The 132,165-nt window shown below is 37.1% G+C and overlaps 7 protein-coding genes and 1 pseudogene across 9 annotated transcripts; 4 read left to right on the forward strand and 4 right to left on the reverse strand.

Moving 5' to 3' along the window:
* Window positions 1–17,266: 17,266 nt before the first annotated feature.
* On the reverse strand, window positions 17,267–35,136 carry LOC307165030 (sterile alpha motif domain-containing protein 9-like). The gene is made up of 4 exons (XM_079882289.1): window positions 34,966–35,136; window positions 26,907–26,949; window positions 22,341–22,459; window positions 17,267–22,061 (listed from the first exon to the last, which is right to left on the reverse strand). The coding sequence occupies exon 4, from the start codon at window positions 22,047–22,049 to the stop codon at window positions 17,625–17,627; it is 4,425 nt and encodes a 1,474-aa protein (XP_079738415.1). The 5' UTR covers window positions 22,050–22,061; window positions 22,341–22,459; window positions 26,907–26,949; window positions 34,966–35,136; the 3' UTR covers window positions 17,267–17,624.
* A 7,923-nt stretch (window positions 35,137–43,059) lies between these two features.
* Window positions 43,060–56,182, reverse strand: LOC307165037 (sterile alpha motif domain-containing protein 9-like; annotated as a pseudogene). Its single transcript, XR_013824087.1, has 6 exons — window positions 56,089–56,182; window positions 55,945–56,011; window positions 50,573–50,630; window positions 50,393–50,434; window positions 47,546–50,296; window positions 43,060–44,776 (listed from the first exon to the last, which is right to left on the reverse strand). The product of XR_013824087.1 is annotated as a sterile alpha motif domain-containing protein 9-like (transcript).
* Window positions 56,183–67,882: 11,700 nt separating this feature from the next.
* Window positions 67,883–109,860, reverse strand: LOC307171322 (baculoviral IAP repeat-containing protein 2-like; the record flags this gene model as incomplete). The annotated part of the gene is made up of 2 exons (XM_079892870.1): window positions 67,883–68,859; window positions 109,776–109,860. Coding segments are annotated over 2 exons (1,062 nt in total), but the record flags the coding sequence as incomplete, so codon positions are not given.
* On the forward strand, window positions 68,866–69,900 carry LOC307166126 (baculoviral IAP repeat-containing protein 2-like; the record flags this gene model as incomplete). Its single annotated transcript, XM_079884304.1, has 1 exon — window positions 68,866–69,900. A coding segment is annotated over one exon (1,035 nt), but the record flags the coding sequence as incomplete, so codon positions are not given.
* Window positions 77,156–79,832, forward strand: LOC307165703 (uncharacterized protein). Its single transcript, XM_079883590.1, has 3 exons — window positions 77,156–77,505; window positions 78,026–78,106; window positions 78,215–79,832. The coding sequence occupies exons 1-3, from the start codon at window positions 77,275–77,277 to the stop codon at window positions 79,319–79,321; spliced, it is 1,419 nt and encodes a 472-aa protein (XP_079739716.1). The 5' UTR covers window positions 77,156–77,274; the 3' UTR covers window positions 79,322–79,832.
* LOC307165712 (uncharacterized protein) lies at window positions 83,654–101,213 on the reverse strand. Of its 2 annotated transcripts, none has more exons than XM_079883601.1 (7): window positions 101,111–101,213; window positions 100,600–100,749; window positions 100,287–100,450; window positions 99,130–99,268; window positions 97,492–97,647; window positions 87,575–87,657; window positions 83,654–84,744 (listed from the first exon to the last, which is right to left on the reverse strand). In XM_079883601.1, exons 3-7 carry the CDS (start codon window positions 100,316–100,318, stop codon window positions 84,729–84,731), a joined length of 426 nt encoding a protein of 141 aa, XP_079739727.1. In that variant the 5' UTR covers window positions 100,319–100,450; window positions 100,600–100,749; window positions 101,111–101,213; the 3' UTR covers window positions 83,654–84,728. The 2 variants fall into 2 exon arrangements, with proteins under 2 accessions (XP_079739727.1, XP_079739726.1); XM_079883600.1 differs by lacking the exon at window positions 101,111–101,213 and adding an exon at window positions 100,815–100,880 and having other exon boundaries at window positions 100,600–100,740.
* On the forward strand, window positions 102,268–108,283 carry LOC307166135 (uncharacterized protein; the record flags this gene model as incomplete). Its single annotated transcript, XM_079884314.1, has 14 exons — window positions 102,268–102,460; window positions 102,624–102,717; window positions 102,880–103,022; window positions 103,449–103,505; window positions 104,003–104,077; window positions 104,205–104,273; window positions 104,375–104,428; window positions 104,729–104,797; window positions 105,342–105,410; window positions 105,525–105,584; window positions 106,522–106,590; window positions 106,765–106,818; window positions 106,959–107,161; window positions 108,043–108,283. The coding sequence occupies 14 exons, from the start codon at window positions 102,268–102,270 to the stop codon at window positions 108,232–108,234; spliced, it is 1,401 nt and encodes a 466-aa protein (XP_079740440.1). The 3' UTR covers window positions 108,235–108,283.
* A 2-nt stretch (window positions 109,861–109,862) lies between the features above and the next one.
* On the forward strand, window positions 109,863–110,837 carry LOC307171329 (baculoviral IAP repeat-containing protein 2-like; the record flags this gene model as incomplete). Its single annotated transcript, XM_079892883.1, has 1 exon — window positions 109,863–110,837. A coding segment is annotated over one exon (975 nt), but the record flags the coding sequence as incomplete, so codon positions are not given.
* Between the last annotated feature and the right edge of the window lie 21,328 nt (window positions 110,838–132,165).

Here is a 132,165-nt window from a genome sequence, read left to right on the forward strand (position 1 = left end):
TTGTTGGTGTATTTACTCAGAATGAAGCATAAGAGAATATGCATAACAAAAGCTCAAAACATACAATCTCAACATGTATATCACTTTTTTACAGTAATGACCGTTGTACACATAAGTGACTTTAAACATTCCATTAACGTTACACTAGAAGGAAAAATATGATCAACAAGCTATTTAACACTCTCTGTGCAGTTCTCATGCTCTAGCTAGCCCCAAAATGACGTGACAGCTGGTAGTAACACTCTAATCTCATGCTTTTTACAAACTAAATATGACTGAAACAACATCATGTACTCTCATACACTCATTATGACCAGTTATAATGAATAGCGGGCTATCGCGCTAATCGCGAAACACTCATGCTAACCATGTGCTCAGGCATACTAAACTCATGACACACTATTAATATAGTAGGGGAGAGTGGGGTGATTTGTGCCAGGGGGGAAGTAGTTCCACCCCTTGTTCTGGAAAACCATAGAATAATTTGGTCATGTGACCACATAATTTTGAAAAGCAATCAATTTTACTCATCCTCCAAAGAAGAGAGACACATGGCATGAGAGTTAAGCACATTTTAGTGCAAAAAACTGTTTTTTCCCTTTCAAAGTAAATTTTCTATGATTAAGGTTTTTTGATTGTAGTGTCTGAACAATTATAGACAAGTTTGAAAACATTTCACACATGTTTTAGTGTTTTAGTAGGCTACACAATGAGTCTATACAGTTAGCATGATGTTAGCTCTTAACTGCTGGATCATGCTAATTATTCAAACTTGTGGGTCTGGGGTGATTTGTGCCAAAGGGCATGGGGTAAGTTGTGCCAGATGCAGACCACCTAGAGACCTACATACTCACAGGGGATAATCTTGAGAATTGAGGAGATGGGCATGCCTCATCAGTGTTTGACTTAGGCCTGCCTGCTATTTGTTTAATTTAGCTAACACTGATTTCAGTTTTGAGTTTGCACTATGTTAATAAAGAGAAGTTTTATTCAGTTTTTAAGTGGCCTAAGTCACAATAGGATGTTTAGAAATTAGCCTAGTAACTTTATTCTTATGTTACATAATTGACAGACAGCGTTCTGTCAACAGGCATCTATTGCCAAAGCCTTTTTTGCCTGAAATGATTCACAAATATCATATATTGTGTTGCTATGGTGCTCTAAATGGTTGCTAGGGCGTAGCTTGATAGCTTCACAATGATCCTGAGAGACTGATTGGTCGTCTGAGTAAAATGAGCCCGCCCCCTTGTCTCTGTGACACTGTGATCCAGAGTTGTGTTCAATACAAAATCCCTATGCAATTGACCATATAGGAAAAACACATGCTATGGTATTCCAGGGTGACAATATCTAAATAAACCTTAAATTAGTCATTTTGTATTGAATTTGTCTTGCTTTCATATAGCATACGGTTCATAACAGTAAAATGTTCTGTTTTACTTCAGAAAGCACTGGCACAATTTACCCCAACATATTTCCCCAAAAGGCACAACTTACCCCGCACCAGGGGCAAGTTGTGCCATTAGACCACTTTTTTCCCAAAAGCTATATTTCTGAAACTATTTATTTCAGATCCAAAGTTATTATTCTCAGGAATGCACAACATCCTGAAATATATGTACATCCTTAAGTTGAAGGCATTACTGTCATGGCCTCACTTTAAAGTCACTTTGAGTAAAAACTGGCACAACTCGCCCCACTCTCCCCTAAATATTATGTGGTATGTCGCCAGCATGTCCACAATCACGGCACATGAATGTCCTTCTTCAAAGTAAAAGTTTAATGTGTTCTATTTTCGCATAGCAAAACAAAGTTGATCACAAATTTCTTGATTGACAGGTATCTCGTCCAATCAGTGATAAGTACGTCATTCTCAAAATATACCTACCTTTTCCGTTTTTTCTGAATTGTCGTTGTGTTTTCTGAAATGTCGTTGTGTTTTCTGAATTGTCCTTGTGTTTTCTGAAATGTCGTTGTGTTTTCTGAATTGTCGTTGTGTTTTCTGAAATGTTGTTGTGTTTTCTGAAATGTCGTTGTGTTTTCTGAATTGTTATTTTGTTTTAGTAATTGTGATTTGTTTTGCACCTCTCGGCCACCGTAGGATCTCAGCATCTTCACTTATTACAATCCAGACTTTATTTCTTTCACACTAACATTCTTATTGAGAATTAACAGAGGTTTAGAAGTTGAAGCTTTATTGAAAAGAATAAAGTTTGATGTCACCATGATGGAGATCAGTGTTTGTTTTAGTTGGGCTCTTGACCTTTTAGTGTTTAACTTTAATGTTTCTCTGGTTGCATTAATTGTGTGTCTCTGATGCATATTAGTAATTGTAGCAATCTAAGAGAAACTCAGATCAGATGATGTTAGCCACTTTTTTGTGATAATAGTCATCATGTAGTGTCCTGCTTTATTAATACTATCTGAAGTGTAATATCTGACTAAGTCGTTAAATATTAGTTATTCATTTTGCATGACAAAACTGCTATAGAAGATCCTGCAGTGCAGTCATTATACAGAAAATGTTTTGACAGGATCATATAGACTCACTCAGACATCAAGAATCAGCGTATGAATCACAACAATGGTGACAATGAAAAAAAATCTGAATTACTATAAAGTCACAAAAAGGCTTTGTTGGTTGTCACCATTGTTGAGATGCATATGTTGATTCTTGATGTCTCTATACGACTAAAGAAATTAACCAGCTCAAAACTTTTTCTGTACAATATATATATGTTTTTTTATTTTTTTATTTCAGATTGTTATAATACTGATGCCACAATATTTCAAGGGTTATGTGAAAAATTATGACATTAATTATAGACTTTGTATATAACTGAACTCCATCTACATATTATGAAATCTAAGCTAATATATTCATAAATTTGACAGACAAATCAGTGATTCAGATCATCAGATGACTTTAACATCATCAATGAATGACCAAGGTCATCTGATATTTTCTCCAGCATTCATTGCTATAACAAATGTGTATCAAATACACAGTTAAAGCAGCCAGAGAAAACTAAACTTAAAAACTCAAGGGTCATGAGACCAACTAAAGCAGACACTGATCTCAATCATGGTGACATCAAATTGAGGCCCTGTTTACACGAGAACGCTCGCGGGTGAAAACGTAAAAATATTTTATCAGATGTGCCTTTCGTTTAGACGGCGACGCCGTTTTTGGGGCTTAAAAACGCAAAAAAGTGAAACCACCCTCCAGAGTGGAAATCTTAAAAACGCTCCACCGTCGCGTTCTCGTCTAAACGGTAAAAACGCAAAAGTCTGCTAGACAGTGAAGGCACCGATCAGTGCTTCACATTGCCACCTAGCCGCCTGGAGTGCACACTACATTGAATTTCACACACTTTTGCGTCACCATATGCACGCAGATTTCCCCCACATAACGCTCGTCTAAACGCAGAATAAAAAGTGATCACTTTTGCGTTTTCTCTTCAGATCGTTTCCGTGTAAACGTAGCCTTATTTTAAAGTTTTTTACACTTTATTTAAATTAGCATATTTTACTTTAATTTTATGGTTTTTGTTTGCCAGTCATTTGACCCTTTTTTTACGATTTTTTTTTACAATGAAGGTATTTGATCGTGATTATTCAGGAAATACCTGTAAAATAACAGTGTTTTTCAGTTTATTTAATTTAGGATGTTTTACAGTTTTTTGGGGAGCTGACAGTCATTTGACCATTTTATCATTTAACTGTTCTGTTACTGTTTAATTACAGATTATATTTGTAATTTTACATACATTTTTATGTAATTTAAGAAAACAGAAAAAATACTGTATGAAAAATACAATCAATTTTCTGTATAAAAAATGTGAATTACTGGAATTTGTCATTAATGTCACAATACCTAAAATAACAGCTGAATTTTTATTTTACAGATATTATTTGTAATTTTACAGTGTTTTGAGTACAATTTAAAATTAAAGAAAATGATCATCAAAAAATCACAGTTATTTTCTGTAAAATTAGGATTTTTTTTTACAGTGTACGTGCTAGGCATACAACCGAGTTTGGCAAGAAACAATTGAAATCTAATTTATTATTTAACAAATATCTTAACCTCGGGCATTGTTCTTTGTATGCATTAATGAGAGTGCATTTGAGAGCAGTATTTAATGCTGGTGTTGTGCCAATCCCAAAGGAGGGGAACACTTTACCATGCCCTGCCAGAAGGGAGGTAACGTGTGAAGGTTACACATATGGACTGACCTGTGGGGCAGTACTACATATGGAAGATCTCAGCGGTAGGCCCTACCTAGCCTGGGAGGAGTTATACTAGTGCAGAGGCAGGACAGAGCAGAACCGCCCAGGGAAAGACTGTATCGTGGACAATACATATGGGATTACCGAGCAGGGAATCACATCACATGGGATCTAGCCCAGTACAAGGGCTGACCGGCTTGGTGTCAAATGCCTCCGCCGTGTCTGACTGCCGAAGGATGCTCGAGGAGCTCCAAATGGGGAAATGGGGAACTTATCTGAAGAGCATGTAGGCTCTTGTATCCCCGTTAGAGGGGAATGGCGCCGCAAGCAAGACACTGAGCCAGTCTTCCAGTCACATTACCTGTTTGTACCCAACACACAGGAAGAGTCCGGCTCCACTCAGAGATTTTAGAATCTTGCAAATGTGTTAGGTGTCGCTCAGCCCGCAGCTCTGCAGATGTCTGCCATAGAGGCACCGTGTGCCAACGACCAGGAGGAAGCAACACCCCGAGTGGAGTGAGCCCTCACCCCAAGGGGACACAGCTCGCATTGAGACAGGTACGCCAAGGCGATGGCATCCACTATCCAGTGGACTAACCTCTTTTTGGAGACATCTTTTCCCTTCTGCTGACCTCCAAAGCAGACAAAGAGCTGCTCTGAGCTTTTGAAGCTCTGTGTGCAGTCCACGTAAACCAGCAGCGCGTGAACGGGACACAGCAACACGAAGGAACTTTGAGCAGGATTCACTGACCAAAAATGCCTGCAGGTCCCCCAACCTCTTAAAGGAATCGAGCACCCATCTTTAAAAACAGGATTTTAAGCTCAATTGACTCTAGGGGCTTTAAAGGGAGCTGTCTTTAGACCCGAAAGAACAACAGAGAGGTCCCAGGAGGGGATGAGGTGCAACCTGGGAGGATTTAACCTCCTGGCGCCTCTCAGGAACCTGATAACCAGGTCATGCTTTCCCAGTGACCAGCCATCAACAGCATCATGATTTGCTGCGATGGTGGAGACATAGGTGGAGGGGGACAGCCTCCGCTCTAAGCCCTCTTGAAGGAAAAAAAGCACAGAGCCGACCGGACATTTCCGGGGGTCTTCTCGTCAGGAAGGACACCACTCAGAGAACAGACTCCATTCAATGCATAAGCGTGTCTCATAAAGGGGGCTCTAGCTGAAGTGATAGTATCAACTACCACTGGTGGTAGGTCAGTCCAGGTGCCATATGGTGCCCCGTCTCTGAGAAAATATGCAACGAGATGGATAGTTGGTCAATGTGTTGTCCGTCCGGACCAGTATATGCTTGCCATGCAGCAACGGTCAGAACCGGCGCAGGGCAAGGAGTACTGCTAGCTACTCGGGGCAATTGATATGCCACTGCAGTCAAGGTCCTGTCCAGGAGCCCAAGGCGGCATGCCTGTTGCATACGGCCTAGCCGGTGGGGGAGGCATCTTTTGTGACAACAACATGCCTGGACACTTGAAAAGCAAGGTCCGACCATGGGCTGACTGTTTGATGACACTTTGTGTAATTTTGACACTTTTCCCATGGTGCCATGCCCATCTCGGGACTCGGCTGTGTAGCCAGTGCTGAAGTGGTCTCATATGCATTAATCCGAGCGGTGTGACTGCAGCTTTGGATGCCATATGCCCCAGGAGCCTCTGAAATTGCTTCAGTGGAACCGCTGTCTTCCGCTGTCTGAACGTATTCAGGCAGTTCAGCACAGACTGTGCGCGCACATTGGTGAGACGCGCTGTCTTATTGACCGAGTCCCACTCCACACTGAGAAAAGAGATGCTCTGCACAGGGGAGAGCTTGCTCTTTTCCCAGTTGACCCAAAGCCCCAGATGGGTGAGCACCAGGGGCCTGATGTACACGTTGCGTATGCACAAAAAAGGCTTTGAAATGTGCGTACGCAGTTTTCCACGCACATTTTGGGGTTTATAAAAAATATGCGTTTATATGTGTGCACCGTACAGAACCTCTAGACCGTGCGCTCTTTTACTGGAGCAAGCGAAGTAAAAAAGTAAACATAATGATTTAAACTCTGTTTTACATCTTATTTACACATTTAGATTAAATATGCTACTCTCATCAATACAGTTAAGCACTGAAGTTACATGTTTTTTAGATCAATTTAAATAGAGATATTTGTAGTGGATGCATTGATTTTGACTTTTCCTGTGGCATACTATTTTAAATTATGTTTTATAAACAAAGTTCTGGAGCAGCACATAATCAAATAATCAAATAATCAAATAATCAATCCAATGAACTTGTCATCAAACAATTACTAAGTCTACCCTATCAGCATGAGAGGAAGCATATGTATATTCACTCTGTCAACTCACCTAACATTCCTTGACAGTTTTCAGCATCCCTCCACCACCCTGATTCCTCACTCTTGGCTTATTCTTTCACAGCCAGGAATACGGGGGGAGTACTCTGGGTTCGGGCCGAATACCGAGCCCGGAGCCCTCTCCTCGGACAGCACGCACTCTTATATTCTATATGACTTATTTGTAAGTGTGAACTCGTTTATATTTAAACATGCGAGGATTGCTTTGTGCATGATAATTCTGTTTTAAGTTGTGTTCTAAATAGCAGAACGCATGTTCTGAGAAGATATTATATATATATATATATATACACTGCTCAAAAAAATTAAAGGAACACTTTGAAAACACATCAGATCTCAATGGGGAAAAATATCATGCTGGATATCTATACTAATATGGACTGGGTAATGTGTTATGAACGAAAGGATGCCACATCGTTTGATGGAAATGAAAATTATCAACCTACAGAGGATTGAATTCAAAGACACCCCGGAAATCTAAGTGAAAAAATGATGCAGCAGGCTTGTCAATTTTGCTGAAATTTCATTGCAGCAACTCAAAATGGTACTCAGTAGTTTGTATGGCCCCCACGTGCTTGTATGCATGCCTGACAACGTCGGGGCATGCTCCTAATGAGACGACGGATGGTGTCCTGGGGTATTTCCTCAGATCTGGACCAGCGCATCACTGAGCTCCTGGACAGTCTGAGGTGCAACCAGGTGATGTCAGATGGACCGAAACACAATGTCCCAGAGGTGTTCTATTGGATGTAGGTCAGGTGAGCGTGGTGGCCCTTCAATGGTATCATTCCTTCATCCTCCAGGAACTGCCTGCATGCTCTCGCCACATGAGGCTACATTGTTGTGCACCAGGAGGAACCCAGGACCCACTGCACCAGCATAGGATCTGACAATGGATCCAAGGATTTCATCCCGATAACTAATGGCAGTCAGGGTGCCATTGTCTAGCCTGCAGAGGTCTGTGCGTCCCTCCATGGATATGCCTCCCCAGACCATCACTGACCCACCACCAAACCGGTCATGCTGAACGATGTTACAGGCAGCATAACATTCTCCACGGCTTCTCCAGACCCTTTCCTGTCTGTCACGTGCTCAGGGTGAACCTGCTCTCATTTGTGAAAACCACAGGGCACCAGTGGCGGACCTGCCAATTCTGGTGTTCAATGGGAAATGCCAATCGAGCTCCCTGGTGCTGGGCAGTGAGCACAGGGCCCACTAGAGGACGTCGGGCCCTCAGACCACCCTCATGAAGTCTGTTTCTGATTGTTTGGTCAGAGACATTCACACCAGTGGCCTGCTGGAGGTCATTTTGTAGGGCTCTGGCAGTGCTCATCATGTTCCTCCTCGCACAAAGGAGCAGATACCGGTCCTGCTGATGGGTTAAGGACCTTCTACGGCCCTGTCCAGCTCTCCTAGAGTAGCTGTCTGTCTTCCTGGAATCTCCTCCATGCTCTTGAGACTGTGCTGGGAGACACCGCAAACCTTCTGGCAATGGCACGTATTGATGAGCCATCCTGAAGGAGCTGGACTGCCTGCGCAACCTCTGTAGGGTCCAGGTATCGCCTCATGCTACCAGTAGTGACACTGACCCTAGCCAAATGCAAAACTGGTGAAAAACAGTCCAAAAAGTTGAGTAGGGAAAAAATGTCAGTGGCCTCCACCTGTAAAACCATTCCTGTTTTGGGGGTTGTCTCACTGTTGCCCATCTAGTGCACCTGCTGTTAATTTCATTAACACTAAAGCAGCTGAAACTGATTACCAACCCCCTCTGTTACTTAACTGACCAGATCAATATCCCAGGAGTTTAACTGACTTGATGCTATTCTCTGATTAAAAAGTGTTCCCTTTATTTTTTTGAGCAGTGTATATATATATATATATATATATATATATATATATATATATACACATATATACATATATATATATAATTCAGTTATATTATATTATATAAATTATATATAAAAGACATAAATTTGATTTGCTTAGAGCAATTAAAAATACTATTTGTCCAGTGGAAAAGTTTGAGAATAACTCTTCTCTGATAACTTTCTCTGAAATTGTGACAGTAAATAATTTTGTTTATTGTTTTTTGTACTATTAAATATGGTATCACATTGATGAGAATATGCATGTAAATGGTATGCAGATGAGTATATGCACAGTAAAACTAGGCTGTGTAAGCTCCATATATGAGACGGTGTGGAGATGCATGTACGCACAATCTTCTGCTGTTCTGGTGTACACATGGTTTTATAAATCTGAAAACGTTTAGGATGAAATCTACGGAGAGTTTTATACATGAGGCCCCAGGTCCCTGAGTTTGCATAACTGATCTCGGGACTGGTCGAGAATGAGCCAGTCGTCGAGATAGTTGAGGATGCGAATGCCCACCTTCCTGAGCAGGGCAAGGGCAGCTTCCGTGACATTGTTAAAGACAAGGGGAGATAGGAACAGCCAAAACCGGTGGACCTTGTACTGATATGCTCGACCATAGACTGTAAAAAAAGATGGACGACGCCCCTTCGCTCTCTTCCATTGATGAGAACTGAAGCCGACAGTGTCCCGATATGGCGCTGACATATTGGAACTTGAGTCTGCGCAGTAGCGATCTCGGGACCAGACCTGCGCAGTAGTGAGCAGGAAGTAAAGCTGCAAAATCAATGCTCCGCCCTCACTCTCGCAGAATGGACTCAGGGAGAGTACATTCTGCACACTTTTTAAAAAATTGATTGCAGTACGACAAGAGGCTTGTTAAAATAAAGTAAATACAATCTCCTCAGTCCTCTGAAGATCCCGAAAAAAATGTCCGTTGGTGCTTCAGTGACTACTTCGCTCAGAGAACCTGTCAATCACAGCTGTCAATCATGACATTACACCACCACATCACGTAACTAACTAAAAAACAACTTATTTTTGAAACAGACACTTGAACTTAGCAACCTAGGACGTGCAGGATCCTGGAGTAGAGGCGGTGATGGACTGGGTAGGGAGGCGTGAGGAGGCGGGGAGTCCGCATTTTGAGTCCGCATCTCAGTCACGAATGAGGCTGTGGCTGAGAGTGAGGAAGCAGAGAATGTGAGACCCTTTGGGCCGTACTGGGTACTCCACCAGAGTGGACATTGTCTGGCTGAGGGCCCGCACCGTGACTTTCGCCACCCGGAGGGTACCCTCGTGCAGCTCCTTGAGAGCTTTTGCCTGATGGATCTAGGATGGCCATAGCATGCAGGGCGGAGGCAGCTCTCCACTGGTGGTGTAAGCCATAGCAGCCAGGGCTGCTGTCGTCTTACCCACCTTGGACAGGAGGCATGGACGATGCCATTAAGGGTAGAGAGAACACTCTAAAAAATGCTATGTTGGCTTTAATTAACTTTTTTATGTCAACAGGTCCCACGTAACTAGGTTACGTTGGATTTATGTAACATTATTTATTTAAATTAACTTAAGTTAATTACATAAAGTTAATCCAATGCTGTTTAGTTGAATAAGGTTAACAGTCTTAATTTTGTCCAATTAAGATATTCCAATTTTGTTTAATTTTGTCTTAATTTTGTACAGTTAAGTTAATTAAGTTCAATTATCCTAAAATTAATATTTTTACATTCAACCAAAACAAATAATCCAGTTTCACACAGCAAAAAACTCCAGTGTTAAATGAACTCTCCTGGGAGTTTAAATGGCTCCAGACTCAAGAGTGTTAAAGTTAATGAGCTAATTAAGTGATTAATTGAGTGATGATTGATCATTATTGAAGACACCTGATGTTAACAAGCAGAATAATTTTTGAAGATACCGTTATGGTGATCAGTGTTTGCTTTAGTTGGGCTCTTGACCCTTATATCATTAACTTTAGATTTTGTTTGGCTGTTGTATCTGAGTTGTAACTCTCAGATGAACAAAGAGAAAAGTTGATCAGGTGGTGTTGGTTATGTTTTGACATAATCATAATTTGACCTGTTGACATAAAAAAGTTAATTAAAGCCAACTGTTAGCATTAAAAAGTTAATTAAAGCCAACATAGCATTTTTTAGATTTAGTGGAGGAGGCAGAAGAACAGCTTTGGGCAGTAAAAGGTGCCTTCCATGTTTTCTGAGCTGCAGGCAAAGTAGCAATTAAAATTGCTGTTTTCAGATTGTTGTTAAATGCTCTTTGCTTTTAGAAATTTAATCTTTTGTAGAGGTGAATTGGAAAGAGTGTGCAACCACTCAGCTCCGAAGCAAAATATGAATGAAGTGAGTAATGCCGGTCCTATTTATACCCGGGTATATATGTCCGGGTAGGTAGGAAATTTCACTGGCTAATGTTCAATGGCTCATTTTGTTACCACTTGGAGGTGATTGGGCTCCCAGGAGAGACCCCAATATGTCAGTATCAACATAACATCAAATGTGACTGACTGAATGGGAACTATATATGCCTTTGAGTTTTTCCTTTTTAGGGTCGTGTCTTGTGACATGACATCACGTCGTGTTTTTGGTTTGTTTAGATGACTTTAGTCCGTGTTGCGTTTATATATCAGTCAAACTACAATAAATTTAATTTGGAAGCAAGCCGAGACCCCTGCAAAGGTGACAAAGCAATCGCACCAGTGTTCATTTTAATCAAACCAAACCTGCCTAATGTAAACACTCCCCAAAATGGAGCCAATAAAAAAAAAAAAACATACCACAGAACAGGTTTAAGCTAGTCCGAGATAAAAATGCATGTTTGAGCTGTTTCAAATGAAAGCAACTTGCACTGACAAAAAGTCAGTGCCATTGTTTTGTCTCAAGATGCGCTACAGCAGTAATGCATTTTTCTAAAGCATGTTTATAAAATCTACTTAGATGTCCTACAGTAATTAAACTAAGGCCTAATGCTGGCTTAATCTAAGCCCTGTCTGTGAAACCACAAACCATGCGTTAGTTTACCAAACCATGGTTCAAATTGTAGTAGCAACTGTCTATTTCTCACCGTCACAAATGGGAAAACATTTTAAAAATGGAAATACATTAAACATTATTACTTTACTAAACACTTTATCAACATAATCCAAGATATTTGGTAAAAATGCCTTATTTTACAAAAAGAAAAACACTGAATATTACTTAGGGAATATTACTCATTCAATTACTTAGGGAATAACAAATGTCCTCAAACTTTATGCAAGTCTTGAAAAGGTGTAATTCTTAAAATGGTCAAAATGACAGATAATAACTATGTGACCTATTGAAATGCACAGTGATTCTGGTTGTTAAATATTTGGGTCGGGGACAGTTGTACTTGACAATAACATTAACAAACTTTAATTTGTTACAGACAAATGTGGGAACATTACATCAAAATTTGAGATAAATAGTGAAAAAATACTTAAAGCAACTAGTGTCACAACCATCCCTGGTCTTCCCTTCCATCATGCTTATCTAATAAATTAAGAGATAAATAAACATTTGTCTGACTTACCGCATCAAGGGACAGAATTCATATGCTGTTTTGGTTTTGGAATTTGAGCTCTTTTGGGAATTTCATGTCAACACCTGTTTCACACATGGAGGGATTATAGGGAACTATTTAACAAGACTTGTTTTACTTAATACAGACTGTACATCTGTAAATGTTATTAGAAATTAAGTTAGTCATTAAATTAAAATTCATATAATTCTTTATGGTTCATAAAAGAATACGGTAACTGCAACTGCAAACACACTCCTGTTTAAAAAAAAAAAACAGGAAAAGAATATACTATTAAGTGGCATTTGTCTTCAAAATGCAATACAAACAACGTACAATATCATTTAAGGAACGTCATTTAAACTTTTTACATTGTTAATTTTTGCAACATGAATTCTGCATAGATTCAGTACATCAACTTATCTGTACTGGAAGCTGTCAGCTGGTTAATTGCTGTTACATCTAGGAACTGATGTACCTGCTGGACTAAAGTCTGCTGTCAAATCTGAGTTCAGATTAATGGGATGTTTTTGTACATGCTATGTGGCCTTATGATCCTTTTGTGTCATGCTGAAGCCTACTTTCTCAGAGGATTCTGAATTTTAAAGTTGATTAGTTTTACAAGGATGGTTTTAAGTCAGAATCTCATGAATGCACCATTGAACCACAGTTTTAAGGAAGTTGGTTAGGGAAAATAAATCATCAAATTTCCATTGAATGCAAATCACCATTTCCTCTGTGTAAACAAAATAACCCATTTGAATACTGCCTTAGAGTTCAGATCCAACTCTGCTCCAACACACCTGTCTGTATTTATCTAGTGCTGTGTGTTCATACATTCTTTGTTTGTTCAAGGGCAGCATTTAAAAACAAAACGACCACCTGTAGTTGGAAATCTACTCACCTTTAGATAAAAGTTGATATGTTTCACATATTTACAATATTTGGAGGGGACTAAAGTTATTGTTAAACGTTAGCTTATTATGTTTATGTTGATATTTTATTAATTTAACTTTTACATTTTTCATAATCTGTCTATAAATATTTGTATCCCCCAGGACATGTTGAATGCTTGATTGGCAATTGCGTATTACAAAATTTTAGTCAAATGTTTAAGCCATTTATTCACACTATTTGTAAAATTCTGTTGAACAATAATTATAATGCCTATTTATGAATATATTCGCCTATTGTAGCCTACCAAACCTTTGCTGAAATACTTGTTTTCCTCAATCTACTTCATGCATTCTGGCCACTGATTGATAGCTCTCCTACTTTTTTTTTTTTTTTTTTTTTATCAAGTAAAACCTTTTTTGCTCATAAAAAATTTATTATTTTTAAGTAAATGCAAGATAAATATTTATTGAACTTAAGCAACTTGGGTTTACTTGATTATTCATACATATTTGTTATGTTAAAAATATTAAATTATTTTAATACTTTTTTCATGTTAATGTAAATCGTGAGCTTAGAATTATAAGGTTCTATCTCCACTTTTGGTCGAAATTGAGTTTTTGACATAATCTGATACATTAGGTGTTTATTAATGCCTGTGTGGTGCTATTTTTGTAAAAAAATATTTTGTTAGTAGTTATTAATAAAATAAAAAGGTTCCATCTCTCCATTGCCAGCTGGGATGTAAAAACTTTGATGCTCAATATCTCGGAACTACCCTAAACGGAGATAGAACCTTATAATTCTAAGCTCACGAAATGTCAAAGATTACAACAACAGGCTTTTGGTGAAATATGATACAGTAGGCAATAATAAATAGGCATTATAATTATTGTTAAACATAATTTTACAGATAATGTTTAGTTTAAGTTATGAGAGAATAAATGGTTAAAAAATGTGTCTAAAATGTTGTAGCACGCGTTACCAATCAAGCATTATTTTTTCAATGAATTTATACCCCCAAAGTGGCGACATAGCCTGGGGGATACAAATATTAAAAAGTCTAAGATTAAAGTCCTGTTTTAAAAAAAAAAAAATCATGAAATTGTATTATTTGTGTCCTAATAAGATGGAAAATAGCAATAAATATATTTTCTGATGTCTCATGGTCTTGCCATTTTAAGGGTTAGCTTTTACTGCCTACATTACAGAAATGTAAGCAGGTTGTTATAACTGTCCAATAAATAAATAAATAAAAAAGATCAAGGGCGAACTAGTGCAACTGGATACTGGACTTTCTGACATTTGCATTAAAAACCACACATCCCCCTAAATATCCCAACAACACTGTTTTATCCTAAATCTATCCTGATTGTGGAGATCTACCTGCAGAGTTTAGATCCAACTCTCCTCCAACACACCTGTCTGTATTTATCTAGTGCTCCTGAAGATCTTAATTAGCTGGGCCAGTTGTGTTTGATCAGGGTTGAAGCTGAACTTTGCTGGAAGGTAGATCGCCAGGAACCAGATTGAGCACCCCTTTCCTAAATTATCCAATCCAATGATCCACACATCTATCATATTCAAAGCTTCTTTATGGATTCGGTATAGGGACTGTGATCTTACCTCGCTCAGAGACACCAGGCCAGCTCCCTCTTGTAGTTGTTGTTCAGAAAGAGTTTTGGTGATGATAACAGTCCAAAAATGTGCTGACCTGAACAACACCTAAACTCATCCCTTTGAATGGTTCCTCCCTCCTCCTCCACCTCCTTTACCTGTGTACCAGGAGGTGAACTCCACAATGCCCTCTAGGGTGTAGTATGGGAAAATGGGAGTGTGGTAAGTAGACAGACTTTACTTGCATTATCCCTTCTGTACCATTACACATGACAAAGTACTGTTACAACATCATCTTTAAATGTGCAAATGACACAACCACCATAACGTATGAGATGATGCTAGACCACAGGTCTGATGGGAGGAACTACCGGTGGAGAAACAGGAAGACTGAATAAGCCTTCTTCCACTTTTTCCAACTTTATCGGGACAAGCTTTAAAAATTCAATTCAGATTCAAGAACTTAATTGCAATTTAAAAGGCATTTTCAATTCAGTTCTAAATGGAGCACAACCCTGATGTACAAAATATTATTAAAGCAGAACTCGGCAACTCGAACTCTAGTCACTTCTTCGCTGATTTTCCCTTTTGTTGTCGCATGTTTTCCCCACGAGCTCCCCCTACAGCTGTGGGGGGGGGGGGGGGGTGTATATTTCACAACACGGTCGTAAAAAACTCACTTGCGGCGGCCTCCTCCCCCTCTCTACCGCTGCTCATGTGCATTTGTTTTGATCGGAGCAAGCCAACCGTATCGTGTGGAGCTATGTCTACCGAGGTGGGTAATCTGGTAATACATTATACATATGCGTGTGTTTATGTCGAATTGCCATAAAGCAATTCGCGTTTCGCACTCGTGCTCGTTCTCGTTCTCGCTTCTCACGAGACTTCCAATTTCTATCTTGCCGGGACGGTAGTCCCCAAGTTGCAAGGTTGGTTTTCCGCCTTTCCGGGGGGAGCAGGGAAAGTCACCAATATCACCAGAACAGGTTGTTTAACCATCCAAATGATTTCTAGACAGTTTTATTAAGTTAAAAAAGTTTACTTTAAATGTATTGTATAGCTTTTTAATGGGACAAAAAGATATGATAGATACGACAGAACAAAATAGGCTTAATAATCTTTCAGTGCGCAAAACCATGATAATATGAAACGCTTCAAAACAGAGCGACACAAACTGCTTATGCGCATCCCGGGTGCAGAACGATGTGCTAAGGGGTGGTATAATGCCCCTTTTTACAAGATGTAAAATTAGTCTCTGATGTCCCCAGAGTGTGAATGTTAAGTTTTAACTCAAATTTTTTTTTATAGCATGTTAAAATTGTCACTTTTTGAGGGTGCACAAAAACACCCCGTTTTTGTGTCCCTTTAAATGCAAATGAGCTGCTGCCAACTTTCAACAAGAGGGCGGAGCTTCAAGCTTGTTATTAGCACTGCAGCTTCAATTAACTCAGACAGACATGCACTAACATATCAGAAACTGTTCAGAAACCATTTCTGAATGGCTAGTTGATGAATTTATGTAGCTGATGTTTAGTTAACTATCTTCCTAGTCATTGATTAGCATATTCTGTCATGATAACTTTATAAATCACTTGTGTGGGAAGATGCCTATATAGCCAGAGAATAGATGCTGCATGTAGATACAACAGGTATAGTTTAGTTTAATTACGGTTATAACTTATGTTGTCATCTTGCTTTTATGTCATGCTACTGCATTTGTGTTACGTACTGTATTGCAATAAATGTGATAAGACGGATGCGACAGCTTGACTCCCACATGTGCTCCTCTTCTCTAAAGCACCTCTTCTTACCAACACTGCTGACCCCTTTGTTGTTGTTTGTGTGTGGCGTTCTCCAGAAATGAGCAACATTTGACTACACTTCTTAGAAATCTGTTGTTCGATCAATCTATCTATCTATCCGTCTGGCCATTAAACCAGTCTGTCCTGTTGAACTTAGTTGGATCTCTTCCTCCCTCTGTGATTGTCAGAGTGAAAGGGTGTGAAGAGTCTGTATGACCTCCTGTGACACACACACACACACACACACACACACACACACACAAAAGGATTTGTAGTAAATCTTAATTACTTTCTTACCCAACATTGGTTGTAAGGCACATTTTTTTTGTAAAGCTGCTTTGAAATAATTCTGAAAAGAAATACACATATCCAGACTTGACATGACTAGATGCAGGAGCCAGAAAAGGAAGTGATACGAAATAAGTTTATTGGATAACCCTTGGTCTTAACAGAAATATATTAAAGAAGTGTTATGGTCACAAGCAAAGGGAATGGAAATTTTCTACTTCTTAACAGTGACTTGTGGCCTTGAAGACCTTGAATAAAGACATGGTTACACAGCAAAAGCAAGATTTTTTCAAGAAACACATGTACATTGTAAGAAAAAAATAAGTAGAAAAAATTATGTCAATGACATTTTACTTTAACCCTAAAACACAGCAAATTGCAATGGATAAATTCAAAATACATCTAAAACACTTGTAAAAAACACTATGGAAAATCCCTTCATATTAAAATCGGGCCTTTGTTTTACAGAAACTTTGAGTAGAGTGTAAATTGCTGTAAAATAAAAGTAAATCAAATATAATGAGTATATGATAAATGAGTACATATGAATATATCAATGTATGAATAAAATATAATAAGATGCATGTAAAATGTATGTAAAGAAAAATAAACAAACACAATATAATATAAAAATATAAAAATACAACAGAGGTACTTGTGTGCTCTCTGGAAGTTAGTGCATTACAGGCATTGGTCAGACTCTGTCATCACTCATAACATAATCACACCATTGCTTTTACAGAATTGACATTAAACACAATTAGGCATTTCTGCTAAACAAAGCCCCAAAACATGCAACATTAATGATTAAAAGATTGGCTTAGATTGATTACTGCATATGATAATAAAACAAACCTAAATAGTTTTTAGGAATAACTACAGGCTTTGGTCCAAGAGCTCATTTGACTTGATTGTCATAATGTTTTGAACTGGAAATCTAGAAGGTTATCTCATTCATGATTCTCATGTCTTCAGTCAGATCCATTAGTTCAGGCTTGTGCACTTTATGACTCAAAGTCTATGTCAAGTGCAACTGGTCCATTCATTGAGAATCCGATGAAGAATGTCACTCTTGTGCCATATTCTTTATGTAACTGGCTTCTGAACATTGGATCAACCATAACATTCACATCTTCAACCCAGATCAAATTGTTGCGAATTTGACCAGAAACTCTGTGAAGTTTATTACTATTTCTCACTTGCTTCCAAATTTTTTCGTCATCCCATTGAGTTGAGATGTTCTGCCCTGATCCTAACCAGCTGTTAATATCCCTGTGGGAAATCAGGCCACCATAACCTTCGTCCTTCCCAAGGTAAAAATGAATCGCTGCTCTCTTTCCATTAGACACAGGTTTCAGGTAGGTTGAGTACAACGTCTTCATTTGTGAAGTTGGTAATGTGTGGTCAGCCTCTTGCCAGAACAATAAAACTGTGATGTATTGCAATGGCAGAATCTCATTCAAGGGTCTGGGGCGATTGATTATTCGAAGGCGTAATTTTCGAAGGTCTTGGTAGGGAATGATGTACTGAGATTCAGGGTTGATGTTGGCCAGAATTACATTGGCATAGATAAAGTTGACAATGTCCATCGGTCTGGCCTCTTGTGACTTCAGAATGAAATGATACTGCTGGATGATCTCTTCAAGAGTTGATGCAGAGTCTTCCTCATACAAATATTTTAGAAGTCCTGTGTAGGAATCACCCTGGTTTCTCTCCAGACATTCACGCGCCTGCTCAGGTTTAACCATGCGGTTCATGTGCTCATTCTTGACCAGCTCACTCCAATTTATTTTACAAAAGAGGTCAGTGTACTGTTGAAAGTACCTGGAAACCTTGGGCTTTGTCAGTTCTTTTTGTTTGTCTTTCTCTGAGAAAAAGGGTACTAAATTTACAAAAAAATTGTCAAGAAAATCAAAATGATCCTTCATTGTGTGTTTTAGTTGAAGAAGACACTTCCTGTGCTTCAGCAACACATGGTAGTATTGATTGAGTTCAGGGCTCTTCCTTGACAATTCTTCAATGGTAATTTTACCCAAGAGGACTTGACCAAGACAGTTAAACAGTGGTGTCTTTTGCAGTATTTGTATAACTGTAGCTGCAGTTTGAAGTTCACCGAGATGGCCAGCAGTGTTGTAAGTGTTATAATCCTTTAGTCTTTGCTGTCGAGATACGGCCTCTTTGTTTGCAGTTTGTTGTGTTTCTTTGCAAGCTTCTGCTGCAGACTCAGCCAATGTAAGATACCCATCAAGACTATCTGGCTTGATGGGATCATCTCTGTCTTTGTGAACAGCATGCTTGAGCCCACGTACAAGTACCTGTGATACTGTATCACATATGTATGAATTCTCCTTTGAAAGGTCTTTGGCTTCCTTTGCCCAACTCATGGCCATTTTAAAGTCCTGTTTTTTGATGTAATAGTACCTTGCGAGGAGCTGGAATATTACTGCATCCTTTCTGTAGCACTTTGCTGCATTGTGTAGAACAATTTCTTCCATCCCTGGAGTCTCTTTCATTATATGTTGGATAAGAGGAGAAAAAAGGGAGTCTTCAGCCTTAGCTGAATATTGCCTTCTCACCAACATGCTGTGAACATCCTGCATTAATTTTTGTTTCCCCAGAGCGTACTCATAAAACAAGTCTGTTGTGAGCAGAAGGTTAGTGATTTGTGCCTTTGAAGCTTTGTATGACAAAGTTGACAGCTCTTTCAAACAGTGTTGAGCTATACTTGAGTGAATCACCCTCACACCCTCAAAGGTAATGTTGGAATAGGCTGTGCATCTTGTTAAAAGAGTGGAAAACTTCTCAAATCCATCTTCGACTTCAAACTTTGCTTTTGTTTGCAGACCAAGGAACTCTTCACATGTAGAGACAGACAACAATGCATTCTTGCAGTAGACATGCAGGAGGACAAGAACTGCAAAAAGTTGAGAATGTTTGTCTTGGAAGTTGAAGCCCTTCAGGGTATTTTTCACAATACCCTGAATATACTGATGTGAAAAGTTGTTCTTCAGAATCATGAACCCATAAAACGTTTTAGTGTTTGTGTTGGTTTTCTTAAACTCCTTTAGCTTTTCTTCAAACAGTTCCTGTTCCTTCTTAGATAATCGGTTTCCAATGAAAACGGCATCATCAGTCTGTTCACAGGATTCAGCTCTCATGCAGTTGACAATTATGATCTGTGGAGACTTGGAAAAAATGTTTTGCTTCAAACATTCCTCTTCAATTTGAAGTTGGAGTTTTTTTACATCGCAGATGTCTTGGAAGTCATCGATCATGATTAAAACGGGAAGTCGTGTGGGTTGCTCTTTTGTCTCATATGTTAGTAGCTGCACAACCTGTTCGGCTACAGTAGAATAATCATGTGTTGTATCCTTCAGCACGACACAACGAAATTTATCCTTCAGTGTCCATAAGACATGCATGGCTAACGTAGTGCCACCACAGCCTGGAAGATGAAAGATGTTGAAAAACTCACAAGCTCTCTTCCGGCTGCGTATGTCTGGAATAATAGTGTTGACTATATAGTCAAACTTGTCACGTTTGATGAATGGCATTGATCCGGGCTGTTCTGAGAAGAAGAAGTTCCACCAAGACACCTTTCCTCCCTTGTAAAAGTTCTCCTCATGTTTTTGTTTGTCCTCATTTCCTCCTTCACACTGGTTCACACAAAGAACACTCAGCGTTTCTAGGGATTGCTCAGTTTTCTTTGATAGCACAACATTACTGCCACCACCACAAGGCAGAAACCGGCTTGATTTGCGATTCTCTGACCACAGACTGAGGATGGTGCCATTGACCTCAGCAAAACCTAGCTCATAAATGCATCTTGAAGAGATATCAGCTTTATATCGGCCCTTAATGAGATCCTTCCAGTAGGTGTATGATGTTTCATTGTCACTGATGCATAAAATTTGGTTTCCTCCGTTAAGCTCCTGTAAAAACATACCGAATGTCTCAAGCAAAGGGTCGTTTGCGTCGCTCACCTGACTTAACATCAGGAATATGGTTAGAAGTTGCTTGCGAGGCACCACATCTTTTCTGCACAGGAAAGAAACAACATCACGCACTGAAGATCCCTTCTCAGTCAACCAGTTGTCAACATTAGAGGGGTTTTCCTCATTAATGCCTCCATTACAGAAAACCCAGCTTGTGTTTTTGGTCAGCTTTAACTTGTTTAAAATGTCTTCAACTGCACCTGTAACTTTATACTGAGCTGGTAAATGAACATTGGACATTTTTCTCTCTTCAAGTAGCTTATTCAGGCCACTCTCAGCAGATTCTGGATCAAAATCCAGAACAGCCACTAGATCCATGTGATGAAGGAAATCCAGGTTTTCCAGCTGAACAGGATGAGACTTGTTAGCCACCAAAATGTACCATGCAAAGTGTGACTTGTCTAAAGACTGGGTCCCTCCTGTTATCATCTCACACAGTTTAGAGCCTTGCACACTGTTTTTGACAACATAGAGATGCTTTTCTTCAGCGTCCTTCCTCAACTGGGACAATCGTTGCATGTTTGCAATTGCAGTATATTTCTCATACTCCTTTGAGGAAGCAGATGTAATAAGATTCTTGCTGCTGCTGCCATCTCTTATAAAGAAAGACTTGCCATCATTCTGCTTCCTCTCTGCACCGTTGGGCTCTTGCATCTCATCTTCATTTTTATCAACATTATAAGTGTTAAAGTGAAATTCTTCACAGACTATGGAGGATGGCTCTATGTCTACCTCAATAACACGTTTTCCTGCAGATGTCATGTCAGTTTTGAGAACTTCAACAAATCGAGGGGGTTTAATACATCTCTTTGCTATTTTAACAGACTTTTCCCACTTGAAATGCTTTTCAATTGCATGTGACTGTTGTACATCAAAAACATCTGTGTTCTGAACATTGATACCCAAAATTTGTCCATGTGGTTCGTCTGCCACTCCAAAATGAATAGTGCCATTTGTACGGCTGTTCATACAAGCTGCTGCAAATCGAATCACCTCATATGTGTATTTTTTTATTCTATTCTCCTCCGTTGTGTTGATAAATGCTTTGAATTCATGGCATGGTTGTATGAGGTCTATAGGACCCGTTTCAGTTACGTCTAGATTGCTGTTTTCTCTGTACCTGTGAGCAGCATTAAATCTATTGAAAGGGTAAGGCTTCAAGCTATAAGACTGAGTCGTCACATCATTCTGCTGCTGAGTCTTTTGTTTCAAAAGACTTATGTTGTGAATAATTATTTTTTTAGCATTCAGTGATAGGCTTTGCATGCAAGAGAGATCAACTTCCTCCAAGAGGAGAAGACCTGCTCCATTAATTCTCTGGTTGTACAAAATCTCTGCATCTTCTTTGTCCACTTTTATATCAAGCATCCATTGTCTCACATGGTCTTTATTCCAGTCATTGATGTCCACTGGAAGTTCAGATAAAACAGCCATCTCCTTATTATTCTGAAAGAAAATCAACATTAGCAAACAGGCATATTGTCAAACAACCATTTCCCCAAAAATGTCAGGTAATGTTATTGCATTGGATTAAAACCTACTGACTTTGTTCACACATGGTATAACTACTTCCCAAATTGTATTTCCCAAATGGTTTACTGTACACACACTTCAATACAGTAGAACCATAAGTAATATGGTATGTGCTGCAGTTACACTATATAAAACATTCATTTGAATATTACAAGAGAGTCTTTTCCCTGTGCAGTAATGTAGAATTTGTACCGTATATGGTATTGAGTGTTTTCCAACTCTTCAGTTCAAACACACATCTGATTCCAGTTCATTTTGCAATGAGACGTTGCATGTTGTTGTTTGTGCTGCAATTTATCAGAAGAGAGAGACTGAAAAGAATCATTAAAAATTAACAGCTCAAACATAATTGTTCAGTATCATAATATGTTTATGATGATGTATGCAATGATTAATTAATTCCATTCATCAACATGGCAGCATCTGCACTCGGTTCTTCATCATTCAAATCTTTATAATATGATTTTAACATTATAAATTAATTACATGTTTTAAAATATACACTGTGCTCCAGTCAGAGTTGGAAACTTCAAGATATGGGGTCCAAAAAAATTCTTGACTTTTATATTTAACATTAGTTTCGCAACATGACGTGGAAGTGTGCTGTTTTTCCGAATATCAGCATGATTGCAAATGTGACTGATTTCATACAACAGTTTAATGAATAAAAAGTAAAAATTAAATGACATTTTAGACACAACAAAGTTTTTGCTCTATTTCGCCAATGTTTCTGTGTTTTTGAATGATTTGGGTGAGTTAATGATTCAATGAGCCATTCATAAAACCATTCATAAAAGTTACTAATGTAACACCTTCGAGTGTAAACAAAACAAGCCAATGGACATTGGCGAGCGAGATTTATATCGCGAATCATGTCCTGCAATGCGGGTATATAAGAAAACATGCTGCGCTTGTTCATTTAAGTTCGGAGCCGAGATGTTCAGCAGTGGTACAGCAATTGTGGTGACGAGACATAAGGTCTCTGTTCCCTCCTTCAGGGAACGGGGGTTACATTAGTAACCTAGACATTCCCTGTCAGTCACGTTCTACGTTATGTCAGAAGTGAACTTCCGAATTGGGATCCCTACCAAAACGCCACAAATTCTGCCCCTTCCAGTACCCCACGTAAGCCGCCTAATCCCCCCGCACCTGTTGGGGCAGAGAAAGGACAGGACTTTAACGCAGAGAGAGTTCCTTCTTACCCACGCAGTGAGACTATTTGGAAAACACTGGGAAAGCGTGCCTATTCTAAATAGAGAGAGACGCTACGGAAACCACATCCTGCATGTAGGGAGGTAACATGTGGAACTACACGTATGGTCTGACCATAAGGGGAGTGCTACATATGGAATGTTCTCTGTGGTAGATCCAGCCTAGCTAGGGTGAAGTCAATACCGAGCAGAGATGGCAGAGCGGGCTCTGGCAAGGGATAGACATGGGCTTGCCGACAGGGAAGCCGTACTGTTGAAGAATACATGTGGGATCCCCCATAGGTCACAACACATGGACACCTAGTCTAGCACAGGGGCTGATCTTCTAGGCATACACACGAGTGCTAGACCTAGCACCAGATGCCTCCGCCGTGTCTCACCTGTGGAGCAGATAAGCGCTAGTATTCCGTCCTAGGCGGGGAGTGGTGCAACAAGCGAGACACTGAGTGGGTCCCCCCTACTTACTAGCTAATTGTAGCCAGTACACAGGAGGACACAGGCCCTACACGAAGATTGTAAAACCTTGCAAACGTGTTGGGTGTCGCCCAGAGCGCTGCTCTACAAATGTCTGTCAGTGAGGCGCCATGCACCAACGCCCAGGAAGACACAATGCTCCGAGTGTAGTGAGCCCTAACCTCCAGGGGGGTGGCATGACTGGTCTTGAGCCTGATACACCAAGACTATGGCATCCACTAACCAGTGGGCCAACCTCTGCTTATCTGAGGTCCTTGAAGCTCAGCATGCGGTCCACGTATAAGCACAAAGTGCGAACAGGACAGAGTAGAGCAAGGGCTGGGTCTGCCTCCACCGTGGGCAGCGCTTGCAGGTTCACCACCTGATACCTGAAAGGAGTGGTGGGAACCTTGGGCATATATCCAGGCCAGGGTCTCAGGATTACATGAGAGTTGGCTGGCCCAAATTCTTGTGCAAATTCTTGATAGCTTAGCATACATCATTGAAGTGGACAAGACCATTAGCATTTCTCTAAAAAAAAAATGACCAAAGAGTTTAGATATTTTTCCTATTTAAAACTTGACTCTTCTGTAGTTACATCGTGCACTAAGACCGACGGAAAATGTAAAGTTGCGATTTTCTAGGCTGATATGGCTAGGAACTATACTCTCATTCCTGCGTAATAATCAAGAAACTTTACTGCTGTACCATGAGTGCACCAGGCGTAATGATATGACGCAGCGCGAAATATCGAAACTCTTTGGTCATTTTTTTGAGAGAAATGCTAATGGTCTTGTCCACTTCAATGATGTATGCTAAGCTATGCTAAAAGTGGTACCGCCAGAACCGGAGATCGGCTGAATGGAGTATCTCTTTAAGTCAATATATTGACCTCGCCCTTCGGATAAGTGGCTTGTTCTTTACTGTGGGCGTTGTGGATGAGGGGTCCCATGAGCTCACAGCATCCCCTCAGCCTGAGCTTCTCCACGTTAGCCCTACGCTCCACTTCATCCCTGCCGAGCTTACGCTCCACGTCAGTCCTGCCGAGCCAGAGCTTCACGTCAGTCCTGCCGAGCCAGTCGCTGTTCATGTCACGTCCGCCGATCCAGTGTCTCCGGACAAGATGGCCGCCGCCGAGCCAGTGTCTCCAGACAAGATGGCCGCCGCCACGTCGCCTGAGCCCTCAGCAGAGATGGCCGCCCCTGTTCACGTCACGTCCGCCGATCCAGAATCTGTTCACGTCACGTCCACCGAGCCAGTGTCTCCGGACAAGATGGCCGCCACCGAGCCAGTGTCTCCGGACAAGATGGCCGCCCCGGAGCCAGTGTCTCCGGACAAGATGGCCGCCTCCAAGTCGCCTGAGCCCTCAGCAGAGATGGTCGTCGCCACGCCTGAACTTGAGTCCTCAGCAGAGATGGCCGCCGACACACCTGAACCTGAATCCTCAGCAGAGATGACCGCCGACACGCCTGAACCTGAGCCCTCAGCAGAGATGGCTGCTGCCACGGTGTCTGTTCCTGAGCCGGTGTCTGTTCCTGTTCCTGAGCCGGTGTCTGTTCCTGTGCCCTGGCCGCCTGAAGGGTCATCTCCGCCCTGGTCACCTGCACTGCCTGCTCCGCCCTGGTCACCTGCACTGCCTGCTCCGCCCTGGTCGCCTGCACTGCCTGCTCCGCCCTAGCCTCCCATCTTGCCGCAGTCTCTAGGTCCTCTTCTGCTCCACGGGCCTGGCCCTCCATCCCGCCCCTGGGTCCGCCTCCGCTCCACCTCCCTCCTGGACTATTTTAGAGCATCTGGAAGCCGCTCCTTTGAGGGGGGGCTATGTAATGGTCATCAGCTGGAGTGCCCATGAGAGCCACCAGAGGGCACTCCACACCAGACTATTGTCACTCTCATAAACTACATTTCCCAGAACTCACTGCCCGGATTCATCATCATTGATTGCATTCACCTGTATCTCATTACCCTGTTAGTCTCAGCCTATTTATACCTTGTACACTCATTCATTCCCTGCGAAGACTTGTTTGTGTCACACTGCATTTCTGAGCATTCTCCCTGGTTTCATGTCTCTTGGTGTTTCAGATTTCTTGCCCTGTTCCCTGGATTACTCTTTTGCCTCTGACCCCTGCCTGTTTTGTTTGTTTGTTTGTTTATTTGTTTGTTTGTTTGTTTGTTTGTTTGTTTTTACGGACTGCCTGCCTGTGTTTGACTTTGCCTGTACTTTGGATTACGCCTTTGGATTGCCCTTAAATAAAAGCTGCATTTGGATCTCACGTCCAAGTCTTGGAGCAGTTTGTGACAGATTTAGAATTTTGTGGTTACCATTATGCAGAAGAGTGGCGACTGTGTTTAGTTTAGGGCTGTGGGCACTCAGTATACACTATACATGAATTTAACCTCTTTCGCAGATCTGCATAAGTAATATTCAATATTACTCTGTAAAAAGTGGTTTTAATCAAATTTAACACTAGTAGCTTCTATCATTGTAAATAAATGTAGAGTCAAATTAGCTAAAAGTATAATGTTGGCGATTTTAGGCAGGGCAAAAATTAAATGTAGTCAATCTGACAAAACTTTATCTAGCAGGAATGACTAAATTAATTTAAGTTCATACAACAAGATTACAATAAATCATTTCAAACAAATTAGATTTTGTTGGAAAAATGTAATTAATTTTCTTGGAAAAGTTTTCCTTAATTTAATCAAGTTCGTTCAACAGCTTATTTTTTTGAGTGAACACTCTCTGGAGAGCTTCTTCCGGGTTTGCAGAACACTCGTACAGATGATTGCAGAGCAGATTCGACGAAATGCTCAGCTCCGAAGCAAAAGCTTAAATGAGCGAGTGCAGCGCTCTTCCTTACATACCTGCTTCACCAATGTCCATTGGCTTGTTTTGTTTACACTCGAATGACCATTCAATGACTGATTCAGTAACATTAGGCAGCTTTGATTTATATGCAGTTTAATGTTGGTGATAGCGTTTTTTAAATATGCATATGATTACATCTGATATCACTTGTTTCACTGATATGTGTGTGTGTGTGTGTGTGTGTGTGTGTGTGTGTGTGTGTGTGTTGACCTTTCATCTGATACTAACCTCCAAATGTCTTGAGGCTTCCATAATGGAAACAGAAACCTTTCTGGTAAAAAAAAAAAAAAAAAAAAAATTTAATTAAACATGGCATTGCATCAAAACAAAGTATCATTGTTAATCAGGTTAACTACTAGAAATTAGGTAGGAATTTATGTCATACATGATCACCAACCAAACTTCGAATGTGACAATATATATTTTCTTTGAAAAAATATTACCGTAACAAAAACCTGTTTTTACAGTAAAAGTTGTTGTGTGAATATGTTAATTATATATTGCATATCACCTGAATTGGCAGAGTATAGTGTTTAATATAAAATATAACATTTACTCAAATACAGATGACATTTAAAGCACTACTTTACCCGTTTACTTTCAATGGACCCAAATAGATTGAACAAATGAGAAAGAGTTCAAGCTGACATTTGACAAAAAGTGATGAACAACTCTCACATGGTTGGTCGTTGTTGTTGTTGTTTTATTCTTTGCCCATGTTTTATAGTCTTACAGCAGCAAAGAGACCTTTGAGACATTTTCATTTGTAAATGGAGTTTGAATAATTAAATAAATTACCAGTTATAACAACACTATATGCAAACCTGCAATAATAAAAGAGGATATTTTTAAGAATGTCCAAACAACATTAGACTCAATTGACTTCCAAACATTTTAAGATTTAAAAATATATATATATTTTCTTTTGTGTTCCACAGAAGAACGATTGTCATAAGAATTGTTACAAGAAATTAAACTAATTTACCTGCATATTACACTCACCTAAAGGATTATTAGGAACACCATATTAATACTGTGTTTGACCCCCTTTCGCCTTCAGAACTGCCTTAATTCTACGTGGCATTGATTCAACAAGGTGCTGAAAGCATTCTTTAGAAATGTTGGCCCATATTGATAGGATAGCATCTTGCAGTTGATGGAGATTTGTGGGATGCACATCCAGGGCACGAAGCTCCTGTTCCACCACATCCCAAAGATGCTCTATTGGGTTGAGATCTGGTGACTGTGGGGGCCATTTTAGTACAGTGAACTCATTGTCATGTTCAAGAAACCAATTTGAAATGAATCGAGCTTTGTGACATGGTGCATTATCCTGCTGGAAGTAGCCATCAGAGGATGGGTACATGGTGGTCATAAAGGGATGGACATGGTCAGAAACAATGCTCAGGTAGGCCGTGGCATTTAAACGATGCCCAATTGACACTAAGGGGCCTAAAGTGTGCCAAGAAAACATCCCCCACACCATTACACCACCACCACCAGCCTGCACAGTGGTAACAAGGCATGATGGATCCATGTTCTCATTCTGTTTACGCCAAATTCTGACTCTAACATCTGAATGTCTCAACAGAAATCGAGACTCATCAGACCAGGCAACATTTTTCCAGTCTTCAACTGTCCAATTTTGGTGAGCTCGTGCAAATTGTAGCCTCTTTTTCCTATTTGTAGTGGAGATGAGTGGTACCCGGTGGGGTCTTCTGCTGTTGTAGCCCATCCGCCTCAAGGTTGTGCGTGTTGTGGCTTCACAAATGCTTTGCTGCATACCTCGGTTGTAACGAGTGGTTATTTCAGTCAAAGTTGCTCTTCTATCAGCTTGAATCAGTCGGCCCATTCTCCTCTGACCTCTAGCATCAACAAGGCATTTTCGCCCACAGGACTGCCGCATACTGGATGTTTTTCCCTTTTCACACCATTCTTTGTAAACCCTAGAAATGGTTGTGCGTGAAAATCCCAGTAACTGAGCAGATTGTGAAATACTCAGACCGGCCCGTCTGGCACCAACAACCATGCCACGCTCAAAATTGCTTAAATCACCTTTCTTTCCCATTCTGACATTCAGTTTGGAGTTCAGGAGATTGTCTTGACCAGGACCACACCCCTAAATGCATTGAAGCAACTGCCATGTGATTGGTTGATTAGATAATTGCATTAATGAGAAATTGAACAGGTGTTCCTAATAATCCTTTAGGTGAGTGTATATTACAGTTGAAGAGCTTATTGTAGCACACAAGAAAAAAGTTGTTGATGCCTGAAGGAACAGAATCAACTAAATATAACTAAACACGCATGTAAATTAGTATGAACTAGTTAAAAATGAGTTATAAGACCTTAATCCTTTGTGGTCAATTTCTGTCCAAGGCAACAATACAAAGTTCTCCAAATCTGGATTGTTCCAAGTATTGCAGTTCTTTTAAAATAACCATCTACTCTACTGAAAGCACACTCACACCTGCATATTATCAAAAGTTCAGTACATCAAAGTTAGAAGAAGGCAAGAAAATACAAAGTAGTATTGATAATTGGTACAAATCATTTTGTGATATAATATGTAGAGAAATGAATACACATCTACCTACAAAATCTAATTTTCAAAGTCAGAAGGAGACATGTCAGAAAGTGGGTAGGACCAAGCCATACTGGAGTGCGGAACTTAAAAAACTTTACATATATTATATGTAAAAAACATATAATATATATGATGCATCGATCATATATATTCTGTATCAACTATTATAAGAGCTAGAATTGCTGAAAGTAAATCCACCTTTGCATGTTTTATTGACTTTCAAAAAGCCTTTGACTGGATTAATAGAGAGCTGCTTGCTTTTAAACTAATTGAAGCAGGAGTGGATGGAAAATGTTATAAAACAATACAAGTAATGTATAGTGGTACAGTTGCTAGTGTCGAGATTAATGATTTATTTACTGATTGGTTTGATACACCTTTTGGAGTAAAACAAGATGATGTACTCTCCCTAACCCTTTTCGATTTATTTGTGAATGATTTAGCTTTACAAATTAAGGATGCTAATTTAGGAGTATTACTTGATGGTATTAAATTGGGAATTCTACTATGCGGAGGATATAGTCTTATTGGCTGAGTCTGAGTCTGAATTACAGAAAATGTTAAATGTGGTTAATCTGAGGTGTTTCAAGTGGCGATTATCTATAAATCAAAGCAAAACACATGTAATGCATTTTAGAAAGAAAGGCATTGAAAGAAGTACACATATATTTAGCTATGGCTGAGTCAATTTGGACTATGTTAGTTCATATAAATATCTGGGTTTTGTTCTTGATGATTTTTTGACCTACGAGGTTGGTATTAAGTCACTTGATTCCATTTTGCCTTAGGATCAGTTATCAATAAACTAAAAGTATGTAAGGATCTTGGATATTCTACATATACTCGACTTTATGATGCATGTGTTTCTCCTATACTGAATTATGCTGCAGGGGTGTGGGGCTTGAAAGAATCCAAAACGGTAGATAATATACAGTATAGAGCCATACGATGTTTTTTGGGGGTTCATAAATTTGCTCCGATCCTAGCAATTCAGGGAGATACGGGCTGGGTACCAGGAGTTGTACAGAGAAAATGTGAAATGATACGATTGTGGAATCGACTAATCAGAATGGCAGAGGATAGAGTAAATAAGAGAGTATTTAGGTGGAGTAAAGCTCACAGGTCCCCATGGGTAAAGGAGATCTATTCAATTTTTGAGGAGGTGGATATGTTGTATATCTACAGAAATAATTTAAGTTGTAATGTCAATTCGCTTAAACACAAGCTGTTATTGAAATATGAAGAAAAATGTTTTGAAAATGTTTTATTAAAGCCAAAATTAAGAACATATATGCATATCAAACAGAATTTTAGTCCAGAATTATATGTTACATCTCGTTTATCTAGAAGCCAGAGATCCTTGGTTGCACAGCTGAGATGTGGGATTTTGCCTCTAGCCATTGAGGTTGGTCGATTCAAAAATATTCCAGAGGAAAACAGATTGTGTTTGCTATGTGACCTTGGGGAAGTGGAAAGTGAATCTCATTTCCTTTTGTATTGTACACATTATGATGACCTAGAATCTTTGTTTCTGGAAGTTACACAACAAATTTCTGAAATATTTTGGTATGCTGATGATCAAAAATGATTATGCTTGTTTAACTATGATGTATTTAAGTTTGCAAACTTTGTTTCAAAGGCCTGGAAAAGAAGGCAAGCTAGTTTGTTTAATTAGATTTAATTTTGTTATGTGTAGGATTATGGGTGGTTATGTGAATAAATGAGAATACACGTGTAGGCTATATGATTACATACATGCGTGTATTTGAATACATACGTATTATTACTATTATTATTTCTATTACTATTATATGGGGAGCAATGTATCCGATGTACCCTGGATCTGTCTATTTTGTATATCTATCTTGTATATTACACTGTTAGACCTTACCGGGGTTTTTTACAGTAAAATACTGGCAACACTGTTGCCAGTAATTTACTGTTAATTGTACAGTATGTTACTGTAAAAATGCACTAAAACTCGAGTTAACTAATTTCACTTGCAGAAACCGACTGTCTTAAATTAACAAACTGTCATTTAAAAGTATTAACTAAAATGTATAATGCATTAATAAAGTGAGCAAAGGATTACTGTGAACTTATTTCATTTGAAACCACAAAAAAATTTAGGTAAATAAAGAGATTTCCACTGGACCAGCAACTACACAGTCACTGCCTTTTAAATAAAGCAACATGCAGCGTATCATCAATGTTTGTAGATCTTCTCCTGGACTGAAGCACAGGCTCTACTCTTCAGCACAATGGTGACCCAAAAAACAAGATTTTACAGTAAACTACTGGCAACAGTGTTGCCAGTATAAACCTGTTTTATAACTTACAGTTTATTACTGTTAAAATACATTTTGTCTTTTTGTCTTTTTATCTTACACTGTTAACCCTTTCAACCCCACAGGGAAATCCACACTACAAAGAGTAAAAGTTACATTGACGCAGTGTTACAGTGAGAGATAATTAAGTGAATATGTAAGTGATTGTTGAGCATTAGTGATGAACACCTGCTGTTAGAACAGAAAATAGAGAAACACAAGAACTTCAACTGACTTCCAGACATTACACATCATTACACTTATTATTATGACTTTATTTCTGTCATACATCTACAGAAGTTGTTGTTGAGATGTTTAATTGAAAATGTTTGGTTTGAAGTTACCATTATAGAGATCAGTGCTTGCTTTAGTTGGGATGCTGATGCAAAAACATTAGTGTTTCTTTTGCTGCTTGAGCTGTATTTATAAGTCACACTTGTGCGCACACAGTTTATGAATGATTGTGGTTATGTTGATTATGGTCATAAAATCATCATATTGCCTGTTCATTCACTAAGGAATTCATTCCTACTCATTCAGAGTTTAATCCTCAATCAAAAGTGTTACATTAGTACCACTGTGAAACCAAAGCAATACATTACATTGCCTAATTTTTTTTAACACATCATGAATAAACCAAAAAAAAAAAAAAAAAAAAAACAGAGCTATGCTGTCTTTTAGAAACACAGAGATATCACAATTTAGCACATGAATCTCAACAATGGTGGCAATATTTCTTTATTATTTATGCAGCAGTGCATGCTGGGAGTTTTATATTATCCTGGAACCCAGCATGCATTGCGACATGAAACTTTTGATTGTCACCATTGCTGAGATTCATATGCTGATTGTTGGTGTCTGTGTCAAGCAGAAGTTAAACATGTTTTAATGCATTATATGATTACAACATTGTTCAGAAGACCTGATTACAGAGATATTGATTTCATGTTGTAGATTCACAGATAAATATGAAATACCCATAAATTTGAAGAATATATACTGGAAAGATCTGAAAATCAGAATGTTAAATCATCACAAAAGCCATAAACAACTAATCGTCTTCCTCTTGACTTTTTCTTGCCATAATAAATGTGCTTTATAAACACAGTTACAGCAGTCAGAGAGAGAGATGAATGGTGAGTCGTCAAGGGACAAGAGCCCAACTAAAGCAAATACTGATCTCCATCATGGTGACAACAAACTTTATTATTAACTCAATCTCTGTTAAATTCTCAACAAGAACTTTTGTACATGTATGAAAGAAATAATCGTAAACTGGTTTGTAAACTGGTTTCATACTCAGTGTGGCTGGAAGTCAGTTGTAGTTTTTGTGTTTCTCTTTTTTCTGTTCTTGATTCTCTGTCGTTCAGTGATTCTGCTTATCAGGTGTTCATCAGTTTCTCAATTCACTCACTTCTTTTCATTCAAGTGGACTATATTAGTGAACTAATGTAGGGAATAGTGAATGAGGGTATAGGGTGTGATTGTGACAACAGTCTCTGAGTGTCGACTTTGAGCACTGTTGATTCACAGTATATTCCTGTAGGCTAGTTTTGTTTTCTACGGTATATTACTGTTTTAATGGAAAATGGTATAATATTGTCAGAATTTGGCCTTTTTTTACAGCAAGGGTTAACAGTGTAATCCTCTTACTTATGCTTACTAATGTTGGTGTCTTGTAAGTCCATGCGGGCTGGGCGTAATCATACGCATGACACAATAATAAAGCTTCATTCATTCATTCATTCATTCAAATTCTCTGTAATGAAAGCTGTCAGATGATTAATTGCGGTTATATCTACTGCCAGAACAAATGTATTAAGGGCTCAAGTCTGATGTAAAATCAAAGTTCAGATTCTTGGAAGGAATGGGTGTGTACGCTGTACTTATGTGTAACTTCATTGTCATTGTTTGCCACAACAGCATTTTGTTCCTAACTTCCTATCAACCCATTTATGTGTACACTCTTAAATAAGTATTCCTCTCCAAACATGGCAACAAAGCATTCACATCATGTTGAAATGATCATAATTACAAGATGACAGCTGAAGAAAGCTCTCGGAAAATTCTCGTAACTGCAGCAATTCTGACATGACGTGAACGCACCATTAAACCGTTGTTATGAGGAAGTTGGTTTGTGATAAGAAGTGCTCTTGTGAAAAATTAAATGCAAACCTTGCCTTGGCTTAAACAAATGAAATGAGACTGCTTCCACATCTCTTTAACCAGAGGTGGACAAAGTACACAACTCCATTACTTGAGTGAAAGTATAAATACTACGGGTCAAATATTACTCCATTACAAGTGAAAGGTGTAAAGACAGATTTTAAGTAAAATTACAGGCTTATTAGTAAGTATCTTAGCACTAAGAGTTCTTCTAAATAGCAAAAAAGTTCTTAGGTAAGAATTTCCCTGTTAAAACCTTTTCACAAAGCTGCTGAGACCAACTTTTACAAAGAAATAGAGAAAAGTCTTAAGCTAAGAGTAATGGCGGGTTGACCTCGTTGCTATGGATGATGTCAGCACTCTTACTAAATATGACCACAGTATTTGTCTGATGGGGGAAGGGTCTCTGTCAGTGATTTAATCATAGAAATATTGTAGAATGATGTGTCATGTTGCCATATTCAAATAAAGGTTTTAAAAAAGTAGGCTATAGTGTCACTAATTAAACAAGTATGTTCAGCTAATTGTCAGGCTCTAATATGTCTGCATCTTAAGCAACAAATGCTGTTTTATAAACAAAGTTCGGGAGGAGCACAAACTTCTCCATTTCCACTTCTCCATTTCACTTTTATTCTCCATCATTCAGTGCATTTTGCCTGTATAGAGGAAACTTTATGTAATCGCAGATTAAAATCTATAAATCAAAATATTTATTGCATTTATGAAGAAAAGGTTCAGAAAGAAAAGGTTATTGCCTCAATGGTGTAGAGTGTCTTTGGGTGGATTGCCAGAAACAGCCATTAGGATTGTTTGTGTTTTGGTTTTAGTGACTTAGTAGTCCTCTTGACTACTCCTAACGTTTTACAGATTTAAGAGCTAGATTTAGTGTTAAAATGCTTTACTCTTAGAGCAAAAATGTAGGAGTCCTAAAATTAGGACTGACACACCCTTTATTTTTAAGAGTTTCGGCCCCAGTTTCGTAAGCATTCCTGGAATTGTTTTACTCTAGTCTGATTAAAATGACAGTCAAGCCAAATGCAAACAGACTTCTAAGCATCAAAAACTAAATTATGCTAATTACTGTACACTTATGGTACATGTAATGTTGCTTTACAATGTAGTAGAATCAATATACAATGTTATCTAACAAATGGTTAATTTATAGTAGCCTACTTCAGAAAGTTTTTTAAATCAGCCATTTTCTTACCTTTTCCTCTGCTTGTAAAATGTGTGTAATTCACTTTGTAATCTTTGATCAGTGGTCTCTTTGTTGTACTCCGCTTTGGATAAAATTAATACTAAATGAATAAAAGTAACCATAAATGAAAGCTGATAAATTTACCCCATGTGAAGTGTCCTTGTTGGAAGATTGAAGTACGATCTTTGTTTCCTCCCTCTCCTTTTTATGGGAGGGGTGGGAGTGAAAAAGAGAGTTCTTCTCAGAAAAAGAGAATTCTTCTCAGAAAGTTGCCAGATGTTTTCCATTATCACACATTTTTTAGCACTATTGGGTGTGGGTCAAAATTTTTTATTGATCTTGACAAACTTTACCAATTGTCATGGTGCGCAGGTCTGTATGGTTCATCTTGCTTGTCTTGTTGTGTTTTCTGTCACCTGTTGCTAGGCAACGCTTCTCAGCCAATGAGCTAATCAGCTCTGCGTACCTGAAGCTCGTCAGGACTGCCTTTATATGTGATGTGTTTGCTCTTGTCTTTTGTCAGATCGTTTGGTGTTCATGCCTGCTGTTTTTCCCCCATCCAGTTTTGTTTTTCACTTCTCTGTGCCATTTGTTTCCTTGCTGCCAAGGCCTGCCATTCACCATCTTCTAATCACGATTCTGACCATCTTGCTTGATTATTCTCTGTTTATAAATAAATGGACTTTTCTGCATTTGCGACTGGATCCTGAGTTATTCCCTGACACCAATGTTGTTATTTTAACTTGCATAAATGGTGAACTAAGATAAATGTTTCTGCAATTTTGTGTCTGAAATATCTGCTTTTAATTTTTTGTTATGTTTGACATTTTCTTTAGTTCATGACTTACCATCATATTATGTTACCGTCATATTGATATGTGTGGAATATTGGTTGTATAATGGCACTGATTTTTGCGAAGGCAGCAGTCTCTTTTCTTGCATTGGGGATTTATGCCCAGACATGGCAACAGAGCTGAAAGTTAGTGAAAAGAAGTCATCTTGTGAAAAAAATCCATTACATGCAAAACATCTTGGGATATGACTGTAACCTCTGAGAACAGGGAACAAGACACTGCGTCCTGAGACACTCTTTGGGGAACGCCTCAGCGTGACTGATGACTGAAGTCCTGTATAATCACGGCAATCGTATTGGCCGGCGACAGCCGTGACGTCACTACTAGTGTGACCAGGACGTATAAAAGGACACCTAGAACATATCTTCCACTTATTCGTCTGAAGGGACTGTGCAGGCAGCCTGGAGGTATGACGACGCGACGCAGTGTCTCATTCTCTCTTCTCAGGGAACAAGGGTTACAGTCGTAACTCGAGATGTTCCCTTTCGAAAGGGAACTCGCACTGCATCCTGAGACACTTTGGGGAATGAAACACCCACGCTGCCATGCTGAGGGGATGTTTGCCCATCATGGCTGTGACAAGTACACAACACATTTAACTCAGAGTTAAATTTCCCTACTAGTACACATCAGGCTGTCACTAACCCCTACGGCCACTGCCCGAGCTTCATGCTTAAAGAGGAAGCACCTTTGTGATTTCACACGAAGGCCACGGGTGAAAAATTAACTGGGGATTACAACAAAAATGCACCTGCACATTTAAACTAAATCAAGTAATAAAGTGAAAATTAAATTAAGTGTCGATTGCATGCTTGCGGCATTAAATCTAGATCTTCTTATGTTGCATCATACTTTTTATGTGTTTTACACGGTTTTACAGCGTTGTGCACTTTAACCAATCACACACAATCTGTTGCAATGGCCAATCAAGTTCAGAGCCATGAAGTTTAGTAATCGTTGAAACAATGGAGTTTTGTTCAGTGAGCGAGCTGAACTAAATTCTGACTGAATTCCGCACTTTCGCGAATACTCTCATCATAAACCGATAAACAGATTTGGTGATTGTGCTCTTGAGAGCATCGTAACTAATGGTTTTTATGTATTTTTGCAGCGTTGAGCAATGTATCCAATCACAAACATATCTGATGATTTCTTGAACGCAATGGCCAATCAGAAGTAGGTCTAGTTAAGTTAGAATCCCCTCACCACTCAAAAAGCCAGAGTCTTTGTCCAATGTTGAGATCTGCACACTGAAATCCTCTCGTTATAGTAACAAAAAAGTGTAGACATTATGTAGGCTAAATACGATATTCATTGTACAGTCAGCTTAATCGGTAAGCAGAACTTTTGTGAGATCACGATGAATTAAGATGAGTGACAGCTTAGTGATTATAAGGGAGCGTTTTTATGTCGTGTATCCAGAGATATTGTGAAAACAAGCATCAGCTATCAATATCAAGAGTACTATTTAGCATTTACAATGCATGTATTAAATGATAGGCCTAAGTATTGTATTATTATTATTATTATTAGGAAAGGGCTACTTTTATTATTAAATTGATAGGCTATTATAATTAATTTGCCACGCAATAATTTCATAGCGCATCACCGCATAACTGACATGCTGCGAAGATTAGATAGAAGCTTACTTCTCATTGAAAATTGTCTAAAAACATTTAGGTCGATTACAATGAATTAGCCTATAGGCCTATAATTAAAATTATTAACAGTATATAATAGGCCCTATGTCCGAACACTGCAATAATCAGTCATCAAAGAAAATTAAAACCAACTTTATTTCAAAAACAGTTTGTTTAAAGGTCCCATGACATGAAATTTTCACTTTCTGAGGTTTTTTAACATTAATATGAGTTCCCCTAGCCTGTATATGGTCCCCAAGTTTCTAGAAATTTCAATCGGTGTAAATCGAGCTTTTGCTATCTTTCTCTGCCTTTGAGAAAATGGAAGCTCAATCGCGCTGATCTTGAATCTCCTCCTTGTGACGTTATAAGGAGGAATGTTACCTCCCCTTTCTCTGCTTTGCCCGCCCAGAGAATATTTCCGCCCATGAGAAAATGCGATAGGAAGTAGGAACGCGCGCGCGCGATTTTAGTTTGGCTTTTGAGCGAGCGAAGCATAACAATTGCTCAATAATTGGATGTACAAATGAACACTGAAGGGTCAATACAGAGCTGGGCTTGCTGAACGTCTGAAACTAAAGTCTGGATCACTCTCTTTGGCTCAGCTACACACCTCTGACAAGTAAGTCAACTAATGATATATAAGTGTGTTGCTTTACTGTTTATGGTTACCTAGATTGTTACACGTAGAATGTGGCTGTAACATAGCTATGCAGCTATGCAGTTATGTGTGTGAATACACACACTGTAACGCGAGTGTTGTACACTTCTTTGTTATTTGGATAACCGTTTTCCTGTTGGTTATACGGCGCGCGCGATATCCGCATTTCAAGATCGCAGAGCTTGATGATGTAATTGTAATAAGATAAATTACAGATGTTACAGATCTCTCATGAAAAGGCAACAGTAGGTTCGCGTTAGCTACATGATAATAACTGTAAACCATCCGAATAAAGTATCATATCCAGACATAATATTTTAAACTAACCATTCGGAAACGTCCTGCTTGAGCCGCTGAGTTGCAACTTCTTCATCCGTTGCTTCTCCATCCGGATCAGATTCTGGGTCAAACTGAAATGCTTGAAAGACTTCGTGTCTTCGTGCCATTGCTATATCCAACGTAAACATGCACGCCACGGTACCGTTGCGCAAGATGGTCAAGGCCACACCCACCCTCCACCTTGCGCCGCCTTTCTCCTCCTTATTAGCATTTAAAGCTACAGACACCGAAACGGCCTGTCTGAAGGAAGCTCATTCTGGGACTGGCTTGTAGTGGCTATAATTCTGCACCGAGGCTGAATTTTTGGAAAGAGATTTCAGATACAGTACTAGGGACCACTAAGGCCTATATTAAAGCCTACAAAAAGTAGCATGTCATGGGACCTTTAACATGAGCATTGTTTTACAAATTAATTCACTAGTTCACACTTACAAATAAGTTAGATAGAATAAATGCGTATTTGGCGTGCTGTCTGAGGAGAGTGCTCCGGGCTCGGTATTCGGCCCGAACCCAGAGTACTCCCCCCGTATTCCTGGCTGTAAAGATTAAGCCAAGAGTGAGGAGTCGGGGTGGTGGAGGGATGCTGAAAAACTGTCAAGGAATATTAGGTGAGTTGACAGTGTGGATATATATATACTTCTTGTCATGCTGATTAGGGTAGACATAATTGTTTGATGACGAGTAGATTGGATTGCTTATTTGAACGTGCTCCTCCCGAACTTTGTTTATAAAACATCATTAAAAGAGGCACGGTAGCTTCTACATCGCAGGTGGCTTGGAAGACGTGGTTTATCCATTTTGCAACACGAACTGGAGTTAAGCAACCGTCATTTGAACTACAGAACTTAAAGATCTCCCTCTTTTCCTTTTCTTGCTGCATTAAAGATGAAACTGTTAAGCTTCTGTTTTCGCGCAGGCGCAGTTAGGGAAAAACACTGAGTTTAGGCCAATCGGTTCATAGCTCTGCTTCAACTGTGCGATATAGTCACGAGGAGAGACTAAAATTTTATAAATTTCAAAATTTCTAATGCCAGAAATCCATCCATCCAACCAATCATCAGATTGCTGGTTGGGAGAGGTTTATTGCATCTCGTTTCTCCCTGTACACTGCACGAACACTGCACGACAAACGACACACGACAAAGCTGAAAATCAGCCCGACCCTAAAAAGAGTCGCACGAGTCAGAATTCGGCTCAAAATCAGACGAAAATTGCACAGTGTATGCCCGCCTTAACTTGAACACACACGTCACTACGCAACAAATAACTGCGCGCTTGTTCATTTGCTTTGAAGCAATAGGAAGATTAAAAAAACATGATAATGTGGCGATACTTGTCTTGGTTAACTAACGGCAAAGAAAAAAGGAAAGACCCGCCAAGCAACGAAGGAAACCAAGAAAAGAAAATTATAAGTTTTAATACCAAGTGGCATACCAAGTGACAAGTGTAGGCCTATATATTTATATTGTGTTCTATCCACCTAAAATACATATTTGTTGAAAATGATGAGGATGAAAGAGGAAGGGAGGAGATGGCTGGATGACAGGATTTAGTTTGAATAAGATGATTAAATAATGATGATTGAACCATATTGAATAATATTGTATGAAATACAAATTTTATAATAAATGAATAAATATATAGCACTATTAGAAGTTCTGAATGGCCGGTAATTATTATTTATTTATTTTTTTGCCATATTGGCCAGTGGGTGAAAAAGTTCATTTCAAACCCTACAGTCTTTTAATAAATAGTATGGTAATATGACTTTCAGGTGACAATCAATTAAGAAACACAAAGTGGACCATTCGAATTTTAACTACATTTGTTTTAGCCTGGATCTAGTAGATTACTTTTTTTTTTTACTTACCCAAAACTGGTTGTAAGGAACAAATTTCTGTAAATATGATTTGAAATAATTCTGAAAAGCAATAAAAACATTTACTGGACTTGACATACAGGAGGAGTGCAGGAGTGCATTTATTAAATAACCTGATTAGAAACATTAAACAGATGTTATGACAAGCCACAGTGTAGCAGTTCGCTGGACGCACCACAGGATCAGCCCAAATAAAGAGAAACACCAGCAATGCCTTTTCGCTTTTGTGTATTTACTGCAAGCATAAAATGGGACGGTGTTACATTCATCTGTTCTGGATCGACAATCTCTCTTCAGAGTGCTTCGCACAAACTTCACATATTACAAGATGTATTTTCTTTACAGTATTTTAAATTGTTCCATTTAATAAAATGCATAACAACAAAGGCATATTTTTATGTAGAATTAATAAGATTTATGAATTCTGAAAATTAATAAAACATTAATGAAACTAAATTAATACAACAACTCATACATGCAAGCATAAAATGGGACAGTGTTAAATTCATCTGTTCTGGAGCAACATGTGCAAATATATCATTCAGTTATTTACATTGTCCCATATTTCTAATATGCAGGGGAATTACAACATCAAAGTAACAATTCACAGTTTCAGTTTCTTCTCCTTAATACACATAACATGCTTTAAGTCATGAACTACATTACCCAAAATGCACCGCCGATTACTGGCGCGCATTTCACTCTGTGCAGCAAAGATTAACCACTCGTGTCATCAAAACAGATTTATGTGAAACTCAGATTAACATTAACAAGCGTCCTCATACTTATGAAAATTAACATAGGACATTAACTGATAGGCCTACTTCGGATGTTATACTGCTCATAGAAATATGACGCAATCGCACGTTTAAAGCGATACAGTTTATATACTATATTAAACATGAATAACCATCTATTTAACACACAACAGGATCATCTTTCTCACAATAACCGGAAATACGTAATCGTTGTGGAAGCGGAGTTCCTGTCGTCAAGAAAAACATACCCGGGCAAGAGAAAATGGATCAGAGAGTCTTTACAACTTCGAAAAAAAAAATTAACTTGTCATGGTCCAGCTGTTGATGACTTTGTAAAATGGTGTGGTGATGCTTGTCTGCAGCTGAATCTAAAACTAAAGATATGACTATTGATTTCAGAACTGAAGCTCATTCCCAGTAGCCTATACGTCCATTAAAGGTGAGAAGGTGGAGTGTGTGGAAAGTTATACATGGACTATTATTGACAATAAACTGCGTTTTGGTGTGAATACCAAAAAGAAGTCTGTCAGTTTTATTCAATTTTTTTTGCACTCAAGGTTCTCTATTCTGCTCTCGCTAGACTACAAAAGATGAAAAACAATACAAATATGAATTTGTCCCTTGTGCAATCAGATTGTTAAATACTCAGAATGGTAAATTAGTATTTTAAATGTATATGTAGCCTACTGTTGTGTGTTCTTATTTATTTTGTTTTATATTGTGGTCTATATTTTATGTTTCTACTACGCTGCATACAAATTGCCCGCAAGGGATCTTAATAAAGTTGAACTTGAGCGTTAATGATTATTCTTTTTTATTATTATTATTCTTTTTTTTTTAAAGAAAAATACCATACAAAACTCTCGTAGGGGAAAGAAAATATATATGTGTATACAAATGTTGTCAATATACAAGAAAGTATTAACCAAGCAGAAAACAACAACAACAACAACAACAACAACAACAAAAAAACAAAGAGGGGGAGCTACTTCATAATACATAAATCAAAGGCAAAAAGGCTAAAGAAAATAAAATGAACATTTGGTGCGTCACACACACACGCAATGGCGCGTTAGTGAATGGTGACATGAGAAGGAGAAAAGATCGTCACAGGATCAATAACATCACGCCGGATAGCCTGAATCCATTTCCGTCGAACTTCATAATTAACAGGGAACTGAGGGAAGGAAGGAATGAATGAGGAATGGTTTATACCAAATCGGTAACACAAAAGAACACAACACATCTTTCTAGTCAAACTCATACATTACAGGGCAGTAGTGCAATTATAACATTCGATAAGCACAAAGACTAAACTCTGGGTAAACAATTACAATTTCCATACTCTGTCAAATTAATATTCCATCCTTCCCCACCTTAATGAAGTACGGATCATCTCTCAATATCATGCTCAATCTCTCTCTGCACCTGATTGAGAAGCAACTCATCTATTTAACAAAGTTTGATGAATTATACATTTTCCACACTATTACAACAGGAAAGGATATTTACTGCTTCTTAAGAAGCCTGAGGGATTAAAGACCTTGAATGGAGACAATTTCTTAACCTAGTTCATTCCAGCATTTACCGAGAATACTAACTTGCACAAAGGCAGAATGAGGCTAAATATAATTATTTATCGAACATAAAGTTATAAAACAAGCCATTCAAATAAAGTAAATGAAATATAAAGAATATAAATGAGTAAAATATGTATATATCAAGATAAAAATGTTAATAAATCCTAGAAATACACACAATATTAATGAAGTAACACAGGTGTTTTCTCTGGAAGTCGTTGCATTACTGGCATTGGCCAGACTCTCAGTAACCTCTCACATAACACAATACCATTGCTTTTCTGAAATTCATATTCAGAAAATCAACAAATAAATTCCAAAAACATTCTAGATTAATTATTAAAAGATGATTGAAGAATGAAAGTGTGTAAGATAATCAAGCAAGCTACTGTAAATAATGTCTAGGAACAACTGCAGGGCTTTGGTGAGTTTTCTCATTCATTTTGGTCAGATCCATTAGATCAGGATTGTGAACCTTCTATGTGAAGTCTATGTCAAGTGCAACTGGTCCATTCATTGAGAATCCGATGAAGAATGTCACTCTTGTGCCATATTCTTTATTTAACTGGCTTCTGAACATTGGATCAACCATAACATTCACATCTTAGACCCAGATCAAATTGTTGCGAATTTCGCCAGAAACTCTGCGAAGCTTCTTACGGTCTCTCACTTGCTTCCAAATTCTTTCACTATTCCATTGAGTTGAGATGTTCTGCCCTGATCCTAACCAGCTGTTAATATCCCTGTGGGAAATCAGGCCACCATAACCTTTTTCCCTCCCTGGTAAAAATGAACCGCTGCTCTCTTTCCATTAGACACAGGGTTCAGCTCTTTTGTGTATGACTTCTTAATTTGTGACACAAATGTTGGTAATTCACTGTTCTCCTCTTGCCATAACATCAAAACTGTGATGTAGCGCAATGGCAAAGTCTCAACGGCATGAGTGATTGTTTCAAAGAGTAATTCACAAAGGTCTTGGTAGGGTGTGATGCACCGAGATTCATGGTTGATGTTAGAAAGAATTACATTGGCATATATAAAGTTGACAGTGTCCATTGTGTTTCTGTCCTCTTTCTTGAGATTCAGAATGAATTGATACTGCTGGATGATCTCTTCCAGAGTTGACACAGAGTCTTTCTTACTCAAATATTCTAGAAGTCCTGTATAGGAATCACCCTTGTTTCTCTCCAGACATTCACGTGTCTGCTCAATTTTAACCATTTGGTTAATGTGCTCATTCTTGACCAGCTCACTCCAATTTATTTTACAAAAGAGGTCAATGTACTGTTGAAAGTACCTGGAAACCTTGGGCTTTGTCAGTTCTTTTTGTTTGTCTTCCTCTGCGAAAAAAGGAACTAAGTTGACAAAAAAAATGGTGAAAAAATCAAAATGCTGCTTCATTGTGTCTTTTAGTTGAAGAAGAAAGCACTTATGCTTTTGCAATACATCCCAATATTGCTTGAGTTCAGGGTTCTCTCTCAACAAATCCTCAATGGTAATTTTACCCAACAACACTTGAGTAAGGCAATTGCTGGGAGTGAAATCTGAGTTTACTGTTGTTCTTTGCAGTATTTGTATGACGGTAGCTGAAGTCTGAAGTTCACCGAGATGGCCAGCGGTGTTGTAATAATCCTTTTGTCTTTGCAGTTGAGATGCGGCCTCTTTGTCTGCAGTTTGTTGTGTTTCTTTGCAAGCTTCTGCTGCAGACTCAGCCAATGTAAGATACCTATCAAGATTGTCTGGCTTGATGGGATCATCACCATCTTCATCAAAAGCATGCTTGAGCTCAGACAGAAGTACCTGTGATGCTGTATCACATATGTAGGAGTCCTCCCTTGAGTGATCTTTGGCCTTCTTTGCCCAGTACTTGGCCTCTTTAAAGTCTTGTTTTTTGATGTAATAGTACCTGGCGAGGAGCTGGAATATTACTGCATCCTCTCTGAGGCACTTTGCTGCATTGAGGAGAACAGCCTCTTCATTCCCTGGAGTCTCTTTCATTATATGTTGGATAAGAGGCGAAAAAACAAAGTCTTCATCCTTGGCGGAATATTGCCTCTTCACCAACACATTGTGGACATCCTGCATTAATTTTTGTTTCCCCAGAGCGTACTCATACACTGTAAAAAAAAATCCTAATTTTACAGAAAATAACTGTGATTTTTTTACGATCATTTTCTTTAATTTTAAATTGTACTCAAAACACTGTAAAATTACAAATAATATCTGTAAAATAAAAATTCAGCTGTTATTTTAGGTATTGTGACATTAATGACAAATTACAGTAAATCACACTTTTTATACAGAAAATTGATTGTATTTTTCATATAGTATTTTTTCTGTTTTCTTAAATTACATAAAAATGTATGTAAAATTACAAATATAATCTGTAATTTAACAGAAAGAAAACAGTTAAATGATAAAATGGTCAAATGACTGTCAGCTCCCCAAAAAACTGTAAAACATCCTAAATTAAATAAACTGAAAAACACTGTTATTTTACAGGTATTTCCTGAATAATCACGATCATATACCTTCATTGTAAAAAAAATCGTAAAAAAAGGGTCAAATGACTGGCAGCTGCGGCTGCCAAACAAAAACCTTAAAATTAAAGTCAAATATGGTAATTTAAATAAACCGAAAAAACACTGTTATTTCACAGGTATTTCCTGCATTATTATGATCAAACACTTTCATTGTAAAAAAATCGTAAAAAAAGGGTCAAATGACTGGCAGCTGCGGCTGCCAAACAAAAACCTTAAAATTAAAGTAAAATATGCTAATTTAAACAAAGTGTAAAAAACTTTAAAATAAATTTGATGTCACCATGATTGAGATTAGTGTCTGCTTTAGTTGGGCTCATGACTTCAATTTTTAACTTACGTTTTTCTCTGGCTGCTTTAACTGTGAATTTGATGCACATTTGCTATAGCAATAAATGCTGGAGAAAATTTCAGATAATTTTGGTCATTCTTTGATGATGTCATCATATGATGGATTGATTCTCTGATATGACTGTCAAAAATATGAAGATATTAGCTTAAATTACATGGAATTTAGCTTTATATTAAGTCTTTAATGTCAAAATTTCTCACATGCATATACTTTTTTACAATAGTAATAATTTAGGAAATAGCTGTAAAATAACAGTGTTTTTCTGTAAAACATTTAAGGAAAATTTCTGTAAAAGTTTTTTGCACTTCTAAAATAGGATATTTTACTTTATTTTTACGGTTTTTGTTTGACAGCCGCAGCTGACAGCTTTAAAATAAATTTGATATCACCATGATTGAGATCAGTGTCTGCTTTAGTTAGGCTCATGACCCGTGAGTTTTTAACTTTAGTTTTCTCTGGCTGCTTTAACTGTGTATTTAATACACATTTGTTATAGCAATAAATGCAGGAGAAATATCAGATGATCTTGGTCATTCATCAGTGATGTTACAGTCATCGTGATGATCTGATTCACTGATATGACAGCCAAATCTCTGAATATATTAGTTTAGATTACATAATATGAAGATGGAATTTAGCTTTATACAAAGTCTATAATGTCATAATTTCTCACATGATCCTTGGCAACAATATTGTAATATTCTGAAATTTAAAAATATATATATTATATGGAAAAAGTTTTGAGCTGGTTAATTTTTTTTTTTTTTGTAGTATAGACATCAAGAATCAACATATGAATCTCAACAATGGTGACAACCAACAAAGCCTTTTTGTGACTTTATAGTAGTTCAGATTTCTTTTCGTTGTCACCATTGTTGTGATTCATACGCTGATTATTGATGTCTGAGTGAGTCTATGTGATCCTGTCAAAACATTTTCTGTATAATGACTACATAAAATCTGAGTATCAAAGCACTGCATGATCTTCTATAGCAGTTTATCATGCAAAATGAACAACTAATATTTAATTACTTAATCAGAATTACACTTCAGATGGTATCAATGAAGCAGGACACTACATGATAACTATTATCACTAAAAAGAGACCAACATCATCTGATCTGAGTTTCTCTTGGATTCCTACCATAACATGCATCAAAGACACACAGTTAAAGCAACCAGAGAAAAACTTAAGCTAAACACTAAAAGGTCAAGAGCCCAACTAAAACAAACACTAATCTCCATCATGGTGACATCAAACTTTATTCTTTTCAATAAAGCTTCAACTTCTAAACCTCTGTTAATTCTCAATAAGAATGTTAGTATGAAAGAAATAAAGTCTGGATTGTAATAAGTGAAGATGCTGAGATCTGATAGTGTTTAATGTTCTGTTTGGGTTTAAAGTGTTTCTGTATGGTGTGTTTCGTGTGTCACCATTGTGTTGAAGAGTAGAGCCTGAGCTTCAGTCCAGGATGAGCAGAGAAACACTGTAGAAATGCTGCATGTTGCTTTATTTAACAGACAGTAACTGTGTAGTTGTTGATGCAGTGACGTATAGTCACAACAAATCATGCATATAATTAACTGCATGTTTTTCAGTAAAAAATCAGAAAAAATGTGAATTAACTGTGTTTTAACTGTGTGTTTCTGTTAAAAAAGATTAATGAAGATTTCTGTAAAAGTATTTTGCACTTATTTAAATTAGGATATTTTACATTAATTTTACGGTTTTTGTATGGTAGCCATTGCTGACAGTCTTTTGACTGTTTTTTATGGGATTTTTTTTACAATGAAGGTGTTTGATCGTTATAATTCAGGAAATAGCTGTAAAATAACACTGTTTTTCCGTAAAACATTTAAGGAAAATTTCTGTAAAAGTTTTTTGCACTTAATTTAAATTAGGATATTTTACTTTATTTTTACGGTTTTTGTTTGGCAGCCGTAGCTGACAGTCAATGACCGTTTTTTTACGATTTTATTTTTTACAGTGTAAAATAAGTCTGTTGTGAGCAGAAGGTTAGTGATTTCTGCCTTTGACACTCCATGAGAAGTTGACAGCTCTTCCAAACAGTGTTGAGCTATACTTGAGTTAATCACCATCATGCCTTCAAAGGACACTTTGGAATCAACTGTGCATCTTTTCAAAAGAGAGGAAAACTTCCCAAATGCATCTTCAACCTTATAGGATTCAGCTTTTGTTTGCAGACCAAGGAACTCTTCACATGAAGAGACAGCAAGCAATGCATTCTTGCAGTAGACATGCAGGAGGACAAGAACAGCAAAAAGTTGAGCATGTTTGTCTTGGAAGTTGAAGTCCTTCAGAGTATTTTTTACAACGCCCAGAATATACTTCGATGAAAAGTTGTTTAGCATCATGGACAAATAAAATGTTTCAGTGTTTGTGTTGGTCTTCTTAAACTCCTCCATCTTTTCCCCAAATAGTTCCAGTTCCTTCTCAGATAAATAGCTTGGAATGCAAACTGCATTGCCAGTTCCTTCAAACTGTTCACAGGATTCAACTCTCATGCAGCTGACTATAATGACTTGTGGAGATTTTGAAACTAAATTCTGGTTCCAACATTCCTCCTCAATTTGATGTTGGAGTGTTAGTATATTGCGAATGTCTTGGAATTCGTTGATCATGAGCAAAACGGGAAGTCGTGTAGGTTTCTCTTTTGTCTCATATGTTAGTAGCTGCACAACCTGTTCAGCTACGGTAGAATAATCATGTGTTGTGTCCTTCAGCACGGCACAACGGTATTCATCCTTCAGTGTCCATAAGACATGCATGGCTAACGTAGTGCCACCCCAGCCTGGAGGATGGTAGATGTTGAAAAACTCACAAGCTCTCTTCTGATTCAGTATGTTTGGAATAATAGTTTTGACTATGTAGTCTAATTTGTCACGTTTGATGACTGACAATGTCCCAGGCTGTTCTGAGAAGAAGAAGTTCCACCAAGACACCTTTCCTCCCTTATAAAAGTTCTCCTCATGTAGCTGTTTGTCTTCATTTCCTCCTTCACACTGGTTCACACAAAGAACACTCAGCGTTTCTAGGGATTGCTCAGTTTTCTTTGATAGCACAACATTACTGCCACCACCACAAGGCAGAAACCGGCTTGATTTGCGATTCTCTGACCACAGACTGAGGATGGTGCCATTGACCTCAGCAAAACTTAGCTCATAAATGCATCTTGAGATGTCAATATTATATCGGCCCTTAATGAGTTCCTTCCAGTAGGTGTATGATGTTTCATTGTCACTGATGCATAAGATTTGTTTTTGTCCCTTAAGCTCCTGTACAAACATATTGAAGGTTTCAAGCAAAGGGTCTTTGGTGTCGCTCACCTGACTTAACAGCAAGAATATGACAAGAAGTTTCTTGTGTGGCTGCACATTTTGGCACATGAAAGAAACAACATCACGCACTGAGAATCCTTTCTCAGTCAACCAGTGATCAGCATCAGAGGGGTTTTCCTCATTAATACGTCCATTACGGAAAACACACCTTATGAATGCTGGTAAATGAACACTGAACATCTTATTCAAGCCGTTCTCAGTGGATTGTGGATCAAAATCCAGAACAGCTACTAGATTCTTCATGTGAAGAAGGAAATCCAGGTTTTCCAGCTGATCAGGATGAGACTTGTTAGCCACCACAATGTATGATGCAAAGTATGACCTGTCCATAGAATGGGTCCCTCCAGTTATCATCTCACACAATTCAGAGCCGTGCGCACAGTTTTTCACTACAGAGAGATGCTTTTCTTCAGCGTCCTTCCTCAACTGGCTCTTGTGTGGCATGTCTGCAATATATTGCTCATACTCCTTTGAGGAATTAGCTGTAATAAGATTCCTGCTGCTGCTGCCGTCTCTTATAAAAAAAGACTCATCGTTTTTCCTCTCCTTCTTAGTCTTCTTCTTCCCTTCAGCTGTGGGCTCTTGCTTCTCGTCTTCATTTTTGTCTATATCATATGTGCTAAAGGCAAAGTCTTGACAGTATTTGAAAGACGGCTCTATGTCTACCTCAATTACATATTTTCCTGCAGATGTCATGTCAGCTTTGAGAACTTCAACAAATCGAGGGGGTTTAATGCAGCTTTTTGCTATTTCGACTTGCCTTTCCAATTTGAAATGTCTTTTAATTGCATGTTTCCGTTGATCATCAAATTCATCGCTTTTCTGCATGCTGACACCCAGAATTTGTCCATGTGGTTTGTCTGCCACTCCAAAATGAATGGTGCCATTTGTGCGGCTGTTCAAACAAGCAGCGGCGAATCGAATCACCTCAGATGTGTATTTTTTTATTCTGTACTTTTCTTCTTTTGTGTTGATGAAGGCTTTGAATTCATGGCATGGTTGTATGAGGTCTATAGGACCGGTTTCAGTTACATCTAGATTGCTGTTTTCTATGTACCTGTGAGCAGCATTAAATCTATTAAAAGGATAAGGCTTCAAGTTACGAGTCATCACGTCATTCTGCTGCTGAATCGTTTGTTTCTGAAGATCTTTGTGTTGAAAAATCGATACTTTTGCATTATCTGATAGGTTTTGCATTAAGAGATAAGCCTGCTTTAATTGGAGAAGAGCATCTCCATTAATTTTCTCATTATACAAAATCTCTGCATCTTTTTCGTCCACTTTTATCTCCAGCATCCATTGTCTCACATGATCTCTACTCCAGTCACTGATGTCCACTGGACGTTTAGATGAAACCGCTGTCTTGCCTTCATTTTTCTGCAAGAAAATCAGCATCTAAAGTAATGTGGCATTGATCCTAGATGCTTGGTTCTTAGTGCAACAAATATTTATTATCTTATGGGTGCCACTTACCTCAGAATGTCTTGATTTTCCATAATAGAACCAGAAACTCTTCTGAAAAAGGGGGGGGGGGGGGAGGGGGGGCATAAAAACATGGTTTTGTGTAACATAAATTATGATTCTTGTATTTTCATTAATAATAATAATAATAATAATTATAATAATAATTAAAACCATTAATGATTGACTTACTGCAGAGTTCAGACAGTAACAGAATTCATGTGTTATGCGTTTTGTAACTGAGTGCCATCTGGAGTTTCATACAGGAAAAAAGAAATTAGAGAACCGTTCCAGAAGACTTTTAAATTAGTTTAAATTTATTATTATTTAAACTAAACAAGGGAGAAGAAAGAAGGCAGGTAATATACACACATTTAACACATAAATGGTGAATTGAAATTGTGCCAGTTCGACTCATATATTCTAACATTTACAGCAATAGAGACTGTTTTAACCCTTTGTCTAAAGTTCTGTCTCATTACAAGAAAAATATAAATGAAGCTTATTTACCCATGTCTACTTATTATATATTGCAGTCGAATTACTTGAGGCATAGAGGAAATATATTTAAGGAGGAAAAAGAAAATAAATATTTATGATATTACTCAACATATAGGTAAATTAATTAGGTAAAGGTCAGTTTAAAAGCTATTCAATCTATTGTGGTCAATTCTGGCAACAATCTAAAAGTCTACAAATCAGGAGCCATCTTCACAAAACATTTTATCTTACCACTAAGAGTTCTCCTAAATAGCATTAAAGGTTCTTAGGTAAGAGTTTCCTCTTAAAACCTACCCAGATAGCAACATTGTTTCGGCCCGGATCCGGCCCACATCTGGCACTTGTGGAATACGGATCTGGCCCACATGCAGCGTGGAATGACGGCCCTTGTGTGGCCCACTCCTGTTTGCCAGATCTGGGCCAGAAGCAGGCCATAGCAATGCCACATGTCAGCCAAGAGCAAAGAAATAAACCAGAACTGGACCTTATCTGAGCCACAAAGTCTGTGTATATTAAATATGGAGTCATCTCAGCCTTAATAAGTAAACAAGCAGAATCACTGAAGGAAAGAAGAGAACAGAAAAAGAGACGAGCAGAAACACAAGAACTACAACTGACTTCAGACACAGTCTTAGATGAAATCCACTGAAGAGAAAAGAAGACATTAAATCTGTGAAGATCTCAGCAGAGGAGGATTAAACAACTCCACAAACAGCATTACCAGCTTCACTTATTACTAACCAGACTGACTTTATTTCTGTCAGACGTCTACAGAAGTTTTTATTGAGATTTAACAGAGGTTTAACTCTGTTTCATTTAAAGTCACCATAAGCGTGATTAGTGTTTCCATTAGTTGGGCTCTTAACTCTTTGTATAACTTATGTCTTTTTTGGCTGCTGTGACAGTGTGTTTGTCAAACACATTTGCAGCAGCAAAGAAAAGTGAAATGAGTTCAGGTGATGATGGTTACCTGTTGATGATTTTATATTCATCATGAAATAACCTTTTTCACTGATGTTTTTGGAATCTAACAATTGTGTTGATCCTTTAATATTGTCACAACACAAACCCTGTGTTACTGCAGAATGAGATCCAGCAATATTATAACAACAAGTTAGAAGACTTTATCAAACATGAGCATGAAAAAGTCAGTTTAACACGACACACACAGACATCAACAATCAGCGTATGAATCTCAACAATGGTGATCAAAAGTACTTTGCTGCAGTGCATGCTGGGTACCAGCATAGTGCAAAATTCCCAGCATGCATTGCAACATGAATAAATTATGCAGCTGAATTGTCCTATAATTTTGTTTGATTCTAAATATTTGCTTTTATCTTTTGCTGTTGTTTTTGTTGTGAATTAGTATCTTTTCAGTGATGTTCTGAATTAATCTGTTTATCTAAATATTTGTGATTGTCACCATTGTTGAGATTCATACGCTGATTGTTGATATCTGTGTGTGTGCAGCATAAGCTAATCTTTTGATTTCATGTTTGTTAAAAGCTTTAAACTGATTGTTATAATATTGCTAGATCTCCTGCTGCAGTAACACAGGGTTTGTGATGTGAAAATATTAATGGACCAACACAATTGTTAGATTCCAAATACATCAGTGAATCAGTCTATTTCATGATGATTATAAAACCATCAACAGGTAACCATCATCACCTGAACTCATTTCACTTTAGCTTTCTATGCTGCTGCAAATGTGTTTGACAAACACACTGTCACAGCAGCCAAAAAAGACATAAGTTATACAAAGAGTTAAGAGCCCAACTAATGGAAACACTAATCACGCTTATGGTGACTTTAAATGAACCACATTAGAGTTAAACCTCTGTTAAATCTCAATAAAAACTTCTGTAGACGCCCGACAGAAATAAAGTCAGTCTGGTTAGTAATAAGTGAAGCTGGTAATGCTGTTTGTGGAGTTGTTTAATCCTCCTCTGCTGAGATCTTCACAGATTTAATGTCTTCTTTTCTCTTCAGTTGATTTCATCTAAGGCTGTGGCTGAAGTCAGTTGTAGTTCTTGTGTTTCTGCTCTTCTCTTTTTCTGTTATCTTCTTTCCTTCAGTGATTCTGCTTGTTAACAGGCTTATTAAGGCTGAGATGACTCCATATTTAATATACACAGACTTTGTGGCTCAGATAAGGTCCAGTTCTGGTATATTTCTTTTTCTCTTGGCTGACATGTGGCATTGCTATGGCCTGCTTCTGGCCCAGATCTGGCAAACAGTAGTGGGCCACACAAGGGCCGTCATTCCACGCTGCATGTGGGCCAGATCCGTATTCCACAAGTGCCAGATGTGGGCCGGATCCGGGCCGAAACAATGTTGCTATCTGGGTATTCACAAAGCTGCTGAGACCAACTTTTACTAAGAAATAGAGAAAAGTCTTAAGCTAAGAGTAATGGCGGGTTGACCTCATTGCTATGGATGATGTCATGACACTTTACTAACTATGACCACAGTGATTGGCTGATGGGGGAAGGGTCTCTGTCAGTGATTTAATCATAGAAATATTGTAGAACAAGGTATAATGTTGCCATATTCAAATAAAGGTTTTAAAAAGGCTAAAGCTGTGTCCGAAAGCTGTGGCCATCTTTGATTTTTAATTGGAATGAACGCAAGGCTGTGAGGGACAGACATGCATCTCTTCAATAGGCTGTACTGTTATTTAATGTGTTTTTGGATTGTTCTGCTCACGAAACACTGGAAAAATATATTTCCAAGAAATTTCAGTTGACAAAAAACTCCCGACAATATAAGCTGTGGAAAATTGTAAGTAAATCTACGAGCTTTTTACAGCGGATGCCATTGGAAACACAGCAAGTCTATCCCTCACAGCCTCACTTTCATACCTGTCATGGCGCTGCTCTGCATAAGGTCTGTTACAGTAAGCATGATAAACATGAAACCACAAAGCTGGCACGGAGGTATATATAATTACAAAATAAATTATGATTGTTATTGTTATTAATATTATTTTATAAAGTAAGTAACGTGCTCTCTGACGCACAGTGTATACGCTTGCATCCGAATTCACTCACTTCATTTCGTTCACTCCTTGCAGATATAGTGCACTCAAATGCCATACATACACTATATAGGGATTAGTGAATGAGTGAACGAGTGAGCGGTTTCGTTCACAGCTTAAGTTTCACTAATTAAACAAGTATATGTTCAGCTAATTTTCAGCTTCTAACATGTCTGCATCTCAAGAGATTGCAGAATTCAAGCAACAAATGTTGTTTTTAAAAACAAAGTTCGGGAAGAGCACGTTCAAACGGTCTATCAGGGCCCGTATCCCTAAAGATTCTGAGAATCCTCTCAGAGAGCTCCTAACTTAACCTAAAAATTCCTTGCCAGGAGTTTTAGCTTAGAAGTGATTCCAGAACATTTTCAGTGAACTCTGAGCAAGGAATGCACGGAAAATCCTATCTTAGTGAGGAGGTGTGGTTGACCCCGTTGCTAGGTATGAGTCATCATTTCAAAAGCCGTGATTGGTTGATCCTACAAGTTTGATGAAAATGAACTTTTGGTGATAATGAGCAAAGGATGTACCCTCAAATCAATAAACATAATTATACACTCTAATCTTATGCAGACTGTAATTGTAAATAATATTTCACATTCAAGAAAATATCTGGAAAATGAATAGTAAGCTGTAGGGGTTATAGCCTAACATTAGAATCTAAAATATGTGAAAACTTAAGCTCATTACACCCTGTTCAAATAATGATTTGTGTCTTATTTGCTCATATTAATATCCTAGCTGGCATATTTTGTACTTTCACTCCCATATGGACCCCATTGAAAACAAGATGGCCTATCTCAAGGGGCTGTCCTCAATGAAGTAGAAATTGCAACGTTACAACTCAGTGTGGTCTTAACGAGGGTAACACGGCTCAGCTTTTATCAATGTCTGTGATTGCTGGCTGGTCTATTTATGAAGGCTTGTTAACAAATATCCTACAAACACAGAAAATGGAGAAAAAAAGGAACTCCTAAGCCACTAAAAGTCCTCTTCCCTGCTCTTAGCAGATCTCGCCTTAGGAGCCCTTTTAAGTGCTAGGGATCTTGAGGAATAGCTTTTATATTAACTGGGATTTTCGTGTCACTTTTAAGGGAAATTCTAAGAAAACGTCATGACTCTGAGAATTTTCTTAGAATTTGGCCGCTAGGAGACACTTTTTGCACAAAAATTCTTTAGGGATACGGGCCCTGGTGTTGTGCCGAATTTGACCCCCTGCCAAATTATTACCCCCCCTCGTTGAAGTCAGTACCTGATTGTCTAATCCTAACCCTACTCCTAATCCTAACCCCTCCCCCACAACTAATCCTTAACCTACCAATGCAAGGGGGGTAATCATTTGGCGGGGGTCAACATTCGGCACAACACTGGATCTCGAACTCAAGTCACTCAAGCTGCCCACAAGGCTATAAGTGCAGACAATGATACATTATTTTCAACATGTCCGCAATGTTTTATTCTCTATCATTCAATGTACAATAAATGAACCTTTGTGTGATATCATCATCATAGATTGAAATCTATAAATATAAATATTTATTGCATTTATGAAGAAAAGGTTCAGCTCTATCGCCTATTAACTCAATGATGTTCTGTCTGTTTGGGTGGATTGCTGAGGCGGAGACTAATATTTCACAGATTTGAGAGCTGGTTTTAGTGCTACAACGCTTTGTGAAATACTCCTAGAGCAAAAATTTAGAAGTCTTAAAATTAGGTCTGACACGCCCATTAGTTTTAAGGAGTTTCTCCTAAATATGCAAGCTATAAGAGCTACTTTTAGCTTTAGGATATTTTGTGAATACGGCCTGAGTTTTTGTAAGCCTTCCTGGTGTTGTTTTAGTCTGATTAAAATAACAGTCAAGCCACATGCAAGCAAATTTAACTAAACATCAAAAACTAAAATATGCTAATTATTGTACACTTATGTTACATGTAATGTTGCTTTACAATGTAGTAAAATTATCTAACAAATGGTTAATAAAAAGCTACTTCAGAAAGTTTTTTAAATCAGCCATTTTCTTACCCTTTCCTCTGCTGTAAAATGCGTGCACTTTGTAATCTTTGATCAATGGTCTCTTTGTTGTACTCCGCTTTGGATAAAACGAATACTAAATGAATACAAGTAAACATTATAAATGAAAGCTGAAAGAGTAGCTGTTATATTTACCCCATGTGAATTCCTTGTTGGAAGATTGAAGTACGATCTTTGTTTCCTTCTTCACCTCCTTTATATGGGAGGGGTGGGAGTGAAAAAGAGAATTCTTCCCAGAAAGTTGCCAGATGTTTTCCATTATCACACATTTTTCATCATTATTGGTGTGGGCCGAAATTGTAGATTTATCTTCACAAACTTTACCAATGTTGTTATTTTAACTTGAATAAATGGTGAACTAATAGAGAAAGGTTTCTGCAAAGAGGTAAATAAATTAAGTAAATCAAGTTCCCCATATTATATTCAGGGTTTGTGTGTGTGTTTGTGTGTGTGTGTGTGTGTGTGTGTGTGTGTGTGTGTGTGTGTATTTCTTAGAACTGCTAGACGTACTTACTACGTACTTGGGTGTAACTGAAAAATTCTAAAACAGCAGTACGTATAATTTTAATGTCATGTAATGTAATTTTAAAATCAGTAGATGAGTTCTGCAGGTTGATATATATATATATATATATATATATATATATATATATATATATATATATATATATATATATATAAAAGAATGTGACATAAGTTTGTGTGTTTCCTGAATTCAGAGCGATTATGTGCTGTTAGCATGAGGCTAAAATAACTAAAAGTAAGTCTGATGCTGAGTCCCAATTCGCATACTATCCGTCCTAAATAGTATGCGAAACTAGAATTAGTACGTCCCAAATCGTAGCATGTTGAAATGAGTATTCCAAAGATACCCGGATGGTCTACTATTTCCGGTTAGAATTCGAAGTGCAGATCAATGCACACTCTAACGGCTAATATTGCCCACAACACATTGCGTGCGGGAGAGAGGAGCTTTGCGGTGATGATGGTGATGTAAACCTGGCAGTCGGATGCAGCAACGGAGATGCGCCCTCAGTTTTTAAGTGTAAGAATTCAAATGTTTAACCCTAATTAAAGTTATATTTTATTGTCTCGTAATATTAATGGGTTTATGTTGTGCCAAAAAAGTACCGTGTTTATCTTGTAGGGTCCGATGAAGATACCGAGCGCCTCATTGCAGGCTACAAAACAATAAATAAAAAGGCTCTAGTACAGTGTCATGCAAGTGTCTTTTTTATGTATTGCTTTTGATGTTTCTGTCTGACTTATTTGTAGTAATACTGTGGCTGTACATATGTTAACTTTATCAGTCCAACCAAAGAAACATGGTTACTACACTTTTACTATAGTAAAAGCATGGTTCATTTTCATCGGGGTATTTTTAAGTATTATACATAAGTATAAGATTAAGTATAAAATACGTTAAACAATAGTTACACTATAAACTTTACATATTTTAACTCAGAAAATAAGTAGCGCTAGCTTTCGTTACACACATTTGCACATGAACGTCAGAGCCGCCTCACAAACGACCTGCGTTTGGTTGATCTACGACGACGCCCTGCTTCACTCCTCAATTTGGTAAACACATTGTAAATGTATTGTGGAAAAAAAGATGGGAATAGTAAATAAAATTATATTGGATATATAAAAATGAATGAAATGTTAAATGTTTTGTTAACAGTCGCGGTGTGCGTAACTAGGCAACCACGTTCAAGTTCACGTTGCATGACGTCATCGAAGAATGTCCCAGAACGTGCATACTTTTTGCTACACACTCAAAAGTATGTACTTTTTCATCACAAAAAAAGTACATACTTTTAGGTCGTAGTATAAGTAGGCGAATTGGGACTCAGCCTGAGTCTGTCGGAGTTCCTGAAGCTAGCTAGAAACAAGCAGTGCTGACTGGACAAGATATATTTAAAACAGCACTGGAAGGTTCGCTGAATCACACAACAGTGTAACTATTTTCATTGATGAAGAAGCAAAAATAAACCAACTATCTGATCATATTGTGTCTGAAAAGTCTGTCAACATGTCCTCTTAGAGTGCATGATATGTTACCATCATATTGTTATGTGTAGAATCTCTGATGTATAATGCCACTGTTGTTTATCCACGTAGCAGTTTTTCTTGAATTGGGGATTTATGCCCAAACATGGCAACAGAGATGAAAGTTGGTGAAAAGAAGTCAACTTCTGAAAAAAAAAAATCCATTACATGCAAAACCACTATTTCCTCAGGAAAGGGCAATGAGTAGCACAAATGGACATGAGACTGTTTCATCTCTTTATTATCTTTTGTTCTGTTGTTAATAGATCCTGTGAAAAAATATTAATGATATATATTTATGTCATGATTCTTGTCTGGTGTTCCCCTTGTCTTGTGTGGACTTTTGTGTTATTTCCTGTTCTGTGCCATGTTTTGTAGTCATTTGTAGTTTTTCCTGTTGTTTAGTTCCTGATTGTTCCCAGGTGTGTTTTGTTTGCCAATCAATCTCCTCTTGTGTGTCAACCTGGGGCCCGTTCTTCGTACGTTGCTTATTACATCCGAGATCAAATGACACATCCAAGATGATATCATCGTGCGAATCATGATCTGGCTAACTCGGTTCTTCGAACACACTTGCCGGATATGATTAGTATAGCTGGGTTGAGTTATCTGAGATAATTGCGCGTTCATGCGCTGGTTAAAAGGGGATATGTATCGATAGTAGAAACATTGATCAGCAACGCTGCTATTGGCTGTTCAGCGTGGCCAAAGAGCGTGCTCAGTTTTTCTCCTCAGCAGAGCAAGAACTAATAGTCGAAGTTTATTCAGAATTTTAATGTTTAATCAAAACGCCAGGGAACACCTCAAAGTCTGCAAAAGCCAGGAGAGAGGGCTGGCAAAAAGTAGCAGACAATTTAAATCCGTTAGAAGTGGCCATGTTAGATGTTTTTATCACTTATTAGCCTATATTTTTGTATTTTAATAATTGCATAATTACTTTGTTCATTGTAATGTCAGTCACCATACTAGAACATGGGAACAAATAAAATTTAAGTACAAAAATATTCTACATAATGGTAATTTTTAGTTAGCCTATTATAGTCTGTTTTATAAAAGGCACTGTTAAATAAATGGTGTTCTGTTTATAAAAGCAACCAAGAAAAAGGCTGAGAAAAAAAAAGAAAAGAAAAGATCTTAGTAGCCTACACTGTAAAATCATTTTTGCTGCATTAAATTAAGGCTGTATAGTCATTTCAACTGTTAAATCTTGAGTAATGATGAATTGCTTTGGATTGTGAAAGTGAAAACTGATAAACTTATGTTAATGTAAAAATATTTTGCCATGAGTTATTGATCACATTTTTCCCCAGTGTAGTTCATTGTAATGACATTGTGTTTTCCTCTTTTGTGCACTTTTACATAATACACCAACACTTGTATCTGTTCCCAAGAAAGTGGTGGCTGAAATATGTGCAGTAAGTGGACATTTTCTAACTTTCCAAAGGAAAAGAAAGTATAAGACTTTGTAATGTCCATTTGTTTCCATTGCACTGGACAGTGAATAAACCCTCTCATAACTGTCATATGGAGGAACTAGCCTACCTGCAAGTGCATAAATAACTTTACTTCATTTATACTTGTATGCTTTATGGCTGCAATATAAGTTGTAGGATTCCACATCTACAGAAAGGCCTACAGAAGAGTCTGCACAGACAGAGGAGACATAGGCCTATGGGTGGGCAGTGTAGAGCCAACTTTTCCTTTTTATTTGTTGCATGAGGCATGTGTCTAATATCTCTTGCAGGCACTTGACCACTGGCTTTTCTTTACAAAGGACAATTGAAATAAAACTCAAGGAACTAAGCATATTTGTCTTTTATTAAACATTTAATTAAAAGTGGTTTTTTTTTGGCAATGTTGTGTAATATGGCACATGCAACAATGTCACAGGCCCTGTCAGGTGTGCAACCCTCAGACTTTTCAGACACTGAAATCTGAAAATGGGGTCATAAAACACCTGTCTGCAGGAACATGTCATAATCACCTATGAAAAAATGCAGTTCTGTTAGGATCAGCATAAGTGTATGTAATACAGTGAGCTTGATATTTAATTGTGGAACTTTCCTTACCACTTTCAAATAATGTGCATAAATGTGAATCTCTGAAAATCCTTAAGTCATGCACAGATCCTGGCCATTTTGCTTTCACTTTTGTGATATGGGAGATTTTAGTCAACTGCCTTTTTTTTTTATTTGATATAATATTACTAATCTGGAATATTAAGAATCACAATAGTAACTGGGCTGCACATTTACATTGTGAACCCCCTTTCTGTTCACATAATCCCCTTCATTGAGGCCTTGATGGCAGTCTATGGTATAGTCTATGGTACCAATGACGTTAGTGAAGCCTGAGTGACATATCTGTAATCGGCATGGTCATGATTGTATGATCTTCATAAAAAATTATGATAGCCTAAAAAAAAAAAAAAAAACTGCTTTACAACATTGGGTCTTAAGTGGCTTGGAAATGCCACAAAAAACAAAAAAACAAAAAAACAAACTAAAACTGTTTTTTAAACATAAAAGCGACAAAAAACGACAATCTCACGAATCACGAGAAAAAATATATATCTCAGAAAGAAAGTGCACTCGCGCTGCGCTGGACTTCCCGTATCAGCTCCGCTTATGAAGCCGGGATCTAATCCTGTTAACATGAAATAAGCCTGCTCCCGAGCAGGTTTAAGTTTGCGCACATGTTGCTATGACAGCAAGTCCAGGATGAGCGTTGAAGAACCAAACAATCCAAGATCATGCCAAATCGCCAACAATCAAATCCAGCTAAGTGAGTTAGCGACGTACGAAGAACGGACCCCTGGTCTCACAGGATTCCGTGAAATGTCCAGGGGCCCTTAACTCAAAATCCGTGCAGCCATCACGGAATCGCCCCAAATTCCGTGATGCAGCCACGGATATTACTCCAACGCAAGTCAATGACACTGACCTTCCGTGGTCCACACTGTTAACCCTTGCTGTAAAAAAAGGACAATATCATACCATTTTTCATTAAAACAGTAATATACCGTAGAAAACAAAACTAGCCTACAGGAATATACTGTGAATTAACAGTGCTCAAAGTCGACACTCAGAGGCTGTTTTCCCAATCACACCCTATACCCTCATTCACTATTCACTACATTAGTTCACTAATATAGTCCCCTTGACAGAGTGAATGAAAAGAAGTGAGTGAATTGAGAAACTGATGAACACCTGATAAGCAGAATCACTGAAGGACAGAGAAACAAGAACAGAAAAAAGAGAAACACAGAAACTACAACTGACTTCCAGCAACACTGAGTGTGAAACCAGTTTACAAACCAGTTTACGATTATTTCTTTCATACATGTACAAAAGTTCTTGTTGAGAATTAACAGAGATTGAGTTAATAATAAAATTTGTTGTCACCATGATTGAGATCAGTATTTGCTTTAGTTGGTCTCTTGTCCTTGGACTTCTTACCATTGATCTCTCTCTGACTGCTGTAACAGTGAGTTTATAAAACACATTTGTTATGGCAAGAAAAAGTCAAGAGGAAGATGATTACTTGTTTTTGGCTTTTGGGATAATTTAACATTCGTCCTGGACATGTCTGATTTTCAGAGCTTTCCTGTATATATTCTTTTGAATTTATGGGTATTTCATGTTTAGCATATTTATCTGTGAATCTACAACATGAAATCAACATTTCTGTAATCAGGTCTTCTGAAGAATATTGTAATCATATAGTGCATTAAAACATGATTAACTCCTGCTTGCTTCAGACACACACAGACATCAACAATCAGCACATGAATCTCAACAATGGTGACAATCAAAAGTTTCATGTCGCAATGCATGCTGGGTTCCAGGATAATATAAAACTCCCAGCATGCACTGCTGCATGAATAATAAAAAAAATATTGCCACCATTGTTGAGATTCATGTGCTAAATTGTGATATCTCTGTGTTTCTAAAATAAGGTGTAGCTCTGTTTCTTTTTGGTTTATGCGTGATGTGTTAAAAAAATAAGTCATTGTAATGTATTGCTGTGGTTTCACAGTGGTGATAATGTAACACTTTTGATTGAGGATTAAACTCTGAATGAATTCCTTAGTGAATGAACAGGCAATATGATGATTTTATCACCATAATCAACATAACCACAATCATTCATAAACTGTGTGTGTGCACAAGTGTGACTTGCACAAAAACAGCTCAAGCAGTAAAAAAAACACTAATGTTTTAGCATCGGCAACCCAACTAAAGCAAACACTGATCTCTATAATGGTAACTTCCAAACAAACATTTTTAATTAAACATCTCAATAACAACTTCTGTATGACAGAAATAAAGTCATACTGGTTAATAATAAGTGTAATAATAGAGAGAGGTTATAGTGCAGCATATGTCACTTTGAGTGATTTATGACCCTTAAGCCCCGCCCCCTTTTTGACGTGAGAATTTTCCCACGCTTGCCCCGCCCCTTTTCCAGCAGGGGATTTTTTTCCCACGCTTGCTCCACCCCTTTTGACCGGTGGCTTTTTTTCCCACGCTTGCTCCTCCCATATGGGCGTGAACAGAACCAGGGAGATATTATAAATTAAATGATATATTTAATAATATAAAACGTTGTATAAAAGTTAAAATACACATGTGTTTAGTGTTCTCACACATTTGTAAAATGTTAAAATGTCAATGAAAAGTTTAAATTGCATTATCTTAAAGCTATCAAAATGTATTAGTATTAAGACATTAAACAAATATTAAAACATATCAAGCGCATAAACACATACGTACATTTAAAAAACTGACTTATGTTTTTACAAGTCCGTTTTGTTGAAAGAAGAACAAAAGTTTTTTTTTATCCGTCTCCAAAGGCTTAGAGCTTTTAACACCAAAAATGACAAAATCCGAAAAAGTGAATAGTTCTATTTTCTAACATACATTTAAAGAAAAAGCTGTACTTTCACAATTACATTGTGTTTAAAGGTTAAAAGTTTAAATTATATTTTCTTAAAGATATCAAAATGTGTTAGTGTTAAAACATCTAAAACAACATTTTAAAGATGTTAAAAGTTTAAATTATATTTTCTTAAAGATATCAAAATGTGTTAGTATTAAAACATCTAAAACAACATTTTAAAGATGTTGAAACATTAATGAAAAAAGTTTAAATTATATTTTCTTAAAGATATCAAAATGTGTTAGTATTAAAACATCTAAAACAACATTTTATGTTAAAACATAAATGTTAAAACATTGAAAAAGCAATAATCAGCTCCGGACCGTGGGAATTTCCCATGGTCCCCTTCCCTACAAACACCCCCACCCCTCCCCACTTCTGGTCAGGTCATGTGACCGTGGGACATTTTCCCACGATCCACATTAAAACATCTAAAACAACATGTATTAAAATTATATCGAACAAATAGTTCTATTTTCTAATACATTTGAAGAAAAGTTGTACATTCACAATTACATAGTGTTTAAAGGTGTATAAAACATTGTTTAAAGTTTAAATTATATTTTCTTAAAGATATCTAAATGTGTTAGTATTAAAACATCTAAAACAACATTTTATGTTAAAACATAAATGTTTAAACACTGAAAATCAATGTTCAGTCATTTACAGAAGAGTATAACGGGTTAAGAGAGTTTTTCATTACAAAAAGATAATTTTTAAAAATGTTGAACCATAATCATTTAACTTTCACACATTATTTATAAAACGTTACATTTTACATAAAGTATCTTTAAAAGTGTATATTTTCTTAAAGATATAAAAAAAAATGCGTTAGCATTAAAACGCCTAAAACAACATTTTAAAGATGTTAAAACATTAATGAAAAAGTTTAAATTATATTTTCTTAAAGATATCAAAATGTGATAGTATTAAAACATCTAAAACAACATTTTATGTTAAAACATAAATGTTAAAACATTGAAAAAGCAATATTCACCTCCGGACCGTGGGAATTTCCCATGGTCCCCTTCCCTACAAACATCCCCACCCCTCCCCACTTCTGTATTGTTTAACAGATAACATCATGACAATGTATATTAAAACTTTTTTTAAGAAATGTACAATAAAGACATAATCAGAGATGAGATCAGTGTTTTTTTTGTTTTTTTTTTATTAAAAGAAGACAGATGTCATTTCATTTCATTCATGTATCCATCACTTTTAAAACATTAATGAAATAAGTTAAAATTGCATTTTTCTCTAAAAGAGTTATTAAAAATGAGTTAGCGTTATTTTAAGATGTTAAAAATCAATAATTTACAGAAAAGTAAATGTATCCATCCGCACAGTATTTGTAAAACTGTTACATAAAACACAAACTAGTTTAAAAACATTGTTAAAAAGCCTTACGTTTCACATACCATTTGTTGAAAGAGAGCCAAAAGGTATATCCAAAGGTATATTCCACATCAAATGTATATCGGAAATGTATATCCAAAAGGTATATCCAAGACCAAAGGTTTATCCAACAACAAGGATATATTCATGACCAGAGGTATATCCAAATATATATCCAAAAGGTATATCCAAGACCAAAGGCTTTATCCAACATTATGGGTATATCCGGATCCATAGGTTTAGAGATTTTATTTCCAAAAGTTGCAAAGTCTCGTGAGGAGCTCAATGAAACACGTCCACATGGTTACATCCCAAAAGTTAGACTGACCTCTGTGACATCTGCCCTGTAGCCACAGGTAGACCACTCCCACCCTAGACCCCTCCCACCCCTAGATACCTCCCACCCCTAGACCCCTCCCACACCATGACCCCTCCTACATCAAGATCCCTCCCAAGCCAACTATGTATTGGTACCAGATCAGTGAGTTGTTTTTAATTAAAGAAGAGTTTTGTTTTCCACATTAATTTAAAACTCTTTAAAAACAATATATGTATGAAGTTAAAATGCAATGGTTCAGTATTCGTACATTTTATGACGTTATCTGAAAAAAGTTTGAATGTGGCCCTTCACATTCAGATTTAGAAAACCGTTCAAAACAACATCAACAAAAAATAATGTGCAATCATTTTAAAACAAGTTCCATATGATACATCACTCATCGTAGGTAGACACATGAATGAGTATAGATCATGTGTAAACCTGAGTCTCAGACCCCCCCCCCCCCCCCCAACACTAAATAACATTTATAAAAAATAAAAGTTGTTTAAAGTTTAAAGTTAATTCATGTTTTAGTTAAGTTATATTCACTAACTTACTGATTTATTCACTCCTTGATAAGATAATCCACCTCACCCAATGGAGAAATCGATCATTGTTTGAGAATGCGTTTTGATGTAAAAAGTAATGAATCTGTTCAAAACTATCTGCTTTTAACTTTAAAACCGTGAAACATAAGCGGTAGGCAAACATTTTCCACACACACATGTAACACTTTCACATACAACTTTAATAATAAAATAACTTTAACTTGTAAAATGACACACCTTTAAAATACAAAGGTGTATAGGCTAGTATTTAAAACGCCAGGCCTATCAGAAAAATGTAAACAAGCTAGAATGTCTTTTTACGTATACAGATTTTAAAACACGTAAAAAAAAAAAAAAAAAAAAAAAAAAAAAAAAGGTCACCGTTAAATAATTTAAACCAACTTATAGGGTAGAATGCATTTCACAAATGAGTTTTAAAGATACCGGAAAAAGAAATGGTAAATTATATTTTTAAACAATGTTTCAAACGTGAGCATTTAACATATCGAACAACATCAGTTAAAAAATACGTAAAACGAATAGTTTTTAAGCAAAGCTTTTTAACATTACAATTCACTATAAACTTTTGTTTAGTTCTTAGCTAAAATATATCCTTCACTGTCCATGGAAAGCATAACATGAATGTGAAATCCGGTCTGTGAAGCCAAGTATACGTTGGTAAAAAATACTTATTCAAAACAATGTTTTAAATTTTGTACGTTTTATTTAATTTAGTTATTAATTCAGTATTAGATCTTTTTACTTATGTCTCATTGGAGGCCTCCGGATGACACAGATGTGACGTGACATCACAGTGTTTTCATTAAAGAAGACATATGTGCATTAATTACACTCATTACATATTAAACGTTAAAACAACAGTGAAATAAGTTAAAATTGCATTTTCTCTAAAAGAGTTATTTTAAGATGTTAAAACATTAAAAATACAACGTTCAGTCATATACAGAAAAGTAAAAACAACTTAAGAGAGTTTTTTTTTCATTTACAAAAAAAAAAAAAAAAAGATCTAACGTCCATACAGTATTTGTTAAACTTTTACATAAAACACAAACTAGTTTAAAAAGCCTTCCGTTTTTACATAACCAATTGTTAAAGACTCAGAGTTTAAAAGATATAAAAGTGTTTCCTTGTGCTGGAGCAGAGTAAAAGAATGTCCACTCACTCCAGAGATTTGCCAGGACTGACACTCTGTGAGGGCTGCACAGAGACCCACGCAAACCCCGCCCCTACCACCTCCCACAACAGGTGGCCCGTGGGAAAACCCAACAGCCCCTTTTCACCTCCCAAACAGAAAACACGACTGGTCACTTCAGAGTCCAAGTTGGAAATGACTACTGAAAGACGGGGCAGTGGGTCAAACAGACTCCGCCCCCTAACACACCCCTCTCAAAGCTGGGAGGCCGACAAAAAAACCTCTCAGTTAGGTTATTTATTTTTCTCATATAGTTATTTCTTTTTTTTATTCTCTATTTTTACAGACCTAAAATCATGATGCTTCAAAGTATGGATTGGAAGTAAATTACCAAAGACACAAACGACTTCAAACATTTATACAGTAGTGTGTTGCAAAAGCAGAATTCTTCTTTAAATAAAGATTTGCCTTTATTCATGCTTTAATTTCTTTAAAACAGTCTGATGACATGCAATATTTCTGTGGTTAATTGATTAGTAATGTTGCGAGAGGTTTCCTCATACGAGTAAAAACGCTTTAGATGTGTTTGTGACAAACCATTGTACTCACTTAGACCTTTTGAAAAAACATTAATACAACTCTTGCTTTACAAAAACTGGTATTACACTAAAACAAGACACAAAATTGTATATTTCATTTACCCCTACAGTTTTTTCTCAGTTAGGCATATAGTTATTTCTTTTTTATAAATTTTTCTAAAATCATGATGCTTCAAAGTATGGATTGGAAGTAAATTACCAAAGACACAAACGACTTCAAACATTTATACAGTAGTGTGTTGCAAAAGCAGAACTCGATCTACTATGCGTTGGGATAATCCAGACATAGCTTTACTAAAAGAAAATATTATGGAAGTCATTTTCAAACTGTGAGTAGGCTATGGTTCAACATGTAATTATATCATATTTTATATATTAATATCATGGTTCCATGTTGTTTTAATGTTTGTTTGTTTGTTATTAACTAATACCTTTTTTAACTAACACTTCAACATCCTGCACAAATTAAAGAAACGTATGAGCTAAGGATGACTCTGACCCCCAAATAAACGGGTAATGGAGTGCTCACAGTCTACAATATACAGTTAGATATTCTCCTACTTCGTATGTGTGTAAATAGTTGTGCTAAATTCTTTGGGTGTATTTTTTACACATCAACATATTTGTCACACCGTAGCGATGCATCACGGTCTTGTAAAGCCGGACTAACTTTAAAACACCATCTGTGTCACTAAACAACATGGTTAAGCTAATGAATTACAGTTGATACGTGGTATTTTTACGTGAAAGGAGGGAAAGGAATATTGAACATATAAAAATAAAAATATTTTAACCTATCGTCAATTTCAATTGTTAGATAAATCATCTAACAATCAACAGTTATATGTGAAACAATTAGAGTTGGTGTAAATTTGCACATCCAAAAACTGTTGTTACTTGGATGATAAATATCTTCACTTTATAATAGGAAAGTACGGACAGCGCCTTTGACCAATCCTCTACATATGGGGCACTTGCGCAGAGAAGGCGCACATTCTTTGCACACAACTAGGTGACCACAGGGGATGAAGACAATGTTCACTTCCTTATCCATGCAAACTTTGCATGTGCGCTCCTCTTGAAGTCTTCTTAACTGTTCCTCCATAGGCAAGTCTGAAAGATCTTGACTCGGTGATGCAGCTTCATTTGTCTGGGCCAACAGTTCTCTCAGCAGGCAGACATCATTCTTCTTGATCCAGTTGCGGAAGACCTCTGCTGCCACATTTCCTTTCGACAGGACTAACTCAATGAGCTGCCCTGTCTGCTGCTTGACTGTAGTGCAGTTACGAATAATGCCATACTCTTTCTGTGAGATGATGTTCTCCTCTAGAAGATGGTCCATTAAGCTCTGCACACTTTTTAGCTGCTGTGACATGACATGATGATGTTTCTTAAGAAAAGTAAAACCATCTGATGCCATTTCCTCAGCAAGAAGCTCTCGCTCCTCCTCTCTCTTCTCATCTTCTGCACTTAGTAAAACAGACACCAACTCTTGAACGGTTTTGTAATTTTCTCCACTTGCGAGAATTTTGCTTTGAACATTTTGCTTCACCAGGCCACGCTCAAATCCCATCTCTAAAGCAGACTTCACCACAGGATTGTTCATCATCACTGCATCTTCTGAACGGTCTTCTCCAGGACCCAGGTGTACAACAGGTGGAATAACAAACTCTCTTGAGTTGCTGTCTCCATTAGTCAATAGCTGTTCAAATAGTCTTGGAAATCTTGCTTGAATCTGATGAACAAACTCTTGGCCCTTTTCTTGCAACAGGTATTCACATCTTGGAAACCACTTGGCATGTTCTACCCATGGATCATCACCAGGCTCCCAACATCTGAGTCCACCATCACAACAAAAGCATTTCACGTCATCACGACGACCAACATAGTAAAAACCTGCTCACATTTGTCTACTGGCCCTCAAGAATAACTGTTCGACCAGACCAATTGGCTAAGGCTGGTTTTTACTATGTTGGTCGTCGTGATGACGTGAAATGCTTTTGTTGTGATGGTGGACTCAGATGTTGGGAGCCTGGTGATGATCCATGGGTAGAACATGCCAAGTGGTTTCCAAGATGTGAATACCTGTTGCAAGAAAAGGGCCAAGAGTTTGTTCATCAGATTCAAGCAAGATTTCCAAGACTATTTGAACAGCTATTGACTAATGGAGACAGCAACTCAAGAGAGTTTGTTATTCCACCTGTTGTACACCTGGGTCCTGGAGAAGACCGTTCAGAAGATGCAGTGATGATGAACAATCCTGTGGTGAAGTCTGCTTTAGAGATGGGATTTGAGCGTGGCCTGGTGAAGCAAAATGTTCAAAGCAAAATTCTCGCAAGTGGAGAAAATTACAAAACCGTTCAAGAGTTGGTGTCTGTTTTACTAAGTGCAGAAGATGAGAAGAGAGAGGAGGAGCGAGAGCTTCTTGCTGAGGAAATGGCATCAGATGGTTTTACTTTTCTTAAGAAACATCATCATGTCATGTCACAGCAGCTAAAAAGTGTGCAGAGCTTAATGGACCATCTTCTAGAGGAGAACATCATCTCACAGAAAGAGTATGGCATTATTCGTAACTGCACTACAGTCAAGCAGCAGACAGGGCAGCTCATTGAGTTAGTCCTGTCGAAAGGAAATGTGGCAGCAGAGGTCTTCCGCAACTGGATCAAGAAGAATGATGTCTGCCTGCTGAGAGAACTGTTGGCCCAGACAAATGAAGCTGCATCACCGAGTCAAGATCTTTCAGACTTGCCTATGGAGGAACAGTTAAGAAGACTTCAAGAGGAGCGCACATGCAAAGTTTGCATGGATAAGGAAGTGAACATTGTCTTCATCCCCTGTGGTCACCTAGTTGTGTGCAAAGAATGTGCGCCTTCTCTGCGCAAGTGCCCCATATGTAGAGGATTGGTCAAAGGCGCTGTCCGTACTTTCCTATTATAAAGTGAAGATATTTATCATCCAAGTAACAACAGTTTTTGGATGTGCAAATTTACACCAACTCTAATTGTTTCACATATAACTGTTGATTGTTAGATGATTTATCTAACAATTGAAATTGACGATAGGTTAAAATATTTTTATTTTTATATGTTCAATATTCCTTTCCCTCCTTTCACGTAAAAATACCACGTATCAACTGTAATTCATTAGCTTAACCATGTTGTTTAGTGACACAGATGGTGTTTTAAAGTTAGTCCGGCTTTACAAGACCGTGATGCATCGCTACGGTGTGACAAATATGTTGATGTGTAAAAAATACACCCAAAGAATTTAGCACAACTATTTACACACATACGAAGTAGGAGAATATCTAACTGTATATTGTAGACTGTGAGCACTCCATTACCCGTTTATTTGGGGGTCAGAGTCATCCTTAGCTCATACGTTTCTTTAATTTGTGCAGGATGTTGAAGTGTTAGTTAAAAAAGGTATTAGTTAATAACAAACAAACAAACATTAAAACAACATGGAACCATGATATTAATATATAAAATATGATATAATTACATGTTGAACCATAGCCTACTCACAGTTTGAAAATGACTTCCATAATATTTTCTTTTAGTAAAGCTATGTCTGGATTATCCCAACGCATAGTAGATCGAGTTCTGCTTTTGCAACACACTACTGTATAAATGTTTGAAGTCGTTTGTGTCTTTGGTAATTTACTTCCAATCCATACTTTGAAGCATCATGATTTTAGAAAAATTTATAAAAAAGAAATAACTATATGCCTAACTGAGAAAAAACTGTAGGGGTAAATGAAATATACAATTTTGTGTCTTGTTTTAGTGTAATACCAGTTTTTGTAAAGCAAGAGTTGTATTAATGTTTTTTCAAAAGGTCTAAGTGAGTACAATGGTTTGTCACAAACACATCTAAAGCGTTTTTACTCGTATGAGGAAACCTCTCGCAACATTACTAATCAATTAACCACAGAAATATTGCATGTCATCAGACTGTTTTAAAGAAATTAAAGCATGAATAAAGGCAAATCTTTATTTAAAGAAGAATTCTGCTTTTGCAACACACTACTGTATAAATGTTTGAAGTCGTTTGTGTCTTTGGTAATTTACTTCCAATCCATACTTTGAAGCATCATGATTTTAGGTCTGTAAAAATAGAGAATAAAAAAAAGAAATAACTATATGAGAAAAATAAATAACCTAACTGAGAGGTTTTTTTGTCGGCCTCTCAGCTTTGAGAGGGGTGTGTTAGGGGGCGGAGTCTGTTTGACCCACTGCCCCGTCTTTCAGTAGTCATTTCCAACTTGGACTCTGAAGTGACCAGTCGTGTTTTCTGTTTGGGAGGTGAAAAGGGGCTGTTGGGTTTTCCCACGGGCCACCTGTTGTGGGAGGTGGTAGGGGCGGGGTTTGCGTGGGTCTCTGTGCAGCCCTCACAGAGTGTCAGTCCTGGCAAATCTCTGGAGTGAGTGGACATTCTTTTACTCTGCTCCAGCACAAGGAAACACTTTTATATCTTTTAAACTCTGAGTCTTTAACAATTGGTTATGTAAAAACGGAAGGCTTTTTAAACTAGTTTGTGTTTTATGTAAAAGTTTAACAAATACTGTATGGACGTTAGATCTTTTTTTTTTTTTTTTTGTAAATGAAAAAAAAACTCTCTTAAGTTGTTTTTACTTTTCTGTATATGACTGAACGTTGTATTTTTAATGTTTTAACATCTTAAAATAACTCTTTTAGAGAAAATGCAATTTTAACTTATTTCACTGTTGTTTTAACGTTTAATATGTAATGAGTGTAATTAATGCACATATGTCTTCTTTAATGAAAACACTGTGATGTCACGTCACATCTGTGTCATCCGGAGGCCTCCAATGAGACATAAGTAAAAAGATCTAATACTGAATTAATAACTAAATTAAATAAAACGTACAAAATTTAAAACATTGTTTTGAATAAGTATTTTTTACCAACGTATACTTGGCTTCACAGACCGGATTTCACATTCATGTTATGCTTTCCATGGACAGTGAAGGATATATTTTAGCTAAGAACTAAACAAAAGTTTATAGTGAATTGTAATGTTAAAAAGCTTTGCTTAAAAACTATTCGTTTTACGTATTTTTTAACTGATGTTGTTCGATATGTTAAATGCTCACGTTTGAAACATTGTTTAAAAATATAATTTACCATTTCTTTTTCCGGTATCTTTAAAACTCATTTGTGAAATGCATTCTACCCTATAAGTTGGTTTAAATTATTTAACGGTGACCTTTTTTTTTTTTTTTTTTTTTTTTTTTTTTTTACGTGTTTTAAAATCTGTATACGTAAAAAGACATTCTAGCTTGTTTACATTTTTCTGATAGGCCTGGCGTTTTAAATACTAGCCTATACACCTTTGTATTTTAAAGGTGTGTCATTTTACAAGTTAAAGTTATTTTATTATTAAAGTTGTATGTGAAAGTGTTACATGTGTGTGTGGAAAATGTTTGCCTACCGCTTATGTTTCACGGTTTTAAAGTTAAAAGCAGATAGTTTTGAACAGATTCATTACTTTTTACATCAAAACGCATTCTCAAACAATGATCGATTTCTCCATTGGGTGAGGTGGATTATCTTATCAAGGAGTGAATAAATCAGTAAGTTAGTGAATATAACTTAACTAAAACATGAATTAACTTTAAACTTTAAACAACTTTTATTTTTTATAAATGTTATTTAGTGTTAGGGGGGGGGGGTCTGAGACTCAGGTTTACACATGATCTATACTCATTCATGTGTCTACCTACGATGAGTGATGTATCATATGGAACTTGTTTTAAAATGATTGCACATTATTTTTTGTTGATGTTGTTTTGAACGGTTTTCTAAATCTGAATGTGAAGGGCCACATTCAAACTTTTTTCAGATAACGTCATAAAATGTACGAATACTGAACCATTGCATTTTAACTTCATACATATATTGTTTTTAAAGAGTTTTAAATTAATGTGGAAAACAAAACTCTTCTTTAATTAAAAACAACTCACTGATCTGGTACCAATACATAGTTGGCTTGGGAGGGATCTTGATGTAGGAGGGGTCATGGTGTGGGAGGGGTCTAGGGGTGGGAGGTATCTAGGGGTGGGAGGGGTCTAGGGTGGGAGTGGTCTACCTGTGGCTACAGGGCAGATGTCACAGAGGTCAGTCTAACTTTTGGGATGTAACCATGTGGACGTGTTTCATTGAGCTCCTCACGAGACTTTGCAACTTTTGGAAATAAAATCTCTAAACCTATGGATCCGGATATACCCTTAATGTTGGATAAAGCCTTTGGTCTTGGATATACCTTTTGGATATATATTTGGATATACCTCTGGTCATGAATATATCCTTGTTGTTGGATAAACCTTTGGTCTTGGATATACCTTTTGGATATATATTTGGATATACCTCTGGTCATGAATATATCCTTGTTGTTGGATAAACCTTTGGTCTTGGATATACCTTTTGGATATACATTTCCGATATACATTTGATGTGGAATATACCTTTGGATATACCTTTTGGCTCTCTTTCAACAAATGGTATGTGAAACGTAAGGCTTTTTAACAATGTTTTTAAACTAGTTTGTGTTTTATGTAACAGTTTTACAAATACTGTGCGGATGGATACATTTACTTTTCTGTAAATTATTGATTTTTAACATCTTAAAATAACGCTAACTCATTTTTAATAACTCTTTTAGAGAAAAATGCAATTTTAACTTATTTCATTAATGTTTTAAAAGTGATGGATACATGAATGAAATGAAATGACATCTGTCTTCTTTTAATAAAAAAAAAACAAAAAAAACACTGATCTCATCTCTGATTATGTCTTTATTGTACATTTCTTAAAAAAAGTTTTAATATACATTGTCATGATGTTATCTGTTAAACAATACAGAAGTGGGGAGGGGTGGGGATGTTTGTAGGGAAGGGGACCATGGGAAATTCCCACGGTCCGGAGGTGAATATTGCTTTTTCAATGTTTTAACATTTATGTTTTAACATAAAATGTTGTTTTAGATGTTTTAATACTATCACATTTTGATATCTTTAAGAAAATATAATTTAAACTTTTTCATTAATGTTTTAACATCTTTAAAATGTTGTTTTAGGCGTTTTAATGCTAACGCATTTTTTTTTATATCTTTAAGAAAATATACACTTTTAAAGATACTTTATGTAAAATGTAACGTTTTATAAATAATGTGTGAAAGTTAAATGATTATGGTTCAACATTTTTAAAAATTATCTTTTTGTAATGAAAAACTCTCTTAACCCGTTATACTCTTCTGTAAATGACTGAACATTGATTTTCAGTGTTTAAACATTTATGTTTTAACATAAAATGTTGTTTTAGATGTTTTAATACTAACACATTTAGATATCTTTAAGAAAATATAATTTAAACTTTAAACAATGTTTTATACACCTTTAAACACTATGTAATTGTGAATGTACAACTTTTCTTCAAATGTATTAGAAAATAGAACTATTTGTTCGATATAATTTTAATACATGTTGTTTTAGATGTTTTAATGTGGATCGTGGGAAAATGTCCCACGGTCACATGACCTGACCAGAAGTGGGGAGGGGTGGGGGTGTTTGTAGGGAAGGGGACCATGGGAAATTCCCACGGTCCGGAGCTGATTATTGCTTTTTCAATGTTTTAACATTTATGTTTTAACATAAAATGTTGTTTTAGATGTTTTAATACTAACACATTTTGATATCTTTAAGAAAATATAATTTAAACTTTTTTCATTAATGTTTCAACATCTTTAAAATGTTGTTTTAGATGTTTTAATACTAACACATTTTGATATCTTTAAGAAAATATAATTTAAACTTTTAACATCTTTAAAATGTTGTTTTAGATGTTTTAACACTAACACATTTTGATATCTTTAAGAAAATATAATTTAAACTTTTAACCTTTAAACACAATGTAATTGTGAAAGTACAGCTTTTTCTTTAAATGTATGTTAGAAAATAGAACTATTCACTTTTTCGGATTTTGTCATTTTTGGTGTTAAAAGCTCTAAGCCTTTGGAGACGGATAAAAAAAAAACTTTTGTTCTTCTTTCAACAAAACGGACTTGTAAAAACATAAGTCAGTTTTTTAAATGTACGTATGTGTTTATGCGCTTGATATGTTTTAATATTTGTTTAATGTCTTAATACTAATACATTTTGATAGCTTTAAGATAATGCAATTTAAACTTTTCATTGACATTTTAACATTTTACAAATGTGTGAGAACACTAAACACATGTGTATTTTAACTTTTATACAACGTTTTATATTATTAAATATATCATTTAATTTATAATATCTCCCTGGTTCTGTTCACGCCCATATGGGAGGAGCAAGCGTGGGAAAAAAAGCCACCGGTCAAAAGGGGTGGAGCAAGCGTGGGAAAAAAATCCCCTGCTGGAAAAGGGGCGGGGCAAGCGTGGGAAAATTCTCACGTCAAAAAGGGGGCGGGGCTTAAGGGTCATAAATCACTCAAAGTGACATATGCTGCACTATAACCTCTCTCTAATAATGTGTAATGTCTGGAAGTCAGTTGTAGTTCTTGTGTTTCTCTATTTTCTGTTCTTGTGTTCCTCTTTCCTTCAGTGACTCTGCTTGTTAACAGCAGGTGTTCATCACTAATGCTCAACAATCACTTACATATTCTCTTAATTATCTCACTGCAACACTGCGTCAGTGTTACTGTTTACTCTTTGTAGTGTGGATTTCCCTGTGGGGTTGAAAGGGTTAACAGTGTAAGATAAAAAGACACACCCACAAAATGTATTTTAACAGTAATAAACTGTAAGTTTTAAAACAGGTTTATACTGGCAACACTGTTGCCAGTATTTTACTGTAAAATCTTGTTTTTTGGGTCACCATTGTGCAGAAGAGTAGAGCCTGTGCTTCAGTCCAGGAGAAGATCTACAAACATTGATGATATGCTGCATGTTGCTTTATTTAACAGGCGGTGACTGTAGTTGCTGGTCCAGTGGAAATCTCTTTATTTACCAAGATTTTTTTGTGGTTTCAAAAGAAATAAGTTCACAGTAATACTTTGTTCACTTTATTAATGCATTATAAATTTTAGTTAATACATTTAAATGACAGTTGGTTAATTTAAGACAGTCGGTTTCTGCAAGTGAAATTAGTTAACTCGAGTTTTAGTGCATTTTTACAGAAACAAACTAGAATACAGTAAAGTACTGTACAATTAACAGTATTTTACTGGCAACAGTGTTGCCAGTATTTTACTGTAAAAAAACCCGGTAAGGTCTAACAGTGCACACACGGATACCCGTTTCAATGACGGAGTACAGATCTCACTCAATCGACGTGCTTTCTCATTTGGAAATGCAACATTTGAAGTATTTGTGAACTTTTCCAACATCAAATGCCATAATGATGTTAACCTGACTGTTATTGAAGCTATTGCATTGTCCTGTCATCATAAAATTTCGGTTTGTTTGCCTAACCAAAGTCCCGTGATGGCACCACGGACCTCAACAACCTGACCTCACTCATGGACGTTATGTTGCTGGCTTGTTTAGGAACTTATAAGCTTTAGGTCGACTGTGTTGCAATGGCATGTAATTAACTTGACATTTTGTCTCGTCCTGTCATCATAAAATCCAGTTTGATGGTGTTTTACACCTATTGCTCGCTTGGCTATAGTCAGATCTAAAATCTGTGATAGGAGCACGGAGTGAGTCTGTGTTGAGACCACGGATAACTCCAACGCGCAAGTCAATGACACTCATCTTCCGTGGTCCACACACGGATATCCGACCGTTTCAATGACAGAGAACAGATCTCACTCAATGGACGTGCTTTCTCATTTGGAAACACAACATTTTAAGTATTTATTTATTTTCCAACACCAAATACCATAAAGACTTTAACCTCTCTGTTATTGTAGCTATTGCATTGTCCAGCCATCATAAAAATTCAGTCTGATTCTGTTAGCCTAACTGAAGTCCCGTGATGGCATCACGGACCTCAACAACCTGACCTCACTCACTGGATGGTGTGATGTTGCTCACTTAGACACTTGAAAGCTTTATGTCGACTGTGTTGCAATTTTGTCTTGTCCTGTCATCATAAAATCCAGTTTGATGGCGTTTTACACCTATTGCTCGCTTGGCTATACACAAATCCGGCGAAACACGGAAGTAAAGCAGCGCCGCCATTACTGCGTGCCTTGCTGTTGGAAGTAGCGGGAGTAGTAGCGGTCGGTCCGGTAAGCGGCTGTAGTTAGCTGTACGAAATATTATTTTATTTCGTTTTTTTAGTACGTATGCTGTCCAGTGATGCCGGGAAGAGCGTGTTGTGTGGTTGGCTGTTTTAACAACAGCACAAAACTACAGGCCTGGAATAAAACCGTTTGTGAAATTCACGAACCTTTGTTGCACATTGACTGCCCATGTTTACGGCCATACGGATTACACCGAGTTCCTGGTCGAGCGGAGGACCAAGATGTGCGTCAAAAGTGGATGAAACATATAAACCGAGATGGCTTCAAGCCAAACAAGAATACTGTGGTAAGTTTGGCTCTGACTGTTCAATCTGTTAATGCCACAGATTGCATGCAGTGGGTCTGTAACATACAGTGAAACAGCGCTAGCTTAGTTTGCTAGCAATATCGTTAGCCACAAGCGAAAACAAAGCTGGAGCTTTCATGTTGCTGTGTAACTGGAACTTTCTCAAGCTCTTACGTTAAATGTTAGTCCTCATTGCTTGCTTTGGATAAAAAGATAATTAAACTACTATGTCAACTATAAATAGATAGATGTCTTATCACAAAAGACTAGACAAAACAAATAAGATGGACAGGACAGGATAAACAACAGTTTTGGCCCTCACCCCACAAAAATAAGAACAATCATATCCCCTTTCACGCATCATAAATAGGATGGTAAAGTGCAATTGTGCATGTTTGACGTTAACTAAGAGAAAGTGCAGAGTGCTATTTAAAGTGCTGTCTTGTTCACACTTATTTGAGAAGTACTTTTACCACCAGTGCATCGCTCATTATGTATTCATCTTCATTACCACTCTAAGGTGTGTGGGATACATTTTCCTGACAGACAACCTACAAGAGAAAACCCCTATCCTGTGTTGTTCATGGGTTATGAATGTCATGTAAGTAGGTCTCTTGGATAGCCATATTATTGCATCACATTTCGTTCATTTAAATATGACTGATTGTCATGTTTAACTAATGCACCTCTCTTCTTTTTTCCCCTTTAGGTAACACCAGCTAGACCTCCCCCTAAAAGAAGATGTCTTCAGCCATTACACCAGAACTCAACTACTGAACCTGAAGCTATGGAAACAGAAGTGGATGTCGGGAATTTGGAGAATATGCCTCTGCAGACGTGTGATGTCGGATGCCAGTGGCCAGATCAAATAGAGCACAACTACAGTTTCAACTGCGGTAACAAGCCGATGAAGGACTGTGGGACTCAGACAGATCCAACACCGTCAGTATCAGCACATAATTTAAATAACAAAGACTTTATATTTTATACAGGTTTATGTGCTGACAGTTTCTGGCAACTTTTGCAAGTCTTGTCGACCTTTTTCTCACAACCACTTAATACCAAATTGGCCCTCCATGAACAATTTTTGCTTGTTTTAATGAGACTCCGTCTGGGGCTATTGTTTACTGACTTGGGTAAACGATTTGGGGTTAGTAGAAGCACGGCATTTGAAATATTTACATTTTGGAGACCAATCCTTGCAAAATTCATGAGGGAAAAGGTGATTGCTTGGTTGCCCAGGGATACACTGAACAGAATCAGGCCCAAGACATTTAAAAAAAACTATCCTAAAGCCACATGCATCATTGACTGTACAGAGGTCTTTGTACAAAGACCAAAGAACTTAAGAAAAAGATCACAAACTTACAGCAATTACAAACATCATAACACATACAAACTGCTATACTGTATAGCTCCCAATGGCTATGTCATGTTTGTATCAAAGCTTTTTGGTGGAAGGGCCAGTGATAATTTCATCACAAAGAACAGTGGTTTTGTTCATCACCTGATCCCTGGTGATGAGATTTTAGCAGATCGCGGATTCACCATCATGGATATATTGCCTCCAGGAGTGAGTTTAGCTCTTCCTGCATTCACACGTGGACGTAAGGAGCTGTCTGAACATGAGGTGACATCCACACGTCGCCTAGCTAATGTCAGAATTCACATTGAGCGAGCAATTCGAAGGCTGAAGGGTTTTAAGATTTTGTGTAATGTTATGTCTGGTAGGTTGCAAAGTGTTGATGAGATTGTAAGTATTTGTGCAGGGTTATGTAATTTGCAACCTCAGTTAATCCGTAACAGTACTGAATGAAGAAGAAACACCTGAAATGGATGTGTGTGTGTGTGTGTGTGTGTGTGTGTGTGTGTCTGTGTCTGTCTGTCTGTCTGTGTGTGTCATGGGCTAAGTTGTCATGGGAAAGTGTGAGTGTGATATGGTTAATATTGTATAGATTATGTCCTTAGGCTAAAGAAGGTCACAGTATACCAAATATTAATTTGTATTTCAACAGAAAATCTAACAAAGCAACCAATAGTTTCAGACAGCAATTGCAAATAGTTAAAATGTACAGGTTTAAACTGTAAACAAATGTCGAACTCTTGATATGTGTATTAATTTGCCATAACAATGCAATGTAGATAGTTAAAATGTACAGTTGTAAACAGTGAACAAATGTCGAACTCTTGATCTGTGTATTAATTTGCCATAACAATGCAATGTAGATAGTTAAAATGTACAGTTGTAAACAGTGAACAAATGTCGAACTCTTCATCTGTGTATTACCGCTAAGTTTTCATGGGAAAGCACATTAAAGCTACTTGAGCCCACAAATTGTCATGACCCCGTGTGCAATTCTTGTTGCTACTGCTGGTAGCAGATGCTGAAAGTACACCCTCTTCAGGTGGCAGATTTTGTTAATTGTCCACTCTTCGTTGTAGGGTACATCTATAATCAAAAGTTCATTTGGGGTCCACACCATAAATTTACAATTCTTTTTTTTTGCACAGTGCATTGCCACCTGGACCTGATAGTAGTACCCTAACCCAGATGCAGTTTCCTTCAGTACGTACTTTCCATCAATCAATCTAACATCGTATTTGTTCGAATCTATCATTTTTTGCAGACTGCCACCATGTGCTTCAAGCTTTTTTGGTGTGGGACACTTGATCTCAAGAATAGTATCTGCGTCAATAATTCCATCGAGACTGGCACCAAGCCAATTTTCTTGATCATGCACAACCAGACCTGTAGTTTCCACTGTAAGCCCTGTTGTCTGCTCGAAACATTGTCTAGCCAAAGGCTCAGCTTGTTGACCGTACCTAGTAGCCTCATTTCCATAAAACCTTGTGTTAAGTTTTCTTTCTACCCAGTTTGTTGGGTCTGTCTTTTTTGGTACCTCAGATGCCTCACTACTGGTTATTCTAATTTTTCTCTGGTCCAGCCACAGCTGACTATTCTGGCCCTTGGTCTCCGTTTCTAATCTCTGCCTGTCCTGTTCCCCACATTGTAAATAATTTTTAAATGTTGTGTTGCAAAGTGTGCATTTTTGTTCAGCACACATTGTGTGCTCTTTGGGTGGACCTGTTTCGGTGTGTGCAGTGTGTGGTTGAGCAGTTAACACATGATGCAAGATAGTTCCAGGAACCATAGATAAGCCAACCATGTCTGGTGCTGAAAAATGTGCAATAACATTTTCATCTGTCAGAAATGCAGTAGAAATTACACTCATGGATTTTCTGGGGCCACTGCGCTGTGTTTGCATATTTTCCACTGTCTCTGGCACTACATTGTCACAAGTGGAGCTGTTCCAGGCACATGATGTGTCTGTGCAGGCCAAGCCTGTGAACCCTCTTGTTGTCGCATCTTTAATTTTGTACAGAAGCCCTGCTGTATGGCTACAACACTTCCCTCGGCCGGCCATGCAGTTACACACTACTTCGAGAACTTTGCAGTTTTCTCTCTGTATTGTTACTGACACATTATGGTAGGAGTTCACTGCCTGTGAAAACCTCACGACACCTTTTAATGTGATGAGCTCATCTGCGATGGTATGCAGTATCTGGCCAATCCATCCGGAGCTCATGTAATTCTGACCTTCAATCAATGCCCTGTAGTTTAGGTTCTGAAGCTCATCGCATGCCAGATGATTAATAAAATAATCTTGGATACCTGTAAGAACACGTATTGGTAACACTTCATAATAACGTTCAGTTGTAAGTCATTAATAAGTGGTTAGTTAATGATGAACTAATCATTTACAAAACATTCATAAATGATTAGCAAGTGATATAGCCTACTAACGTTTTATGTATGTTTTGTAAATTCCATTACAAGTCATTTTACAAGTGATACGTAAATTATTAACTAATTATTTACGAAACATGACTATGCGGTTCATAAATGTTTAATAAATTATTTTTTTTTGTATGTATGTAGCAATTAGAGGGTGCAGTCGTGCAGAAAGTGTTGTAAATGCCTTGTATACACGTACAGATAATTTGTGACAGGTAAGTAACAGTGTTCAACACAATGATGTGTAAACGCATGAATAAATCATTTACAACACTCTCTGCATCCCCTAATCTAAAGTGTAAACTATTCATCAATTGTAAATGTCTTACACTTAATTCATAGATTACCACTTCAAGAATCAATAAGGCATAAGATCTACGAATGATGTGTAACACATTTACAAGTGATGAATAGTTTACACTTTAGATTAGGGGATGCAGAAAGTGTTGTAAATGATTTATTCATGCGTTTATCATCCACAACAGGTGTTGAACACTGTACTGCAGTGTAAGTGCTGACTGGTGAGGGTATAGACAGCTGTCTTCTCTGAAACACATGGAGTCTTTAACCACTGTGCACTTGATGTGAGCAGAACATACAATTTTTTTTTTTAAATGTATTAAACATTTATGAAACTCATAGTCATGTTTTGTAAATGATTAGTTAATCATTAACTAATCAAATGTAAATTACTTATAAACTTACAGAAAATAATAAACATATCACTTATTAATCATTTATAAATGCATAGTCATGTTTCGTAAATAATTAGTTAATCATTTACTAATCACTTGTAAATGACTTGTAATGGAATTTACAAAACATACATAAAATATTAGTATATCACTTGCTAATCATTTATGAATGTTTTGAAAACTATTAGTTCATCATTAACTAACCACTTTTAAATGACTTACAACTGAACGTTATTATAAACTGTTACCCATTGGGTTGCTACAACTGGTCGTGGCTTATAGTTATTTACAACTTGTGAAGCTTGTGAACATATTAGCAACACAGCTAGTAACGTTAATGACAGCGTTCGGTTTTTATTGTTGTCATCAATTAATACACGTCTTAATTACATTACATTTGGCTGACGCATTTTTACATTACTACATTATGTTGTCAATAAATTACCTTTATCGGTAAGATTTGGCCACTGCCTGACATCATCTACCCAATGTTCCCTTTCACCAGACATTTTCTTTAATGAGCAGGATCCGCTTTCATTGAACTGTCATTAGAGGGTACCGGCAAGTGTCACACCCACACCGTCACACCTCGCAGGCACGCAGTAATGGCGGCAGGCAAGATGGCGGCGCCCATAGAGTTCGCGGCGGATTTGTGTATAGTCAGATCTAAAATCTGTGATAGGAGCACGGATTGAGTCTGTGGTGAGACCACGGATAACTCCAACGTTCGTGATATGGTCACGTAATTTAATCTATTGATTCGTGTCACAGACACGTTTATTTCGTTATTTTTCGTCTTTCGTGATCACAGCTCGATTATTTCTGCCTGTCGGCTGCAGCAGAGAAGCTGTTTATTGATATTTTTAAAATGATATTTTATTAGTAGGAAATCGCGCTGAAGAAGTCTCGTTCCGAACACATCGCGATATTTGGCATCAGTTCACGTGTGTCAGCTGTTGGTAAGTAGCCTAGTACGCTGTCCTAATAATGTGTGATATAATGTCTTTTCTGTTTGTCGATATTAATCTGCCATTATATCTGCCATTTCCACGGAGACTTTGCGTTTCATTGCTTTCTAATGATTAAACACCGCCTGTCACGTGACGTGCTATACCCAGATAGCACACGTACATCGCGGAGACGTCTTTGAAAGATCGTAGCGTCTGGTAAACATCGCATTCGAACGACCGTTTTTTAATATTAATGAGCCGTCTTCCTTACCTCTATACGATGTCTATACGATGAATCTTAAATATTTTAAATTGCATGCTGCCACGCGGATCGAGAAGATCAGACGCAGCCGCGAGTGTCTGGCTTGCATTGTGCCACTCGCATCCAAAACACGGAATATATATATATATATTTAAATAATTATACATACATGGCTCATTGTTCGTCGTTGATCAGCATACAATTCGACAAGCATTAAAAACATTGTTGCATTTTCCCCTTACCAGTACATGTGAAAACAAAACTGAGTTTTACCGAAGAGATTTTGCGTTGGCTAATGCAGTTTCACCATTTTTTCATTTTGTCTTACTACATATATTTACGAAGGACACTTAGCTTTTTTTTTTTTTTTCAGTACAGAAAAATATATTAGCATTACACACATGGATTTATTTAAATAATGCTTTCAATGATTTGTTAAGGGCAACTTTATCCTTACTGGATACAAATCTGAATGTATTTTGCAGAAAGCATAAATTAGACCCTTAGACTACCATGCCTGGCTGCTGCTTAGAACGTAAAGTGTAGCATAACAAGCTTGATAATTTGAGTAACAATTTAATTTATTCCATGATCCATGGCTTTGTGTCAGGTGGTTCTTTGACTATGCCATGCACGGAAATAGTTAAACACACACCAATCCATTTTCATATTTTGTTCCAAATAATGATGCTTACAAACTCCCAATGAGCAAGGCAAAGCTGGCAATGGTTAAGAAAACCCTTGTAGATATACGAGGAAGAAGCCTTAGGAGTAAACAATATGCAAATGTTAATTTGATTCATATTACCTCACATATTTAATATTTAATGACATTTACTTTCCAGAGAGTTGATTCAACTTTAAATATATTAAAAAAATTAAGGACACAATATACACAATGTAATGTAGTAACTGCTGAGAGCATAAAGGTGAATATAGTCACAAAGTCTGGCTTCTGCTGATGAGCTGGTGCTGATTGGAGGATCTTGGAGCGATATGACACAGAACTTACTCCTGCTGGACGAGTTCTGCCAGAACACCTACACGAAAGATCCCTTCCCTAGGAAGTGTTGCAGCTACCATAATACCGTTCTCAAAGATTATAATGAGCTTTAATAGAACAATCTAAAACATTTAATAGAACAATCTAAAACACCAGGGGTGGTGATGGCGCAGTGGATAAGACACATGCCTTTGGTGTGAGAGACCCGGGTTCGAATCCACTGTGAGACACCATGTGTCCCTGAGCAAGACACTTAACCCCTAGTTGCTCCAGAGGCGTGCGACCTCTGACATGTATAGCAATTGTAAGTCGCTTTGGATAAAAGCGTCAGCTAAATGAATAAATGTAAATGTAAATGTAAATTTGCAATGAACAAGGAACAGATCGTGCATGGCAGACACTGGCTATGGACTGCATATTTATTATTTTATTGCATATTTATTATTTAATGAAACATTGATGGCCAGGTGGGTGTGGGAATGAAGGTGGACTAGAGGTAGATCTGTGCATCTGAGGATCAACTATCTCCTGAGCTGTTTGGTAGAGAAAAGAAAATGAAAAAGATGTTAGAGCATTCTATAAGGAAAGTTACTGTGGGTTAAAATACTTATTTCTCACAAACAACATTGGTAGAAACATGAACACAATACTGTCAACAACCTCCTTAATAGATACTAAACAGCTGTGGAATTGAAATCAGATTGAACATGATTCTCACAGTATTTAATTTAAAAATTAAAAGGTGCTCTAAGCGATGTCACATTTTTTAGGCCAAAACATTTGTCACATACTAGGAGTGTGAACCGACACTGGTCTCACGGTTCGGTTCGATTACGATTATCATGTCATCGATTCAGTTCAATTCGATATCACAATGCATCGCGATGCACCGCATCCTCAATTTGAAATTTTTCTTCAAAAGTAATGTGTGCGCGCGTGTGTGTGCACGCCTGTTCAAACAGTGACATTCCAGTTTAAGTTTCAAGGGAGTAAAGCTTGTTTATGCCATTAAGAAAAGGAAAATCTGTCAAATACATTTTGTTTTAAAGAAATGTTCATTTAAAAGCAGCGCTCATTAATCAGTGTATTATGTTACCATTAAAGATGCGCGCATCAACCGTCGCTGAATCCGCTGTTGAAGGTGACGATCATCCATTTATAATCACGCATAACACCACAGAATAAGTGTAATTTGACCATCGGGTGCGGATACTTAAATCAGAGAAAGTTATTGGGGCGGGTCAGGGTGGATGATTTATTTTTGGCTACGGATTCGGGTGATGTTGGAGCTCATCCGCGCATCTCTAAAGCAGTCAGACTCTGCCAGGCGTTAACAGCTCGGGGTGAAAACGGCTAACGTGGTTTATCAAGTTAGTGGTATTGCCTCCTGCATATTCAATTCGTGTGTGACATGAGCGCACACAGCGCGTGTCTTCTGCAGGTCGTGCTTACCAGGTTGTTCATAAAAGCCGAAATGTGCCCAGATGTAGGCTTTAAAAGTAGTTGGAGCATTTTTAATTACTCGCACTCGCGTCTCACCTCCCTCTGCCATTGTATGCTACCGCGACAAAGCACGTACGCGACAAATGACGTCAGAAAAGCGTCAGTACATAATAATCGGTTATGGTCTATTACTGAACCGATACCGAATTGTCCTCGTCTGCATCGCGATGCATCGTACAAACGATAAATTTTGACACCCCTATCACATACAGCGAACATCTCCTCACCATCCGCTAGCTGCCTGTCCCCTGAAAACTGTAAAGAAACGTAGTCTCTGTAGACAGCCCAGGCTCCACAAACGGCAACAAAAACAAACTGGGCTAACCCGCACCACGAAACCCAACAAAATGTTCCAGCCAATAACCAACAAGAAGGATTTGGGGGGTTAGTGTGCGGATGAGGAGGAGGGAGGGTCGAGCTAGCCTCCGTTTTGTTTGACAAAACTTTCAGCGTCAACAAGAAGTGACGTCACCCAACATCACTTTGAGCACCTTTAAAAAAAACAAAAAAAAAACACTTTGTTTTGCTCATTTACCAGTATTGCTGAGATCAAATGTTAACTGGTAGGAGCAGCACCGTGTCCTAACCAGACACCATAAGATTCTAGCGACAAAAATTTGTCACAGTGGTAAAAATCACAGCCAATCAGAAGAGCGCGCGCTCAGCAAGCTCCAAGCACTCAACGAAATGGATAAATACACAAATCCATGAATATTACACCTTTTTAACATTATTAAAAATACATAGAGTTACTGAAACAATTGTCTGTTAACAAACAGTTTGAACGTTCTTGTTCACTTTTTTTGTTCACAGGTGAGTTGCTTTCAGTACAGCTATAAAAGACAAACAAAATGATTTTCAAACTTGCATACTCTTTTAAGGAATAATTGACGACAGGCCATTGAATTATTAGAAAAATAATTCAGATTATGTATTTCAAGACGTTTTTAAAGTTTTTGTCATTAAAACGCTCTTGTATGTAGGACTAATTTCTTACGCATCTAATCCAATGCCTCCGTTGCTAATTCCAGAACGTCATTTTAGAGTTAGTAACGGAGGTTTGAGCCACTGATAGCAGACTAATGCTTGGACACACGACTAGCTGACACATTCTCTGACTGTTTTCATCGACTGCAGCAGAATTTAAACACAGACTTTGAACACAGACTGAACGCGCTGAACACGCGTTTGGGCATGATCAGTCATACGTATCAAATTACATTCATAACCGGCCTTAAAGTGTGTCCCCAGTTATTAATGCAGTTATTAGAGAGAGAGATGTTGCAATAATGAGACAGAAAAGCATGTGCGTCAATATTATTATTTATTTATTAATTCAATTCCTTTTAATTAATTCGAATTCATTCTTCTTTTTCTATTATTGACAGATGACAGACTAGCCAAATAAATGAAACACAAAGCCCTTTTAACAAGTAGGCCTATCAATAATTATTTATTTGTTATATTATCTGCAATAATAATCCGTGCTGCAGGATTATCCATTTATTTTGCCTATATTCAGATGAATTTTCTATTGATTATAGATAGGAATATACTAGACATTGAAAGACATTGAAAATTAGACAGCTAGACATTGAAAATTCCAGATCAAGCGCATGGGGCTAAATGTTTTTTCTTGTTATGAATTGTATCCTATTTTCTGTTATTACCGTTAACTACGCGAAGTGATATCTTTGGTGATATGGAACTGTAATGTGGTCAAGACCTGCCTGGAACTACTTTAGCTGTGCGTTTCCCTGAAAATAATGCACACCTTAGAACGTTCGTCAACCAATCAGATTCAAGCATTCAACGGCCCTGTAGTATAACATTAAATAATGCACATATACATTACTATACCTGAAATCATCATACTTTCTGTTCCAGCGGTGACGTCGCAGAAATAGTCTGGTTAGGACACGGTGTTGCACATATTCACTCGTCTGAAAGAAGTAAATGAGCATAGCCATTGTATTACATGTAACAATTGTGGTAATTACATGTATACCCCGTTTACAGTTACGGCTCATAAATACATGTAGAATATTAAACCTACATTTCATAAATATTTTAGCAAAACTTATGTTTTAGTCAGAATTATTGCACTCCCATCAACACACAACCATCAAATGCAAGTTATACACTGGAGAAACGAGTCAAGTCCACACGCATCTGTCAAAGTATCTGACAGGGCTAACCACGATAAACTACATGCTTGGTTATTAGAAGCACTTTCTCTGCTCCTGTCAGTTTTGTGATTATGCCTGACTCAAATAATCCTAGCTTCTCCAGTCATAAAAGCTGCTGCTAGTTCAAATTTGACAGATGCTTCACCCAACGGTTCTATGTGTCACTAGTACACAACACCTCTAGCAACCACTCTTAGCAACTTAAACATGTTTGATCTCATTGATATTGTTCATTGATATTGAAGCTAGAGTCAATTATTGTGAGGGATTGAGAAAGTGAGTGAGAATCCATTTGAATGTCCTGTAATTTTAACACTAAAGGGGTTTTCCCATGCCCTAGTCTTTACCGACTGACTCACTCATAAAAGATAGATTTTTGCTGAAATAATGTATGTAACTTCTGTTGCTGTTTGTGGTCAGGGACTACTTTTTTTTTAGACTAGAGTTCAGTGGTGGACAGCAAATTCACATTTAAATGCAAGTAGACTTATGCCGGTATTCGGTAATGCGATAAATCGCGGTAATGAATATGCACGATATTGTTATCGCGTGCACTTTAAAATACCATGAAAAATAATAGATCAGAATTTATATTTATACAACGGGCATTAGCTTATTTTCCATCAACCACTTAAACAAACACCGCGTATATGCTGCGCGAAACATGTGCGCACTCTGATGTAAACAATCCCCACATGTATTAGCTCTGTGTGCATGGCGCCGTGAGCACTCAGTCTAATGTAAACAATCCTCACATGGAGAAGAAGCATGGCGAAAGGAGGAACGCTGCCGTCGATTTATCCCCCTTCTAAAAGCAGGGGTGTCAACACTATGCATTCAGTGTGAGACTCGCAATTGACACTTTTTACATGCTCTCGTGCCTCACATCCATTTTCTCACGCAGAGAAAAATCACGGAGCAAAGTGTACACGGAGACAGACAGACTAGGTTACTTTCACAGGTTCTGTACATTTTATTGCGAAATTCAGACAGCAAATACCGTTTTGGCGCTTGTAAATGTGACGTGACCGATCGCTGTAGCGCCTCAGTTCAAGTAAACCGATCATCTGTTACTTTTTATTTAAAGATGCAGTACAACTTACCGAAAAGTATTTATTAGGGGTGTAACGATTCGTTTTAACAACGATTCGATTCGAGATTCATGGTTGTTGATACGATTCAAGGACGATATTGGTTCATTTAGAACGATACGATCCGAAACGATTCATTGACTTGAAATCGATTCAGTGACTTTTTAGCCAAAAATTCTTGTAAGGTAATCAGGTATCAATTAATTATGGATATAAACAAACAAGTAAAACACAAATTAATGTCAAATGCATTCACATTTTATTTTAATAGGTAGGACTGAACAACTATGACAAAAATGATAATTGTTGATTATTCCCTTGAAATTGTAATTGTGATTATTAATTACGATTATCACAACATTGAATGATGTTTTGAATAGTTTGGCCATGGGACCCACATTTCCCCATGGTCATCAAGCCGTGACCCACCTTTTTAGGAATTATATAGGCCTATTATAATACATTTGTTTACACAAAAATTGTTGACACACAAGTTCTGTCCCCCTTTACTTATTAAAAAAAATAAAATAAGAATATCACAAATACTGATAGACAGTAGGCACTGCGAGGTTAAGCTATTACATAGCAGTCCCAAACTAGTTTGTGTTAATACAATCTTGGTATGAGCCACCAGTCATATAAAAATATACAAAATAACCAGTAAGTGGCATTTTGTTACGGAAACAAACAACAATTAGGCTACCATGGTGATACACAATACTTAGAAGAACTGGTAAAGAAACATGGAAACTGCTCCTGATAAATAGCAACACACATGACGTACCAATAACGTAATTTATTGGTATTTTACTTTTATTTATGAACTTACTAATTTAGTAGTGGGTGCCCACGATGAGGAGGAGCCAGGGGCAGCAGCATCAGGAGCACGAAGGCAGAGGCGAGACAGAGGGCAACTAGAGAGGGAGGCAGAGGCGAGGAGAGCACAGGAGAGTAGGGAGAGGATGGACAGGCTGTTTACTCTTCTTAAGAAAACGATTGAAAATATATACATTTTTTCTACATATTCTTGTTTAATTTTTTTTTAGGGCGCATCGGAAGTAGGGCTGTCACTTTACGTTCGAAAATCGATTGCACAATCAATCGGACCAACCAACACAAGTTTCGAATAGGGAATTGATTTTAACGGTCTTCTCTCTGAGCGCGTCCAGCTCGTCACTAGGCATGGGATGATAACCGGTTTCAAGGTTTATCGCGGTTTGAAAAAGTCACGGTTTCAAAACCGCAAACAAAAAAAGTTATACCGTTCCTACGATATGTGCATTTTTTGTGTCGTCAAAGTGAAAGCGCAGGACTCCCTACTAGATTGTGTGTGTGCGTACCTGCAGCGAAAACAATGCAGCCCCTCCCCCACCGGTTACTGCTGGCAGGCGCGTGTATGTGATTGTGCACGTGATCCGCAGTCAGAGGCTACGTTCACACTGCAGGGCTTAATGCTCAATTCCGATTTTTTGAAAAAATTCGATTTTTTTGCAAGGCCGTTCACATTTCCAATTAAATGCGACCTTTTGTGATCTCCTGTGTGAACGTGAAATGACCCAGAAGTGACCCGCATGCGCAGAAGAGTACTCAACGGTCAACGACGTCACTTGTTGTTTGCAGAAGTAGCTAAACTTTAACCAGAGCCCGTCTCTGCTTTAACTGTGATTCTCTCACTCACACACACACACACGCGCACACACACGAGCGCACGCAGCGACCGTTACACAAGAGCCAGACAGCAGCCGCTGACCTATCTAATATCAGATTCAGCACAAATAAGTTAACATAACGTATATATAATGGCCGTGGGCTTTTTTTTTTCTTTTCTTTTTTATTTTTTATTAACGGGCTCGTCGAGGTCGACCCGCTCGGCAGATTTACCTCAGCTCGACGAATATGCAGTCCGTTTTCAAACCGATGACTACTTCAATGCAGAATTATGACGTTTTTCGCGTATCAATGACGTGCGGGTCGGATACATGCGACCTGGCCGTTCAGACTGAAGTCGCATTTCAAAAGATCGGATATGTATCGGATTTGGGACCACATACCCAAGTGGCCTGGGTCGCATTTGAAAAGATCGGATCTGTGTCGTTCAGACTGTCATGAAAAGATCAGATACAGGTCGCATAGGGGCAAAAAAATCGGAATTGGGTCGTTTCAGCCTGCAGTGTGAACGTAGCCAGAGACTCAGCAGTAATTTAAGTTCAGGATGGCCGAAGGAGGTGAACCCCCACAACTTTTCCCCCCCATCAAAAAAGACCAAGTCAGCGGTGTGGGATTTTTTTTGGGTACCGGAAAAATTCTGACGGCCACGGCTTGGAAGAGGAAGGTCAAGCGACATGCAAATCATGTTTAAAAAGAGTCGCTGCTAAAGGAGGCAATACATCAAATATGATTTCTCATCTACAGGAGCACCATCCAGCACTCTTCGCTAAATTCAAGGTGAGTTGTTAACTTAAAGCTGTCTTGAAATGAACTTTTGCAAACATCTAAGTTACCGAGTCAGATAACACGGCTAGGGTTGGGTATCGGTTGGGTTTTATCCGATACCAGTACCTACTCGGTATTTTTCAAACGGTTCCGGTGCTTAAACGGTTCTTGAAACGGTACTTAAGAAAACGAAACCGCACACACTTTATCAAAAAAATAATACCTCTGTGTGTGTGTGTGTGTGTGTGTGAGATTTTCTGAAAAAGATTTTCTGATTTCTGATTAAATGAAAAAATGTGCCGTTTAAAAGGCTACTGATGTAGGCGAAAACACTTGAGTTAAGATCAAAATTTTGTCTTCTCATATTATGACTTTTACAAAACAGAGAAATATCTGACACTGAGCATAAATGTTTAACACACACAGTATAGCCTCATATAAATATACTTGATACTGATATACTTCATACTTAATATGCAAGATTTGCAGTTGGCAGCTGAACTTGAACTTTAGTCAAGCGTGTCAGAGGTTCACTTCATTCACGCACATATGAAACCCTTGCATACACATAAGTAGTCACACATACATGTATACTGCTGAATGCTAAAACTAATACATATGAAATGCACAACGTCACATCTAAAGTCGCTCACGCACACACAAGCAAACTCTACACACACGAGACACGCGGAACTCTCCGCGCACATACTCATCTGAGACGCGAGCGCACACACACACACACACACACACACCTGAGACACGAGCACACACACACACAAACTCTCCACACACGTAGCCTACTCATGTGAGACGCGAGCACCCACACACACAAACTCGCGCACACACTCATATGAGACGCGAGCACGCACACACAAACTCTCCGCGCACATAATCATAGACGGCGCCTCATAAATAGATAGATCTCCGCAACGTATTGAAGCGCGCGTCCGAATGAAGACAGTGCAATGTGCGTGAGCCACAAGAGAAAACACTGTATCCGCGCCACTGATCGCAGCGGCAACGAGCACTTTGATCACTTGATTTAAAAAACACATTTCAGCGTTAGATCCTCTCTTATTTAACAAACGAACTAAATGCTCTGCTGGTTTACTGGAGATGTTTTATTATTGGATCATTCGTGCCGCGAGATGTTTTATAGGGGGCGGTAAAAAACGTCAGGCACCGAAAGTTTCGTTCTTATTCGGTCTGGTTACTACCGTTTACGTCGGAACCGGTTCTCTATTGGAACCGGGTTTCGGTACCCAACCCTAAACACGGCTAATTAATAAACATTAGCTAACATCAAATAATTTCCTCTTGCACGTTACTTTACAGAGTGGGGAATAGCAGACTATATGTACTAACGTTACGTTTCTGTGATTGAACATTAGTACAACAATTAAGTTAAGGATAAAATCACATCTTTGCTTTTAAGCCTTCTGCCACGTTAACATCTTTTCAAAATCACGCCATTAAAAAAACAACAAAAAAAACTCCTCGCTTGCTCTCACGTGTCTTTGAGTGTTCGTGAACTGATGAGACTGTGTGTGTGTGTGCATGTGTGCAGTACACTCGCACTCTGCGTTAATATGCATCAACACTGAAATTAAAATTTATTTTAGAGCATTATTTTGATATTTTTAGCAGTACTATTTGTTTTTACACACACAAATTAAATAATGTAATTAGTTGTTTTTGTTAAATCTTGTAAATGACCACATCGAAAATATTTTTTAAAAGTATACTGATTAAAAGATGAAGTGAAAAAAAGACTAGTTACAGATTTAGCTTAAATTTTAACATGTCAGTCTTTGTTTTTCTTCTTTGTAGAGCAGCTGTGGCTTCAGCAGCAAAGGACCATCCTCCTCAAAAGCTGCAGGTTAGCCAACAATCCAAGAAACTTTTGAGAAACAGCTTGCTTATGCACCCACATCCAAGGCTGCAAAGGACCTGAACAGTGCGGTGGCATACTTTATTGCAAAATACATGATGCCTTTTCAAACTGTGGAGAAACCTGTTTTTTTAAAACTAATGAAAACAGCAACACCTTTATACAAAGTGCCATCAAGAAAATTCTTTTCAAAGAATGAAATCCCCAAGATGTACATGTCCACAAAAATTGCTGAGCTGCTAAAATGACTACATTTATTTATTTATATATTTATTTATTTTTGGAACTGTGCCAAATGGTCATGTTTTTGTTTTGATTAGTGATTGCATTTTTTCCATTTAGAAGGAGGTTTTTGAAAATTTTATTTATGTTTATTTATGTTGATTATTGTTGAGCTACAGGATTAGGCTCACACAAGTGACTGCAATTTAATTTAGTTAAGAAGATTAAATTATTTATTTTAATTATTTTGCCTGATGTTCAATGTTACAAAATGTTCTATATGTTTCCTAAAATAAAATATACTGTGTTCAGTTGGAAAAAAAAAAAGTTGTTTTTTTTTACCCAGACATTTAAATATAACATTGTAAAGTAGAGATGCACCGATTGATCGGCTGGTGACCGGAATTGGCCGATTTTCACGTGATCGGCCATGACTGGCGACCGGCCGGTCAGTCTGACATATGCCGATTTTATGCCGGTCAAATGCACTCGGGCGCCGCATGATTAACCTTTTGAGCGGTTCGGTCTCGTATATGGGATTTTTATTTCTGTGCCCCTGAGAGTAACGTTACGGTGCCACATTTATAATGTTCAGTGACGTCGCAATACTGCCAGATTCAAACTGTGCTTTCGCGCGTTGGCTGGCGCTGAGCCAGAGTCGGACGCGTTCAGCGCTGTCATATATCACAACTAAGCAGTGTTTTCAACCTCATAATGTTTATTTTAGGTTTCAGATATTTAAATACACAAGCACGAGTAAAACAATACATTTGCAGTTGGTAAAATACACACTGATGTCTGTGGAAGCAGCAATAACAATCTATTCAAATATAATTTGCCGACATGTGTTATTCATATCAGACAAACATAGTGGAAGTAACTATAAAGTTTACTCTATTCTTCTCAGTTCACCGGCCACTTTCTTGCATTCATTTCGGGAGAAACTGAATTCACGTGCTGTAAATCCGACTGACAGGACAACATTGCGGCGCCCATCTCATGTTATAGATCAAGATTATTGATTTTTAAACGACCAAACACACTCACTTACACGTAACTTATGTGAGAATCGGAATATCAGATAGGCTGATTGATGACATGGTAAGCATGTTTGTGAATATTTTGAATAAAAAAGGAAAAGCGAAATAAAAGCGACACATCTGTCATACAGTAGACTTCGGTGTATCGCGTGACGCGTCGCCATGGAAACATTAAAGGGAACGTTCGCCTTGAAAAAACTCACTCTGGGGGTGTCCTTTAAGTAAGGGATAATGTATAGAGAGGCGGTCGTTATAGCGAATAACAACCCCGACAGGCTGAACAGGACCCCGACGCGAAGCGGAGGGGTCTTGAATCAGCCTGAAGGGGTTGTTATTCGCTATAACGACCGCCTCTCTATACATTATCCCGCTTATTACATGGCTACCTACAAAATAAATAAATAATTTGCCACGAATTATTGATTTAAAAAGGAGTTTATTGATTTAAAAACGATTGTATTGCTTCCGCCAAAGAAAATAGTCCGTTCCGCGTCCATAGCAACGCGCTGTTTTTCATGGTAACGGTCTGTTATACTTCGCAGCGGTCTGTTATCAAGAAATAACAGACCGCATTCTACATGGGAATTCAGCCCAGCCATGTAATAAATCGCGATATTGTTATGCGTATCTCATCAGTAAAGCCGGTTCCTTGATTAGTAGTAAATCGCCATCAGCTGCTTTCAGATGGAGCGGCATTTACTACAAAGAGCCGTAGTTAACTGACAAGCTGAGCCATATCGCATTAATATCGCGGACGTATCGCCAGCGATATTTAATGCGATATGGCTCAGCTTGTCAGTTAACTACGGCTCTTTGTACACAGCAAAACCTCCAGTGTTAAAACCTAGAGTGTTTAAGTTAATGAGATAACTAAGTGATTAATTTAGTGATGATTGAACATTATTGAAGACACCTGATGTTAACAAGTAGAATCGCTGAAGGAGAAAATTGCTAATTGTAAGTTACCATTATTGTGATGGGTAGTTGCTTTAGTTGGGCTCTGACCCTTTTATGTGTACTTTAGATTTTGTTTGGCTGTTGTATCTGAGTTATAACTGCCAGTTGAACAAAGACTAAAAAGTGATCTGATGGTGTTGGTTATATTATGACAATCATCATTTGAACTTGATCACTGAACTCATTAAAATTCTTCTTTCTGACTTCGATTTATGTTGTTGCTTACAGCATAACTGTGAATCTGAATAAATGCCCAGAATTTTTGATATAATATAAAGGATTTCTTTAAAGTTGTTTAAAAAAAATAAAAATCATTATTTTAGGCATACACAGATGTCAAGATTCAGTCTATGCATCTCAACAATGGTGAGGAGCAAAATATTCAATGAGGAAAAGAAAATTACATAGACCAGTGGTTCCCAAACCTGTCCTGAAGGACCCCCAACACTACACGTTTTCTTTGTCTCCCTAATCAAACACACCTGATTCAACTCATCAGCTTATTATCACATGGGTTAATGAGCTAATGAGTTGAATCAGGTGTGTTTGATTAGGGATACAAAGAAAACGTGTAGTGTTGGGGGTCCTTCAGGACAGGTTTGGGAACCACTGACAGACAATTCAGATCATAATTTATTCATACCGCAATGCATGATGGGAGCCATTAATGAGTTGTGATTGGTGGCAGCCACTGCAACATGCTTTATTATTGTCACCATTGTTGAGATTCACAGGCTGATTATTGATGTCTGTGTTTTAAATGGATATGTCTGAATGTCTTTTTTTATCAGAACAATGGTTAATAAATATTTTGAATTATAAGTAAAGTACTGATAATCATAGGCTGAAGAATCACTAAACTGCTGCTAACAAGTTAAACCAAACTATCTTAATATGTTTTATTGGCAAAACATAACCAACACTATAAGATAACATTTTACTTTGTTCATTTAACTGTTATAAATCAATAACAGCAGACAAACAACAGTAAATATTAAAGTAAACATATAATGGTCTAGAGCCCAACTAAAGCAAACACCCATCACCTTAATGGTAACTTACAATTTGTGATTTTCTTCTTCAGCGATTCTGCTTGTTAACATCAGGTGTCTTCAATAATGCTCAATCATCATCACTAAATTAATCACTTAATTATCTCCTCAGCCCTAAATGCCGCTCCATCTGAAAGCAGGTGATGGCGATTTACTACTAATCAAGGAACCGGCTTTACTGACGAGATGCGCATGACAATATCGCGATTTAAATCGCCCAGCCCTATTCCATTGCCTTATCTTCCTTGAAAAGCGTTCCGTCCATTCAGCTGACATGAAAAACACTTTCAATAAACAAAACAAAACCTATCCAATTATTAAATGTTTTCTGTGTTGACAAATCTTGTGCGATTAAAGTTCTGTCTAACAGATTATTAACAGAGATTATTATTTTATTTTAATAAAATTTTATTTTAATAATTATTATTTTAAATGAACATTTCTTTTAAAAAAAAAATTATTTGACAGATTTTCCTTTTCTTAAGGGCATAAACAAGCTTTACGCCCTTAAAAAGTGACCGTTACAGAATATAATCAGAGTTATTTTAATTTATTCTGGTTCTTCCAAGCTTTATAATGGTAGTCAATGGGGGGGCCAACTGAAACCAACAGAAGCACATCCATCCGTTATAAAAGTGCTCCACACGGCTCCAGGGGTTAATAAAGGCCTTCTGAAGTGAATCGATGGGATTTTGTAATAAAAATATCCATTTTTAATTCTTTATAAAGTAAAACTATCTTCTGACAGACTGCCTTGCATATTAAATTTGAAAGCGTAACTGACGAAGTGTATGACGTAGCAGAAGCGTTTTGAACTGCAAGAGGTGTTGTTGACTGTGAAAATCTGTAGATTAAATACATCATTACTGCAACAAAAAAAAAAAAAATTTAAAATAAAGTACCTGATAGTGGAGTTTGTGGGAGAAGAGACAAGATCTATAGCAAAATGATGGCCTCTCACAGCGGTTCCATACAAAGATCAGTCGCCGATGGAGGTGCCACAGCCAATCAGGACTGGAGTTCTGCAGTTCTGAGTCAGGTAAGCAGAATAAAATACACTGTAAATAAACAGTATTAAAACAAAAAGTAAAATCACTAGTACATGACCTTCCATGGCTGAATTCTTCCATAAATTAAATTATCATATTTTATATCATTAAATTATGTTTTTCAGGATTGGTTGTTGAATAAAATGTTATGCTAGTAACAATTAATAACTACTAGATATAACATAATAAATACAACTCCCGATTCGATACTATCACGATACTTGGGTGCAGATACGATATGCATTGTGATTTGAAATTTCATCCTCTGTTGGAACAAAAGTGGGTAACTTCTATCAACCTCATAAGCAAGGACAAAAATAAAACAATTTAATTTTCTACTAAGCAATACATTAAAATGTAGCCAAATTAATAAACACTAGTCATGAGCACATTGGATTTTTATTATGTAGCTCAGAATAAATAAATAAATAAATAAATAAAATAAACTGAATGAATGTCACGTGACCTTAGGCTATATATATACGACGACCATTGTAATTTGCATCAGATGACCGTTATTATTTACTCAGCATACTGTACCCTCAACATTTTTATGAATTTTCTTGCATCAATAACCTGTAATTAGCAATTAACTGTATATATTTTGTATCTGTTCATTCGTTATACGTGTTTTCACTTCTGTTGTTTTATTCATTCATTATAAGCCGGCTTTAGTTTGTTTGTAGTTTGTCGTTAGTTCGTCGTCAGTTCGTCAAATTGTTGGTAAGTATGAATTAAGCAGCCTTTTGGTATGTTGAAGTTTATTATAAAGAATTATTATACATTAATATAACACACAGACACAATAAACCACGAATACAAACACTAAAAACAAATACCGGAAAAGATTAGGGTGCGTTTATTTACTTTCCTCACAAAACAGCTGTGAGTGACGACACATGGAGCGGGAAAAAAAAGCTGTTCTGATTGGTTTAGACCGGGGCGTCCAAACTCGGCCCTGGAAGGCCGCTGTCCCGTAGAGTTTAGCTCCAACTCGCCTCAACACAGCTAATAAAAGCTTGATTACCGGTTGTTAAGGTGTTTAATTGGGGTTGGAGCTGAATTCTTCAGGACAAAGGCTCAACAGGAGCAAAATTGGACGCCCCTGGTTAACGTTAGACGATGAGAAAAGTTAACGTACAAATGTGAAGCACTGTGCTACTTAACACTGGTTTCCGAAACCTTAACGTTAGTGGACGTTATCGAGTGTACAATCAGTCCAATTTTGCACACTCAACGGCTGTCCGAAATCGCTTATTCATTTTCCTTCACTCCTCCAAATTAACTGTGTTAAGTGAGCCGTACCATGCAGTGGAAAACCGCCATTAGCGGCCCAATGTAGGGACGATGTGTGCACGAGGGAGAGAGAGGCCCGATAACACAAGCGTGCATGAATTAAGTTAAACAAGCACTAAACATATATGATGGTCATTATGCAAGACACACTATTTCCTAACATGCATGTTAACATGTCGTGTTAAACACGATTACCTTCATGACGATGACACACATCAACGCTCTCCGTCGACTCGTCTCGAACTCCTCTCCACTCACCTGATCCGGAGCCCGGAGCGCGCGCGCGCGCACACACGAAAAAGTGACCTCAGCATCGAACAGCCAATCGCATGCCCTGAAACAAGAGAATCGGAATTCACTTCTCGCGAGAGACTAATTCAATACTATCATCTGAAGATTCGATTGAAGAATATAAAATACATAAATGCATTTAGACAGCAAGAAGAAAATATCTTGCTATAACAAGAACATGTGTTTGTCTTATTTATACTCCACAATATAAACTAACTAAATACTCAATTTATTTAATAAAAAAAATTCAGTAAAACGTCAAATTGTATAACAAATTAAAATAACTTTTAATTTTAAAATGCTATTTATTCCTGGGAGGCAAAGCTGAATGTTCAGCATCATTACTCCAGTGTCACATGATTCTTCAGAAATCATTCTAATTTGATTAAATGCCCAAGTAACATTTTTTATTATCAAAGTATTATCACCATCATCCCTGGAATAAATAACATTTTTAGATATTTACATACAATTATTTTAAATTGTAAAAAATAACAATTTTGTTTATTTTTTTTTTTGCATAAGATACTTATTTCAAAAGCTATATACATGTCTTTCTTACCAGTCTTAAACTTTTGTGCCTGTGTAGACTTAATATGCAAAACCCTCTAAGGGCCGTCTGACAATTTCCTATGAAAAGAGCATTTTTATCAGACATTTCTTAGGTTCAGTAATTTCACTTTAATGGAAAGGTAAAGGTCCTGTTCATCTCCATTAAAAACATAGGAGCCTGCTAAAGAAACTCACATTCAGAAAATTTCAGACGGAGCTTAGAGGCTTTTGCATCTGAAGTCTTCATCCTTTGAGTGCAAGTGAGGATGTTTTGAAGTGTATGTACATCAGTTGTGTTAATGCAGTTTAGTTAGTCTAGTCTTGGTAGGCCAGTCAACAAACAACAAAAAAGGGTTTTTTTTCTGTTAAGGTCTTAAAACTATGGCTTGCAATGAACTATCCTATTGGACACTGAGAAGAAGAGCAAAGGACAAGGTGGATCAACAACTGCAGACAATACAAACTACAGCTTGGGGAGAGGAGTTGGGCTGCATGCACAGTGACAATACCTGTCAATGTCTAACTGAGGATGAAGACACATTTATGGACTGTGTCTCTCATATTGATGAGAATGAAGGTGTCAATATGGCAAGTGTTCTTGACGACAGTGAATCAGACACGGAGTCCGAATCTGATCCAACTTCCCTGGAAGACGATTTGGCAACTTGGGCAGCTGAACAAAAAATCACACACGTTGCATTGAATTCATTATTAGATATACTGCGTCAGCATAGTTTAAATCTGCCAAAAGACTCAAGGACATTGCTGGGAACAATGCGTTTGAACCCTGAAATACAAGACAAGGCTGGTGGCCAATATTACCATTTCGGATTGCTGGAATCCATTACAGAGGTGCTACACCAGAACATCGACATTCTGAGCAGCATTGACACGCTGGAGCTTCAGGTCAACATTGATGGTTTGCCCCTCTTCAAGAGCTCAGCAACACAGTTCTGGCCCATTCTAGGAACACTGCAAAATATCAGACAAGAGGAACCAGTGACAATAGGCTTATTTTGTGGTACATGTAAACCTACCTCGCTAACTGAGTATCTTGAAGACTTCATTGCTGAAGTAAATGAATTGGCCAATGGATTTGAATTTGAAGGAGTGAGGTTAACTTTACAACTGTCATCAATGGTTTGCGATGCACCTGCTCGTGCATTCCTGAAAAATGTTAAAGGTCACACAGGCTATCATGGATGCGAAAAATGCACAGAGGATGGCGTGTACCTGGAAAACAGGATGACATTTCCAAGAAGTGACTTGCCTAGAAGAACAAATGAGAGCTTCAGAAACAAAACCGATTCTGATCATCACCGTGGTACCTCACCCCTTGAAGAAACGTCCCTGGATATGGTCTCTGGCTTCCCCCTCGACTACATGCACCTCGTGTGCCTCGGAGTCATGAGACGGCTTCTCCACTTGTGGCTGAAGATGGGTCCTCTCACTTGTAGGCTGTCGGGTTTTCAAATAAACACATTATCAGAAAGGTTGGTGAATGCGCGAAGATATGTGCCCATGGAGTTTGCACGGAAACCAAGGGCACTGAGGGAAATTGATAGGTGGAAGGCAACAGAGTTCAGGCAGTTTTTACTGTATACCGGACCGGTCATGATGAAGGATCTCCTCAGCACAGAGGTGTACAAAAACTTCATGCTGCTTTTTGTGGGAATCTTCATCCTGTGCAACAACAGTTTCATTGATGATTACTGTGATTACGCAAATGAAATGCTAGTTCTTTTTGTCACTCACTTTGGGCAACTGTACGGTCCACAGTTCTTGTCGTATAATGCACACTCCCTCGTACATCTTGCAGATGATGCAAAAAAGCATGGCATTCTTGACAACTTCAGTGCTTTCAAGTATGAGAATCACCTAAACAAACTCAAAAGACTTCTGAGGAAACCAACATGCCCTCTGAGTCAAATAATAAAAAGATTCTCAGAGATGCAAAGAAGCTGCAAAACACCTCAGAAAACCAGGCCACATCTGCTCAAAAAACAGCATGAGAATGGTCCTCTCCCTGCATCCTTTCATGAGGCGACACAATATAAAGAGTTGAGGACAAGCCCTTACACTCTTAAACTAGACCAGGCAAACTGTCACATCTACATTGGCGGCAAAGCTTCTAAGCTCCAGAACATTATTTCATTCAAGGATGAAGTTTATGTTGCCTACAGTACCTTCAACAACCAGGAATCTTTCTTTGACTATCCTCTACCATCCTCTACACTCGGCATCCATTTAGTTGGCGACCTCTCAACAACCGTTGAGTTCTGCAAGTTTGAGGAAATAGAGAACAAAATTTTTCTTGTCCCATATCAACATCATTTCGTTGCAATTCCTCTTTTACATAAAAATTAATTCTTTATCAGTGCTTTTTGTAACATAGTTTATGCATTTGAATTACATAGTTGAAAATTTTATTGGAGTAATTAAATAATATGGGTTTCAGGCTTGAAAAAAAAAAAGAAAATAAAAAAAAAAATGTACCTAATAGTGGAGTTTGAGGGAGAAGGTACAACTGGACCAATTGCCAAGTCATGGTACGCAGACGGCTACTCCTGGTGGCCTCCATATAAAGACCTTGACAGGGTGTTGAAGAGCGTCAGAACCATGGAGGAACCACAGCCAGAGAAAGGGTGGACCCGTCACAGAACCAGAATCCTGCATGAGTCAGGTAAGAGTAAATTATACTGTGTAAATTAAACATGATCTTGCCCAGCATACCTGTATTTCATTGTTCAGAATCTTAATTTTTTTTTTCTACACTGTAAAATGTGATCTCACATAGCTCTAATAAACAACATGTAAAAGCTCCAAAACTGTATTTCATTTGTCAGCATCTTTTCAAAATGTGGCCAAAAACTGGAAGAAGGCCAGCTACACATCTGACATAAATTCAGAACCTGAAATTGCCAGAAAAAGGATTCCCAAGTAAGTAACAAAAGACAAAATAAATGGTTTAACACATGAAAATCCAATAATTAAGATATTTTTGATGAAATCTCTGAGCTTTCTGACCATTCAGCATATTTACGTAGCTTTGACTTTAAACAGTGAAGAGCATCCAATTGTACTTTTTCTTTGTTTTCCTAGAAAGAAAACATACTCTGATAACATCTCATCAGATGATGAGGCACCAGAACCACCACCCCTTAAAAAAAGAAAAATCGCAGACACAGAGAGTGTTCCTCCAGCACCGAAACCTCCAGCACTTCCAAAACGCACCAAAAAAAAAGGTAATGGAAAATAACTTAAAAAAAATAAATGTTAATGAAATGAATGCTATGAATAACAATACATTTTCCATGTCGACTCAACCAAAGGTCGAAAAAAAAATATATATCTACGATTCTGCAGAGGCTGTAAAATTACGATTTTGACCAGAGATTTTGAGCCAAAACACAGGGGGGTTAGAAAGATAGCAGCATCGTTATTTTATTTTTACAGAGAGATTGGTAGTCTATAAGTAAAATCTGTTGACTTCAGCAATCTTTTGCTGCATGTGTCAATGATGACAGTTCCAAAAAAAATTCATACATGACATTCAATATTATACTATTTTTTATTTTCTGAAATTTGGTTGATTTGATGATTGATGAAATAAGTAAGATTAAAAGTGCATAACACCCAGATTACAATAAACGAAATTTCCTTATTATTAGGTCCTGTTGTGCAAACTCAGGTTTTCCAGAGCAAAGCTGTAAACCCTTTAAGCAACTGTAAGTTTTTCTTTTATTTTTTTTTATCTTTTTAAATTTTTTATCCAAACCTACAATGATTACTCAAAGCTACAACTATGTCAGTGGTTCTTAATCCTGTTCCTTGGAACCCTCCACTCTGCACATTTTGTTTGCATCTCTTATCACTTCAGACTATTCAACTGTGGACTTCACAGGATTCCAGTTCGAAGGGAGCATATATTTTACATTCAAAGGGCATAAAAGTGCACGAGACATGCACTTAAATTGTAGTTATTTATAGAGGTATATTACATCTTACTTCACACTTCTCTAATAAGTTTTGTCTGTGTGTGAAGACCCTGCAGAGGCGTTGTGAAAATCTGTGAATAAATGTTCCTAAGTGAAGTAAACTTCAACAGATTTCTTGTTCAGGAACAGGATTAAGAACCGCTGAACTATGTAATTTTTGAAACATGCAGCTGAACAAATATAGCTATCAAAATTAACATTGCTAATGACCCCCCAACTGTCAACAGTATTTGTCAATCAGCAACAAAGGGAAACGGAAGAGCAACAGCAGACCTGGTGTGAGAGTCTCCCCAGCTTTCAAGGTAAATTATTAGTTGTATCTGGCTGTTGGGTATGCTCAAATGAAAATGCTTTTTTGAAGTTTGTAAGTTATGGGGTAATGCCCTGTCACAATTACACATATTACAAGTGCAACTCCATCTTTTGCAGCTCCAGTGCGTGTGTCTGAGGCAGACCATTACGGAGATGGCTGGAGTGTTGATCCACCTAACACACAAGGTACAATAGCATAATCAGGGATGAGTAAATCAGAAAACACATTCACAGAATTTAAATGCAATATAAAACTGAATAACATCATATGTGTGTTCAATCCATAGAGCACACATTCTCTGTCCTGAGAACATCAGGGGACAACCAAGGAAGAACACGGAGTAAGATTACTGCACATAAATTCACTTAAGTAAATTTTACAATTTGACATCCCTCACTCAAATAGAGTCAGTCAACAGATCACAGTTCAAATTGCAATTGAAATGCACTTTACAGTAAAATAACTGCAAAATGATTTTTGGACAAATGTAGCCAGACTCAAGGCACTGGGATGACTCAAAATTACCCACCCTTGTTAAGATAGATTCTGAAATGAATGTGTCCCGCTGAGTGTGAAGCAGGCCTTAGTGTGTTAATTTGCAAATTTAACAAGTGAATCTTCCCTACTCCTCCTTCCTCAGCTCCAGTGGGCGTCTCTCAGGCAGAGCATCATGGAGCCGGTTGGGGTGTTGATCCACCTAACACACAAGGTAAAAGAGCATTTATTACAATAAGTAGGAGGAAACAAGACAGGCTTGTAAAAAACTGGTAGGGACTACACAAGCTTCCTCCTGGGTTAGTGGCATCACTAACCCTAAAAATTACATAAACCCTGACCCCGGGAACACATGTTGAGAATAGGAAGAGTTGTTGTAGTAGAGCACATTTGTGAGTCCGCTCAAGCTGTCGGATCCGTCTTTTCACATGCAATACAGTACTAACACAAATGCAATAGCAAGTCACTCTGTAGGCATCTTAAAACAGTTCCCACACAACCGATTTATAGATTATCATGACAGAATATGCTAATTGAAGATAGTTAACTCCACATCAGCAACATAAATTCATCAACTGACCATTCAGAAAAGTCCTTTTGCTCTACATGTTGTCACTTCTTTTTGAATCTCTCCATCTTTGTCCAAATCCAGTGTTTTATTATTTTCTGATATTTCAGTTAACTACACATTTACTAATTTTAGTGTGTGTTAACTTGTGTTGGAAACAAGCAAATCTTACCTACTCCACCTTCCTCAGCTCCAGTGGGCGTCTCTCAGGCAGAGCATCATGGAGCCAGCTGGGGTGTTGATCCACCGAACACACAAGGTAAAAGAGCATTACTTACAATAGAAAAGGGAGAGAAAAAAAAACAGAAATCTTATTCACAGCACTTCAACAAAATCTAAAACTGTATATTTTATGATCTTTTCCACTCCATAGAGCACACATTCTCTGTCCTGAGACCCTCAGGTGATTGTGACCACCAAGGAAGATCACAGAGTAAGATAAGAAATAATGAAAATAAATAAAAACAACAAATAACTGACAGTGTCCTTACCAGACACAGGCTGCGTTTACACTTGGCATTAACATGCTTTCACAGTGATCCAATCAAGCAGATTGGATCATTAGCCAATCAGGACATGGCACATTTACATTTGTTCACATTAAGTGGCCACTGTATCTGAATAACCGATTGGATTTCTAAAGTGTTGTCAATTTTTTGTTGGCCATATGAGTGTAAAATTAATTTGAAGGAATATTAGACTGGTTCAAACTAAGCTTCTGTACTGTATATGTTTGATTTATGTTGTGTTTAGGACAAAACTTTTAATGAAGAGCATTTTGTTTATGTAATTAGGCTCTCTAAGTATATACAATTTTGGATTTAAATTTATCGTCCAATATATCGTTATCGGCTTTCAGATATAAAAGAATTAATGGTTATCGGTTTCGGACAAAATTTTCATATCAATGTATCCCTATTTTGGAGAGCAACTACTCCTAGTCACCCCCTGTCATTTCAAAGATTTGTACAATAGAGAGCATGTCAAGTAGAAACGCTTTATCCATTTTGTGATTTTGCACCCATTTTGGGAGGTGCGTGCGCAGTCAGTAGTGAGGAGCCAGGCAAAAGTATAAACATTATACTTGTTTCAAACGGATTTGACAGAATCAAGTGACGAGACCAATGCTGCAGGGGGTGCCAGGAATAGTCACACTCAAATTTGGAAATATTAGAGTCCTAACTGTACTCAAAAGAGCACTGATGTACTGACTGGTGATTGTTGGTAATGCCAGTGTAATAATTAACAAATTAACCATACTGTTCTTATAAGAAGTGAACAAAAATCTGTTTTATGCTTTTCGTTTTTATATTTTAGTGTGTTAACTTGTGTTGGTAACAAGTGAATCTTACCTACTCCACCTTCCTCAGCTCCAGTGGGCGTCTCTCAGGCAGAGCATCATGGAGCCGGCTGGGGTGTTGATCCACCTAACACACAAGGTAAAAGAGCATTCATTAGGCATGAGGAAATCAAACACATTCACAACATTTAAAGACAATATATATATATATATATATATATATATATATATATATATATATATATATATATATATATATATATATATAAATAAATATACACACATATAATTACATTATCTGTTCAATCAATAGTGCAAACCTTTTCTGTCCTGAGACCTTCAGGGAACCACCAAGGAAGAGAGGAGAGTATGTTTCCTACAAATTATATTATGTTATGCTGTTATGAAAATCATCATCAGCATTTAAGTTTTTACTTACCAAAATCCAGTCTTGAGTATTGTACCATGCAAGTCATTTATCGATTTAAATGATCTTCTGTATTGCAGCAAGGGCAATTCTGGAAACACTAGAAAAAATGGACATGAAGATCAACCACCTGACTTCACTTGTCCAGTCTCTAGTGGGAAACAGACGCATTCTACCGCAGATGCAGAATGACGAAGAGGATGACGTCTTTCCACTTGCATCTATTGAAGAGCTAGACCGGCTGGAACAAAGTTTAGTTGACAGAGGGTTTATGCAGAGAATGGTAAGAATCAACTGAATTTTCAACCTACAACTAATAATGAAATGTACTGTGCATATTTACACGCTTGTCAAAAGTCTGAGATTATCAAGATTGTAAAAAAAAAAGAATAATAATAATTAAAGAAGTTTCTTCTGCTCAGCAAGGCTGCAATTTATTTGATCAGAAATGCAGTGAAAACAGCAACAGTTAAATATGATTAAACCTTTCAATTTTAATATATTGTCAAATGTATTTTTTCTGATCAAAACTATATTTTCAGCATCATTACTCCAGTCTTCAGTGTTATATTATATTCTAATATTCTGTTTTTCTGATTGGTTAATAGCAATTATTATTGGTGCTCAATTATTGATAATGGTTATTATCAATGTTAAAATAGTTTTTGCTGCTTCATAATTTTGAAGAAACGGTTATCCTGTTTTTAGGATTATTTGATGAACAGAAAGTTCAAATGAAAGTTCAAATGAACATAATTTATTTGAAATGTGAATCTTCTGAAATGTAATAAATGTGTTTGTCATTTTTTAACATTGCTGATTAAAATGGTTACTTACCTAAACTTTTGAATGTTTCAAAAAACTGTTCATCACAGTTTCCACAAAACTATGAAGCAGCACAACTGTTTTCAATATTGATAATAATCAGAAAGGTTTATTGAGCAGCAAATCAGCATAATGATTTCTGAAGGATCAAGTGCTGCTGAAAATTCAGCTTTGCAAAGCAGAAACTTCAAAATAGAAAACAGTTCTTATAGTCAATGAACAGACTTTCAAAAAACATTACAAAATAAGAATTATTCCAAACTTTTGACGGATACTAAGAAAAGTACAGAAGAGGTACATCTATATGCTCAAATATTACTTAAAATTTACCTGTTGAAGGTGAGGAGATTATCCATCAGTGGCGGGCCAACAATGAAGAAGACCGTGTGGAGAATCTGCTTCAAGGTCTTCACCACGAACGTCGCCAGGGAACTGAACTGGTGCGGGAGAGGAGACAAGCGGGGAATCAAGTCATCAAACGTCGGCTCACTCTTAATAGGCAAGTTCAAATGTTGTACAGATATGCATTAGATTTGATGGCGGGAAGTTAGCCAGTCAGGTACGTTAAGTACTTGCTAACATGTTCATGTGAGGTAATAATCAAACATGTGGTAATACCAACAGCAACGTGCCGTTTTCAAAAATAGCTAGCAATTATAATAGCTTGTTAAGAAATTAAAAATGAGGTTTAAACGTTCAGTTAAATAAGTATTGACCAACCACAGAAACGTGCTCGAAACAACGTGCTCACTACCTAACAGGTGATTTCAGTTAACATTACGTAATTTCAAAGTTATTACATAACCGATCACAAACGCAATTAGTATAAAAATATTTGATTTATAAGCCAATCTTTCCTCACAACTCGTCAGGACACATTCTCCACGCAGCTTCAGTAGTTTTACGTAAACTCACTCAGGAAGAGCTTGACGCATGAACTCTGCACGTTTGATATCTTTGACTTTGACCATATATTCGGATAAAAAAAAATTTAAAGTGTCTTTTTTCTTTTTTATGCAGCTTCAGCCATGAGGAATCCCGTCCTGCTGTCGCCAACGGAAGCAGAGGCAGAGAAATACATCAAAGATTTCCTACGCTTGGCCCCAGGGAGGGTGTAATTTATGTTATTAATATTTGTGTATTGTAGTAATATAGAGTGTATTGTTTTATTTGAATAGCCATAGCGTTCTGTTAATGTGGCCTTTTATAATTAATTAAAAATGAATATAAATGATTAATTATAAATATATTGCCTATAATAAACGTATTTCTAAAAACGACAGCAAATGCGTGTTTTATTCTAGGTTCAGGAAAGCGTGGTTACTTCACGTGCACAAAACAACTTCTATAACTAACAGGTGATTATCATATCTAACCAATCAACATAACGTAATTTTAAAGATATAACCGATCACAAACGTCACACAATTAGTATTAAAAGTATATTCGTTTTATACATACCTCAAGCACATGTTTCCTCACAACTCGTCAACACGTCTTCTCCACGCAGCATCAGCAGCACGTGGTTTAATGTAGACTCACGCAGGAAGAGTAGCTATGTCCAAAGACAGGTAAAAGTAGGCTACATATTTACCGTGTTTGCAAGTATTTTTTAGAAGAAGCAGTCAAGCAACAGAAGAGGACAGCAGATTGTAAGTGTTTTGTTTTCTCATTAGATTTTAGCGCTGTTTATTGCCGTTGCTAGGAAACATTGTTTTGTTTGCAGTGTTTAACGTGGTAAACGCCTTCTGAAGTTGCGTTTGTTCTCGTACAGCGTGAACATTTGTAGTGGCTGTGTTTTATGGGAATTAATTTTGTTAATGGAAGGAATTATATATTTAAACGATGTCTGGGCTACATAAATCAGATGTCTTGGAGATGTATGGACATCTGATGAACATCTTTATAAGAGCGGATTGCCGACGTTCTAAATTATTTACGTCTTATTTACATAGCCTAGACGTCGTTCTAACAGCTGGCAAGGACGTCTCGGCGACGTAAAGCATATGAGCACACGCCCTAATATAAACGTCTTCCAGATGAAAACGACGACGTCACACAGACGTCATCACGACGACCAACATAGTAAAAACCAGCCTTAGCCAATTGGTCTGGTCGAACAGTTATTCTTGAGGGCCAGTAGACAAATGTGAGCAGGTTTTTACTATGTTGGTCGTCGTGATGACGTGAAATGCTTTTGTTGTGATGGTGGACTCAGATGTTGGGAGCCTGGTGATGATCCATGGGTAGAACATGCCAAGTGGTTTCCAAGATGTGAATACCTGTTGCAAGAAAAGGGCCAAGAGTTTGTTCATCAGATTCAAGCAAGATTTCCAAGACTATTTGAACAGCTATTGACTAATGGAGACAGCAACTCAAGAGAGTTTGTTATTCCACCTGTTGTACACCTGGGTCCTGGAGAAGACCGTTCAGAAGATGCAGTGATGATGAACAATCCTGTGGTGAAGTCTGCTTTAGAGATGGGATTTGAGCGTGGCCTGGTGAAGCAAAATGTTCAAAGCAAAATTCTCGCAAGTGGAGAAAATTACAAAACCGTTCAAGAGTTGGTGTCTGTTTTACTAAGTGCAGAAGATGAGAAGAGAGAGGAGGAGCGAGAGCTTCTTGCTGAGGAAATGGCATCAGATGGTTTTACTTTTCTTAAGAAACATCATCATGTCATGTCACAGCAGCTAAAAAGTGTGCAGAGCTTAATGGACCATCTTCTAGAGGAGAACATCATCTCACAGAAAGAGTATGGCATTATTCGTAACTGCACTACAGTCAAGCAGCAGACAGGGCAGCTCATTGAGTTAGTCCTGTCGAAAGGAAATGTGGCAGCAGAGGTCTTCCGCAACTGGATCAAGAAGAATGATGTCTGCCTGCTGAGAGAACTGTTGGCCCAGACAAATGAAGCTGCATCACCGAGTCAAGATCTTTCAGACTTGCCTATGGAGGAACAGTTAAGAAGACTTCAAGAGGAGCGCACATGCAAAGTTTGCATGGATAAGGAAGTGAACATTGTCTTCATCCCCTGTGGTCACCTAGTTGTGTGCAAAGAATGTGCGCCTTCTCTGCGCAAGTGCCCCATATGTAGAGGATTGGTCAAAGGCGCTGTCCGTACTTTCCTATTATAAAGTGAAGATATTTATCATCCAAGTAACAACAGTTTTTGGATGTGCAAATTTACACCAACTCTAATTGTTTCACATATAACTGTTGATTGTTAGATGATTTATCTAACAATTGAAATTGACGATAGGTTAAAATATTTTTATTTTTATATGTTCAATATTCCTTTCCCTCCTTTCACGTAAAAATACCACGTATCAACTGTAATTCATTAGCTTAACCATGTTGTTTAGTGACACAGATGGTGTTTTAAAGTTAGTCCGGCTTTACAAGACCGTGATGCATCGCTACGGTGTGACAAATATGTTGATGTGTAAAAAATACACCCAAAGAATTTAGCACAACTATTTACACACATACGAAGTAGGAGAATATCTAACTGTATATTGTAGACTGTGAGCACTCCATTACCCGTTTATTTGGGGGTCAGAGTCATCCTTAGCTCATACGTTTCTTTAATTTGTGCAGGATGTTGAAGTGTTAGTTAAAAAAGGTATTAGTTAATAACAAACAAACAAACATTAAAACAACATGGAACCATGATATTAATATATAAAATATGATATAATTACATGTTGAACCATAGCCTACTCACAGTTTGAAAATGACTTCCATAATATTTTCTTTTAGTAAAGCTATGTCTGGATTATCCCAACGCATAGTAGATCGAGTTCTGCTTTTGCAACACACTACTGTATAAATGTTTGAAGTCGTTTGTGTCTTTGGTAATTTACTTCCAATCCATACTTTGAAGCATCATGATTTTAGAAAAATTTATAAAAAAGAAATAACTATATGCCTAACTGAGAAAAAACTGTAGGGGTAAATGAAATATACAATTTTGTGTCTTGTTTTAGTGTAATACCAGTTTTTGTAAAGCAAGAGTTGTATTAATGTTTTTTCAAAAGGTCTAAGTGAGTACAATGGTTTGTCACAAACACATCTAAAGCGTTTTTACTCGTATGAGGAAACCTCTCGCAACATTACTAATCAATTAACCACAGAAATATTGCATGTCATCAGACTGTTTTAAAGAAATTAAAGCATGAATAAAGGCAAATCTTTATTTAAAGAAGAATTCTGCTTTTGCAACACACTACTGTATAAATGTTTGAAGTCGTTTGTGTCTTTGGTAATTTACTTCCAATCCATACTTTGAAGCATCATGATTTTAGGTCTGTAAAAATAGAGAATAAAAAAAAGAAATAACTATATGAGAAAAATAAATAACCTAACTGAGAGGTTTTTTTGTCGGCCTCTCAGCTTTGAGAGGGGTGTGTTAGGGGGCGGAGTCTGTTTGACCCACTGCCCCGTCTTTCAGTAGTCATTTCCAACTTGGACTCTGAAGTGACCAGTCGTGTTTTCTGTTTGGGAGGTGAAAAGGGGCTGTTGGGTTTTCCCACGGGCCACCTGTTGTGGGAGGTGGTAGGGGCGGGGTTTGCGTGGGTCTCTGTGCAGCCCTCACAGAGTGTCAGTCCTGGCAAATCTCTGGAGTGAGTGGACATTCTTTTACTCTGCTCCAGCACAAGGAAACACTTTTATATCTTTTAAACTCTGAGTCTTTAACAATTGGTTATGTAAAAACGGAAGGCTTTTTAAACTAGTTTGTGTTTTATGTAAAAGTTTAACAAATACTGTATGGACGTTAGATCTTTTTTTTTTTTTTTTTGTAAATGAAAAAAAAACTCTCTTAAGTTGTTTTTACTTTTCTGTATATGACTGAACGTTGTATTTTTAATGTTTTAACATCTTAAAATAACTCTTTTAGAGAAAATGCAATTTTAACTTATTTCACTGTTGTTTTAACGTTTAATATGTAATGAGTGTAATTAATGCACATATGTCTTCTTTAATGAAAACACTGTGATGTCACGTCACATCTGTGTCATCCGGAGGCCTCCAATGAGACATAAGTAAAAAGATCTAATACTGAATTAATAACTAAATTAAATAAAACGTACAAAATTTAAAACATTGTTTTGAATAAGTATTTTTTACCAACGTATACTTGGCTTCACAGACCGGATTTCACATTCATGTTATGCTTTCCATGGACAGTGAAGGATATATTTTAGCTAAGAACTAAACAAAAGTTTATAGTGAATTGTAATGTTAAAAAGCTTTGCTTAAAAACTATTCGTTTTACGTATTTTTTAACTGATGTTGTTCGATATGTTAAATGCTCACGTTTGAAACATTGTTTAAAAATATAATTTACCATTTCTTTTTCCGGTATCTTTAAAACTCATTTGTGAAATGCATTCTACCCTATAAGTTGGTTTAAATTATTTAACGGTGACCTTTTTTTTTTTTTTTTTTTTTTTTTTTTTTTTACGTGTTTTAAAATCTGTATACGTAAAAAGACATTCTAGCTTGTTTACATTTTTCTGATAGGCCTGGCGTTTTAAATACTAGCCTATACACCTTTGTATTTTAAAGGTGTGTCATTTTACAAGTTAAAGTTATTTTATTATTAAAGTTGTATGTGAAAGTGTTACATGTGTGTGTGGAAAATGTTTGCCTACCGCTTATGTTTCACGGTTTTAAAGTTAAAAGCAGATAGTTTTGAACAGATTCATTACTTTTTACATCAAAACGCATTCTCAAACAATGATCGATTTCTCCATTGGGTGAGGTGGATTATCTTATCAAGGAGTGAATAAATCAGTAAGTTAGTGAATATAACTTAACTAAAACATGAATTAACTTTAAACTTTAAACAACTTTTATTTTTTATAAATGTTATTTAGTGTTAGGGGGGGGGGGGGTCTGAGACTCAGGTTTACACATGATCTATACTCATTCATGTGTCTACCTACGATGAGTGATGTATCATATGGAACTTGTTTTAAAATGATTGCACATTATTTTTTGTTGATGTTGTTTTGAACGGTTTTCTAAATCTGAATGTGAAGGGCCACATTCAAACTTTTTTCAGATAACGTCATAAAATGTACGAATACTGAACCATTGCATTTTAACTTCATACATATATTGTTTTTAAAGAGTTTTAAATTAATGTGGAAAACAAAACTCTTCTTTAATTAAAAACAACTCACTGATCTGGTACCAATACATAGTTGGCTTGGGAGGGATCTTGATGTAGGAGGGGTCATGGTGTGGGAGGGGTCTAGGGGTGGGAGGTATCTAGGGGTGGGAGGGGTCTAGGGTGGGAGTGGTCTACCTGTGGCTACAGGGCAGATGTCACAGAGGTCAGTCTAACTTTTGGGATGTAACCATGTGGACGTGTTTCATTGAGCTCCTCACGAGACTTTGCAACTTTTGGAAATAAAATCTCTAAACCTATGGATCCGGATATACCCTTAATGTTGGATAAAGCCTTTGGTCTTGGATATACCTTTTGGATATATATTTGGATATACCTCTGGTCATGAATATATCCTTGTTGTTGGATAAACCTTTGGTCTTGGATATACCTTTTGGATATATATTTGGATATACCTCTGGTCATGAATATATCCTTGTTGTTGGATAAACCTTTGGTCTTGGATATACCTTTTGGATATACATTTCCGATATACATTTGATGTGGAATATACCTTTGGATATACCTTTTGGCTCTCTTTCAACAAATGGTATGTGAAACGTAAGGCTTTTTAACAATGTTTTTAAACTAGTTTGTGTTTTATGTAACAGTTTTACAAATACTGTGCGGATGGATACATTTACTTTTCTGTAAATTATTGATTTTTAACATCTTAAAATAACGCTAACTCATTTTTAATAACTCTTTTAGAGAAAAATGCAATTTTAACTTATTTCATTAATGTTTTAAAAGTGATGGATACATGAATGAAATGAAATGACATCTGTCTTCTTTTAATAAAAAAAAAACAAAAAAAACACTGATCTCATCTCTGATTATGTCTTTATTGTACATTTCTTAAAAAAAGTTTTAATATACATTGTCATGATGTTATCTGTTAAACAATACAGAAGTGGGGAGGGGTGGGGATGTTTGTAGGGAAGGGGACCATGGGAAATTCCCACGGTCCGGAGGTGAATATTGCTTTTTCAATGTTTTAACATTTATGTTTTAACATAAAATGTTGTTTTAGATGTTTTAATACTATCACATTTTGATATCTTTAAGAAAATATAATTTAAACTTTTTCATTAATGTTTTAACATCTTTAAAATGTTGTTTTAGGCGTTTTAATGCTAACGCATTTTTTTTTATATCTTTAAGAAAATATACACTTTTAAAGATACTTTATGTAAAATGTAACGTTTTATAAATAATGTGTGAAAGTTAAATGATTATGGTTCAACATTTTTAAAAATTATCTTTTTGTAATGAAAAACTCTCTTAACCCGTTATACTCTTCTGTAAATGACTGAACATTGATTTTCAGTGTTTAAACATTTATGTTTTAACATAAAATGTTGTTTTAGATGTTTTAATACTAACACATTTAGATATCTTTAAGAAAATATAATTTAAACTTTAAACAATGTTTTATACACCTTTAAACACTATGTAATTGTGAATGTACAACTTTTCTTCAAATGTATTAGAAAATAGAACTATTTGTTCGATATAATTTTAATACATGTTGTTTTAGATGTTTTAATGTGGATCGTGGGAAAATGTCCCACGGTCACATGACCTGACCAGAAGTGGGGAGGGGTGGGGGTGTTTGTAGGGAAGGGGACCATGGGAAATTCCCACGGTCCGGAGCTGATTATTGCTTTTTCAATGTTTTAACATTTATGTTTTAACATAAAATGTTGTTTTAGATGTTTTAATACTAACACATTTTGATATCTTTAAGAAAATATAATTTAAACTTTTTTCATTAATGTTTCAACATCTTTAAAATGTTGTTTTAGATGTTTTAATACTAACACATTTTGATATCTTTAAGAAAATATAATTTAAACTTTTAACATCTTTAAAATGTTGTTTTAGATGTTTTAACACTAACACATTTTGATATCTTTAAGAAAATATAATTTAAACTTTTAACCTTTAAACACAATGTAATTGTGAAAGTACAGCTTTTTCTTTAAATGTATGTTAGAAAATAGAACTATTCACTTTTTCGGATTTTGTCATTTTTGGTGTTAAAAGCTCTAAGCCTTTGGAGACGGATAAAAAAAAAACTTTTGTTCTTCTTTCAACAAAACGGACTTGTAAAAACATAAGTCAGTTTTTTAAATGTACGTATGTGTTTATGCGCTTGATATGTTTTAATATTTGTTTAATGTCTTAATACTAATACATTTTGATAGCTTTAAGATAATGCAATTTAAACTTTTCATTGACATTTTAACATTTTACAAATGTGTGAGAACACTAAACACATGTGTATTTTAACTTTTATACAACGTTTTATATTATTAAATATATCATTTAATTTATAATATCTCCCTGGTTCTGTTCACGCCCATATGGGAGGAGCAAGCGTGGGAAAAAAAGCCACCGGTCAAAAGGGGTGGAGCAAGCGTGGGAAAAAAATCCCCTGCTGGAAAAGGGGCGGGGCAAGCGTGGGAAAATTCTCACGTCAAAAAGGGGGCGGGGCTTAAGGGTCATAAATCACTCAAAGTGACATATGCTGCACTATAACCTCTCTCTAATAATGTGTAATGTCTGGAAGTCAGTTGTAGTTCTTGTGTTTCTCTATTTTCTGTTCTTGTGTTTCTCTTTCCTTCAGTGACTCTGCTTGTTAACAGCAGGTGTTCATCACTAATGCTCAACAATCACTTACATATTCTCTTAATTATCTCACTGCAACACTGCGTCAGTGTTACTGTTTACTCTTTGTAGTGTGGATTTCCCTGTGGGGTTGAAAGGGTTAACAGTGTAAGATAAAAAGACACACCCACAAAATGTATTTTAACAGTAATAAACTGTAAGTTTTAAAACAGGTTTATACTGGCAACACTGTTGCCAGTATTTTACTGTAAAATCTTGTTTTTTGGGTCACCATTGTGCAGAAGAGTAGAGCCTGTGCTTCAGTCCAGGAGAAGATCTACAAACATTGATGATATGCTGCATGTTGCTTTATTTAACAGGCGGTGACTGTAGTTGCTGGTCCAGTGGAAATCTCTTTATTTACCAAGATTTTTTTGTGGTTTCAAAAGAAATAAGTTCACAGTAATACTTTGTTCACTTTATTAATGCATTATAAATTTTAGTTAATACATTTAAATGACAGTTGGTTAATTTAAGACAGTCGGTTTCTGCAAGTGAAATTAGTTAACTCGAGTTTTAGTGCATTTTTACAGAAACAAACTAGAATACAGTAAAGTACTGTACAATTAACAGTATTTTACTGGCAACAGTGTTGCCAGTATTTTACTGTAAAAAAACCCGGTAAGGTCTAACAGTGCACACACGGATACCCGTTTCAATGACGGAGTACAGATCTCACTCAATCGACGTGCTTTCTCATTTGGAAATGCAACATTTGAAGTATTTGTGAACTTTTCCAACATCAAATGCCATAATGATGTTAACCTGACTGTTATTGAAGCTATTGCATTGTCCTGTCATCATAAAATTTCGGTTTGTTTGCCTAACCAAAGTCCCGTGATGGCACCACGGACCTCAACAACCTGACCTCACTCATGGACGTTATGTTGCTGGCTTGTTTAGGAACTTATAAGCTTTAGGTCGACTGTGTTGCAATGGCATGTAATTAACTTGACATTTTGTCTCGTCCTGTCATCATAAAATCCAGTTTGATGGTGTTTTACACCTATTGCTCGCTTGGCTATAGTCAGATCTAAAATCTGTGATAGGAGCACGGAGTGAGTCTGTGTTGAGACCACGGATAACTCCAACGCGCAAGTCAATGACACTCATCTTCCGTGGTCCACACACGGATATCCGACCGTTTCAATGACAGAGAACAGATCTCACTCAATGGACGTGCTTTCTCATTTGGAAACACAACATTTTAAGTATTTATTTATTTTCCAACACCAAATACCATAAAGACTTTAACCTCTCTGTTATTGTAGCTATTGCATTGTCCAGCCATCATAAAAATTCAGTCTGATTCTGTTAGCCTAACTGAAGTCCCGTGATGGCATCACGGACCTCAACAACCTGACCTCACTCACTGGATGGTGTGATGTTGCTCACTTAGACACTTGAAAGCTTTATGTCGACTGTGTTGCAATTTTGTCTTGTCCTGTCATCATAAAATCCAGTTTGATGGCGTTTTACACCTATTGCTCGCTTGGCTATAGTCAGATCTAAAATCTGTGATAGGAGCACGGATTGAGTCTGTGGTGAGACCACGGATAACTCCAACGTTCGTGATATGGTCACGTAATTTAATCTATTGATTCGTGTCACAGACACGTTTATTTCGTTATTTTTCGTCTTTCGTGATCACAGCTCGATTATTTCTGCCTGTCGGCTGCAGCAGAGAAGCTGTTTAATCAACATTTATTCACGAGATCTTATCATGGTTTATGTATTTTTTTAATGTTATTATTTCGGTCTTATTGCCAGGGAAGCTGGATTGCTTTGCTGTTTATTGATATTTTTAAAATGATATTTTATTAGTAGGAAATCGCGCTGAAGAAGTCTCGTTCCGAACACATCGCGATATTTGGCATCAGTTCACGTGTGTCAGCTGTTGGTAAGTAGCCTAGTAAATAAATACCTAAATACGCTGTCCTAATAATGTGTGATATAATGTCTTTTCTGTTTGTCGATATTAATCTGCCATTATATCTTGTTGTTTCATTGCTTTCTAATTCAAAATATATGATTAAACACCGCCTGTCACGTGACGTGCTATAGGCTTAGATATTCATATCAGATTAAAAAAAGTACAATTAGTTCCAAAGTTGTATTTGTAGTAGAAGCACAGTAAAAACAACACTTACCATGCTTTTACCACAGTAACATTAGTTTTACTGTGATAAGTGTAGTAAAAAGACAGTAATCACAAAACTTACTATGCTTTTACCACAATATTGGTAGTTTTAATGTGATACTTATTGTAAATGCACAGTAACCACAACACTTACCATGCTTTTACCACAGTAACCCTAGTTTTACTGTGATAGGGTGTGGTAAAAGGACAGTAACCACAAAACTTACCATGCTTTTACCTCTGTATTGATAGTTTTAAAGTGATATTTGTTGTAAATGCATATTAACCACAACACTTGCCATGCTTTTAATGCTTTAAAATGTAACATCCAACATTTGTAAGGTAAATCAGTACTTTTTCCTTTAAATAATCCTAAATATTATTCATTATGATATTTTCTTTTCTCTTTTTTCAGCTGAAAAGACCAAAAGGGCCTTTCGGACTCAGTCAGCCCATTTGAGGACAAGTAAACGGAGGAGACGGAAAGCTGCAAAGGCAAATATTCACAATGGTATGTATGTGTTGGTTTTAACCCTAAATCAAACATTTTATCAAGCATTTGTTGTTTCTTAAAACTTTTCTCACAAAACCCATAGCCCAATCAGTACAAACATAGTCTGAAAGTCTTAATAATTCACAAGATTTAACAAGTTGTCAAATTCGTATGATACTCGTACATATTTGTATACTCGTACACAATCTTGCAGCTTTCACTCCTAGTGCTGTCATTGGCTACTGCCTCAATTCCTGTACATGTTTATCGCCATATTTGTAAATCAGTTGCGCCACTTCTTGGAAAGTTGACGGATGTCACACACACTGTCAGAAAGTTTATATTAATTGCAAATTGGTCCCAGTCTGTTCATGTTCCAGTGATACATGATGTCTCTCCACACCTCATAACCTACCTCTGTTTGCAAGAGTGGAAAAGCTTATGTGACTTGTCACATGACATCAGATACTTGATTATTTTGTCATAATCAGATCAGTTACACTGCTGATAACTGTCCCGTTTGCATGTAAATCATTTTCATATGATTATTGCTTGCTATTAAAGACATACTTTTATTCATAGAAATGCCCACATATCAGTGAACTTATAACATAAAAATGCTTTTAACATTTAATTATGCAACACTCTTTACAGAAAACATATCCTACAGTTATAAACTGACTATTTGCAAGTAATGTATTAAAATTACCTTCCTTTCTGTTTTGCAGGATTACTTAGTCCTTTTTTTAAAGCTCTACAATATCAAACTCAACAGCTCTTTTAAGAGCCAACCATTACAAGAGCTACTAGTGAGTCGCAGCGAATCTTGCCGTGATCAGCACTTCCCAGGTGAAGTTTCTAGAATATTGCAATCAGTATTTACTCATCAAATGTTCTCTCCTGAATCATATGGTAAATTAACTTATTTAATACTGTCTTAATTTATGTTTCAGGAACAATAGTAATTGCACATAGAGTAAGTCGAGACTTTCTTGTTTTACAGCAGAGAAGGAAGACCAGTCCTTATATCAACGCAAGCTAATCAAATAAGTCCTTTGTTTCGGGTGAGGAAGGAACATCTGGTGCCCAAAGAAGACAGAAAAGTGCGCGAGTCCATTGGTATGTCTTGAATTGAAACAATGCTGTAAAATGTAGTACATAATTTGATGTTGACAATTTTACATTGTACAGGTTATCACTTGGTTTTTGATCATGTGAAGCTCTTGAAACAAGTGACAGAAGAGTATGTTGTCTGGAAAGAAATCAAGCATCACTGGCATAGGCTCAAAAGAGACAATGCCTTTCTTAAAGATCTTTTAAAATAGGTTGCTGTTGAGATGGGTAAAACAGTTTTTGTTCAGTACTTAGCTTATATTATGTGCTCCTATATATATATATATATATATATATATATATATATATAATACTTCAATGTGTATATTATATAATGTACTGACTGCTGCTTTGTAAATTTATGTAAGGAACAGGCAACTCTGGCCCTTTGCATTCTACTTTTTGAGGTTAATTAAGAGTTAACCTCCAACCCTAATCGAGCACATCTGAAAATTTTAACCAAAGTCTTCAGGTTTACTTCTAGACAATAGGCAGGAGGGTTTGAGTTCGGAGCTAAATCTGCAGGACAGTGGACGCTGAGGGCCAGAGTAAACCATCACTGCTTTAAATCATGCAGAACATAAGCTGACCCGACTGTCCATTAAACAACTTCATTTGAATGGTTTGTGTTTTCTGTTTTACTTTCAGACCAGGACTGGAGAACGCCTGACAATGGGATGTTGAGACTTCTTCTTCTGGTTGAGAAAAAGCTACACCACATCAGTGATCACATCTTCTGTTCTTCAACTGAACAAACTGTTTAGACGAGGAAGAAGAACACGAACACGATAGAGACATGTTCAGGGAAGAGCAAGAAACCAGTTTAGCTGTGATAATGAATCATTATTTTCCAACACAATATCAAATCTGTTTTCTGTATCATATGTGACTGAATATGATTCTCTGGCACTAATTTTATGGCTTCAGCAGCTGTGAATGGACTATTATGATGTTAATGTATTTTTGAAGACACATTTTTATTTATCTTGAATCTCATTTGTCTTTATGCTACTTTATCAACTTTATTCTGTGTCCTCCAATAAAGTGTTGTTTAATAAAGTATGGTGACTATTGTGTATTGAAAGTGGTGTTTGGTACAGTAAATAGACATTTTTATTTGAGAAATTTTAATTTCTTATTTCTTTAGTTTAATTCATTAAAAAATAACTAGGCCTACATATAATTAATAACTTATAAATTACTACATATAATTAATGACCATGATTCTTTTACTTGGGACATAAAAAAATGTAGATCTGGTTAATGATATTTGGGACAACAATGCAACAAAAGTTGCACATACTTGCATGTATGCCAGTTTGCAGTGAAATAAAAGGAAGCTATGTGAATAACAAGAGGCTGCAGTGGCTATCTTGCTATAAATACTTAAAGCTTAATTGAAGATGATCCATGTTGATCATTCTAGTACATCTACAACTGCTTTTCGAATGAAAGCATATATCACTGATGTCAGGCATATACTGTAAGCAGCAATCAGAGGGGGTGAAAAGGAAATGTTGGCACTGTTTTTTTGTTGTTTTACTGAATGGTGCATTACCCTTGTGTAATAGTAATAGTGTGTGTAGATCTGTGTAGATTGTATGGCCCAGCAATGGCCCCCAGAAGAGCAAACAAATGCACATTTCAAATGGCTGTAACTCGAAGTCCGGTTAGTGTATCAAAGAGAAAATCAGCAGGACGACTGCTTATGCTATGTATAATAAATAATGTTGGCCACAGTTTTCAGATATATATGGAAAGCTGGCATAAAGGTTATTTTTAAAGTGCTCACAGTAAAATATCAAATTTCAGCCTGTCCCTCATATATGTCATAAAGGTTTGCATAATGAACAAATTTAGATATCCAGTTGTCCATTAAATATATAATTTATTTAACATTTATTGTTTTATTACTAAACGTTTTATACTACATTACCCACACATCTCTGTCATTCTATCAGTGGAACAGGAAGCATTGTTCTGTAGTTCATTGAAATGTGCAGACATGCTTAGGGTTAGGGTTAGGATCTCGGTAAAGGAGTAATTTCTCACATTATAGAGACACTTTATAGTTAGCTTAATGTATAACTAATGTAATAACAACACCAAACCATACTTTGTAACATGAAGCGCCAGTTTATATGGGTTAAACGATTGTCCAATCACAGCGAGTTCTGCGATAAAGTCACAGCCAATAAAAACCCAGCTGAACAAATGCGTCACACTTACATGCCCATTTATGGCAAATGATGACAGATCTCTTCTGGTTCCGGCTGCAGGGATAGATACCTTAAATATTTAATATTTAGGCTGTTAAACATGTATTATTTCTAATTAAATTATAAAACTCATATTTAAAAACAAAAGACTCTTTGTGTGGTTACCGTCCAAAAACGAGTTCACACGATCAATGACACAAATTTGCTCATTTGATTAGACTGATGCATGAATGCATTTGAAAGAGAAACTTTTTTCTAAGCAATGTCCTACAGCATGAGTAGTTTTGCAGTATTTTAATTAAAGATAATTGCATGTAGGCCTACTAAAGTGCTTCTAACATACAGTGTATGTATAGTCAAAGATATATCAATTATATTCAAATAAATGTAACAAAAGCACAATGAATGGACACAATTTTGAAAGCTTATTCCAATATTTAATGTCAAACTGTTTAAAGACAAATGTAGCGCCAAAACTACTGCACAACAGTATACAAATCAGTTAATTTAAAATATCCAGATACAGGGGCAATCTATTATAGTGACACATACATTAACGTTAAAAAAATTGCTATGAGGAAGTTATATATTTACAAACCAAAAGATGAGATTCAACTTTGTTATGTGAAAATACATTTGTTTCGTCGCTTTAAAGAACAAATAAGCAAAAACATAAGCACAACATTTTACATTCTCAACTTTCATTCTATATCCTTGTGATTATTGGTCACTTTTATTGTAACTATGCAATGATTATGTCCTTTAGCAAAACACCTGATGAGCACTGACACTTTTTTATAAAGGCATTAGGCAGAAATCAAGTACAGTTTATGAAGCTGAAAAGAGAAAACAAAATGCTTTAACAATATGGAAAAAGATAAATCACTATTTTCAATATTGGTTCTGCATATATCAAAGAGATCCTGAGGAGGAGTGGGACTCCACATGAAGACTTTCAGAAACTGTGACAGAGTAAAGGGTGCACCTCGCTGGACACATCCTACGCATGCCCAAACAACACCACCCAAACACAGTGATGAAGAGGACACCACCAGGAGGATGCAGGAGACAGGGAAGACCAAGGAAGACACAGAGACAGATGTTTCACGAAGACCTGAAGAATGTCAGTGTCCCATGGGAAGATGTGAAGAACTTGGCCACGGATTGAATACGTTGGAGGACACTTGTTGACCAGTGTGCCCAGCACAGCACTTGATGATGACGTTGTGAGTTTATCCATAACCGTGGGATATGTTTTCTGTAAAGAGTGTTGCATAATTAAATGTTAAAAGCATTTTTATGTTATAAGTTCACTGATATGTGGGCATTTCTATGAATAAAAGTATGTCTTTAATAGCAAGCAATAATCATATGAAAATGATTTACATGCAAACGGGACAGTTATCAGCAGTGTAACTGATCTGATTATGACAAAATAATCGAGTATCTGATGTCATGTGACAAGTCACATAAGCTTTTCCACTCTTGCAAACAGAGGTAGGTTATGAGGTGTGGAGAGACATCATGTATCACTGGAACATGAACAGACTGGGACCAATTTGCAATTAATATAAACTTTCTGACAGTGTGTGTGACATCCGTCAACTTTCCAAGAAGTGGCGCAACTGATTTACAAATATGGCGATAAACATGTACAGGAATTGAGGCAGTAGCCAATGACAGCACTAGGAGTGAAAGCTGCAAGATTGTGTACGAGTATACAAATATGTACGAGTATCGTACGAATTTGACAACTTGTTAAATCTTGTGAATTATTAAGACTTTCAGACTATGTTTGTACTGATTGGGCTATGGGTTTTGTGAGAAAAGTTTTAAGAAACAACAAATGCTTGATAAAATGTTTGATTTAGGGTTAAAACCAACACATACATACCATTGTGAATATTTGCCTTTGCAGCTGTCCGTCTCCTCCGTTTACTTCTCCTCAAACAATAATGGGCTGACTGAGTCCGAAAGGCCCTTTTGGTCTTTTCAGCTGAAAAAAGAGAAAAGAAAATATCATTATGTATAATATATAGGATTATTTAAAGGAAAAAATGTACTGATTTACCTTACAAATATTGGATGTTACATTATAAAGCGTTAAAAGCATGGCAAGTGTTGTGGTTAATATGCATTTACAACAAATATCACTTTAAAACTATCAATACAGAGGTAAAAGCATGGTAAGTTTTGTGGTTACTGTCCTTTTACCACACCCTATCACAGTAAAACTAGGGTTACTGTGGTAAAAGCATGGTAAGTGTTGTGGTTACTGTGCATTTACAATAAGTATCACATTAAAACTACCAATAGTGTGGTAAAAGCATAGTAAGTTTTGTGATTACTGTTTTTTTACTACACTTATCACAGTAAAACTAATGTTACTGTGGTAAAAGCATGGTAAGTGTTGTTTTTACTGTGCTTCTACTACAAATACAACTTTGGAACTAATTGTACTATTTTTAATCTGATATGAATATCTAAGCCTATAGCACGTCACGTGACAGGCGGTGTTTAATCATTAGAAAGCAATGAAACGCAAAGTCTCCGTGGAAATGGCAGATATAATGGCAGATTAATATCGACAAACAGAAAAGACATTATATCACACATTATTAGGACAGCGTATTTTGGTATTTATTTACTAGGCTACTTACCAACAGCTGACACACGTGAACTGATGCCAAATATCGCGATGTGTTCGGAACGAGACTTCTTCAGCGCGATTTCCTACTAATAAAATATCATTTTAAAAATATCAATAAACAGCAAAGCAATCCAGCTTCCCTGGCAATAAGACCGAAATAATAACATTAAAAAAATACATAAACCATGATAAGATCTCGTGAATAAATGTTGATTAAACAGCTTCTCTGCTGCAGCCGACAGGCAGAAATAATCGAGCTGTGATCACGAAAGACGAAAAATAACGAAATAAACGTGTCTGTGACACGAATCAATAGATTAAATTACGTGACCATATCACGAACGTTGGAGTTATCCGTGGTCTCACCACAGACTCAATCCGTGCTCCTATCACAGATTTTAGATCTGACTATAGCCAAGCGAGCAATAGGTGTAAAACGCCATCAAACTGGATTTTATGATGACAGGACAAGACAAAATTGCAACACAGTCGACATAAAGCTTTCAAGTGTCTAAGTGAGCAACATCACACCATCCAGTGAGTGAGGTCAGGTCCCAGATAGCACGGACTATTTGATGTGCATTTTACATCTGGAAGACGTATTTTTAAGAGTGTTTGCTCATCTGCAATACGTCTATAGGACGTTTCCTGTCAGATGTCAAATAGACGTTTAGAAGATGTCTTTAAGATGTAATGATTTAGAATGATTTAGAATGTATGTTAAACTGACATCTTCTAAACGTCTATTTGACATCTGACAGGAAACGTCCTATAGACGTATTGCAGATGAGCAAACACTCTTAAAAATACGTCTTCCAGATGTAAAATGCACATCAAATAGTCCGTGCTATCTGGGCGTTGTTGAGGTCCGTGATGCCATCACGGGACTTCAGTTAGGCTAACAGAATCAGACTGAATTTTTATGATGGCTGGACAATGCAATAGCTACAATAACAGAGAGGTTAAAGTCTTTATGGTATTTGGTGTTGGAAAATAAATAAATACTTAAAATGTTGTGTTTCCAAATGAGAAAGCACGTCCATTGAGTGAGATCTGTTCTCTGTCATTGAAACGGTCGGATATCCGTGTGTGGACCACGGAAGATGAGTGTCATTGACTTGCGCGTTGGAGTTATCCGTGGTCTCAACACAGACTCACTCCGTGCTCCTATCACAGATTTTAGATCTGACTATAGCCAAGCGAGCAATAGGTGTAAAACACCATCAAACTGGATTTTATGATGACAGGACGAGACAAAATGTCAAGTTAATTACATGCCATTGCAACACAGTCGACCTAAAGCTTATAAGTTCCTAAACAAGCCAGCAACATAACGTCCATGAGTGAGGTCAGGTTGTTGAGGTCCGTGGTGCCGTACGGGACTTTGGTTAGGCTAACTGAAACAAACCGAAATTTTATGATGACAGGACAATGCAATAGCTTCAATAACAGTCAGGTTAACGTCATTATGGCATTTGATGTTGGAAAAGTTCACAAATACTTCAAATGTTGCATTTCCAAATGAGAAAGCACGTCGATTGAGTGAGATCTGTACTCCGTCATTGAAACGGGTATCCGTGTGTGGACCACGGAAGGTCAGTGTCATTGACTTGCGTTGGAGTTATATCCGTGGCCGCATCACGGAATTTGGGGCGATTCCGTGATGGCTGCACGGATTTTGAGTTAAGGGCCCGTGGACATTTCACGGAATCCTGTGAGACCAGGTACCTGTGTTTCTCAAGTTCTTTGTCTGGTGTTGTCCTTAGTGGATTGTGTGAGTTGTTTTCAGTTCTGTTTTACCTAGGGATGTGCTGAACGAATGCTTCTGAAGCAGTGAGGTTTTTACAGCAAACTCCGTTGGTGCTTCGAAGCAGTGCTCTACTTTTCCATCGGTGGTAAATAAAAATTCCTAAACCAACTGTGTCATTCAGATGTTTTGTTTATTGGGATGTCATTGTAAGGTGTGTGTGTGTGTGCACGCGCGTGTGTGTGTGTGTGTGTGTGTGTGTGTGTGTATTTTGCACAATACAATTAAATACCTTCTAAATTGAATGTTTAATACGGCAATAAATTAAGCCTATATGATTTTTCATTGCACCATTTTTTGTGTGTTCCTTACACTGAAAAAAAATATTTGTTGAATTTAATAAAAAAAAAAAATATTTGCACCCAATTGATTTTAGTTACATTTAAACAAATGCATTAAGTTTAACTTAATCAATTTTAGTTCAACTAAATGCATTTGTTTAAATGTAGCTAAAATCAATTGTGTGCAACCACTTACCAAAGAAATTGATTAAATTCAACGAATAATTTTTTTCAGTGTACAAAACAACACAAACAATGAATAATGCACAAATACAAATGCAATTACATATTTTTGTTCAAGAATAATAAACAACAATTGTAATGTGGACTCATGCATTTTCTGTAAAGCTGCTTTGAAATGATGTGTATTGTGAAAAGTGCTATACAAATAAATGTGAATTGAATTGAACAATACACCACATTAAAAAAGCTACATTCATATAGGCATGAGGGATATAATTATAATATTGCACTAAATGGATAGCGTGTATGGGACAGTGCAATCGACGCGCTTTGTTTTTGAGTCTGGCGTGACGTGTCAGTGAGGTACGAAGCTTCATTTCCACAGGTCACATGACAGCCACATTTCAAGCAATGCTCCGGAAGACAGTTTCGATGCACTAGTGTGTCAAAAACTTGAGACGTGTGTCGACACTGGGTGTCGAACTACCCATCCCTAGTTTTACCCCTTGTTTGGATTTACTCTGGTTTTTGTCTGCCCCCTGTTGCTTGGATGTTTTTGTGTTATTTTGTTAATAAACTGCTATACTGCACTTGGATCCTCCTCTTCCTTGTTTCTGAAACAATCTGTGTTAAAGAACACCAGACCACAGATGGATCCAGCTGTCACCCTTGTCCAACTACGCCAAGAGACTCATCTGAGACTTTTTGAACATTGCTAACATCACTGACCTCCCGGACTTTGCTTTGATTGATTTTTTTTGCTACGGATTCAGCAACCACTTACAATCCAAACTCATCTGTAAGGGTCCTCGAGGGTCACTGAGTGAGCTCCTGGATTATGCCCTAATGGTAAGCGGCTCTGCTTTTACGGTGGGTATTGTGGAGGAGGATTGTGACATTCAACGGAGTCTCCAGCCATCATGGCCGCCATTTAGATAAATAGGAGTCCTCAAACAAGATGGCCGCCACGCATGTCTCTTCGAACAAGATGGCCGCCACGCCTGTGTCTTTGAACAAAATGACTGCCACGCCTGTGTCTTTGGAAAAAGATCACCTGTGTCTTCGAACAAGATGGACATGTCTTTGGACAAGTTGGCCACCACGCTTGAGTCTTCCCACTAATCAAAATGATGTCTAAAAACGTCTTTTCAACATCCGACTTTTGTGATAAAGACGTTGAAAAGACGTCGAAAAGACTTTATTATTTTCAATAAAACATCAACTTCTAAACCTCTGTTGATTCACAATAAGAACTTTAGTATGAAATAAATAAAGTCTTGTTTGTAATAAGTGAAGATGCTGAGATCCTGAGAGATCTGGTAGTGTTTAATGTTCTGTTGGGTTTAAAGTGTTTCTGTATGGTGTGTTTCGTGTGTCACCATTGTGTTGAAGAGTAGAGCCTGAGCTTCAGTCCAGGATGAGCAGAGAAACACTGATGATATGCTGCATGTTGCTGTATTTAATAGGCAGTGACTGTGTAGTTGCTGATGAAGTGACATAGTCACATTAATTCATGCATTTAGTTAACGTCAAGGGATTCACTTTTTACAGTGAATGTGTGTTAGTAAAATTCAGGAAATATCGGTAAAATCAGGAAATATCGGTAAAATATAACTTTTTCTGTCAAAAAGTTTAATGAAAATATCTGTAGGAGTTTTTTGTACTTTATTTAAATTAGGATATTTTACAATCATTTTACTGTTTTTTACAATTTTTTTTTTTTTTTGCAGTGAAGGTTTTTGATCATAATAATTCATGTAAATAACAACGTTTTTCTGTAAAACATATCCGAAAAGTTTTTGTTAAAGTTTATTGCACTTTATTTAAATTAGGATATTTTACTTTAATTTTACGTTTTTTGTTTGGCTACCGTAGCTGACAGTCATTGACCGTTTTTTAACAGGTTTTTTTTTACAGTGAAAAGGTGTTTTAATAAATTATTAACCGTTTATAATTCATTCCCTATTTATCGTTAGGCCAACTCTGAGATTTCTAAATTGATGGAACAGTCTTTAAAAGTACTGGGGGTAGGACCTAATAATAGGGCTTCAACATATCCTTTTTGAACGGGTTGAGTATTATGTTGAAATTTTGTTTCGTTTATTTTGTTATATTTTTTTCTTTTTTACTCGTTTGTATTTCATTTATGTGTTTCTTTCTTTTTTAATAGTTTCAAATAAAGATTTTTTTTCATTTTCATTTCATATTTTACAGTTTGTGTAAGCCTACTTAAAATGTACTTACCCAAGAAAGTACTGGTTAATATGGGTTAAAGGAGCAGTCTGTAAGAATGACAGCTAGTGGTCAAAATAGGTAGTGCAGTCCAAAATCCACTCCTCCTCAGACCAACACCCACTTTCAGGACACCCAACAGGAATGAGTGCAATTTATAATGAAAATTGTCACAAAAATACACATTCCAGCACAGAAACACACATTTCAAAGTAAAATAACTGGTCGTAGAAGTGTTTTTCAGAGAAACGAGTATGTGAACTCAACATATTTTCTCAATATCTGCAAACATATTATGGTATTTTTATGCTTTAGTAGAGTGGAAAAAGTTTCATACTGCACCTTTAAGGTTAGGTTTAGGGGTAAGTTCAGGGTTAGTACGTTGTTATAACCTACTTATTGTAATTGCTGTAATAAGTACATAGTATGTACATGGAGAACAGCCGTGTAAAATAAAGTTCTACCTAAATTTCATTGGTCAGTGAACCTGTGTAGTTTCTACACATTTGTTGTGCAAATGACAAACTGATGTCTCTCATGTGTAATTGCATCCAGCTTCCACCAGAGGGCAGCAGTAGCAGCAAATTGAAGGCTCAAAGACGGTTATTACATGAAAAATTTACATTTACTGGCCAAGGCATTGAATCCACTCAAACATAGCTGTAAGCGGACCTAATATTTTACAAAACGCAAAATGCAATTATAACTAAACACCTTTCAGTTTGTTCTGCCAAGTGCACTTAAATGTAATGGCAAAGTACAACAACATCCGTCTATCCATCCATCATCCAAACCACTTTATCCGTATTAGAGTTGACTTATGTTGCATGTCTTTGTTTTGTGGGGTAAACCGGAGCACCGGACGAAACCCACACAGACACGGGGGAGAACATGCTGTACAACCAGATATTCAGCATAAATATGACTGACTGTATAATTGCTATTCAGAAGCTAAGTATGAAAAGAAGGATTATTTTAAATACTGTAAAGAATCTGTAATAATGGATCACATGCTTCAGGGCTGGGATGTGTCTTCAACAAACTCACATCTGCCTTTCATTATTCCTGACCTTATTCACCCACACATACACTCATGTTTCAGTAAAGCAAAGCCCTCAGAAACGATATGTGATGTATGTGAAATATTTTGGCCAGAGTTACATTTGAGTGAGTTTTCAACAATGATCTCATGCAACATTTCTCTCTGTGTTGTTTATGTTCAGAGAGGATATTCATACTTTAAGCTGTTCAGATTGAGATGAATACCTTATAATTGTATTGCTCAGATGTTGCTTTTTCATATCTAAGGGGATTTAATGAAATTATCATTTAAAAAATCTAATTTGTTCAAATCTTGGGGTAAGATTTAAAAAAAAAAAAATGAAATTAACATCAAGGACTTTAAATTCATCAAAGATGACAGTAAAGAGCATATGATGTTAAAAATGTTCCTATCCATCAAAGAATCCTGAAAATAAAATGTATCATGTTTGCCACAAAAAAAAAAAAAAAAAAAAAAAAAATGAATCAGCATCAAGTTTTCTTGAGCATCAAATCTTCATATTAGAATGATTTCTGAAGGATCATGTGACACTGAAGACTGGAGTAATGATGCTGAAAATTCAGCTTTGATCACAGGAATAAAATATATTTTAACTTATATCCACATAGAAAACACTTATTTCAAATTGTAATAATATTTCATAATATTACTGTATTTTTGATCAAATAATTGCTGTCTTGTTGAGCAGAAAATACACTTTTCTTACCAAAGATCTTACCAACCCAAAACCTTTTAACATCAGTATATCAATAGTTTTTACAGTTTTTCTCAGTCGCTTTGGTGCATTTCTCAGATCAGAAATGAAATTCTCAAAACTACTTGTTCAACCTCCACATCATCTAGTCACTTGTGCACATCATAAAAGCAGTTTCTCATTCTTTTGAACAAGTTGCGATTGCTTTGGTACATTCATGCAATTGATTATGTACAACTGTCTGCGGTTTCCTACATTATCAGTTGCTAATGCCATGTTGCTCAAAATGTATTAAATAGTTCTCTGTGCAATAGCCTTACCCCTCGAAACATCTAGTCATTAGTTCATCGTATAAGTCATTGAATGCAAAATGGATGATCTAGTTGTCATAAACTGTCAAGCATATTTTCTACACAATCTATTAGACTTTTTGTAAATGTGCTATGAATTGATGAATTGTGCAGGTGAATCTTGACTTTCACTAATGAAGAGAATGTAGATCAAACAATGAGAAACCAGTTCTCTGAAATAGCTCAAAGTTGCATCTCATGAACCTTCAATTGGCAAGCATATATGCTGCATGCAAAAGCAAAGTTCTGCCTAAGGGGTCTTTCCTGTGTTTGCCTTTCTAATGTTGTATTGTTTGCCTTTGTGCCCCTATTTCTTTTTCTTTTCTATATCACAATAATATTGTAATGTTTTTTTTTTGTTTGTTTGTTTGTTTTTTGTCAGACCACTA

This window comes from Squalius cephalus (genome assembly GCF_949319135.1).
Source record: "Squalius cephalus genome assembly, chromosome: 1".
NCBI lineage: Eukaryota > Metazoa > Chordata > Actinopteri > Cypriniformes > Leuciscidae > Squalius > Squalius cephalus.

Coding starts and splice junctions, on each gene's coding strand:
- LOC307165030 (XM_079882289.1), bottom strand. CDS start 22,049: ATGGCTGTTTTATCTGAACTTCCAGTGGACATCAATGACTGGAATAAA.
- LOC307165703 (XM_079883590.1), top strand. CDS start 77,275: ATGCCGGGAAGAGCGTGTTGTGTGGTTGGCTGTTTTAACAACAGCACA. Junction 77,506..78,025: donor AGCCAAACAAGAATACTGTG/GTAAGTTTGGCT, acceptor TACCACTCTAAG/GTGTGTGGGATACATTTTCC. Junction 78,107..78,214: donor TCATGGGTTATGAATGTCAT/GTAAGTAGGTCT, acceptor TTTCCCCTTTAG/GTAACACCAGCTAGACCTCC.
- LOC307165712 (XM_079883601.1), bottom strand. CDS start 100,318: ATGTGTCTTCATCCTCAGTTAGACATTGACAG. Junction 99,269..100,286: donor CCTCAGTTAGACATTGACAG/GTATTGTCACTG, acceptor CTCTTGTTTCAG/GGCATGCGATTGGCTGTTCG. Junction 97,648..99,129: donor TGTGTGTCATCGTCATGAAG/GTAATCGTGTTT, acceptor GTTTATTTACAG/TGTATTTTATTCTGCTTACC.